Source organism: Bacillus rossius (assembly GCF_032445375.1).
Source record: "Bacillus rossius redtenbacheri isolate Brsri chromosome 9 unlocalized genomic scaffold, Brsri_v3 Brsri_v3_scf9_2, whole genome shotgun sequence".
NCBI lineage: Eukaryota > Metazoa > Arthropoda > Insecta > Phasmatodea > Bacillidae > Bacillus > Bacillus rossius.
The window spans coordinates 39898532-40042710 of NW_026962013.1; the positions used below are offsets into that span (position 1 = coordinate 39898532).

Sequence of the window (144179 nt, forward strand, 5' to 3'; positions counted from 1 at the left end):
AGCTAACATTGAATCTCAATCTCGTGACCACGAATGATGGCAAAAATATATAATATAATAATTAGTAGCTAAAAAAAAAACTAAATTCAAAGCCATAGCGAGAACTGTTCGTTGTGTTGCACGAAATACCTTCATGTTGAGGGGCGACATTCTCTGGTAGCCTAAAGGATATTGTGGGAAATGAAGTTGTAAAATATATTAGTCAGTCATGTGTGTGTTTAGCAGTGACACTTCGCAGTGACCTTGCCTTCAACAAAAAGCCCGCAAGTTAAAAACTGAACTTTAATTCCCTCATAACCCAGGCATAATCTCCTAGTAATTGTATATGTACTAGAATGCCGAAGTTGTTCAATGTAGAGGAGGCGTGTCCATGGACCTGGGACACATGGCCCAATTAGAGGTCTGGTTAGCTTTACCCGCAGAGTTTCCCGAAGTGAGTACATCTTTGGTCAGCCACACTAGGCTGAATGGTCCACTTCCGTCTTAGAGTGCGAGTTTTACCTTCCACAGAGCTGACACCGAACACACAGCATTTACATCAACAAAGTGACAATGCGACGTTGACGCCACTCCCGCTGCCTGTTTAAATTTTAAATTAAATATTAGCTTTGGAAAGGATCTCAGGGGTTTTAACGGGGGTTCGGCCTCGTGGCTGCAGGCAGGAGCGCGTCGTGGTTCGGAACCTACCTGGGCTGTTCAGGCCACCCAGGACGCCTTGTAAATGATTGGTAAACGAGTTACAGGACACTGCATTTTATTCAGTATTGATACACTTATTGGTCCCGGTACTGGCCGCGTCCGTTGTCGGACCGCTGTGACACGTGTATCTCTGAACGTAAATGACACGCCCGACCAGGATAGGTTGCAAAGTAATATCGATAAGCTGAAACGGTGGGTACACGTCCCTATGAAGGATTTTGCGGATAGTCGCGAAAACTTATGTTGCTACGACTTAGGCTGACACGGAAACACGAAGAGAAATCCCTATGTTCAGGATTGTTTGCAATCTAGCCTGCGACGAAATATTACTGTCTCTAAAATTACGTAGATACACCAGCTGGAGATGTACACATTAAAGTCTCTTGAAATTGAAAGTTATTCAGTTAAATCACACGTCACAAATTACATGTTTAAGATGGTGAAAATTAAAAGGCGAAAGTTAGTCAGTAGCATTCAACACTCATTACAAAGAGCCTACGGTAATAACAATTAGCTGGCTGTGAAGCCGAAACTGCATACCACTATACGCTGTCCTTAAACTGGACAGGGAATTACGTAAAATATGAGAAAACTCCCTGTCGGGATAAAAATTAATAAGTTACGAGTCGCACGAAATATCGTGCGACTGGGGTGGGGTCGGCGCCGAGCTAGTTAAAGGATTTTAAAAGACTTACACTATTGCTGATATGGAGATGAAGTGCGAAAGTTGATGGCCCGACGTTCGCGGAGCGCCCGACCCCTTCGAGCTCCCGACGGTAACTGAGCGCGAGACCGCCCTGCGGCCTCGCGCCTAACCACGTGGAACGCGGGAAAACCGTCCTGGCCAGTTTTGGACTTAAAGACAAGTTACACAATATATGCTTATAAGACAATTAGACATAATTTCCCTTACATGAATCCTCTTTTAAATTGTTATTAATTTAGTTGTTTTAATTTGACAAAATAATTGTACAATTAATTAGGCGCATTGCCACACCCGGCCGGGCGCTGACGTCGCTTTGGTGTTCGTCGCGGCGCACTTTCACACACTTCGCGGTCATCACGCTCGGGCGTGTTCGATGCACTTAGGAGCAAGTGTTGTTGTGGCATATCGACCTTTGAGGACCGGAGGGAGCACCGGCAGTTGGAGTCAACGTTCACCATGTCCTCCATCACTCTGTCGGAGACAGGCCAGCGATAATTTAAAGAAGATATTGTTGTTAACAAAGATAATCATAAACCGTCAAATAGTTATATTATAACTACCCAACTAATTCTGTTAATTATTTCTTAAGTATTCATTTGTGAAAGAATTATATAACCTTCTGATTATTTTTTTTTAAAGCCTCCGCGCAACTATTTAAAACGGAACATAGCTGATACTTGTTTATTATTTTAGGATTGTAACTTTGTAGCAACGAGCATACAATCATTCTGAAAGAGTGGAAACTCCCATGTTAAACGCGTGTCACGTTAAGCAGACTGCTATCATGGCTGCTATGGAGCGTTTGCAGCGAAGTTGACGCTGGCACGGACAAAATAAGAACTAACAACTTGCGCATGCGCAATGGGAAGCTGTCACGCACGCACACATTCATGTTTTTTTTTGTTTGTTTATGTTTGGTAGCGGTAACGTAACCAGGACAGCCGAAGATTCACCCCCTCAGATCGACATGCCCTTCGGGCTGGGTCGGTAATGTTCGGGTTTTTTTTTTAATTTTTTTTTATCTGTACGTTCAAAACAAACATTACATTGTTGATCAAAGAATTGTAGACTAATGTTATTTTATATTTTTTAAGAGTAAAACACATGTACACTAATATTGCCTTGTTACTAATTATGAGATTTTCAGGTAAGTTATTGAGCTATTTTTGTTTGATTTGTTAGGAGATTAGTTTTGTCCGTTTACAAGTTAACATTGCTTGTGTTATTCTTGGCAAGTAATCATTTCTTATACAATTTTTTGTACACTATAGGCTTAATTTTTAAAATTTTAGGTAGCGTGTGGAGATATCATCATATGTTAATGAGCGCACAACGTATAAAATCATAAGAAATGTTTTCTGGTGGTGTGTAGCAGTTAACCGCATTTAAGTAAAAATATTTTGAAATAATTGTTACCAGAGCTGAATTACATTCAGGTGAGTGCACTCAATATAATTTGGGGTATTGCAGGAAAAATATACGTACATTGATTCTAAGTACAGTGGAATTTACATTTGGTTAGCTTACGATAGAGCCAATTAAAAATTCTGTAAATCAATTGAACGGTTGGATGTTACTAACCTAATTTAACCAACCAATATACATTTTGCAGTGATTTTTTAGGTTATTATCTCACGTTGCTGCGTTTTGTATGCAAAATAAACTTTGGACTCTTATTTTTTTTTATCTCTAAATAATTATGTACCTGTATTTACTCTGAAAAAAGTTTTTCTAAATTCAGACTGGTTTTTGAGAAATCACTGTTTATAGGTTACATTACATTACCTGTGCAGTAAAGGGCCTGTCACCATGTTTTTCTTTAATTGAGTTGCAGATCTTGTTGTTTTTCATACACAAATTGTCTATTTTTTATTTGGATATTGCAATGCAGTAACGTAAATTATAACATTAAAAAAGTTATGTGACTCCTTATTGTGCATTCCAAACCCAAGGCATCAGTCCTTGAGAGCGATATTTTTTAGCAGTTTATAGGTGCAAAATTCTGATTTTTTACGTGAGACAACACATAACCTGACATATAAAATAAATTTTCATTTTGTAACAAATGATTCCTTTTATACGTCAGGTTACGTGCTATTGCAGGTAACTAATTTGCGCTTTGTGCCTCCATACTGATATAAAAAAATCCCCGTCAAGGTTGGCGTTTTGGTTTGGATACACATTAGGGACTCGTAACTTTTTTAAAACTATTATTTATGTTTCATTGGGTTATAATATTCAAATAAAAAATATATACATTCTTATATATATGGAAAACCACAGAATCTGCAATGCAATTAGAGGAAAAAATGGTGTCAGCTGCTTCACTGCATAGGCTATCTAGTGTGACCTACAAAATGTGATTTCTTGAAAACCAGTAGGAATTAAGAAAAGCTGTTTACAGTTTTAATAGAGGAAGGTTTTTAGTGTCTGAAAAAGTATTTTTAGAATTTTATAATTTAATTTATGGATAAGCAGCAACAAAAAAAAATTACTTTTATTTTTAAATTTAGCTAACCAACCATTCACATGATTTTCCAAATTTTGTATTGTTTATACTTACCTGCTTGAACATTAAACTACTGTTAAACCATTTATTTAATTTTTTTAAAATATCTTTGGGAATTAGTGCAGTGTAATCGAAGACGTTTACTGTATTGATGATTTACTTTATTGATGCGCAACAAAGTTGTATAATTGTTGGATTGGTTAAGCAAATTCAAGCTTCAAGGGTACTGATCAATGGTTTTTAACATTATATTTACTTAATGAGTCCATTGGTAAAACGTTAAAACACTGGAATGGCTAAATTTCCATTGACTGCTTATGTTTTTTCCTCATGCTCACTTGAAAACAATTACAGGGTTTTACTGTAGTTCACAGTTGCAATACTTGGTTAGGTTAGTTACATAAGTGCTGTTAAATCACGAAAATGGTTAGGGAAAGGTAACTTCTTCATAACTACTGTAAAAATGGTGTAAGCAATTCTTTAGGTAAGTAGTACTAAGAATTAATATTTATCAAATTTTGTTTGTGCGGAAAAGTTGTTACTCTAGGAAATTTCTCAATCCATCTTTGTAGGAATATAAACTAATATTATTAGAAACAAAAAATACAATGTGTGGTATGTTTTAATTTTCTAACTCCCTCTGAACTCTGCAGTTATGCGGTTATCGATAATAATTGTAAATCATTGCAATATACATCTGACACATTTTGTAGTGATTTTACAACTGTACTATGAAGTAATGCCATCGACTACTGCAAAATAACATGCTGACATCTATTCTCGTGTATGCATTTTGTTGATACGACTAAAATATGAGCATATAGGATACATCATATAGAATCTTACAAATTTTGGTAACCTACCTACTAATACTCTCCCCGAAGACTTAGATTAGATACTTTATAAAAAAAAAAGAACTGCTTATGTGACATGCATTACATGAAATGAATTCAACTTGTAAACATTTTGCTTGAATCAAAGCCTAGATTTGCTTAAGCTGATAACAAGCAAATACATCACTCGAGGCCCTGAGAAACATACTTCTAAAATTGTGTAGTTACTTGGATTGTTAAATACCTAGTTTTTCTGCAATAATGGGCACAAGAGCTTAATTTTACAACTCAATGTTGCTGAAGCATCAAATAGAATTATGTTTTGCATATAATTTTTTTTCACATAAATGAGTTTTTTGTCAAAAAGTATTTGGAAAAAAATATCTGTTTGAAAGGACAAAGAAAAATGTTAATTGTAGTACAGAAATGAGAATTTACCATAAGTATGTGTGAATGTATCAAAATTCTAACTAAAATGGTTTTGAAAGTAATTTATCATTCTGGTACGCATAACTTTTTTCTTTGATACAGTTTCATTTCTCTTTAGTACAATATAAATCATTTAACTTTGATTTCTTTTTTGTTTCAGGCTTGTGGAGAACAGCTTTTTTTTATCTACTCTTTGGCTGGCCAATGTAAATAAGCAATGATTTCATGAATGCAGCGAGAGAGTTTATTTGATGTATTTTAAAATCACTGATAATATTTATTGGTGTATTTTAAAATCGCTGATAATATTTGTTTTGTGGCTGGAAGATGGTAACCATGGTGACTTGTGAATTTTTTATGAAGGATTAATAAAAAGCAGTTAAAATTATTAATGGTTGTCACAAGGAATTTTTTTTCAATAATCAATCAATCATCTACACTCTACAGTAACAATTTTCCTTAACTTAAATAATATTTCAATACATATCTTATAAAGTATTAATATATGTATAATACAGACCAATTTTGAGCTATTCTGATATCAGTATATTAGTTATTATGAACATATACTATCAGAACTACCATTTGCATATAGTGCACATACATACATACATAACACTAGCCAACAACCATAAATAAAACACCACTATATACACTTACATAAAAAAAACAAATCATAGACATTCTAGAGCCAATTCCAATAAGTGTGAGGGCGTACCGGTGTTACGATTTGAATTATTGGTGGAAATAGTGGGCGCCACCACGTGAGTGGGCACGTGGACCCGGCTAGATGCTCTTACTCAGGGCGTTACGTGGCCCGTGTGCGGTGAGATATTAGCCCTCCTGATACCTAATTCAGCACCTGTCCCTACCCGAGCCCGCTCTCAGCGTCGGGCACGCTTATACTTAACCGTAGTGGGCTCTTAGGGCGTCCCACACGCCGCTGACTGGGTTAAGGACCCACAGGGCCCCCTACGAACACAAAGACACGTGATTCAATTAAGTTGGTTTTATTTACTTACACGTTACCCACCCTCATACAATCCTTCCGTGATACTGTTAAAAAAAACGCCCGAGGCACGAATCGGTTTAGTTGAGGAGGCAGACCACACACGTGGTTGCCTCAAGCCTTTACTTAGAACACAGGTGGTTAAAAACTCCGGAGAGTATATAAATCACTAATTAAACAGCCCCACCGACCGAGAGAGACCCTGAGGATGAAGAGAAAACTATTTGAATTAATCAACTGAACAGAACTACTTATCGGTGAGACAACGGTGATGTCCTCGGGGTGTCTGCAGAGACGTCCACTCTCGGTCGGCTGTACAAGAAGACGGGTGAGACAAGGGCTTGCGGCAGGAAACATGGCACTCTTTATAAAATTACCAGATACACATCCATGACCAGACCGTCTGTAATAATTACTTATGTGATAAAATATAGTTTGAATAAAGTTATGTGTTGGTTCCGTCGTTGCCCGCTAGGGAGCGTTCGTGGCCGTGCTTGCACGTACTTTATTACAATAATATAACATATTAATAAAACAAAAGGCACTTACTTACTGAATCGTCATGACACTATTTTAGGGGCGAAAAGAAAAGGTTACAATAATATTAATTATAAATAGGGGTGCGGCGCACTGCAGCTAAGCGCCCTCTTGCCGGGCTACCAACACACACACGCACTCGCTGGCGGGAGGTTTGAATATGAACAGAGGATGGAGGTGTTTGGGCGGTGGCATTTCGGATTCGAAAGGGGGCCGCAGGCCCGGACGACGTCAAGTGTATTATCAACAAAAGAAAATAATTTTTTTTAAATAAAAATATTTCGATATGAAGGAAAATCTGTATTCTGAAGTTCTTGTATATGTTTGGTATCAATCAATGTAAATTAATCAATCTTTGATAAAAAAAAAATCCCAAAATAGATTAATAAATAAAAAAAGTTATTGCCAACCAGCTCTGGGTTTTGCATGAGGGTTCAACTTCTCTGACTTCTGAGATTACAGACAAGATTTTAATTAATAATACTATTGGCTTCATTACTAGATTATCTTTCAACCTATAATTTATTATTTGAATCCGTTCATTGAACTCAAATATTTGCAGCAATTTGTTTAAATGTTCATGAACTTGGATTATTTAACATACAAATGTAGGTAGGCTTACTAGACCTTTAATGCTAGAAGATTGTAATCACATAGGCCTAATTTCACATTTACAACTAAGTCTTGGAGCTGATTTACATTAATATTTGTGCTAGACTGTAATTCTTAAAATTTTATTTTCTGCAATGTTCCAAAGAGCATTGCTCTATTTTGGAACAAAACAATTTAATCTGACAGTTTGTTACAACACTATTCTTCATAAAACAATGCACATTAGCCTGTTAAATAAAAATTATATCTAACATAACAACTACAAACTGCACATTTGCACTTAAAATATTCATCAAACTGTTAGGGAAAGAGATTAAACATAACATTTAACTCTTAAATCGTCATACTTCATTTTAGTTATCACACTTACCTATGCTTGTATGTGAACGGGATCAGATATTAGCACTGCAAATGCACATTTAACACTAATAATTATATCAAACACAAATGATATCAGTAACATCATACTTCATTTTTGGTGTTACAGTAAGCTTCCGTAAATGTTTCTTTTTCTCAGAACATACATCAGAAAACTTTTCTTGAATTTAAACATTACAATAAATTTTTAAATAATGATTTGTTACATAGCAAACCTTCCAAATATGATTTACTTCTAATTTTTGGATAAACGCCATTGAAGTTTTGCATTGTTTGCCATGGAAAACTATGGAAATAAATAAACAAATAAATAATCAAAAATATAACGACACAAATGAATCAGCTGTAGTTGAACATACAGAACCAGCGAGGGGAATAAAAATATGATAAAATATAATATGTTCACTAAAGATATGCAATGAATGGAGGATGCCCTACATTAATAATAATTAGTAACAGAGAACAAAGCAAATTTGTAGAAAAGAGACTTTTAACAGTAGTAGAATAATAAAATTCCGAAAAGGGCTGTTTCAAAAATTGCAAACATTCCTACACATAAGAAGCCCTTAATTTCAAAGACTTCATTCAGTATACTAATCATTACCTGCTGCTCATGATCTGTAAAGGTAAGGTAATTAAATTAATGGGGGAAAAGGTAAAAAGCATTTGGTTTGTGGTCTTATAAATGTGGTCATTAGAGGCAAACATTAGGTCTCTGTGTTTAAGTGCTCACTTTTCTGTCACCAAAGTGATCTGGGTTTGATTCTCAGCAGGGTCATTAATGGATCTTTTGATAGTGGGGAACATAGCAAACATTGCTGTGGTTAGTTGGTTTCCTCAGAGTTCTTACGTTACTTCACCCATCCATTCTGTCATATCATTAGCATTTTATAGCCCTTCATTTTTTTGTAATGATCTAGAGGTTACCAAGCTGAAAGCTCAATTCATTTCCTTCATTGACGGATATAAGGGTTGAGGATTTGAACCAAGCAAGATCAACATTTTAATGTTGCCTGCTTCGTCTTCTATAGAAAATTAAATCTAATATTTTGAATTGCTCCTGTGCTGCACTACTTCTGAGAACAAGTAACCTGCACTTTTTAAGGCATCAAATAAATTGTTATAACCGGTTTCACTGTCTACATATCCCGGAATAGTGTTATATTTATCAATTTTGGTACAATTTTGCAATTTATCTCTTGCTAGCTCAAAAAACGATGTCATTGTTCACGTTCAAAAGCTGTAGCCCGCGCTTTTCTACTACCGAAGTTACCCGATCGAGGAACGTACTTCGGAACTGTTCGGGCATGTCGATCTAAGCGGGTGAACCTTAGGCTGTCCAACGTAACCATGAAAATGTTTTTTCTTGTCAAAGCATAATGGAGTTTGGATCAGCTTCGGATGTAATATTTGCTGCTAATCTTATGACGTGATATACATGTGGGTTCTAACATGTTACATAATTAATTGCTGCCGCCTCCGTATATTAAAATTATTAAGACGCATCGTGACCAAGTTGCAATAGATTTGACATAGGATATTGATATATTCCTTTTGTAAAAACTTGTGGATATCACGAGAATTTTGCTTAAAATGTAAATTACATGCCATAACATAGTAAACGAAATTATTATTAAATATTCTAGAAACTCTCATACAAAAGTACATACACAACTTTTTATCCCAGATTTACAACTTTAATTTACTTACAAATGCTAATTTTAAGGGGAAAGGTTTGGGGAGAAAATAACACCTCTGTTAAAAAGTTTCCCTAATGAATATAAAAACATGTTTACAAACATCAAAAGGGTATACCATATACTAAAAAAATATGTTCTCATCTGGGAATATGAGTTAGCATTCTAATTGAATTGGTATGTACACTATTTAACCCTTTAGCTGCTACGTCCGTTTATTTACGTTTTTTACCCTTATTACTCTATGTGCTACGACCGTATATTTACGTTTTCGTTAACAATTGATGTGTGCTACGTCAGTACATTTACGTTAGCTGTTTTTTCCCCGGAAAGTGCTGCTCTCTCTTGGGGCGTGTTCAAGTTGTTGAATGCAGCGCTGTTTAGTTGAACTAATTACTACAGTTCACCAGTGAATCAGTAGATGGCGTGCGCTGTCAATTCTTTGTGAATATCGTGGGCACAGATTTTTATGCTGCTATCTATTTTCAAGGTATCGATCGGAGCGCTATTTAGTGTATCTAAATACGCAGTTAGTTTTTCAATAATAGATAGCGTGATTTTCAAAGAAAATGTGCCTAATGAAAGCACGTTTTTACCAATGAATAGCATTCTTTTGTAATATGAGTTCGATAAATATATGGCATATTTTTGAAACATGTGTATATGAATTTATTATTTCATATTATATTACGTACGTGTTTTTTGTTTGCCATGGCAAGTGCAAAGGTGCATTATGTAAATGAAAGGAATCCATTAGTGCGGATTTTCCATGAATACATTTTCTCATTGTGAGTTTTCTTTTAGATTGCAAAGTGAAATAAATATAATTTTGTAATTTTTTTACGCAATGGCTAATTACAGCGGATATGTTGGACTCACAGAAACTGAGGCGCAACAAATGTGTGAACTGATAAGCACAGTCGAGTCGGAATATTCAGAAAGTGATTTTGAAAACAGTGATAGCAGTGACAGTGACAGTCTTGAACCACCACCGAGAAAACGAAGTTCACAAAATCGCGCCGCGGAGAAAAAATTCGCTTGGGTAAGTGGTCACTTTGTACCAAAGTTGCATTCATTTGACAATGAACTATCTGGTTTTCATGCTGAGAAACTAGATATGAATAGTGAATCTTCAATACTGGAATACTTTGAATGTTTTGTTACCCATGATCTTGCAGGAAAAATAGCTGCAGAAACGAACAGATATTTTTCTTATGTTACTCAAAATATAAATCATAGTAAATTTTCACGACTAAACAAATGGGTTGAAACTGATTGGCAAGAAATTTATTTGTTTTTGGCAGTAACAATGCTTATCTCTAGAAACAGAAAACTAAAATTGAACGATTGCTGGTCAACAGACCCACTTTTGCAGACTCCTATTTTTGGCAAAGTGATGTCCAGAGATAGATATCTATTGCTCCTGCGTTTGTTGCATTTTTGCAACAATGAGGAGCAGGAACAAAACAACCGGCTTCAAAAGCTAGAAATGATCATTTCAGAGTTGAAACAGTGCTTCAAGAGTAATTTCACCCCGTTTGAAAATCTATGCATTGATGAGTCGTTGGTTTTATTCAAAGGACGACTTTCATTCAAGCAATATATAAAGACAAAACGGCATAGGTTTGGTGTGAAATTGTTTCTTTTGGCAGATTGTGAGACTGATTATATTTTAGATTTCATAATTTACACCGGTGCCACAACATATCTTGTAGCTTCAGACCCTGACTTAGGTATATCAGGTGCAGTTGTTTTGACTCTAATGCAGCCGTTCTTGAACTTGGGTCACAAACTGTACACAGACAACTGGTATACCAGCCCTCTGCTTGCCGACTATCTACACAAAAAGGGAACAAACTTATGCGGAACTGTGCGCAGTAACAGACGAGGAATGCCTAAGTTTGAAGGGAAGTTGAAAAAGGGGGAATCATCAAGCCAACACACAGACACTGTAATGGTTACAAAGTGGGCGGACAGACGAGATGTGTTGATGTTGACTACTTTGCATGTTGATACTCGTGTTCCCACTGGCAAAGTAGACAGAAGCACTGGTGTAGATGTCCTAAAGCCCTTGTGTGTGAAAGAGTATAATGCACACATGGGCTCTATTGACAAAGTTGATATGCTATTGAGTTCAGTAGAGTGTCTGAGAAAAACCATAAAATGGTATAAGAAAATTTTCTTCCATTTAGTTGACTTAGCTGTTTTGAATTCTCATGTGGTGTACAAAGTAAACACAGGGAGAAACATAACCACTGCAGACTTCCAGCTTCAGCTTACAAGGGAACTCATCGCAAAATATGGTCAAGTACGTGCAACATCTAAAGGTGGGCGTCCATCTTCCGGAGATCTGCCAGCTCGACTGACAGCTCGCCATTTCCCAGAAATTGTGCCAACAAATGATGGCGGGAAAAAAAATCCACAGCGAGTGTGCCATGTCTGCAGGCACACACTCTTGGGTCCAAAGAAACGAAAGGACTCTAGATATTACTGTAAGGAATGTGATGTAGGTCTGTGTATTGTTCCTTGTTTCGAAACATTTCACACCCTCAAAAAATATTGAAAATCTTTCTGAAATAATTGATGGATTGAGGGTTTGTTTGTGTCTTGAAGGGGAATGGTTCATTTCAGTGTTTATGTCATATTTGATAGGCTACTTTTCCTCACCATGCTAGGCACAAGTTTATTTGTATTATTTGCAACTGATACAAATGAAATGAGAATACTAAAAGTAGGCCTTCGTATTGCTTCAAAGTATATATTTTTTTATTTCACATGTTTGTATGAATTTGTTTTCACAGTTGTGATGTATTTCATTTATATTTCATACTTGCTTGCACATATACACTTGGCAAAAGTTACAAACAAATGCATGAACATGTATACTCACATTTTTTTATTCATAAGGATAATTTCATTTTTATTTTAATTGTCCACTATACATGACAGAAAGTTTGAATAATATTTGATCATGAAAAAATTATAGTTGTGTGAGTTCATTCCAGAAATTCTAAAACAAAAATAATGCTATAAATAATAAAAAATTAAATATTTAATATTTTATAGAAAACTCTTCAAATAGTTAAGTAAAAAGTTTTTATCATAAAAATTTTTCTAATAGTTTATTACATTTACAAATTGTTTGCCATGTTTGAATAAATAAAAATAAAAAACATTGCTAGTGATTCCTAACTCAGCACAGGCTTTTCATTGAAATTAAATTTAAATCAGCAGCTAAAGGGTTAATTAATTAGTATTTTTATGAGTTATATTATCTTGTTTTAGCAGAAAAACCTATATGTGCTATTATTTTAAATATTAATTAACAGAAGCTTTTAACAAATTAGTGGAGCAAAATATTCTGCTTGTCAGGTTACACTACAGGATGATAAAAAAAGGAAATTAGATTAATCAAAAAGTTTTAATGCAAGTGTAGAGAAAGTTTATTTGCAATGTGACACATCAACAATGTAAGAATTTCTGACAGCTATATTTGTGAAGCACCATGGTCACCAATGCAACTACAGTTCAGAAACGACTTTTATCACTCTGATAAGACAAAACACAAATATTTTTAGTCAGGCAGCAAGGCACTGAAATAAATAACATCTTCATAAGTCTCTGTAGTATATACACTCATTTAACAAGTTCTATTAAAACATGAAAATGCAAGCAAAAAAAACCATAAGCTCTCACAAATGAATAATATGTTAAATGAAAGAATAGATTTTACAAAAGTGGCTTATAAAAGTTAACATGTGAACATATAAACTTGACAAATTTAAGCAACCAATATTACACATAATCAATACATGTGTAGGGAAACATGTTGAATATACAATCTCAGAAACAGGATGGTAACAATTAAGGATATGATTCCAGAATAGCAACCAAATAACCAGCGTCATCTTTACCCCTCTTCATAACACAAACTACGTAACCACAAAAAAAAAAAAATTTATTTTAAGAAATATATTAACACCAATGTCAAGTTATAATAAATGTTGATCAATGTCATAACCTACAAAAACGTACAAAAAATGACAAGTGACTTCAATTAAACTTTAGTAACCAATTGAGATTTTTGAAAAAATAAGTTTAGTTTCAAGTGACCTACTTGGAGGTATGTTATACGAAAAAATAAGCATAGAAAAAAACCAATCTTCACATAATTGGGCCCCTACTTAGAACCTGTCATAATAAATCCTCCATGTTAGTGAGGGCTGGGTTGTACATGAACTACAATTTAAATTTCAAATATATTACATTTGTTTCTGTGGTTGGCAGTGTCGAACTCGAACAGTTTCTTAAATATTAACAAAACAAAAGTTATACTGGGAATTTTTCTTTACCTACTTAACATTAAATTGAATACGGACTATTCCATTGTTTCCGCAAAACACAATCCATTTTCCATGCTAAATATTACAATAAATGTGTCAAAATATCATGGGGCTGAACTATAGTGGCAGGCTAATATAGACTATGCACATTTATCTGTAAAAAGGTATACCTTTTCCGAAATTTTAAATAACTCTCAATTGTCCCGTTACATACAAATTTTGCACAATTATAATCGAGTGTGAAAATAACGGTATATGTTTTACCCATATGTATCTCGCAAACCTATCCTAAATTTCTGCCCTGCTCATAGGCACATGTGGAAAGTATCATTAAAAACAAAAGTCACCAATAAAAATCCACATGTGACAAAAAGTTATATTCTCAAAGATCTTGATAAATATGTACATTGATTGTTTCGCAGAAGCTGCTAAATTAATGTCTACCAAATTACTCCCGCAACAATTGCCAAGAACTTGTACATAAAAGTTATCATTTTTGTAGTTACTATGAAATTGGAAATCTGTAAACATTTTTATAAATGTTTGTGTTTTCATAGTACTTTCCTCAAGAATTAAATTTTACATATGCAACATAGGATACAATTTTTCCCAGCACTAAATGTAATTTCTTTTCATAAAGGTCAATGGAATTTTTCATTTCTTGTCCGTAGGTATCGTCTATCAACAAGAGCAAAGAAATGAATACGAATGGAACTATTGGATCATTCCCCTTGAGCTAGGGTCGCAGACCGTGGCTCGCAAGCCGCATGCGGCTCTTTTCATAGGATATTACGGCTTTACAATTCACTGCTCTGCCAGAGCACAAAAACATGCCTAACCAAACCAAACGGCACAATCACAACGCATGTCCTCAACCTGCATGCCACTGCACTCGCCTCCCTCTCCATGCAAAGTCTGGCTTTAGTTTCATGTTTTATCAGTAGGTATATCTCCAACTGTGTAAATTAAATATTCCAAATGAAAAATAATTGTATGTTCGTAGATGCACGTTAATTCCAACTTACAAACACAAACAAACACACTACTATGACTACATGTGTCAAATATATAATTACAATATTACTTATAACTTAAGTAAAACATAGTTTTGAATTTAAAAATAAAAATTATTAATATTTCTGTTAAAAGCTACTTATTTACGTTAATATGTAAAAATATAATTGTCAAAAGTCTCCAGTATGATCTAATATGTTACAACTAGCGATACTTTCCGCTGGCACGGGAATAACAGAAACTACCAAAAAAAAGGGAGCTTAACAACCTTGGTCAAGTTCCATATGTATATGACCAACACCAACAAAATACATACTGTAGGATTCCATGATGGTTTTACACTAAAAACCTCTAATTAAAAACATAAACCCAAGATAATAGACACACTTTTTTTAATTAAAAAAAATCAGAAAAGAATAAAAATAACTTAAATATGTAAAAAAAAAAAAGTTCAAAAAATTGTTTAACCGGAAAATAATTTTGTTTTAAATAAACGTACTTTCAATATACTAAATATTAACCTCACAAAAACAATAAGTATTTATTAATTCATAGGGATAAAAAAGAGGATTTTCAGAAATTAAAAATAATTCGAGAGTTAACTAATTGTTTTATTTACAATAGGTAAAAATCCATAATTTTTAGCTAGGCCGTAAGATCTTATGTATATACTTTTACCAACAAAAAAGTGCGCCGAATGACTGAAGTAGCTGACGCAAAATGTGCTTGATATGAATAATTTTTTCTTCATTCTCAATCAAAAAAAATGTTTTACAATAAGCATACAAAAGTGAAGTTCTACTCAGCAATAAACAAGAAAAATTTAAGTTTTAAAAAAAAAGTACCTACTTAAAACAAAAATACTAACTAAACATGGACAACTGCAGCACGATTTTTATTATAAATTTTAATTCATAGGGATCAAACTAAGGATTGTCCACACATAACTTATTGTTCCAGGGTTAGCCCAAGGCTTTCTTTACAATTTGTACCATCCACAATTTTAAGCTGGGCCGTGAGATCTTCTCTATATACTTATACCAACAAAAAAGTGCACCGAATGACTGAAGTAGCCTGCGCAAAATATGCATGAATTTAATAATTTTTTTCCTTCATTGTCAGTCAAGAAAATTTTTTTTTACGATAAGCACACAAATGTGAATGTTCTACTCAGCAATAAACCAGAAAATATATAAGTTTGAAAAATAAGTACTTAAAAAAACACTAACTAAACATTAACACTGCAGCCAGATTTTTATTATAAATTTTAATTCATAGAGATCAAACTACGGATTGTCCACACATTACTTATTATTCCAGCGTTAGCCCAAGGCTTTCTTTACAATATGTACCATACACAATTTTAAGCTGGGCCGTGAGATAATCTCTATATACTTTTACCAACAAAAAAGGGCGCCGAATGACTAAAATAGCCTGCGTGAAATGTGCTTGAATATTATAATTTTTTCCGTCATGCTCAATAGAAAAAAAAATTTATTTACATTAAGCATACAAAAGTTAATGTTATACTCAGCAATAAACCAGAAAATATTTAAGTTTGAAAAATAAGTACTTAAAAAAACACTAACTAAACATTAACCACTGAAGCCAGATTTTTATTATAAATTTTAATTCATAGGGATCAAACTAAGAATAGTCCGAACATAACACATGATTCTAATGTTAGCTAAAGGTATCATTTACAATTTGTACCATCCACAATTTTAAGCTGGGCCGTGAGATCTTCTGTATATAATTTTACCAACAAAAAAGTGTGCCGAATTGCTGTTGTAGCCTGCGTAAAATGGGCTAAATAAAATAATTTTTTTCTTCATTCTCAATCGAGAAAGAAATGTTTTATAATAAGTATACAAAATTGAAAGTTCTACTCAGCAATTAACCAGAAAATATTTAAGTTTGAAAAATAAGTTCTTCAAAAAACACTAGCTAAACATGGACCTCTGCATTCCAAATTTTTATGATAAATTTTAATTCATAGGGATCAAACTAAGGATTGTCCGAACATAACATATGATTCCAATGTTATCCCAAGGCTTTCTTTACAATTTTTACCATCCATAATTTTAAGCTGGGCCGTGAGATCTTCTGTATATACTTTTACCAACCAAAAAGTGTGCCGAATGACTGAAGTATCCTGTGCAAAATATGCTTGAATTTAATTTTTTTTTCTTCATTGTAAGTCAAGAAAAAATTTATTTACATTAAGCATACAAAAGTGAAGGTTCTACTCAGCAATAAAAAAGAAAATATTTAAGTTTGAAAAATAAGTACTTAAAAAAATACTAACTAAACATTAACCACTGCAGTCAGATTTGTATTATAAATTTTATTTTATAGGGATCAAACTAAGGATTGTCCACACATTACTTATTATTCCAGCGTTAGCGCAAGGCTTTCTTTACCATATGTACCATCCACAATTTTAAGCTGGGCCGTGAGATCTTTTGTATATACTTTTACCAACAAAAATGTGCGCCGAATGACTGAAGTAGCTTGCGCAAAATATGCTTGAATTAACATTTTTTTTTCTTCATTGTCAGTCAAGAAAAAAAATTATATACATTAAGCATACGAAAGTGAAGGTTCTACTCAGCAATAAACAAGAAAATATTTTAGTTTTAAAAATAAGTAATTAAAAAAAACACTTATTGAACATGGACCACTGCAGTCAGATTTTTATTATAAATTTTAATTCATAGGGATCAAACTAAGGATTGTCCGAACATAACACATGATTCCAATGTTAGCTAAAGGTATCATTTAGAATTTGTACCATCCACAATTTTAAGCTGGGCCGTGAGATCTTCTGTATATAATTTTACCAACAAAAAAGTGTGCCGAATGACTGAAGTAGCCTGCGCGAAATGGGCTTGAATAAAATAATTTTTTTCTTCATTCTCAATCGAGAAAGAAATGGTTTACAATAAGTATACAAAATTGAAAGTTCTACTCAGCAATTAACCAGAAAATATTTAAGTTTGAAAAATAATTTCTTCAAACAACACTAGCTAAACATGGACCAATGAAATCCAAATTTTTATGATAAATTTTAATTCATAGGGATCAAACTAAGGATTGTCCGAACATAACATATGATTCCAATGTTATCCCAAGGCTTTCTTTACAATTTGTACCATCCATAATTTTAAGCTGGGCCGTGAGATCTTCTGTATATACTTTTACCAACCAAAAAGTGTGCCGAATGACTGAAGTATCCTGTGCAAAATATGCTTGAATTTGATAATTTTTTTTCTTCATTGTCAGTCAAGAAAAAAATTTATTTACATTAAGAATACAAAAGTGAATGTTCTACTCAGCATTAAACCAGAAAATATTTCGGTTTGAAAAATAAGTACATAAATAAAAACTAACAAATCATGGCCCACTGCAGCCAGATTTTTATTATAAATTTTAATTCATAGGGATAAAACTAAGGATAGTCCACACATAACTTATTATTACAGCGTTAACCCAAGGCTTTCTTTACAATATGTACCATCCACAATTTTTAGCTTGGCCGTGAGATTTTCTGTATATACTTTTACCAACAAAAATGTGCGCCGAATGACTGAAGTAGCCTTCGCAAAATATGCTTGAATTTAATTTTTTTTTCTTCATTGTCAGTCAAGAAAAAATTTATTTACATTAAGCATACAAAAGTGAAGGTTCTACTCAGCAATAAAAAAGAAAATATTTAAGTTTGAAAAATAAGTACTTAAAAAAATACTAACTAAACATTAACCACTGCAGTCAGATTTGTATTATAAATTTTATTTTATAGGGATCAAACTAAGGATTGTCCACACATTACTTATTATTCCAGCGTTAGCGCAAGGCTTTCTTTACCATATGTACCATCCACAATTTTAAGCTGGGCCGTGAGATCTTCTGTATATACTTTTACCAACAAAAATGTGCGCCGAATGACTGAAGTAGCCTGCGCAAAATATGCTTGAATTTTATAAATTTTTTTTCTTCATTGTCAGTCAAGAATAAAATTTATTTACCTTAAGCATACAAAAGTGAAGGTTCTACTCAGCAATTAACCAGAAAATATTTAAGTTTTAAAAATAAGTACTTAAAAAAAACTAACTAAACATTAACCACTGCAGTCAGATTTTTATTATAAATTTTATTTCATAGGGATCAAACTAAGGATTGTCCACACATTACTTATTATTCCAGCGTTAGCGCAAGGCTTTCATTACCATATGTACCATCCACAATTTTGAGCTGGGCCGTGAGATCTTCTGTATATACTTTTACCAACAAAAAAGTGCGCCGAATGACTGCATTAGCTGACGCGAAAAGTGCTTCAATTGAATAATTTTTTCTTCATTCTCAATCGAGAAAAAAAATTGTTTTTCAATAAGCATACAAATGTGAAGGTTCTACTCAGTATTAAACCAGAAAATATTTGGTTTTCAAATATAATTACAAAAAATAATCACTATCTTAACATGGACCACTGCAGCGAAATTTTTATTTTAAATTTTAATTTATATGGAACAAACTAAGTATTTTCCACACATACCTCTTTATTCTATCGCTAGCCCAAGGCTATCTTTACAATTTGTACCATCCTTAATTTTAAGCTTGGCCGTGAGATCTCCTGTATATACTTTTACCAACAATAATGTACGCCGAATGACTGACACGGTCTCAATTTATATTGATATTCCATGTGTCGCAGTCATTCTCTCCCAGACGACGATATCTGACTGTAGATTTAAGGCAATATAATATACGTTTAATCACTAGCATCTTTCTTTTCAACAAGCATAAAGTTCTTAATGATTAATTTATCATATATATTATTGAGTGAAAACTATTTTATGCATGGCCTAAAATGTAATTTATGAAATGATTGTAGAAACTTAGAAGTTTCTTATACATTCATGTGTTTGCAATTGAGTGTACAATTTTACTATCTTCACACATATATGTGCTGACATAAAAAATTAAGTTTTGAAAATATAGAAATTTATTTCTTTTGTAGCTGGCTAGTAGTGTAGAGGCTTAAAATTAATCCCTTCCGTATTATTCAAGTACTCCATATGGGCAAATTTTGTACGCGAGGACACAATTACACTACTGCCCACTTGAATTTGGATACGGTCTTAAATGGAATGGATGACAATGAATCTACAAATCTAACTAAAGAAGCAAATTTACATGTATCAAAAAATAAATCATAGTTGTGCATACACCTACTGAAATGTAACAAAGGGTATGAAATCACTCGTTGCCTAAATAAGCTAATAAGAGTTAGTTATCACACGCACATTCATACACAGATTTACGTTGTAAGCAGCCCACAAAATAATAATACATTTTTTGCATATTTCATTTCATGTTCGGACGGCACTTGTGATATGATTTCCGGGGACAAATACATACAATATATATTTAAGGCGAATAGCTAAGTTTTCCGAATGCATTGAAGTCTGGACCAGAGCCTGATTCTCGTCGCTGCAATATGTTGATAAACATTTGGAAGAATGCACGGGGATTGCTAGCATAGAGTTACTCGTGGCTCGTGTGAAATTACTATGATAACTGTGTAGGTAATTTATATTGTCGACACACAATAAGGTGATCCGGGCTGCATTTCCATAAAGGGAGAACTGTAATTATGCTAATTTGCAATATCTGCTCCTTCCAGGTGAGGACTGTTTTTATCAGAACTTAATGTTTTTCTCAACGCTGTAGAGAAATTAATTTTAACTCATTCAAGCGATAGCCTTTGTTTATCATATAAGCGGAACCAATTCATATAGCCTGGGGTTTCTCTGTTTACAGCATAAGTTTTTTTTTTCATGTGTTCGTTTAGAAATGGAAGCAAGACTTTAACATTACTAATTGAGTAATCAATATGAATTGATTAAGTATTAAAATATACATGTACATCAGCTTGATTGTAGTATTGGAATTAATATAAATCATTAATTAATAAAGAAAATAACAGTTTGACAAGATTCGAACCCTAATGGATACGAGCTGTTATTGGTAGCCATCTATGTGGTTAAGTGTTGTTTAATGTGTAAGAAAAGACGCATCGCCGAAAATTCGCCACCAACAAAGTCGACAAACAAAATAAAATACATCGCCATCAAACACTTTACTTTGGTAAGGACCTCTCTGATAGAATTTCCACCAAATACTAACTAATGATGGCCCGTTATCGGTTATCGTAATCATCGGCAATTTTTCAGATATGGCCTATTGGTAAAATAAACCTTATCGTTTAAACATTTCTTTACAAACTGGCCTGCTTTTGACATGGCGTCACGTCAGGCTGCTACAATAGCCCAGGAAACAAAGGTTTCAACCTGTGAAAAATTTGTCCAAAGCTGAATTTTTGCACAGTGGTAAAGTCGACTATGCTTAATAACATACCGAAAGTTTACCGCTGTAGACCTTGTGCGTATCACTGAAAATTTGCAGTTAAGTCCTAGATGACAGCGACTTGCAGCAGTTCATTAAAATGCTTCCCATTTTCACACTTTTTACCGCAGACTCTCGATAACTATATGAAAATAACCTTAAAGCACTACTACTCACATTTATAATGAATAAAGTTCTAAAAGTTAATATTAAAGGTAAGAAAAAATGTTAAATTAATGAAATAAGTTTTTTTTACATCAGTCAAGGCAATAAAAAGACAATTCACTTACAAATAAAGGGTCTTACGCAAATATTTCTTTAACAAAAGTTGTTATATAGTTCTTAAGCTTTACAGGGACATATCTATCAAAAGTCTAGCTTAATTTATAGGATCACTAGAGACTCCCGAGCTTATCAATGTCGTCTACGCACTGCGACAGAGTCACAGCCGCAAGCGCTGTGGCCACTCTCACTCCCACGAAATCGAAGATTTTTAATCTTTGTAAAATTTGCTCCTAACTGAAATTTAAAACAGTGGTAACATTCAAGTTTTCTAGCAACATTTGAAATGTTTACCTCCGCAAACCTTGCGCGGAACACCGAAAACGAGTAGTTAATTCCTAAATAATACTTTATTGACCACTCAACAATATGGCACTATAACGTAATTACTATAGTATACTTTCAGAATAGCAAACCAAAACTTACTCAAAACATTATTCTCAATGATTAAATTTAAAAATCTTTCACTACGTTTTATTAAATATGATATTTATTCAATAATATTAGAAGAGAGGTGATCTGAAAAAAAAGACACAAATGAAAATACGTATTACAAAAACACGTAGAGCCCGATGTGAAAACATTAAATAAAAGTAGTTGCAAAGTTCTTAAACTTTAAATTAGTTTATTTGTTGAGAGCTTGGTACAATGTGTCTGACCGCTAAAGCGATCCGAGCCGCGTAGTGTATAGGCTACTACTGCGATGTTGTCGAATTAGGCTCGGGTCGGGACGAATTTCGCTGTAAAGAAACAAAGGTTTTTAATACATGGAAAATTATCCCAAAGAAGAAACTTTGTACAGTTGTAGAGTGAACGTTTGTTAGTAACATATCAAAAGTTTACCGTTGCAAACCTTGTGCGTCACGCAAAAAACGAGCAGTTAAGCCCAAAATGACAATTTTTTTGCAACGATCCACAATAATGGATATTGCAAATGCAGTTTATGGAGTAGACTGACAGTATGGAACCCAAAATAATCTAGAAACATTTTCCTGTCTGAGGATAGTGATAAAAAGTACAAAGTTTAAACATCTTTCTATAAAATAGACACTTTAAATCATTAAATTTAACGAATTCACTTTCATTCAATTTTTAGGAAATATAAATACATTTTACATAATCTTAACGAGCCCAAAATGGAAATCGCTTAGAGTAAACGTTGTTGCATATTTATTCATCTTTAAATTGGTATATTTTTTAAGTGTCTCATAGAATTAGTCTGACCGCTGAAGCGATCCGAGCCGCGTAGTGTATAGGCTACTACTGCGATGTTGTCGAAGTAGGCTCGGGTCGGGACGAATTTCGCTGTAAAGAAACAAAGGTTTTTAATACATGGAAAATTATCCCAAAGAAGAAACTTTGTACAGTTGTAGAGTGAACGTTTGTTAATAACATATCAAAAGTTTACCGATGCTAAACTTGTGCGTCACGCCAAAAACGAGCAGTTAAGCCCAAAATGTAAATTTTTTTCAACGATCCACAATAATGGATATTGCAAATGCAGTTTATGGAGTAGACTGACAGTATGGAACCCAAAATAATCTAGAAACATTGCCCTATCTGAGGATAGTAATAAAAAGTACACAGTTTTAACATCTTAATATATAATAGACAATTTAAATCATTACAGTTGAGGAATTCATTTTCATTCAATTTTACGGAAAAGTTAATACATCTTACATAAATATAAAGAGCCCTACGTGAAAATCGCTTTCAATAAACGTTGTTGCATATTTATTCTTCTTTAAATGGATACATTTGTTAAGGGTCTCATACAATTTGTTTGACCCCTGAAGCTATCCGAGCCGTGTAGTGTTTACTACTGTGAGGTTGCCGAAGTCGGCTTGGGGTCGGGACGAATTTCGCTGTTAAGAAACATGGAAAATTATCCCAAAGCAGAAACCTTGTACAGTTGTAGAATAAACGTTTCTTAGTAACATGTCAAAAGTTTACCGATGATCCCTTGTGATCACACCAATAACGAGCAGTTAAGTCCTAAATGATAATTTCCCAAACGATCCAAAAAATTGTGTTTCGTAAATAATTTAATAACTCCGTAAATACTTTTTTTAAGTAGGCTCCCAGTATACAGCAAACTTGGTTTGTCCTCAAACGCCATACTACTACGGTAATAGGAATATGAAATCACTACAGACAAGATTTTTTTCCGTTTACTATGGTGTAACCAAGAAATGACCGAACGTCCCGGAAAGTTGTGATATTTGACGATATTGCGCGAGTAGCACACCCGTACGTGACTACAGAGAATGGATAGTTTCCTTAACCGTTAGGATTTCTGGTACGAACAACCTCTCACATAAAATACGGTCAAACTCTTGCAAAAACATCCACCACCGCACTTTGCCACTAGCAATCCAACGACGTCAGCTAGGCGCAGCACTCAAATACATTAACGTATTAAAAAAAAAAAAAAACTGAATATGTAATGCTACCTATACGTTTTACAACACAACTCGTGTTTTATTTATTTTCTGAAAAAAAAAACCTATTATTATAGGAATTATGTTGTAAAAGTGAAAAAAAAAACTCAAGAGTACATTTACGATGTATCGTTTTATTCAATTTTTATGTAGTAAACTGATTTTAAAGAAGTAAATATATAATTTTTCATTTTGTCGAATACAGGCTACATTAAAATTTTGCATTGTTCTGATCGAAAATAAAACGACGTATCAGAAATAAAAAAAAAATTGTTGCTAAAAAAATAATTTTTAATAATAAAATTTTTGAAACAGAATAAATCCATGCAGATATAAAACCAGAGGTTCTCTAGAGTTTTTCATTTACAAGTTCCAAGCAGAAATCGTTTATTGTTAATTTTATTGTATCAAAAAACATTCATATAAGAAAAAAAATGCATATCTCATTACATGTAACATACACCCTCTCATCTGAATTAGCTATGTTTTAAGTAATCCCTAAATAAGACCCAGTTGAATGAGTGTCGCAGTACGCAGTGTGTCGCAATGCCGCGCTGGAACGGCGGTGGCCGTGAGAGATCAGTACGGCCGCAGTACACTGCAACGCTCGGGCCGCTTTAATGAGCCAACTAATTACGTTAGACTTTTTATAAATATACTGTCTTAAAGCTAAAGGTATAACCAAAAACATTTATTTGGACATTTTTCGCATTGGACTCTTCAAATTGTTGTAAATAGTATTTTTATCTGAGTGGCAAAGATAAAAAATAATATGTCATGAATTAGTCGCTTAATATCACATCTTTAATATTAACAATTTATGATTTTTACAACATTAATGGCTGTATTAGAGTCTCAAGATTATTTTGGTAGTTTTATGGACAGTCTAAATTAAAAACTGTACAAATGGGTAGCATTTTAATGGACTGATGTAAGTCGCTGTCATCTAGGACTTAAATGCAAATTTTCGGTGATACGCACAAGGTCTACAGTGGTAAACTTTCGGTATGTTATTAAGCATAGTCGACTCTACCACTGTGCAAAAATTCAGCTTTGGACAAATTTTTCACAGGTTGAAACCTTTGTTTCCTGGGCTACAGAGGGATTCGTGCTGCACAAATAGTCCAGGAAACCAAGACTTAAAAAGGCACAAACCTGTGAAAAATTTGTCCAAAGCTGAATTTTTGCACAGTTGTAGATTTGACTATGCTTAATAACATACCGAAAGTTTACCGCTGTAGACCTTGTGCGTATCACCGAAAATTTGCATTTAAGTCCTAGATGACAGCGACTTACATCAGTCCATTAAAATGCTACCCATTTGAACAGTTTTTAATTTAGACTGTCCATAAAATTACCAAAATAATCATGAGACTCTAATACAGCCACTAATGTTCTAAAAGCATAAATTGTTAATATTAAAGATATGATATTAAGCGATTAATTCATGACATATTTTTTTTATCTTTGCCACCCAGATAAAAATACTATTTATACCAATTTGAAGAGTCCATTGCGAAAAATGTCCAAATAAATGTTTTTGGTTATACCTTTAGCTTTAAGACAGTATATTTATAAAGAGTCTAACGTAATTAGTTGGCTCATTAAAGCGGCCCGAGCGTTGCAGTGTACTGAGGCTGGACTGATCTCTCACGGCCACCGCCGTTCCGGCGCAGCATTGCGACACACTGCGTACTGCGACACTCATTCAACTTGGTATTATTTAGGGATTACTTAGAATATAGCTAAGTCATATGAGAAAGTGTATTTGTGTTACATGTAATGAGATATGCATTTTTTTCTTATATGAATGTTTTTTGATACAATAAAATTAACAATAAACGATTTCTGTTTGGAACTTGTAAATGAAAAACTCTAGAGGACCTCTGGTTTTATATCTGCATGGATTTATTCTGTTTCAAAAATTTTATTATTAAAAATATTTTTTTTTTAAATTTTTTTTTATTTCTGATACATCGTTTTATTTTAGATCAGAACAATGCAAAACTTTTAATGTAGCCTGTATTCGACAAAATGAAAAATTATATATTTACTTCTTTAAAATCAGTTTACTACATAAAAATTGAATAAAACGATACAAAGTAAATGTACTCTTGAGTTTTTTTTTCACTTTTACAACATAATTCCTATAATATGAGGTTTTTTTTTCCAGAAAATAGACAAAACACGAGTTGTGTTGTAAAACGTATAAGTAGCATTACATATTAATTTTTTTTAATAAGTTAATGTATTTGAGTGCTGCGCCTAGCTGACGTCGTTGGATTGCTAGTGGCAAAGAGCAGTGGTGGATGTTTTTGCAAGATTTTGACCGTATTTTATGACCCTACCTGTGAGCGGGTGTTCGTACTAGAAATCCTAACGGTTAGGGAAACTATCCATTCTCTGTAGTCACGTACGGGTGTGCTACTCGCGCAATATCGTCAAATATCACAACTTTCCGGGACGTTCGGTCATTTCTCGGTTACACCATAGTAAACGGAACAAAATCTTGTCTGTAATGATTTCATATTCCTATTACCGTAGCAGTATGGCGTTTGAGGGCAAACCAAGTTTGCTGTATACTGAGAGCCTACTTAAAAAAAGTATTTATGGAGTTATTAAATTATTTACTTAACACAATTTTGTGGATCGTTTGGGAAATTATCATTTAGGACTTAACTGCTCGTTATTGGTGTGATCACAAGGGTTACATCGGTAAAATTTTGACATGTTACTAAGAAACGTTTATTCTACAACAGTACAAAGTTTCTGCTTTGGGATAATTTTCCATGTTTCTTAACAGCGAAATTCGTCCCGACCCCAAGCCGACTTTGGCAACCTCACAGTAGTACACACTACACGGCTCGGATCGCTTCAGCGGTTAGACGAATTGTATGATACACTTAAAAAATATACCAATTTAAAGATGAATAAATATATAACAACGTTTACTCTAAGCGATTTCCATTTTGGGCTCTTTAAGTTTATGTAAAATGTATTTAGATTTCCTTAAAATTGAATGAAAGTGAATTCGTTAACTTTTTTGATTTAAATTGTCTATTTTATAGAAAGATGTTTAAACTTTGTACTTTTTATCACTATCCTCAGATAGGGCAATGTTTCTAGATTATTTTGGGTTCCATACTGTCAGTCTACTCCATAAACTGCATTTGCAATATCCATTATTGTGGATCGTTGCAAAAAATTGTCATTTTGGCCTTAACTGCTTTTTTTGGCGTGACGCATAAGGTTTGCATCGGTAAACTTTTGACATGTTACTAAGAAACGTTCATTCTACAGCTGTACAAAATTTCTTCTTTGGGATAATTTTCCATGTATTAAAAACCTTTGTTTCTTTACAGCGAAATTCGTCCCGACCCGAGCTTACTTCGACAACGCAGTAGTATACACTACGCGGCTCGGATCGCTTTAGCGGTCATACACATTGTACCAAGCTCTCAACAAATAAACTAATTTAAAGTTTAAGAACTTTGCAACTACTTTTATTTAATGTTTTCATATCGTGCTCTTCGTGTTTTTGTAATACGTATTTCCATTTATTCCTTATATATATATATATATATATATATATAACACCTCTCCTCTAATATTATTGAATAAATATCATATTTAGACAAACGTAGTGAAAGATTTTTCAATTTAATCTTTGAGAATAATGTTTTGAGTAAGTTTTGGTTACGTTATAGTACCATATTGTTGAGTGGTTAATAAAGTATTATTTAGGACTTAACTTCTCGTTTTTCGGTGTTCCGCGCAAGGTTTGCGGAGGTAAACATTTCAAATGTTACTAGAAAACTTTAATGTTACCACTGTTTTAAATTTAAGTTAGGAGCAAATTTTACAAAAATTAAAAATCTTCGATTTCGTGGGAGTGAGAGTGGCCACAGCGCTTGCGGCTGTGGCTCTGTCGCAGTGCGTAGACGACATTGATAAGCTCGGGAGTCTCTAGTGATCCTATAAATTAAGTTAGACTTTTGAGAGATATGTCCCTGTAAAGCTTAATAACTATACAATACCTTTTTTTCAAGAAATATTTGCGTAAGACCCTTTATTTTTAAGTGAATTGTCTTTTTATTGCCTTGACTGATGTAAAAAAACATATTTCATTAATTAAACATTTTTTTCTTACCTTTAATATTAACACTTAGAACTTTATTCATTATAAATGTGAGAATTAGTGCTTTAAGATTTTTTTCATATAGCTATCGAGAGTCTACGGTAAAAAGTGCGTAAATGGGAAGCATTTTAATGAACTGCTGCAAGTCGCTGTCATCTAGGACTTAAATGCAAATTTTCAGTGATACGCACAAGGTCTACAGCGGTAAACTTTCGGTATGTTATTAAGCATAGTCGACTCTAACACTGTGCAAAAATTCAGCTTTGGACAAATTTTTCACAGGTTGAAACCTTTGTTTCCTGGGCTAAAACCCCGACCGACTTCCTCCAGGAGGAATTCACAGCCCTACGACTGTCTTTCCATAACTTGCGGTTTATGGAAAACCGCGGGACCAGGCAGAAGAGCGAGGGCGCCTCAGGCCTGCGATCCTGAGCGCATCCGCGCCCTACGCGAGCTCGCAGGCGGCTCATAAGAGTAGACGACTACAGGCGTCCGGCGCCCCACGCAGTGCAGAAGGTGCCAGCGCTTCGGCCACTCACAATAGAATGGACTCGAGCTAGTTATTATTTCAACCATAACAATACAAACAATTTAAACATAATTTCCAACATGGCCTGCATTCCCTTTCTCTCATGTTTGCTGGCGACTCGTTGGTCACTACTCTGGTAACAAAATAAACTCAGTTCAGGCACGAGTAGGAAAAAACCATACACTGCTCCCAGTCCACGACAAATCTCTCTCATACCTTGGCCATAAGATAAACACAACAGGTCTTAAAGAACAATCATCCTCGGTGAGCTATTTATTAAACCTAATGTGTAGCTAGTATTAAAATACATAAACCACATGAAAATTACATTTATAACTAATATATTATTACGACAGGCTGCCCTCTGAACACTAACAGTCCTAATAATACAGGCAGCCTCAGTCCTTTTTAGTTCGCTAGTTCACGAAGAGACCAGTCAGTCGACGCCAATATAGGTACTCGGGCGGGCAATGGGTACTACTGCCTCTCGGTCCGCGGCTCAGCGATATGGCCGCATCTCCAGGCGATTGTTCATCTCGTCCAGGAATGCCTGAGCTTGTGCCTGGTCCTCTCTCCTCCTCTGGGTCCTGGGCGCAACCCCAGGATCAGCCACGACCAGCGGCCTGGACTGCGACTCGCTCGCGGCTTTGCTACTCGCTGGTGACCCGGTACCAATCCCAAACCTCTCCCTGGACTCCGGGTGTAGGGTACCCACTGCTGATCAGCAAACGGCGCTTTAAGTTGTGGTACTCGCCTTGGTCCTCAGGCGAGTAGGGACTCACTAGGCAGGTGGGTAGTTGGCAGACCTGGTTCCAATCTCCAACACTCGCTCAGTCTTCTCGGTCGCTGTAGCACGGCCGTTAGGTGTCACATGAAACCAAGCCTCACGTAGACAGACCCACCGACGCTCGTGCAATGTAACTTAGCCTCACACTAGAAACTGAGTGAATCACTCCGACGGCAAGTAACTGTCCATGGTAATGATGTGACCGTAGTTCACATCTTACAAGTCTGAAAGAATACGTAAGTTATAAAAAAAATATTTAATAGCAAAATAATTGGTTAAATTCACTGTTTATTTTACAGTTTATTTTCAGTGGTTGTGCACAATAGTTTTCTCTCAAAACCGCTCGCTTGAAAAGAGACTTATTATGAAAGCAATTATTTATTTAGAATCGTTAACTTGCATTAATGACTTCGGTTGTTTCCTAAAAATAGTTACATATAAGTCCAACACTATAATGATTTTCAATATTACACTTTGTGTCTTACAACTGTCGTTGCTTATAATGTGACGAAAAATACTAAAGAACAGCTGTCGGTATTTATACAGAAGATCTCACGGCCCAGCTTAAAAATGTGGATGGTACAAATTGTAAAGGATACCTTTAGCTTACATTGGAATAATGTGTTATGTTCGGACAATCCTTAGTTTGACCCCTATGAATTAAAATTTATCATAAACATTTGGAATGCAATGGTCCATGTTTAGCTAGAGATTTTTTAAGTACTTATTTTTCAAACTTAAATATTTTCTGGTTTATTGCAGAGCAGAACTTTCAAATTTGTATACGTATTGTAAAACATTTCTTTCTCGGTTGAGAATGAAGAAAAAAATTATTTTATTTAAACACATTTCGCGCAGGCTACTTCAGTCATTCGGCGCACTTTTTTGTTGGTAAAAGTATATACAGAAGATCTCACGGCCCAGCTTAAAATTGTGAATGGTACATATTGTAAAGGATACCTTTAGCTAACATTGAAATCATGTGTTATGTTCGGACAATCCTTAGTTTGATCCCTATGAATTAAAATTAATCATAAATATTTGGATGTCGTGGTCCATGTTTAACTAGTGTTTTTTTAAGTACTTATTTTTCAAACATAAATATTTTCTGGTTTATTGCTGAGTAGAACTTTCAATTTTGTATACTTATTGTAAAACATTTCTTTCTCGATTGAGAATGAAGAAAAAAATTATTTTATTCAAGCCCATATCGCGCAGGCTACTTCAGTCATTCTGCGCACTTTTTTGTTGGTAAAAGTATATACAGAAGATCTCACGGCCCAGCTTAAAATTGTGGATGGTACAAATTGTAAAGGATACCTTTAACTAACTGACGCCGACCGCCAATGCTCCTCTGTCGCATAGACCGCTATGCCTCATCAACGTCTCGCAAAAGCGTGTGCACCGAACGCGCCCGTGCGCGCAGCAAAGTGCAGTTCGTGCGACGAGGCGAACGCCATACAACGAGTGCTACACCGGCGCAAGGATCCGGCCGGGTGTGGCATATCCTTCCGCCGCACTACAACAAATTGTTATAATTATGTTTTTCCACAGGATTTTATTAAACATTATTTTTTATTAATTAATAATTAAGTCTTTGCAAAATCATGTTTCAATGTGCGATTTGTCCCGAACCTGGCCGGTTCAGTTTCCCGCGAAATTCACACGTTTCCGCGGGAGGGCTGGCGGGGGAGGGGGGTCGCGCGCGGCGACACCGCTAGTGTCCTTCGAGAGCTCAACCAGGCCGGCAGCCTGCGCGCAACGCGGAACCTTCAACCTTTGCATTCACCGACATGTAGTTTTCCATAGTGTAATTTCTTTTCAACCTTTTGTACAGTTCCGCGGTCGGCCTAAATTTACCATGAGGTACTTAACTTAATTCAATCAGTGCTCCGAGATGAGTGTTTACGTCATACGTAAGTACTGTGGGGAGATTATGTGGTTTCACGTCGGCGCTTCACGCCCAACCTAGCCTACCGGCTATTTAATTTTGGCCCGCACGGAGCAGCCAGCAGGCGACACGTGCTATCAGACTTAATAACGATTCAGTCCCTGGGACACACCTAGACACCACGTAGAGTCGCCGGAGACACGGGCCTACGTGCTGCTAGCCCAGTTTATCAAGTGTAATGTATTAGTGGAATAGTTGTTCGCCTAAGTGTAATTCGTCATGTCAGGGCTTATGTATCACCGTCGTACGGCAGTGCGCCACCAAACTTAATCCAGAGCTAGGTATTAGTGTAGTGTATTGTGCTTCAAAATATCGTGTGCCATGTCAGAGTGTCTTTTGTAACTTTCGCATCACGTAAACGAGTCTGCCCCTCACGCGCATAAGAATCGTGAGCCACCACTGAGGAAGTGAGCTGCGCGTGTGACTAGTCGCGTCGGGCAAACCGTTACGGCCAGAACGGGCAGCACCATGTATTGGGCTGTGCTGTATTAAATTCACGAACTATCTGAAGAAGTTTTGTGTTATTATTCAGGCGTCCCGAGTGGCCTCAACAGCTCGGGGGGCCCTACTGCGTTGACTCCTACCTCTAGCCACAAGGCCGAACCTTCCCTGAGATCACGAACTGAACAAAAACACGTCTAAATACTCAGAGGTAGCGGGGACGGCGTCAAATTGGCGCCCGACTAGTGTGGCTTTAATTTTCTAAAAATTAATTTCCAAATTTTGTTTCAAATTTTTCAAATTTTTTCTCAAATTTTTCAAATTTTATACTTCAAATTAGTGTACCAGTAAGGGCTCGCGTAGGAAGTCGGGAATCGCGCGGAAACGGACGCGACGCGCAGACAGCCAAAGGAGCGGGCACCTGGCGATAGGCGCGCGTCAAGTTACACGCCAGACGCGCATCAAGTTACGCGTCAGGCGAGATAACGAATGTGGGAGCGGAAGTCCGCGCGCCTCGCACACGGATCAGGTGGCGCAGCTGCGCAGCTGCTACGCGCCGAACAGGAGCACGAACATGAGCCGTGACGGAGCGGTAAAGATAGACATGGAAGGGGTATGCCACGCATGCCTTCTGCCAGGGTTGCCAATAAATCATGCCGCGGCAGGGGTTTTCGCCACCTGTACCTGCGACACAGATAGGAAGCACAAAACAGACTTTGACGACAGAAAATCAGGGCCGACGTCTACAATTCAGTGCGGCGCGAGGGGATGTCATCGGCGGCCCGATGAGGTGGCGTTCTGCCACCAGTGCGGCACCATGAGGCACCGCTCGTGCACCGAGGCCCGGGAGTTCCTTAACTTCCGGAATGGGCTATTCATGTGCCGCGCGTGCGAGCTCGCGCTGGACAGACCATCAGCGACGCCGGCGGCCCCTGTCGCACCGCGCCCCGGCGGCACCCTCAAGCTGCCGGAGTTCGGAGGGCAGGAGCACGAGGACCCCGCAAATTTCCTGCGGACATGCCGAGACAGGCTGGCACGATACGCGGTGCCTACAGATGAGTGGACGGAGAAGGCGTGCGATCAGCTGAGGGGGTGTGCCCTTGACTGGTGGACCACAGCCGGAGAATACGGCATGGAGTGGGGTGACTTCGCCAACGGACTGGAGGAGCGTTTCAACGACGCCCGGGCCCGGTGTCAACAGTCACTGTTCTGCCGGCCTCAGGAGGCGGGGGAGAGCGCGGAGGCCTTCATCAGGTCTAAGGCGCGGCTCCACCGACGGCTGGCGGAAGGGGAGGACGACAGCAGCATGCTAGGGGTAGTCGTCCAGCTGATGCTGCCCGAACTGCGGCCATTCCTTAGGGCCGCCACCGACAAGGGACTGGAGACGTTCGTGCGGTTGGCGAACGAGGTGGAGCGCGACGTGCAAGCTGTCCGTCGCAGCCGCGAGCCGCCCACCCGACGGCCAGGTGCGTCGCCACCGATGTTGGCGGCCCCCGAGGTCTCCAGGGCTCTGGTACCGTACGTGGAGCCAGTGCCGAGGCAACAGGGGGAGCAGCCGTCCCGACGTACCGCACCCAGGGAGAACACCGGGGCACCAAACCAGGGGGCTCCGCGCTGCAAGTACTGCCGTGAGGAGCGGTACCACTGGCACGACGTCTGTCCCACGCGGGCAGCTGTCTGGCAAGCCCGTGGGGCGGGCGGCCTTACGTCGGGAAACGCCCGCTAGGGGGTAGTGCCATGGCTGGCCACTGTCCCTGGAACCCTAGCCCGGCCTCCACTGTCACCCCGGCGCGCCCCGTCAGGACGGACGGGCGCGGCGCACCCGACTCGTCAGCGGCCTGCACCGGGTCGTCGGCGAGCCGCACCGGACACCAGGTGGCCCCGGCGACACCGGCAGCACCTGCGGTGTCCGCTGACACACCGGCACGCCCCGTCAGGACGGACGGGCGCGGCGCACCCGACTCGTCAGCGGCCTGCACCGGGTCGTCGGCGAGCCGCACCGGACACCAGGTGGCCCCGGCGACACCGGCAGCACCTGCGGTGTCCGCTGACACACCGGCACGCCCCGTCAGGACGGACGGGCGCGGCGCACCCGACTCGTCAGCGGCCTGCACCAGGTCGTCGGCGAGCCGCACCGGACACCAGGTGGCCCCGGCGACACCGGCAGCACCTGCGGTGTCCGCTGACACACCGGCACGCCCCGTCAGGACGGACGGGCGCGGCGCACCCGACTCGTCAGCGGCCTGCACCGGGTCGTCGGCGAGCCGCACCGGACACCAGGTGGCCCCGGCGACACCGGCAGCACCTGCGGTGTCCGCTGACACACCGGCACGCCCCGTCAGGACGGACGGGCGCGGCGCACCCGACTCGTCAGCGGCCTGCACCGGGTCGTCGGCGAGCAGTACCGGACACCAGGTGACCCCGGCGACACCGGCAGCACCTGCGGACCGCCTGACGGCAGCGGCAGCGCCCCGGGAGCAGTGTGGTGAGTCGTTCCAATTAGGGCAGTTGGGACCTGGGGCGGGGCATTTACTCCGGATTCCCGTCAGGATGGATGGACAGCCGGTGCATGCTCTTGTCGACACGGCCGCCAGCCACACGTATGTGTCGGCTCAATGCTCGAGCGTACGGGACATTGTCTCAGATGTGGAGGAGGTACAGTTAGCGACGCAGGGGGCGACAGCGCGTATTGTTGGCCGCTCGAACATCACCCTCTCCATCAGGGACCATGTTAGTCACACAACAGCACTAGTAGTAGAGGGACTACGGGAGATGCTGATCCTAGGTCTGCCTTGGCTGGCGCAGGAGGACGCCACTGTGGAAGTCAGGGAGGGGAGGTTGCACGTTGGCCACCACGAGCGGCGCACAGTTTACAGCCTGGGCTATCGGCCACCCGCCGAGCAGGGGACACCCATCACGCTCGCGGACTTGAGGAACGGTGTGCCCGCTGCCCATGTAGAGCTCATAAACAATGTCTTGTCTCAACAGCCACAGGTGTTTGCGGCCACAGATATGCTCCGCCGTACCACAACCACGGAACACACCATCCCCACCCGACCTCACCAACCCCAGTTCGTAAAACCATACGGGTTCGGACCCACTGAAAGGCACGTCATCCAGACCCAGATCACGGAAATGTTACGCGATGGAGTCATCGAACCCAGTGAGTCGCCATACAACTGCCAGATTGTCATGGCGAACAAGAAAGATGGCTCCATGCGTTTTTGTGTGAATTTCAAACCAGTCAATTCAGTAACCATACCCGCCCCACCACCGCTCATCAACATAACAGACGCTTTGGCGGGGCTGGGCGACGCCCGCATCTTCACGTCCCTGGACCTCAAGTCCGGGTACTGGCAGGTGCCGGTACGTCCAGAGGACCGCCCGAAGACCGCGTTCACTGCCCCTGACGGCCGGCGTTTCCAGTTCTGTGCCATGCCGTTCGGGCTGATGGACGCCCCCGCGACCTTCCAGGCCATGATGGTGCGTGTGTTAGACGGGTACGCGGGCGAGTTCGCCGCCGCGTACCTGGATGACGTCATCATCTGGTCACGGTCGTGGGAGGACCACGCCCGGCACCTCGGCCTGGTCCTTGAGCGGCTGGCCAGACACGGCCTCACGTGTGCCCCCCAGAAATGCCACGTGGGCGCGGCTGAACTGGAGTACCTAGGGCACATGGTGGACGCGGAGGGTTGCCGCCCTCTGCCAAAGCACCTGAACCTTATTGAGTCCAAACCCGCCCCTCGAACCCGCAAGCAGCTGCAGAAGTTGATGGGCCTTCTCAACTGGCTGCGCTCGTTCATTCCGCATTTTGCCAGCGTCACCGCCCCGATGACGGACTTGCTGTCACCCAAGCTCCGGTTTCAGTGGACCAGCGAAGCGGACGCCGCCCTGGATGCGGTGAAACGGCAGTTCCGCGAGTGCCACCAGCTCGCCCGTCTGCAGCCTGACCTTCCCCTGTTCCTTCAGACAGACGCCAGTCAGGAGGGGATGGGGGCCGTCCTATACCAGGTGGGGGACAAAGGCGTGCGCCGGGTGGTGGAGTACGCCAGCGCCAAGTTCGGCCAGCCCGAACGGCGGTACCATGTGAACGAGCAGGAGTGCATGGCCGTCGTTTGGGCTATGCGCCGCTACCCGCCACCACCTGGAGGGCCGCCGGTTCACGCTGCGGACGGACAGCCAGTGTCTCCGCTGGCTGGACTCCGCCCAGGGCCGCAAGTCGAAGTTCACGAGGTGGGCGTTGATGCTCCAGAACTTCGACTTCGCGGTCGAGCACGTCCCTGGACGGGACAACCAGTTCGCCGACGAGTTGTCGCGCCATCCCGACCCACACAACACGTTTCAGGATGACCAGGACTGGGAGGGGCTGTTGCCGCCAGGGGGAGTCGCGCCGCCGGTCACTCCAGGGGAGGCGCCCGCAACTTTATTCCACATCCCAAGGGCCCCCGATTATCCCGCCGTCTTGCCTGTGGAGACCCTGAGCGGATTAGTGGAATTCGTGAAACAGGCCCAGCGGACAGACGACCCCACACAGGCCGAGGTGCGGTCATGTGGGGAGCAGGTTCACCCCTACCACAGGTGCGTGGACGGGGTGTTGGAGACCCGGGTACCAGGGGACATGGACGCCTGGCGCCTTCATGTGCCGCTCGGTGCCCGCGAGCAGGTCATGGGCTTCCACCACACGCACGAGCTGGCGGGACACCCAGGTGCGCACCAAACCCAGTTAGACATCCGTAAGACCTTCCATTGGCCGGGGGTGACGCGGGACGTACGGGACCTGGTGCGGCGCTGCCAGCAGTGCCAGCAGAGGAAGACGAGGCGGTCTGACGGGGTGGAGCAGCAGCGCCCCCGACGGCCCCGCGACCCGTCTCACACCCTGGCCCTGGACATAATGGGGCCCTACCCGCGGACCACCCGGGGAAGGAGGTTCTTGGTCGTCATCACAGACATTTTCACCCGGTGGGTCGAGGCCTTCCCGGTGTCCAACGTGCGCACCGGAACCATAGCCACCCTGCTGGACCACGAGATATTCCCGCGGTATGGTTTCGCGCGCGTGCTGTTGACGGACAACGGCTGTCAGTTCAGCGGGAGGCGCTGGAGAGCTGACTGTCGCCGTTGGGGTCTCGACCACCACACCACCCCCATTTACCATCCCCAGGCCAACCCCACTGAGAGGCGGAACCAGGAGGTCAAGGCGCAGCTGCGGCTGAGGTTGGGGGACGACCACTCCAAATGGGACGTCCACCTGCCGAAGCTGTTGTATTGCCTCCGGCGCCGCACCAACGCTGTCACCGGTCATTCCCCTGCCGAGCTTCTGTACGGGAAGAACTTGGCTTTGCCCGGGGAAAGCAGGGTGGCCGATGTTGCCATGGGCACGGTGGCGCGCCCCAATCATGAGGAGGGGAGGGAGCACGCCAGACAACGGCAGGCCCAATTCCTGGCGGCCCACACGCCCATGACTAGTCACCCCCCACCCCCCATCCAGCCAGGTCAGCTGGTATATGTCAGGCAGCACCACTTGTCGTCCGGGGCGCGTAACTTTTGTGCGGGGTTGGCGCCTCGATGGTCGGAGCCGCGGGAGGTCCTGTGGAGGACGGGCCCCTCATCCTATGCGGTCCGGACGCCAAGGGGACGGCCCGCTAAAGTGCACCGGGACGACCTGCGCGTAGTCGCGCACGGGGTCAGAGTTGGCCCAACGACCCCCTCTTCACCATCCCCCACACTCCAGGAAGCCACAGATACGCCGCGGGAAGGAGCAGCACCTGAACCCACCACCCGGGGGGACATGCACACGGGCGACACAGACGTGGGTAGCCCTGATCAGGCACATGAGTGCAACCAACCCGACCTCCGGGACACCCCGAGCAGGTCCCCGGTGCCGCTGGCCACAGTTCCGCACGTCCCCGAGGAGGTGGGGAATCCGTTGGTCTGGTTTCCTGACGAGGAGGGGGAGGAGGTCTGTGAGGAGGAGGACGTCGAGCCACTGTGGCCGCTGGACCTCAGCCTGGCGGACGCCACGTTCCGGGTATCCGTGGACGAGCCCGAGGAGGGGGAGGAGGAGCCGGACAGTAGGGATAGGCGCCCCACCCGCAGACGTCGGGCCCCGGTCAGGACGTACTGCGCGGACGACAGCGAGCCGGTAGAGTTCGCTCCTGTCCCCGCCGTGGAGGCGAGCTGCCCGACCACCCAACCGGACACGAGGGGACCTACCACAATCTGCACAGTGGAGACCCCTACCAGCACAGTCCCCACCACACGACCACAGAGGGCCCGCCGACCCCCGGCCTACCTGGCGGATTACGAGTGGTCCAGGTCCCCGTCGAGCTACTCCACCCGGGCGCGGCCCGTAAGGGGCGATCCAGGTGTGCCAACACTCGTGGCCGGACCCCTATCATTCCCCCCGCCCACGTCATCCATTCCACCACCCTGCCACACCCCGACCACACTGACCCCCCCACCCACTTGTCACCATATTGAGCTAGAAGAGGCGCACGTCGCTGCCCAGTCCCAGGGGGGGAAAGGACACGGGTCAGGGCGTAACCCCTTATCATTCATTGAGTGGGAGAGGTATTCAGGGCAGAATGTTTACATCACAACACACCACCACTCCGCCGCGTAGTGTAGGGCTCGCAGTGCGGCGAACGTCAGTGAAGTGCTCAGCGTGTGAAGCGAGGCGTTGATGCACATAGCGGTCTCAGAGAAGGGGGGGCATTTGACGCCGACCGCCAATGCTCCTCTGTCGCATAGACCGCTATGCCTCATCAACGTCTCGCAAAAGCGTGTGCACCGAACGCGCCCGTGCGCGCAGCAAAGTGCAGTTCGTGCGACGAGGCGAACGCCATACAACGAGTGCTACACCGGCGCAAGGATCCGGCCGGGTGTGGCATATCCTTCCGCCGCACTACAACAAATTGTTATAATTATGTTTTTCCACAGGATTTTATTAAACATTATTTTTTATTAATTAATAATTAAGTCTTTGCAAAATCATGTTTCAATGTGCGATTTGTCCCGAACCTGGCCGGTTCAGTTTCCCGCGAAATTCACACGTTTCCGCGGGAGGGCTGGCGGGGGAGGGGGGTCGCGCGCGGCGACACCGCTAGTGTCCTTCGAGAGCTCAACCAGGCCGGCAGCCTGCGCGCAACGCGGAACCTTCAACCTTTGCATTCACCGACATGTAGTTTTCCATAGTGTAATTTCTTTTCAACCTTTTGTACAGTTCCGCGGTCGGCCTAAATTTACCATGAGGTACTTAACTTAATTCAATCAGTGCTCCGAGATGAGTGTTTACGTCATACGTAAGTACTGTGGGGAGATTATGTGGTTTCACGTCGGCGCTTCACGCCCAACCTAGCCTACCGGCTATTTAATTTTGGCCCGCACGGGGCAGCCAGCAGGCGACACGTGCTATCAGACTTAATAACGATTCAGTCCCTGGGACACACCTAGACACCACGTAGAGTCGCCGGAGACACGGGCCTACGTGCTGCTAGCCCAGTTTATCAAGTGTAATGTATTAGTGGAATAGTTGTTCGCCTAAGTGTAATTCGTCATGTCAGGGCTTATGTATCACCGTCGTACGGCAGTGCGCCACCAAACTTAATCCAGAGCTAGGTATTAGTGTAGTGTATTGTGCTTCAAAATATCGTGTGCCATGTTAGAGTGTCTTTTGTAACTTTCGCATCACGTAAACGAGTCTGCCCCTCACGCGCATAAGAATCGTGAGCCGCCACTGAGGAAGTGAGCTGCGCGTGTGACTAGTCGCGTCGGGCAAACCGTTACGGCCAGAACGGGCAGCACCATGTATTGGGCTGTGCTGTATTAAATTCACGAACTATCTGAAGAAGTTTTGTGTTATTATTCAGGCGTCCCGAGTGGCCTCAACAGCTCGGGGGGCCCTACTGCGTTGACTCCTACCTCTAGCCACAAGGCCGAACCTTCCCTGAGATCACGAACTGAACAAAATCACGTCTAAATACTCAGAGGTAGTGGGGACGGCGTCATAACATTGGAATCATGTGTTATGTTCGGACAATCCTTAGTTTGATCCCTATGAATTAAAATTTATCATAAATATTTGGCTGTCGTGGTCCATGTTTAGCTAGTGTTTTTTTAAGAACTTATTTTTCAAACATAAATATTTTCTGGTTTATTGCTGAGTAGAACTTTCAATTTTGTTTACTTATTGTAAAACATTTCTTTCTCGATTGAGAATGAAGAAAAAAATTATTTTATTCAAGCCCATTTCGCGCAGGCTACTTCAGTCATTCGGCACACTTTTTTGTTGGTAAAAGTATATACAGAAGATCTCACGGCCTAGCTACAAATTGTGGCTGGTAAAAATTGTAAAGAAAGCCTTTGGCTAACATTGGAATCATGTGTTATGTTCGGACAATCCTTAGTTTGATCCCTATGAATTAAAATGTATAATACAAATCTCGCTGCAGTGGTCCATGTTCAATAAGTGTTTTTTTTTAAGTACTTATATTTAAAACTAAAATATTATCTTGTTTATTGTTGAGCAGAACTTTCAAATTTGTATACGTATTGTAAAACATTTCTTTCTCGGTTGAGAATGAAGAAAAAAATTATTTTATTCAAACACATTTCGCGCAGGCTACTTCAGTCATTCGGCACACTTTTTTTGTTGGTAAAAGTATATACAGAAGATCTCACGGCCCAGCTTAAAATTGTGTATGGTACAAATTGTAAAGGATACCTTTAGCTTACATTGGAATAATGTGTCATGTTCGGACAATCCTTATTTTGATCCCTATGAATTAAAATATATCATAAAAATTTGGAAGGGAATGGTCGATGTTTAGCTAGAGTTTTTTTTAATTACTTATTTTTCAAACTTAATATTTTCTTGTTTATTGCTGAGTAGAACCTTCACTTTCGTATGCTTATTTGAAATATTTTTTTTTTTTTTTTTTTTTTAGATTGAGAATGAAGGAAAAAAGTATTTAATTCGAGCACATTTCGCGCAGGCTACTTCAGTCATTCGGCGCACTTTTTTGTTGGTAAAAGTATATACAGAAGATCTCACGGCCCAGCTTAAAATTGTGAATGGTACATATTGTAAAGGATACCTTTAGCTAACATTGGAATCATGTGTTATGTTCGGACAATCCTTAGTTTGATCCCTATGAATTAAAATTAATCATAAATATTTGGCTGTCGTGGTCCATGTTTAACTAGTGTTTTTTTAAGTACATATTTTTCAAACATAAATATTTTCTGGTTTATTGCTGAGTAGTACTTTCAATTTTGTTTACTTATTGTAAAACATTTCTTTCTCGATTGAGAATGAAGAAAAAAATTATTTTATTCAAACACATTTCGCGCAGGCTACTTCAGTCATTCGGCACACTTTTTTGTTGGTAAAAGTATATACAGAAGATCTCACGGCCCAGCTTAAAATTGTGGATGGTACAAATTGTAAAGGATACCTTTAGCTTACATTGGAATAATGTGTCATGTTCGGACAATCCTTAGTTTGATCCCTATGAATTAAAATTTATCATAAAAATTTGGAAGGGAATGGTCGATGTTTAGCTAGAGTTTTTTTTAAGTACTTATTTTTCAAGCTTAAATATTTTCTGGTTTATTGCTGAGTAGAACCTTCATTTTCGTATGCTTATTTGAAACATTTTTTTTTTTTTTTAGTTAGAGAATGAAGGAAAAAAATATTTAATTCGAGCACATTTCTCGCAGGCTACTTCAGTCATTCGGCGCAATTTTTTGTTGGTAAAAGTATATACAGAAGATCTCACGGCCCAGCTTAAAATTGTGGATGGTACAAATTGTAAATGATACTTTTAGCTAACATTGGAATCATGTGTTATGTTCGGACAATCCTTAGGTAATTTTATTCCCATGAACTAATATATTTATATGATTTCATTTTCACGATTTTTAATTTAGTTTGACCATTATCTCTTAATTATTTTAATAAAAAAATGGTTGCGGATTTTAGTAATTATACTACGTGCTTATTAAATGATTTGCCATTGATTTTTTATTTTTTTTTTATCATTTTGCTATGATGTTTTTGGTTGCAGTAGTATTTTTCTCTGCCCATCACCCTGCGCCATCTTGTTTCCGGTGTTGGTGTTGGTATATACAATATAGAACTTTACCGAGCTTACATACCATTGCAACCGATTCCTATACCAGTTTCCTCCCCAGCTAATACGTCTGAATAAACAAACTTAAGATGAGTAAACGAAAGGCGCCTTCTAGTGATAATAATCTTAATCATGATATTACAGAATTTCTGACAGGTAAATTGTTGATTTTGTTTATTAATTTTGTAGCAAAAACTGATAGTTACCTGTATCATACAATTTTTAATAGTGATAGTTTAGGTATAGTATGTATAATAACATAATATTTTTCATTTAGAGCTTGCGAACTATGAAAGAAATGTCAACAGAAATATATACAAGTACAATGCTTATCGAAAGGCTGCAAGTTCCATTGCAACATATTCAACACGAATCAAATCTGGTGAAGAAGCCAAAAAGTTAAATGGAGTCGGTGACAAAATCGCCAAAAAAATTGATGAGTTTCTGCAGACTGGAAAGCTGCAGAAACTTGAAAAGGTAATTTCTTAATTTTAAAGTGAGAGTTTAGCACATTAGTTTGTATCACATATATTGTGCTGGATTTGAATGAATGTATGTTTTAATCTCTTAATAACTGTTATAACTGGGCCATATTTAAATCATTGTTACACTGCGTATAATAATAATAATTTTTACACCTGCCCGGTGGCAAGGAGTTTCCAACCCCCCAACTACCCTCACTCCTCCCCCCTCTGGAGCCTCCTTCGTAAGTCCTTCCCTCCTCCCAGATCCAGTGTCCTCCCCTCAAGCTCGTTCCAATCTCGCTCCGTCCTCACAAGGAATACCTGTCTTCCTCTCTCTGTCCGTCTCCGTTCCCTCTGAATCTTACACTCATGATCCCTCCTTCCTCGATACAGCCCTCTGTTCAACCTAGCTCCCAGCTTTCCCCAGCCCCCCTCCCCCCCACGAATTACCTTATTCATTCTCACCAGCCTTTCCACCTTCCTCCTTTCTTGCAGCGTGTCCCACCCCAGTTCCTTCATCATCACCGATGGTCTGTGCGTTTCCCCCGTCCTGTCTTCACCTTCCCTTCTCCTCCACATATTCATCACCCATCTCGCTGCCTTGTGCTGAACCCTCTCCAACTCCTCAATTTCCTTCTCCACATAGGAGTCCCACACCGCCGCGGCATAATCCAACACTGGCCGTACCAATGTCGCGTACGCCTTTTCCTTTACATTCCTACCTGTCCCTTTCAGTGTCCTGCTAAGCAGCCCTAACCCCATTATGCCCTTCTGCACCACCTTCTTGACCTGCTTTCCCCACCCCAAGTCGCTCTGCAGGATCACTCCCAGGTACTTATACTCCTCAGCTTCCTGGATCATCTGTCCCTTCCAGCAGTACACTTTTCCCTCCACCCTTCTCTTCCTCATGAACCTCACCACCTTTGTTTTCCCTACGTTTATACCCATTTCATTTTCTCTCGACCAGCACTCCAGTTTCTGCAAGTCCTCTGCCAGGTGCGCCCCTTCCCGCACAGTTTCATAGAGCACACAATCGTCCGCAAACAACCGCAGCTTACTCTTCAACACATCCCCATCATCATTCATCATGATCAGGAAGAGCAGGGGTCCCATGACACTGCCTTGTGGTACCCCTGACGTCACATTTCCCTCTTCTGACCATTCCTTACCCACTCTCACTCGCTGGATCCTATCCCTCAAGAAGTCCCCTGTCCAATTTACCACCCTCCTGTCCTCTATCAACCCCTTCACCTTTTCCATCACCCTTCTGTGCGGCACCCTGTCAAACGCTTTCTCAAAGTCTATAAAAATAGCGTCTACCTGCTTTCCCTCATCCACTGCCTCCACCAAGTCCTCCAGCAGCCCCGCCATCTGCGTTTCACAGGAGTAACCCCTCCGGAAGCCATGCTGCCTCTCATCCATCCAGTCCCTTTCCTCCATCCTTTCTACTATATACCTCACTACCAGCCTCTCCATCACCTTGCCTATGTTCAACGTCAAGCTGACCGGCCTATAGTTTGCCAGGTGTGCCTAATTCCCACTCCCTTTATAGATGGGCACCACCACTGCTTCTTTCCACTGCCTCGGCAGCTGTCCCTCCTCCAGTGACTGCGCATACAGTACTTGCAGGTACTTCCCGATCACCTTTCCTCCCAGCTTGAGGTGCCTGTTTCCTATCCCATCTGGCCCAACCGCCTTCCTCACATTCAGTCTCCTCAACTCCCTTAATACATCATCATTCCGTATTTCCAACCCTCTCTCTCCCCCTGACATCTCCCCTTGTGCTCCGCACCATACTCCCCCGTTTATAAAAACCGATAAGTATTGCTCCTGCAACAAACGAGTCTTTTCCAGGTCACTTACACACTCTTGCTCTTCTCTCCCCTTTAATACTGGTAGCCCCTTCTCCCCCTTTACTCTCCTAACATATCGGTACAGATCCAACCAGTTTCCCCGCCCCCCTTTCTCCATTATGTGCCGTTTATTGGTGTGTTTGGCGCAGATTTTAAATTTTAAGTTTAAATTTTCATTTTTAAAATCTTTGCATTTTTATTCTTATTTATTTTTGTCAGGCATTCTGTACACTCTTATCAAACCTTTTTTCATCCTAGTTCTCTTTCCCTGGTTTTCGGCGCACTCTAGTGGCCATGTCCTTAAGTCTCTCCCTCTCTCTCTTCTTTGGCCGCCAGAGCGCAGTATTTATTGTTCCCCCCCCCCCCCTTTTAGCAGCATGCTGGTTGCAAGTAACCTAGTGCGAGATTTGCGAGTCAAAGTTAAACTTAGTTCGACTGCGCCTCCATAGAGCGCGCGGCGCTCAACGGCTATAGAGGTTTTTACCAAGCAACAGACCTTTGTTTTACCTTGCCCAGGACGTCTTCGGCTTCGTTCGGCGCTGAGTCATGTCACCCCCCCCCCCCCCCCCCCCCTTTGGCCTTTAGGGTCCCAGCATCCTTTTTTTTAGACGATCTAGCCGCCATGATGGAATTAATTCGGGCTGACTACATCGGCGTCTATCGAGCTGCACCTCGACTAATAATTCGCGTGTAGATCTGGTTTTCTTTCCCAGTTCCTTCGCCATCTCCTTCATTTCTGCGTTTAGCCCCTCCCCTCCACACTTCTTGGCTCTTGCGTGGAGCCTCCTGCACTTTCGCTTTAATACCTTTACCTCTCGTCCATGGTAGGGCGGGTCGCCACCCTTTCCTACCCTCCTTTGGGGTACGTAGCACTCCACCATTCGCTCCAATACGCCCCTCAAAGCCTCCCACTTCCCTTCTAGTTCTGCAATCCTTTCCCACCTACAGAACTCCATTTTAAGAAATGCCTCCGCCCCAGCTCTATCCGCCCTGCTCCACTGTCGTACCACTTCCTCCCTACTTTCCTTCACCTCCCTCCATCCCATATCTATCTCCGCCACCGGGATTTTGTGGTCGTTGATGCCCTCCATCACCGTAGTGCCTACTACTACCTCCACAGGCCTCACCAGCACCACATCTAGTAGGTTCCCAGATTCCCCTTGTCCTCCACCATTCCTCATCCTGGTGTTCTCCCCCACCACCTGCTCCAGTCCACTATTTATCAGTTGTGTTGCCCATCTTTGCGCCCTCACCCCCATTTCCTCTGGTCCTTGCTCCCACACCACCCCTGGCATGTTTAGGTCCCCCGCCACTATCCCCCACCTATCCTCCCTCAACAATGACAGCCTATCCTTTACCCCTTGTATAACCGCCTCCCCTTGCCCTGGGGGTCTGTACACTGCCAGCAGCATGAAGTCTTTCCCTTTCCCTTTTATCTTCAATTCCATTATTTCCACACGTTCCCCCACCCATTCAATCTTTCCTACTAGTCCCTCATGCACACATACCATAATCCCTCCTCCTGTCCTGTTCCTGTCTCTTCTAAATATTTCGTAGTTTGCCCCTTGCAGTTCTCCATCCCCTATTTACTCTATGGCCTATGGCAATGTCCACCCCATATGCTTCCACGACACTCCAGAACTCATCCAACTTTCTATAGACACTCCTACAGTTTATCACTGCCACTCTCACCCGTTTTCTTACTTCATTCACTTCCTCTCTTCTGATCCCTCCACCACCCTCCCTCTACTCTTTCCGCCCCCTCCATTGGCAGTCCTAATCTCTCCCCTTCCCCTATCCGCTCCCTTTCCTTCCCCTCTCTTTCCTTCCCCTCATTTATCCGTTTCCCGAATGGTCCTCCCCCCTCCTACCACCGCCCTACGCAATTTTACGACCTCCACCTCCAGGTACCTGGCTAGCTTTCCTTGCCCTCTCTGACTAAGATGGATGCCATCCTCGCTGACATCTCCCTCCCCTAGGTGGGTTCCCACGTTCACATATCTTGCTCCCATCTTGTCACAAACTCCCTTCATCTCCCTGTTGGTTTGCTCTATCCGTCCTGCCGGGACTCCTTTCCTTGGGAGAACCCCATGCACTTCCAGGTCCATCTCCTGGCCCCATTTTCTTCTTATTTCCCTCACAAGGTTTTCCAATCCCTCCTTCACATGCTCTACTCCATCCTCATAAATTACATCATTATTTCCGCCCTGTATTATCACTGACCTCACATTTCCTTCCCTCCTCATGCTCCTTACTACTTCTGTCAAGTCCCTCAATCTCTTTCCGCCCCTGAATGTTTTGTACACCTCCTCCCCATGCCCCCTAACCCTAACCCCCTTCATCATTGAGTCCCCAATCATGAAAATTTTCTTCCGCTCTCCTTTTTCCTCCTCTACTCCTGCAATCTCGCTTCTCCCCAACAATTTCTTCCTCCTCACTACGTCCACCTCTTCCCCCCTTTTCCTCTCCATCTCCACTGTAACAAATCCTTTCCCGCCCTCTTCCAGCCCCTCAGCAGGATTCCCACCTGCTTCCAGGCCCCCATTTCTCACCACATCAGCCCAGTGGTCTCCTCTCACCCATTTGTCTTTCCCACCAGTATATCTACCCACCACTCCCTCCTCCCTGTCCCTCATCAACACTTCTGGTTTCCCATCATTTGTTCCCTGCCACACCCTCTTCCTGTCCCAGGTCCTGTACCCCCCCTGTGTTTTTCTCTGCTCCTCAAGGGACCTCAGTTTTTCCTCTAGCTCCCAACGCCGGTCTCTTTCCCTGTCTCTATCTCTTTCCGCATTTAGTCTTTTCAATTTTCCTTCTTCTACCTCCTCCTTCAAGTTCCTTACTTCCGCCCTCAGCGAATTTACCAGTTGGCCTAGCTGGCCCAATTCCTTCTCACACTTTTCCCAACTTGTCCTCATCGAGTCCACTTCCCTCCTGTTTTCATTTACAAGTCCCTCCATTTTCCTCTCCCTCCCAGCTAGGTCCCTTTCCAATTTCCTTTTCCATCTGTCACACTCTTGACAAAATGTATCTCCTCCTCCTTCCACAATCCTTCCATTTAGCATTTCCATTATCCACTCCTGCATCTCCCTTCACCCAGGCCTATCTGCTCCTCCTAACCTCACTATCTCCTGTCTCTGAATAGGATCCCCTTTTTCCTCCGTCCCCCACAATCCCGTGCACATGTCTTCCCCCTTTTCAACCAACATTCCCCTGTCGGCTTTCTCCTTCTCCCCATTGCATTTGTCACACCACCACAGTATGTCCACCAGGCTCTCCAGACCTGCCATAACCTCGCCGCTCTTTCCGTGAAACCACCCGTGGCACCCATCACACTGCACTCCCTCATCCCCCTTTTTCCACACCTTTTTACAACCATTACATCTAACCTTACCTCCCATCCTTAATAACAACCACCTAGCCACGTGTCCTTGCCACCGAGCTTCGCTCCGAATTTCAAGTTCTCCCTATCCAAACCGCCCTTTCCGCAACTTGTGTTGACTTTAGAAAAATCACCGCACTCAGTTTAAAACTCCATCACACGCCTCTACAGAAAATTTTAACTATAAACGTCCTAATTAACACAGCCGAAAACACCACACATCCAACTGCGCCGCCATGTTCAGAGACATGTTCTCTATCACTAATAGGGTTTACAATTAAATAAATGTGTTTTTTTTCTCAGTAATTTAACATAGCCTATTGTTAATTTAGCATCCATGGGTGAACACAAGGAACTGCTCCTAGCTTATCATTTACAAGTGGATAAAAAAATATCTCTTGAGCAGTGTATAATGATGAATTAAAACTTCTTTTAAATTATGAGTTATACTCTGATATGATTTAGGGAAAATAATTAATACACACTTAATGGAAAACTGTAATTATTTCAGTTACAACAATAACAACAACAAGATAGCTGAGAACTAAGGAACACACAGGTGGGTACAAAGGAGGGCGTGATCGTGGGTGGAAGCTCCAGAAGGTATGGAGGCAAATGGAAAGAGGAAGGCACACTTCCCTTGTGAGGATAGGGAGGGAGTGAAATGGGCTGGAGGAAGGAATGCTTAGGGTAAAAGATGCAAGGGATCTTAGAGAGGGCAGAGAGAAAGGGAAGGACTCCTTGCCACTTGGTGTAAGACCATTTGCTTGTGTAAATCAATCATAATCAAAAACTACATATACAAGAATAATATATTAAAACTTTTAAACGTGTTCACGTAACAGTAATTAACACTAATTCTAATAATAAAAAACATTAATAAACACAAATATTTTTTGAGGTCACTGTACATACCTATAATCTACACAAATTAATTATACCAGAAAGGTGTACACATCGTTTGCCCTACAGGCGTTTGCCCTAAACGTAGGGCAAATGCCTGTAGGGCAAACGACTTTAGGGCAAATGCCGTTTAGTGCAAACGACTGTAGGGCAAACGCCGGCAGGGCAAACGACTGTCGAAAAACTTATTTTAGGGCAAATGCCTTTAGGGAAAATGCCGGAGCTTGGTCCGAATGGGATTATCAAACATTTTGTGCAAACGCCTTTAGGGCAAATGCCTGTAGGGCAAACGCCTGTAGGGCAAATGCCTTTAGGGCAAACGCCTGTAGGGCAAATGACTTTAGGGTAAACGAAGTTTAGGTTATTTTGGGAAATGTAGGTTTTTTCAATTATGTATCGATTCAAACAGTGTTCTTGTAGTTTATATTTCCTCTGCAGGGGGCAGTACCTAAATAAATGTTTTCCCTCTAAATGCAAAGATTACAAAACCGTCGCTAGATGGCACTTATGTAAGCCTATATCGAGGTTTGGTGGGAATTCATGTGGTATGAACTTCCTAGATTTACCAACAGATGGTTCCCTGCGCTAAGTTCAATGTTATCGAATATTTTTTCTGTAAAATATTTCGGAACATTAGGTGATGTAAGGTCTTCGACCAAAAAAAAATCGTATAATAAAAAAACAGTATTGGCGATTTAACAAAAATATCGCTGGAAAAAGGTTCAACTTTTTTTCCGGGGCTTTTCTTATTTCAATTTCAGCTGTCAGACGCGTATTACGCTATGATTACTTAAAATATTACGGTCATATAGGTAAATAATGCGAATACTAGCTGTTAATTAGCATAATAGTACTAATGCGGTTAAACTCCCACATATTGTTCATACTATTTTATTCTGGAATGTATACACAACATACAGCTGACGTACACAATGAAGAAGTACCTATTCCAGTTCGTTTTGTTCTGGGTTTTCCATAATTTGCATTTAGTTTGTAATGTTTGTGTTAGATCATTTTGACGTTCAGTTATAAGAGTTGGCCGAAAATAGTCATTGGTTGGCATGATTCTTAAAATAAGCTATATCCGTAATATAATATATATTTAAAAATATCCATAATATTTCCCATATTTCCATAGTGGATTCCACTTATATTCCCAAAATAAAATAATGAAGATACCTAATGGTATTTCTCAATAATAATAATGTGACTTTAGCCCACCACACACAGAACGACTTTCCTTGCAGGATTGTATGCATATTTTTTGTTCCACAATATTCCTTCCTTCTTCCAAAGTGACTTGCAGTGACGCGATGTAATGTTCACACTTACTTAATAGTTCATTTTCAGGAAGATCACACCCTTGTACATCAGTAACTTGCCCTGCTGAGGATCCATAGTCAACATTTGGTTTAGTCGATTGGAGTTCACGCCGTTTTAGTTTCAACCGACTATCTTCTTGGTAAGCCAGTTTACGCCGAGTTGTGCCGTGTCGAATCTTTTTACGAATGACTTTCTTGTGTATTGAACCAGGGCTCCTACCTGACATTTTTTTGAAAGGACTCTTCTCACAAGCTAAACCTTTCTTGAATCTTGTCCTGCCATGTAACATTTACGCTGAAAAGAGCCTCGCTGTGTCTATGTGTAGATAATTTATTATTTTGCATCCATTAAATTTGGCAACGAGGCTCGTATAGAATTCTGCCGAATTACTGTTTTTGTTTTCTTTGAGATATCTGTCACAAAAAAAAATGTCTTATTAAAAAAATTAAAAACCTTTCGTTTGAACAAGATTGTTTTAGATATGAAGCGTCTGTGTGCATAATAGTGTGAAATCATATATCCCATAATTATAAATGAAAAATCCCCGATGGAAGCCAGTCGGAAAGGTAGATTTCGCCGTGCGGCCTACCAATATAAAAATATACTTTCTGAAAAATTCCATAAGTTTCAATAACTATGTAAAATCTTATGAATATTTCTAGAATATCCAATGTAACAATAAGTTGCAAATTAATTGTTGGCTCAACAATATGTATGGGATATAAATCCAATCCAACAATACATAGACATTCATATTTACCTCAATTAGAAATTCTGAAATTCATAGGACCTAGATCGGAGAAAATATCGTGACATTTTCTGTAAGTCGCTCTGCGAAATCTACCTAAAAACGATCTCAGGAAAAAAAAATTATAGTCACGTACAAACTTAATTTGTGGAGATGAACTGCGCGTGCACAACTAATACTATTTTTGATACATGATTGTTATGCTAACAGTTTTTGTTATGGTTTGCTGTCCTGTAAGCCCGCCCCACACGACGTCCAATTTCTGCTTTATATTCTATTATACCCATGGGTATAAAAGTGGGTATATAAATTTCATTAGCAGAAGTGAAGAAAGAATTCATTACTCTATACACACGATACCCAGAGTTCTAACAGAGAAAACAGCCAACATATTTGCCGACCAAGGCAAGCAAGTCGGGTTGGATAAACCTATTGCGTACATTTAACCAAATAATGAATATATATATATATATATATATATATATCGTGCCCACTGTTAAAGTCGTAAGACTGTTTGTGGGCATGTGACAAATATGTAATTAACTAAATATAACGGTTTATTTTGAAAATTATGTAATTCGGTGAATTATTTTTTAAAATGTTATTTTCTAATCTTCACTTGCAAAAAATATAGAGAAGTTGATTCAGTGTTTAAAAACAAGATCGAAGCAATTTTGAAACTAAATTGTTTTGAAAATATATTAACTAAAATTTCACTATTTTTGCTGATTCATTAGCATCTGAAACAGAGTTATATTTAATGATCTTTCTTTGTGTATTATACTTTTACGTAATTCATTATTGTACATTCCACGACATATCAAAATCGTTCCTAGTTTACACTCATATCTATGACATTCATTAAAATATTGTTGCAATATGAATGATATGATTAAATGCATTTTGAAAAGTTATACATTTCATTGGCTGTCACACATAAAATCAGTCTTTTATTATAGTTCACTTGTTCCCATAAAACTTATTAGGGGTTAAGCTATAGATGGGCTGGGCTAATTAGCAAAATATGCACACTCTCGATGGAAGTATTTTCACCGCATTCTACAAACATATTAATTAATCGACAGATTCAGTTGGACACATGGTATATAAAAATTGAAAATAGGCATGAAGGTCTCGGAGGCTATTTTAAACACTGAATTTTTTTTTATAAATGCATGTGTATAATCTTCTGCCTTAAATTATTTTAGGGTCATCGTTTTTAACACGACTTTAAGTGAAAATTCCAGCAGGCAAGGATAATAAAATTTTGTAAGCTCCTTTTGTCAACGCTTGTTTTTATATATAGCAGCAATATTAAATTAAGTTAATTTGTTCGCTAGTTAACCCCCCCCCCCCCCCCCCCCCCTCTATCTTGGAAAATATCACATCATCAACCTCTCTGTTAAAAAATGATTTAAAAAATACAATCCAGTCACTGAGATTGGCGCACCATCTGTTGTAAGGTTCAATTACCAGCTGCATTCTTAGACTTCAACGTTGGGAAAGCAAACCGTATTTGCTGCCATCTAATTTGTGAATTTTGTACTTTGTACTCATTTGGAGAATGGTTCCAACATTTGTCAACAGGGGCGACACACGTAAGGACATCTATCTTCGAAAAGATTCGTAGGGCAAACACCTGTAGGGCAAACGCCGGCAAGCATTCATTTTCGGATTATTGAAAATTCGCAAACTTTTAGGGCAAATGACTGTCGAAAAACTTCTTTTAGGGCAAACGCCTTTAGGTCAAACGCCTGTAGGGCAAACGCCTGTAGGGCAAACGACTGTAGGGCAAACGACTTTAGGAAAAACGCCTGTAGGGCAAACGCTTTTAGGGCAAATGCCTGTTTGGAATGAGGAATGCGAGAATATGCTTCGAAAATGTGTTTAGGGCAAACGCCTGTAGGGCAAACGATGCACTCCCCCAGAAAGTATAATCCAATTCTGTGTGTGTGTGTGAGTAAGACCATTTCAGCTAACTGCATCATTTGAACTGATGCTGAAAAAACTGTAGGATAAGTAATTTTCAAGATGTTAACATTTTTAGACACAAGAAAATACATGCATAATTTTAAAAATAAAAATAGCCAATTTGTAACATTTATAATGCTCCTCAAAAAATATATATTTATAGATAATTTGTTAAAAATGTAAAAAAAAAAAATGTTAATCATTTGTAAACAAAAATTCAAATGCAATATATAGTCGGACTTGAATAATCAGAAGGTTTTTATTTTGAAATTCTGGATAGTTTGAACCTTTCTGTCGGACCCTTGACATTCTTATATACATATTGTAAAAACGTTGTGTGTAATTCAATTTTTATTCAGATAAATAAAAGTAAAATCAAATTTAGTTTTGTACTAAAACTACAAATATGTTCGGCACAATAGCAAGACACTCAATAAGGAGCAGAGAAGATTTGTAATTTATGTTAGTGGGCTTGATTGTTAAATTAGAGGAGTATGTACTGTACAAACTATGTGAGACTCTGAGACTGATCAGCATTATTCTGTTTATGTATTGCCTTGTCAGCTTGCCACTGCTGGGCACCTTCTGATGTGTCGGCTAGGATGACTGTATCAAAGGCTTCGGCTTCATTCCTGTTCCAATTTCCCCCCTCCCCCACGGCACCTTCAACACTTCCGTTCCGCTCTTCTGTCTATCTTTATCAACAGACAGAGTATACAGCAAAGTATACATATTGCGATTGTTTGTGAAACTGTGCGTTTGAGGTCTGTATTTTAAGTTACAGTGTGCTTCATATGTAGTGTAGTGTAATTATTAGTGACAATGTACTTATTTGTCCAAACTAACTTGGGTTACGTGCAAACCTTAACTTTAGCTGAAAAGGCAGCAGCCATTTGTGAGGTGGAGAAAGGCTTGAAAAATGTCCGAGATTGCGAAAGACCTTGTGATGCTCCCAATCACTTTGTCCACATATATTAAAAATAAAGATAAAATCTTGAGCAGTTTAGCTAACAGTGATAAAGGTAGGAAAAGGGCTAAGGGACCGGAAAACCCTGACGTGGGCGAGTGTGTTTTAAAATGGTTGAAGCAAGCACGAGATAAAAAGATTCCTCTGAGTGGACCTCTTACCATGGATAAAGCTGAAGAATTCGCTGTTAGATTAGGAAAAGACAATTTTTAGGGTAGCACCTGGTGGCTTTATGGGTTTAAAAAGACCACAATATATCTTTTAAAACTGCAAAACATGATTTGGTTGAGTTGATTCAAGACCGAAATGCAAAATATATTATTAATGTGGACGAGAGGGCTTGTTTTACAAATGCACTCCAGACAAAACACTGACATTCAAAAATGAAAGGTGCAACGGAGAGAAACAGTATCGCACTCTTGGTTGGGGGAAATATGGGTGGCTCCGAAAAGCTCTTAATGAGCGGGAAGTCATAAAATCAAAGATGTTTTAAAAAATGTTAAAACAAAGCCTTTAGAGTACGCTGCCAACAAAAAAAGCTCAGATGACAGGTGATCTCTTTAAAAAATGGCTGTTGAAACTGGACAAAAAATATTGGAAAGAAAAATGCACAATTTTATTGTTTATTGACAATTGCACGTCCACGTCCCACAGCAACATTCCGTTGTTTGAAAATGTTAGTTTTTTATTTTTTCCTTTTAATATGACTTCCAATGTGCAACCAATGGATCAAGGAGTCATAAATCATTTCAAACACTTTTAGTCCAGAACCTTCTGTCATGTGTTTTCTTGACAGAAATCACGAAGTGAAATTTAACCTCCTTCAAAGCTGCTGCCTCCCGGTCTTCAAATGAAGAAGAAACACTCAAAAATGACAAGAAACTAGTGCCTTCAATCATTGAAGCCATGATAGACCACATCAAAGAATTGAGGTGTTTTTTTGAAGGACAAGAAAATATGAGTGACTCTATTTTTCAATCTCTGAATAAACTTAAAGAATTTTGTTTGAATGCAAAAATTAGATCTAAAAAAAACAACAAAAATTTTCAACTTTTTCCAAAAGCTTTGAATGTTTTTCTGTTATACAGTACTGTTACATTGTTCGTTTAGACTTCTCTTGGAATTAAAATCCATGTTACTGTACAACACTGTATGAATGTAACTTTATACTATACATATTACACACACACACACACACACACACACACACACACACACACACACACACACACACACACACACACACACACACACACACACACACACACACACACACACACACACACACACACACACACACACACACACACACACACACACACACACACACACACACACACACACACACACACACACACACACACACACACACACACACACACACACACACACACACACACACACACACACACACACACACACACACACACACACACACACACACACACACACACACACACACACACACACACACACACACACACACACACACACACACACAGATATATATATTAAAAACTTATTATTGGCTTAAGAACCAGTTGATTGAATGACAACAATTGCACCCTCTTTTAGGTGTAAATAAACATTTTATCATTTTTAGGTAGGGCTGATTTTTTTTGCTTGTCTAATTTAAAAATGTTTGATAATTTGTATTTTTCAAGTGGTCCCATCAGCTTTGAATTATTCAAGTCCGACTGTAACACTGTATATTCCCTCATTTCAGGAATAAATCTCAGCTGTTTTATTATTCAAGAGTCTAGGAAAGTAAAGTTTTCTGTACATCTGTGAATGGAAGAATATTCAGAACCTAGTTTGGGTTAATAAAGTTTTAAATTTTTTTGTTAAATGTTCTTTACACAAATAATATACGTAAATGATTACTAAAGCCATAATGTCATATTTATGTGTCAACATTGTTGTATTTCCAGATCAGGGAAGATGACACTTCGAAAGCCATCAATTTGCTGACACGTGTGTCTGGAATAGGACCGGCTAAAGCAAAGGAGTTGGTCGATTCAGGCATTAAATCTATTGAAGATCTTGAAAAGCATAAGGATAAACTTAATCATCATCAGTTGATTGGTTTGAAGTGAGTTTGATCTCTTTATAGCTATTTACATTCACGATTAAGACGTTTGTGTAGCTGACGCTAACATATTTTTTCAGTTAGTATAGCTGCACGTAAGCAACTTGTATACTGCAGAGTAACTGCTTCTGGGAAACAAGGGAAATACTAATAATTAAAGTGAAAGGTTGGTTAGGTTAGGTTAGCTACATCAATATTACTTAAAAAATGTTTTACTAATACACAAACCCACACACATGCTTGAACATAAATTGAATATGTGTTTTTGTACCAGCTTAAATTTTTATTTTTTAGTTATTATTAGACTTACTTCCCAGACTCTGTGAATCTAGAAATATTCATTGTTATCGAAGGGGCAACAGTCTTTGAGTGGCCAGATAACCTGTCTCCCACCGAGGCAGCTCTGGGTTCGGTTGCCAGCGGGATCAAACCTTGATATTTTGCAATTGGGGAAATGTGGTTGACATTGCTGTGAGTTGGTTTGTATTCTCACTGTACTCCATTTCCCCCCAAAGTCAGCAACTCTCATCTCAATATCACCCTTCATTGTCTCAAACAACTTTAAAGTTGAGAAACTTTAAGTGTTAATTTATTCGTTATTTCATTCTTTTTCCTAAGCTTGTCTGTGCTGGAGGAAGATTTAAGTTAAAATGCGTAGATACTCACATTTTACTAGTTAGTGCAATCTTGTCGTGGACAAAGGGCAAAGTAAATGCGTTGTAGACTGTCGCAGGGCCATTGCAAGTAGACCTGAGGCCAGGCAAAAAAAAAACCTTTCTAAATAATCAATTACTGTCAATTTTAATGCACTGCCAACTTGATAAAAACAAGTTTGTTTACAATAGATTAAATTAATACGTGCTGTCTAAAAATATGAAACAAAGACCTATTGGTTTTATTATGAGAAGGGGGTGTTTCCTGAGGCGAGAGCATTAAAAGGCAGGAGAACTTGGAATAACTGCTACCCTGGTGATGGCTACTGCAAAGTTGACCGAAATGTCGGCTACAACACAGATGCCAAGCAACTCCAGACAATGGCTTAGAGCAACTTACGGTGTCATGTTGCTGATTCGGCAATACGTATTGGACCGGAGGGATGTGTTGAGTGAGCAGAGGCGTCCCCAGGTTAAGCTGTGCCGCTTGGTCCACGTAATGTGGCTAATTGCTGAATGTGAGTAGGGGTCTGTGAGTATTAAAAAAAATAATCCATAAACATGAATAATTTTATATTCTATATTCTATATTCGTGAATAATATGATATTTAATTCACTATTACAAATCAAATATTTTTTTTAAAATTATTTATTTTCAATACTTTTAAATTTAATGGGAAAAAATGTAATATTTACAAGATTTATTGAAAAATTTATATTTGTTTTCTGCAACATTTTACATATACATTGTTTTTTATGTAACAAATCTGTGATTATGATTTAAAATTTCTAATAATACTCTATATTTATGTAGCCTATGTTATCAGTTAGATCAACAAAACATATTACGGATTCAAGACAAGCATTGCCCTTTTTTTTTGTTCTTTTTACACCTGTCTATTTCTCTCTTTTTCATTTTAATGGATTAACCCAAGAAAATTCACTGACTTAGGGCCACACCAACTCTATTGCCCACGTGCAAAAATCTGTGTTTAACCCCTCTGGTGATTAAATTCAGATTGCCCAGGTGGTATGCGAGTTATCTGATCTCTCGACCACAGTGGGCTCTTTTAGTTGCATATAGTGCCTAGATTAGGCCTAATATCTAGGCAGTTTTGTAACGTTCTTACTTGGTCAGACAGGTGGGGTTCGGAATGGGTTGTGTGCTAGTGCCAACCATGTTCCTGCTGTGTTTAGCTGAGGATGTGTATTTTTATTTCCCACCTTCTTTCATACTGTGAGCTAATTAAACAGAGGTGAAAACTACTCTGGTGAACATTTCAGTAAGCTGCTGTTACAATCCAAAATCAATTCTGTAATAACTTAATAATTTTATAATCTTTTCTGCTTTTTTAAAAAAAACATTTATAGCATACTATTACTTTGAATGATTTCAGATGGTATTCAAATTTGTCTAAACCACCACATGAATATTATAAATTTTAAATTTCATTAAATGTGTAGTACCATGGATGTTTCCAACACTTTTACAGATGTCTGTATATTTTAAGTGGTTCTATCAGTGTTAAAAAAGGAATTAAAACCATTCACATGAAAATGTGTATTGAGAGCTTATTTGTATAGTTTATTAATTTTTTTATTTGGGTAAAAAGTGTTTTTGTGTGTGTTTGAAACATTGTCGCTAAAGGTTCATTATGTTTTTAGTGTCAACAAGTTTATAACTCCATTACTTAATAAGGATATTTAGAAGGTAGAAACTACATGAAAAGTAAAATTCTGATTATTATTTGTATATGGAAGAAAGTTATGTTATACTAGCTTGTGTCCATAGCATGGACACATTCAGTTGTCTTTAGCATTGATTTTTTCAGCCATGCTAAATACAGAATCCATGCTATGAACCAATTATTTTTCATTTCATCTAGTTCTCACCTGTGTTATATTATTTTTCAAGTATGGAATTGATTGAACAAAGAGGGATTTAAACTATGAAGAAAAGTTGAAACGAAAGAGAGGCTTGAAAGTAGTATTGAAAAAAACTAAATTTTTTGATGGTATTTTGTAACATAATTTGATTTATATGCCAAAAATTTTTTTTTTTCTATACCTTTACAGTGTCTGCCATAGTCTTTTATGATTTTCACACACTTGGTTTTTAAGCTGCATAAAATCTAAGGTTTCACAATGTTACCAAAGAATTAATTACTAACAGTTTTTAATACACTGGCCTATTTTATATTTTTTAATTGGTCTGAAAACTTTGTAATGTTATCCCAAACTAATTTTTTCCTTTTTCCCTCAGGTACCTAACAGATTTCGAACTGAGAATCCCAAGAGATGAAATAGAAAAAATTGAAAAGATAATAAAAGAAGAAGTCAAGGCATTAGATCCAGATTATTTAGTTACAATTTGTGGAAGTTACAGGTATGTTATTTGATGAATTTAACTCTGTAGTGTGGTTAATTTTCAAGGCCATATTATTAAATTAACAACTGGCTTGGATGTAAAATACATTTAGGGACATGTTAAATTAAATGGTTAGGTTTTCAGGCTAATGAAACTTCCACGGGTTAAAATAATTTATAAGGGATTTAAACTATAATGTAGCATGATTTCTTGTTCTAGAGTCAAGTAAGTTAGTTTAGACATGTGTGAATACTGATCTTAAAGTAAAATTTGAAGAAAACTAATATGTAACATTAAAACATAAATATTTATTGTATTTAAAATACAGCATTTATTTTTAAGCTTTGCTTTTAAATTCATGTTTATTAGCTGTAAAATCAATTTTTTTTTGTGAGAGATATAGTTATAGTTAGTTATAGTCAGTATAATGTTCAGAACAGCTGGGTGTGGGCTGTACGGCTAGTTTTAGATTACCTAGTACTATCAGTGGCGGATACAGAAATTTTTTCGTGGGAAAATAAAGAGGGGGTGTTTATAAAATAGAAAAAAAATTATAATTTGAAAATGTGTATTCAAAAAAACCTTAACATTACTATTGACACTATCACACTGACATATGGGTGATGTGGCTTCCCACACAGTAACATACTGTCTTCACTGATATTTTGTAAGTTTTCTCATAACTTGGTTGGCATGGGAAAAAAAAAGGGAGGGGGGGTGAATTTCCCCATCCCACATCTCCCAGCTTGCATTTGTCACTCCTTTGTATGGCTTACATTTCTAGAGTTAGCATGCATGCAGTTTAGTGAATCTAAGAGTCCGACCTGTTGACTCTGTGTTTGGAGCTTCTGGCAGGTACGAGTCATTAAAGGTCCCGGGTTTGTTTCCCAGTTGAGTCTGGGAATTTTCGCTTGTGAAAAATTTCTCTCCCAGGTCCACTTCACCCCCGCACTGCAGAAGGCAGTGTCAAACCACTGCAGTTTCAACTCGCCTACAGTCTGCCCAGTCACGCCATGGTCATCTTCTTGTGGCGATGGCTGTTTGTGTTGTATATATTGCCAGTTAGTTGTTTTAAATTCAAACATTGTTTTTTGTATTAATCATACATTCAATTTATTCTTATGTGTTATTTATGCATTAAAATGTTTCCAACAATGCTAAAAAAAAAATTTTAATGGATTACTGGGTCATTTTTTGGTTATTGACTTGTAAATTGTAGCATTAGTTAAATAACATAAAACACACCAGTGTATGAATTTTTTTATGTTGCTTAGCTAACAGTACCGCCTAACTGACATGTCATTAAATGTCAGTTTTGCTAAGTGATGATATGCGAAAAATTTGTTAGGTTACAGAAAAAATATTCAATGTTAGCCATAGGGAAAAATTTCCATAGAAAGCTTATAAAATTTTTTAGTGGCTGTGTCAATTCCAAAAATATGCCGATTATAAATCCAATTTTAAAATTAATATTATAATTTAGGAATAGTGTTTCTAGTGGAGATTTGTAATTGATAAATTTTTGTGTTTGGTCATTCCCCTTCATTAATAACTCAGGTATATTATACTACTGTTCAAAATTATTTTTTGTTGTTAAAATAATATTGCAAGGACTGAGGAAAAGGTAACAATTATATATACCCTTGGTCATGACCATGTTTGTCGAGCAGCTGTGTGATTTCAGGCGTGGAAAGCCAGACAGTGGCGATATTGACGTGCTGCTCACCCACCCAAGTTTCACTTCCAATGATGGTGCATCGACAAAAGCTCAGCTGTTGAAGAAAGTGGTTTCATTGCTGGAATCTAAGAAACTTATTACTGATACTATTTCTCTAGGAGATGTAAAATTCATGGTGAGTAATTGACACGGCAGAGTACAGCGAGATGTTCCAACCGTACTCATTAACTGTGTGTTGAACTTGCACAAGTCAATGTAGCAGAAAGTGAGCATTAGGCCCATTCTGCAATGACACAGGAGCAGATACAGATCAATAACGCAGGTGTTTAAACCACGGAAAAGAGTATCTACAATGGTACACATGCAGGCATGGATGCATGTGGATTGATCGCAGTGAAACTGGGCATCTCCCAACTTGTGAATTCATGAACAGTTCATTATATCAAGAGTATTTGGCTGCAGTATTAACCATGTTTATTTTGGTTATGATATGTTTAAAAAAAATTTTGTTTACAAGAGAACCTTTCATCAACTAGTGTTCTGTCATGTTTAGGTTTATTTATATGTATGTATACATATGTGAATCCTAACATACTAATGTTCGTTAACTTTTTTAAATATATTCTTGTTATGTAACAGTGATAGTGTGTGCATGTGTGTGTTTATGTGTAACACACATACATACATACATACATATATACTTGTACATGCACCCACACTACAGTTAACTAATCTTGACCTTCAACCTTAAAACATTGACACATTTTTTTACTGCATTACTACGGACAAGATTTTATAGTTTTATTTTCAGGTCAATTTCATTTTTAAAACAGGAGATTTCTGTGTTATTGTTTTTATTTTTAGCATATTACTGAACAAATATGATACTTAAATGTTTCATGATACTAATTTCTCCAAAAAAAAAAAGTGTCATTTTGACTTATGCATGATGCACTTTTTCAATATCATGTTTGGTAATAAGCATGTCTTAACTTTTCGGAACAAATGAAATAAATCTGTATTTCTATGTTTGAAAAATGTTCTAAGGTCATTATGTACAAATGGGTAACTAATAAGAGTTGCAAGATAAAAAAAAAATTCAAAGCAGTCATGAGGACTGCCGACATAAGTAAAAACTTAAAACTATAAACAAACAGTTGTTATTTTTGGCTATCCAAATTAATTTTAGATAAAAATCAGAGACTTTTTCGCAATTTTTACGAAAAAAATATTATCACACAACAAATTTGTTTTATCACGTTAGTAAAATAACCCTAAATTACTATAAAATTTGCATTTCATAGTAATTGTAGGTATTAAAAAAATAAATAATGATCTTAATTTTTAGGTTATATTGCTACAAAGACTCCGTTTTCGTCGTTATTCAAACTATTTATCTATATGAGAATATTAATATATTTTATACTCACTTTTTACTGCATACACACATTCGATTCACATATGTACAGCACTGATGTACAGGGACTGTAGACGTGTATTAATAAGATATGTATTGGTATATGACGTGTGTGTGTATACCAACACACACATATATCTATACATTCACAGCTGACATGTGACCATGCCGATGACGACTTACATGAATTTACTCCCTATCCATACCTTCCTATAGAAGTTTTCACTTCAAAAAGTAAACTTTTTTCCAATCTTTTTTTATTAAATTGTGGTACAATCATCATGCTAAATAAATTACTTTCATTGAATTTGATATTTAAAAAAATTAGGTATTTGTCATTAGAGTTAAGTTTTGATTGAAAATGCTTTTTAGTTTCATGATTTTAATTGCATTTTGGTGCTTTGAGGTGTATTAATTTGAATTTTGGTGTTATACAGTCTATTGACATTCTTTTGAGTGTTATTTGGTTTTATCGCAATTTACCGTATAGTCTTGTCCCTATGCATTACTAATTGCGAAAATTAACTTAGGATCTAAAAAGTGATCAACATTTATTTGTTAGTCGAAGCATGGAGTGATGTGAAAGAATCCACACTGAAAAAAAAGCAGAAAAAAATCACCCTGAAAAATTCTCTGGTCTAAGTGAAAACCAAGACAATTTTCTTATTTTATCCATGTTATCTGAGATTTCGCTTATTCGAGGTTGCTGCAGCCGACATTAATTCCGTTAATCGAGATTCTATTGTAGATGTTAATTGATTTCCGTACAAATAATTTAAATTATGGTGAGTAAAAGTTCTTCAAAAATCTAAGTAGGTAGTAATACTCTGAGCATCAAACATTATGTAAGTTTTAATTTAGGTTTTTTTTAATATTAAGTTATAGGTATAAAAATCTACCTTTTTTATTATAGGTACTTTTTGATTTAATTATATAAATAAGAATTAATAATTAACTAAAATAAATAATAAAATAAACAAACAGTGGTACAGCTACAGTCCCTTTTCACACAGTGCCTATAAATGCCAATTTAAAAGTTGTAAGAAAATTACTAAAAATTATAGTATAAAATCATACAGTAAGTTTTTGTAGATCTTGAAAAGTACCTGTGAAGTGACTACAGTATATGGAAATTAATTCATAAAAGTTAAGTCAGATTGAGAATTCAGTGACAACATTGTAGGGAATTTGTTTGAATTTTCTGCAATTTGATTGATACTGTTTTTTCACTAGTGCTATTAATTTCATTATGGAAACAGCATATCCACATTTTCATTTTTCTAGTACATCTTCAGGGGTGAGAATGAACTGTCATAAACACTATGTCTACAAGTTCCTGTCAAATCAATTTTAAAACTTTTTCATGATATTTTAATAAAATTCTTCAACTTTCATATATTACAAGGTCAATTTTTTTTTTTTTTTTAAGTGAAACTATATACAACACAAAATAGATGTACTGTTCACAGGAACGTGTTGATTTGTATGTTAGAGAGCCAAAACCTTTTCACAGATAATTTCCCCATAATTTAATTGGACAGTCTTCAACTATTTTTTTTAAAGTGCATTAAATTGAATTGTGTGGGGTCAAAAAACAAAATGCGAGCTAGCAAAACACTGCTGGAAATTAAATTTTTGTGACTTCCAGATGTAGTATTGTTTGTTTTTGGACTTTGTCACAACCTGTAGGCATCGTGTGTAATGTAGTGCGAATTAAAACAGATACATTTATTTTACAAACTTGATAACAGTTACAAAACTGATTCAAAATTTTCTTTTTTTTAAAATAATCACAATGAAAGTCCCCAGAAATTCATCATTTGTAAGTAATAAGTCAGTAATTAATAAAATTCTTTATTAAAAGGATTTTTGGTAGTTGACAATGAAAGTATTTTACTGCGTTACATTTGTGCATAGTTCAATTTACACATTTGCCTTTAACTAATTAAAAAAACCCAACATTCAGCTATAGCCTTAAATTACAGAAAAATCTGAGTAAAAGATACCTGCAGAATTAAAACAGATGAATAGAAAAAATTGGTGACATCTGTAAGCATGAATTTTTACTTTTTAATGTGTATCAGTTGGAAACAATTACATTGTAAATCCAGATTATTGGGAATATCGGCAGATACAGATACCAAAATGATGACATGGGTACGTCACTGCAGTCCTCTCGGCAACTACACCTAGAAACTCGCAGAGCGTCCGCAAGAGTGCTGATGCGCAGAGGAAGTGGCGACAGCGGGAAGTGACGTGAAGTGTGTCGTGGCCAGGGCGTGTGCAGTCTGGCAGCACTGGCCGGTGACGACGAAGGGGGACGCTGCCCAATGAGGCGGCTGGACATACGCCTCACGCCCCACGACCAGTACCACTGCAGCGTCCTCTACTTCACCGGCTCCGACGTCTTCAACCAGAAGATGCGGGCCCAGGCGCTGGATAACCGCTTCACCCTCAACGAGTACTCGCTGCGACCTCTCGGCATCACCGGTGAGCACCCCGCGGTCGCCGCACTATTTCACCTACTTTCCAGGTTTCCCTGGCCAAAAATTATTATTTCCAGTGTAGGATTTATTTTAGAAGGTAAAAAAATTTATTGATGAACATATTAATCATTAGTCTTACTTTAGTAAAACTTACTACCATAATATGAATGCCAAAGATTTGCTTAGTTTCTGTGCTGGCCAAATCTCGGAGCATAATATGAAGGGTGATACAAATACATTTTATTATTTAAATCCGAAGCCTATTAAAACCGTTCAGTGAAAAAAAGGTTACAATACAAATACCTGTATGCCTCTTCCCATGTCTGTATTGTACAGATTAAATTCCCTTATTCAATTGTAAAAGGGGGTGCCTTTCTAAGTGTTGAGGGAGGCCAGAACCTGGCATGGACTGGGGTATACGTTAATGGAATAGATCAGGTATGCAAGGTAAATGGTTTCAGGTACACAGACATTTTATTCAAATTCAAAATTAATTCAAAAAACATTACGTTAACATTTCTGATAAAGTTAAGTGAAAACAATGCAAAGCTGAATACATAAATTGCGAACAATTTCTGACAAGTCGAGTTATTTGACAATTATAATTTTAATGGGTAAGCCGGCTACACTGTAAGCGATCCATACAATGGATCGTCAAAAAGAGACAATGCGTAGTTAACTCGAAACACAAGCATTGCCACGAATGAAGTTAAATTCATTTTTGGTAGAATTACAAAACTACTGCAAAGTGCAGGTACAAGAAAGAAAGAATTTACATTATTCTTTAATAAACTTTAACAAACAAATACGTGCGACGACGTCTCAAGGGGAGATAGTTACAAACAAAAAAAAAATCTGAAGCGAAGATGAAGGTAAATTTAATGCAAAAATCCAAACATGTTTTTCAAGGTGGCGGCCTTAAAGGAATTTAGACAGAACAAATGCAAGAATAAATGACTCTACATTAAGGTGAGAGCCACCACCTCACTGACGACTCAAACCAACTTACATTTCTCCCCTGAGGTCGCACACGCACGAAGTTCAACTAGAACCTCTCGGACTACATGCTAGTAGAATTACAACAGATCAGCTACTGCTGACAACCGAGCCTGACTAAGTAAACCAGTAGAAGAAGGTCCTCAACATGGTTGCAGCTGAATTTATAAGCTTGCGCCGCAGGGCACGCATGCACCGATCAAGTGGAGGGGGAAACGAGTAAAAATTGAACATCACTAGGAAGGGGGAAGGGAGAAGGGAGGGAGAAGGAGGAGGGGAACGGAATGCCGGAGGCCCGCGACGGCGCGCGCAGTTTTAAATCTAGCGGACCCGACCGCTACACAATATGTACTTTTATTTGAATACTCAGTGTACACCATCCAACTAAAAAACAATATGTCAGAATATTCATAACAAAACAGTTCATTGTTATCATACGTAATAAATCCATATGGTTAGTAAGTATTATGAAGCAAAATCAAAAACAAATAGTTTTATCTAGTGCCCTTCCCAGTAATTTTTGAAATTAAAAAATTGGTGTTTCAATCAAATGTGCTAACCAAAAAAATAAAATACAGTAGTGTTTTGATTAACCGAACTTCGATTAACTGAGGTTCCATATCATCATAGCTGACCTGAAGCGCCATTATCAGCTAAGACTGTTGAAGCATTTGCTTGAGGACCTAGTTAATGATCTAATTGTTGTCGAAAGCCTAAAGAAAATTAATCTCAAAGATGATTCTTTTTTTTGGTTTGGGCAAATCATGGAGTTACATGAAATAATCTACACTGAATTAAAGCTGGAAAAACCCCACCTCGAAATATGATTGCACAGGGCCAACTAAAAACCCACACAGTTTTCTTATTATGTTCATGTTAGCAGAGATTTGCTTATTAGAGGTTTCCGCGGTTCACAATAACTCAGCTAATCGAGACACTACTAAGCTAATACATCTGGAGAGACCACGCTGTCGAGCTAGAACAACACTGGCTGAGGACTGAGGGGGGAGATTGTTCCAGTCTAGTTAGACCAGGAGAAGAAGCAGGGAAGAGCAATAAAAATGTGAAAGAGCTCTGAAAAGTGCTTGTTCAAACAGATTAAAATTCATCTGTAGTAGGGACGTAGGTGGGGGGGGGGGGGGGTGTCCGTAAGCTCGTGACCCCTCCCTTCCAGGGTTTTAGAAAAACACACAAGCAAAATAATAAGAAAATGAGAGAAACTTAGCTATGTAAGGTTGCAGAGAGATTATTTTGGAAGTACTGTTGTAATCAATAGTGGGCCACAGTAATGTATTTCCTCTCCATTATTATAGCTTTTCATGCCTCGTACACAGAAGCAGCAGGAATTTTGTTTCCAATTAGTCTACATTTAATGCAGTTTAGCACATGTGTTACTGTAATGTCTTTCATAAAAACTTGACATTTGTTTCATGTATTCAATTCTGCATTTGTGTGTGTGTGTGTGTGTGTGTGTGTGTATTTATGACTTGTTTTAGTTAACCCATCAACCAATTGACTTACGAACAAATTAAATAAAACCCAAAATATGAAATGTTCAGTGCTCTTTTGTCAAGCAAAATCATTATTTAAATTTCTATCTGTAAACTCTGGATTTCTAAAAATTCTATTATTCCCTGAGATTTTAGAGTGTAACAATCAATTTTTTTTCTTAAAAATTCAACTATAAAGAAAACGTATTCACGAAAAAATTATATAATGGTTATATACTAGACTACAGTTCTGTTTGTAGTTTAAAAAAATAAAACATTAAGTACTAACTTTACCGCAATCGCGATATTTCCGTTCTGAGAACAAATCTTTGTGCTTGGCGTAGTAAAATGATCGGCACCCAACATAGCCAGTATCGGGACTTGTCAAAAATGGAATTCGTTCCTTTATTCTTACTGTGAAAGGTCTTTAATCTGGCACGTACGGGACCACAGCCAGATTATCGAACATCAATATAGTTTCAATGCAGTAAGTACAATGGTATTTAAAACAAGTTTTAATAAGTTTCTCTAAAGAAAGAATAAAATAAAGATGAGCATTTCTTTTCTAAAAAGTCTGATATCACGTTGTGTCCCTGGTTCAGATCTCTTTCACAAATATGGAAATGTATAACCCGACAAGATAGAGCTGAACCTTTTACTGCGCATGCGCGAGTTCCCGAGGACCGTCGAGGGGAAGTAGGTGGAGGGAGTGACTCCGCCCTTGTCCTTGTCCGTCGCGTCGGCCCGACTTACACGAACACGGTATCGTACCCACGCAGTTGGCCAGTAGCAAAGTAAACTCTGTACGAAGAAATAACTCTTCGCCGCAGCTTTTCACGGGTAACACTCAAGTATTTAATACCTTTTGTATGTATGTGAGCTCATCTCGCTCAGTCTAAGTTGTACGCCTATTGTTAAGAATGTAAAGAGTAAGGCTAAGTATATAAACAAAAAACCCGCAACGACAAAAGGATGGCAAGAATAAAACTAAGTTAGGTATTTTAAATGTAATAACTATTGAATAAGATTTCTCTATTGGGAACTAGGATTTCGTCAGCTTTTTCCAATACGCCAATCGTCTACAAAGGAAACGTAAGTTATTTAACAAATTACTTTACAAACACGAATAACAAACTTTACTGTCAATTAAAACAAACAAGGCAGACGCCCGCACACAAATAAAATAAATGCAGCGAAAAAGTAAACCCGGGGCGTGAGATACACATTTTGAGCATTTGACATTATCGGAAAGGATTTGTTATGAATTAAGAAGACGGACATTCCAGACAAAAACGCTAGAAAGTTGAGAGTTTAAAAATCGCTATGTTGCGGTCTTGTGTCGTTCTTTGTTTAGGAACCATCACATCGTTCAACTGTTGTTTAATTTCTGGAAAACATGGTTACCATCAAGAACGTCAGAGTCGGGAATCGAACCCGGTGACAATTAGTTTTGCAAAGGAATTTTTGTAAAAGTGCAAAAACATTTATAACTATGTATAACAGGGAAGTACGGTTAAAATTGATTTGAATGTGACTCACCCATACCGAGCTCGAGTCCGAGTTCAGACATTTGGCCGTTTCTGTAGCGCTAGATCCTGTGTCACCCGAAGAAATTTTGCCACATGATGAGTCAGGATTCACTATTATCTTGTCGATTTCGATGTCCACTATTGCATCGTTCTTGAAATATTCGGCTTCAATGTTTTTAACGTGATCACAGCACTTTTTCCACTGTTCCACCGTATAGGAACAAAATAACTTCTCACACAGTTTTCGTTTATCGTCCAAAGATGTAGATATTTCCTCGTAAACTTTTGCTTTGAAATCTGCCCACACTAGTTCAATCGGATTCAAATCCGGGTGGTATAGAGGCAAACGAATGGTGTCATGGCCACACTCCTCTATTATTTGATCCACTTTGAATCTTTTTGTGCTTTGGTGGGATTTTACCAAAAGTAGCAAATCGGCTTTGGTCATGTGTGTGGAGAATTGAATGTTGTTGGCTTTTAACCAGTCTTGGATGCCAGATTTCAGAGTAGTGGTCGTAGGCTTTTTATTTATTTGGACATTGTGGTAGCTGGCATTGTCTAGAACTATGACACTATTTTCAGGTAAATTTGGAAGTAGCTTCTGTCTTACCCAGGTAGAAAAATTTTGGTAGTTCATGTCATCATGATAATCACCAAACTTTTGCTTTGATTTGAAAATTAATAAAGCATTAGGAACGAAGCCTTCTTCTCCACCAGCATGCACGATTATCAAACGTGGCCCCTTGCCAATTGATTCTGTTACACCTACTTCAGTGCTCGACTGCCAGCAGGAATTAACGCAATGTGGTGCATGTAGGTATGTTTCGTCAACATACACAATATTTCTACCTGCATTTCGATATTTACGAATTGTTTGTAGATATCTCCCTCTCCAAGCAGAAATTTCCAGTTTTTCTACCAAAATCTTTCTTTTTGATTGGTACTTCTTCCACCTAAATCCTATACGTTTTAACAAATGCCGCAAGTACTCTCTACTGCAATTTAAAACTCCGCCCTCTCGTAATGCCCTGGTCAGTTTCTTTAATGTTGGAATTGTTTTTCTAACCGTGTAAAACTCCTCGTGAATTTTCCGCCGTACAGCGCCGCACGTAAAGTCATCTACTTCGATTCTTTTTTTTCGCTCCTTATTCTTTCCCGTGGGAGTAGAAAAACTTAAACAATTTTTGCTTTTTACTTTACCTTCGGCCAAAATTATTTTTACAGTTGACTGAGAAACCCTTGTTGCAGCACTTGTTGCTTCGACAATGTTGTACTTCAAATTATGTAATTGCTTTTGCTCTTTCAAATGTGTCGCCACATTGTACACAATCTCACGTGCCTGTCCCCGCAACGGCGTGCCGCTTATAATCCGTGACTTATGACCCGATGTTGATGCCATGGATAGTGTTGGAACGTGTAACTAGGACCGCGAGCTGAGGGCACCGGACCACTGTTTCCCGGAAGCGAGCGACAGCTCAACTGGCCCCCACCCCTGCCACCTCCCTCCCCAGCTCTTCCAAGGTTCTTTTGTAACTTGTGTGATTATACCTGTGAAATCAACCCGCTAGGAATCACTGTACTGAAATCCAAAAGTAACAAAGCCAAGAGCAGCAGTAGGAATGTGGAAATTGGGTGGATTGATTAGTGCTGGATCACAGAATGTGTTGAACCACAGAATCCTTTTACTGAGCGTCTCTGTGAAAATGGCTTGTTGTTATTTTATTGCTCAGCTGGTGAGTACACACAATTACTGGCAAAGTGACAAGCTGAAAATGTATACAGGTACGCCTGGCGAGCCCGTTCCTGTGACTTGCGAAGAAGACATATTTGAATATATTGACTTTATATACAAGAAACCAGAAGAGCGAGATTAAACAACCCTGGGAAAGTGTTAAGATATGATTATTCAGATATATATTATATATATATATATAGTTTTTTTTATGTGTTCCACTTCAGAGTAGGATTTTAGTGAGGTGTTTTTTGTGTATTTTAAGAAATATTTGCTGTATAAATTTGAAGATGAATAAAAGTCTCCAGCACTTGGAGTGTGCAATACAATTTTTTTTTGTTGGGCTGTACTTTTTTTTTAAAATTAGGTTTTTAGAGATGGCAACACTTGGCATGATCCTTGGGTGTAAGTGAAGCTAATCAGCCTTGACCTAAAATAAGGAACAATACGACCATTTGCCAGGAGTGATTTGCAAAACCAAAAATTGAAATTAGGATGGTCAAACTGGAATTTGAACTGAAGTCTTTTGGATGAAAATCAACCCTCATTATACCATGGTGATACAACTATCCTTCATTGAATGTAATTTATGAATCGCTGTAAGAACACTTATTGAAGTGAAACTTTTTTTACAGCTGGTAGAATATCATCATAATCACAAGGTAGGTAATGGTCTTAATGAATGTAATTTATGTAACATATATTGTTTGATGGCATGCGTTAAAAAAAAAAAAAATTTTTATATTGAGAGCAAACACTCAACAACACCTGACGCACCATAGTTGCAAATGTATGGAAAAATAAAATTTTTCATCAAAATAACTAATTTAAATTGTTTATATGACAAATAAGTAGCCTATTTCAGTATCACCACTAGTCTGAATGGATCCAGTCCAAATACCACCCACAGAAGTACCACAGTTCTCTGTCTGTACAAAACTCTCCATAAAACATATTGTTCTCGTTAGTGCCATTTTTATGGTAAAGACTAAACCAATACATCCAAATCTTACATCGTATTGACAAAGCTTTTTGTATTTCCTTCATCTTCACTAGAAGAAACGAGCATATAGTTGAAATGATAGTTAGTTTCTTTGATTTCTTAATATTTCATTTTTTTTTTTGTGTGCTTCCCTATGTCATTTTGAGCTTCTTTTTCTGATTTATTTTTCTTTCTTTCCAGTTCTAGCATTGTTTTTCTTGGAGTGGCTATTATAATTTCTGAACGCTGTTTTCTTCTTAGAGCTATCCGGGTCCCTGTAGTCCTTGATGTTGTTGGTTTTGGAACTGGGGAAATTTCTGTGAGACAAACATGCAGTGGTTCTATTATAACACTTGCCTCTTGAGCCACATCAGTATGTAAATTTTCCTGGGCAACTGTTTCAAATGATGAATATTCACCACCGCCATTTGATTCTGTTTCCACGACTGTTGGAGCTGCATCTAATGATTCGGGTGGATAGTCTTCTACTTTAAAAACTCAAGTCATTGAAAGGATAAATTCCTGGTTTTGTGAAACCAGAAACAGCTTTGCTGATGCCTGCTACTTTTTCATAGGCAGCCTTTAACAGCTTCGGGACGTCTTATTTGGTTATTTTCTGAAACACTGTGGTTTTTTAAAATAAAGCATATTCTCTATTGTATGCAGTTTTAAGGGGGCTAAAAATGTCAGGTCCAGGGCTTGCATCCGGTGGCTAGTGTGAGGCGGGAAGGAAAGAACTACTATGCCATTCTCTCTACTAAAGTTATAAGCTGAAAGTGAGGTATGGCTTGAGTGATTGTCCATGAGAAGGATGCTCTTTTGAAGACCGAGTACTATTGATTACGAAGTGCGTCAACCATTCTAACACAGATGTGTATTGGTACTCATGATTGTGTATGAATACCTTAAACGATGCATTGTCAGTTTACTCGCAGTCACAGTTGAAACAATCACAAAATACAAACACTTACTGTGTTTAGTTGTTTATATATGCTATAACTTAAGTTTTACAAAAGTGCACAGTTCTTTTCATTACCCTGAATGCAATGAACGCAGTAACTTATTAGAAAAATCATATTTAAAAAAAAAAACGCAAATATCCGACAAATTCAGCCACACACTATCGCCGCTGTACTAGAACGAAGTTACTCCTTTCACCGCATAGTGGCACCAGCACTCCGGCACGCGCTGCCTCTTCTTTAGCCAGATGTTGACGTGCGTACTGTGCCGTTTCAGTGCCACTTTCAGGTACAAACGTACGATTTTAAATTTAATTTTTAATTTTTAAAGAAGGAAACCAAATAATAAATTTGTATTTTTTATTTTATTTAATTTTGTTTCCATTACTGTGCACTCCGAAGTAATCTTGTGCAACCCAGTGCACCTGCGCTTGTTCGCAGGCTTCAATTAGATACTGTTTGCTGACGATTTGTGATCGCAGCATCTCGGCCGCTGTTCGCGTCACGTTTTCTCCATGTAACAAAATGACTTTCGTGCTAGAGAACGCTACCCCAACCCCACTGCTAGCAACTTTCATTTCTCGGAGGCAAGCATACGTAAGGGTTTTGCCGTCACGTACTGGACTAGGTTACAGCCAGCGGCGAAGCCTCGGGACGGTCCACATGACTCCTTTCCCAGGGGATTTAGCAAATTTAAACCCCCCTCCCCTCATCAGCCACCGGTGGCTTCACGGGAACTCCAACCCGGAGCATCGACCCCCAGTGAACCCAGGCGGGGACATTGTCTCTTCAAGGACTTTAGCCCTTGTCAAACAGAGCCCTCAGCGAAGTCTAGCGGCGGGAAAAATCCCTAACCTTGCTCTGAGCGCTGGTCGCGAGCGCGCCCACTGCACTCTAGCGGATGTTTCTGTGACCCTCCAGGCAGGTTCTCGTCTTGCCCGCCAGATCCCTCCCATAAGAGACAGCTTGTCACAATCGACCTTGCCAGCAGTCGCAGTGCGATTGCGATTTTAGTTCGCCTACGACTCGCGTGAGAGCGCGGCGAACATGTTGCAGTCTGGTTTGCCCCTTCGGGCATCTCCGGACACCTTCCGTCAATCCCCCCCCACCCCCTTCTTTGGCTGGGGGCAGTTGCTTCATTTAATTAGGCGCCCCGACGCCATTTTTTGAAGATTCGGCGGGCAGCATCTGGTCTGTGCGGACCACGCGTCGCGATCCGCGAGAGTTAATCTCCGTTGTTCGTCCCAGACTCGACACTACGTCATGTAGTCGCCAACGTCAAGGCATAGAGGCCTCAAAGTTTGCTGCCCGCAATAGTTTTTTTTGGTTAATCTAAATATTTCATTTTCTCTAATCATGATTACCGAGAACTTCCGTGCCGTGAGCTGCATTACCTGCTCCTGGAGGCAGTCTACATGAACTTCACCCCGCTGTTTTGGGTAAGTGGTCGTCATCCCTACCCCCCCTCCCCTTTTTTTTTGCCTTTCACTAGTCTTTGTTGGTATTTTTTTTTACCAACCAACGTCAAAATTTAGTGAATTTTTTTGTCTTTGTAAGATTGGACCAAGGTCCAACGACGAAATGAACACAATGCTCACGCCGGAGTATCTCCTCCGTGATGAGCTTATGTATGAACTACGGTTTCGAGGCTTATCAGACCTCGGCGACGTGGCCACGCTGCGGAAAAGACTCCGAGCTGCGTGTGCCGAAGAGATTCAGCCACAAATAGCTAATCTCACGAACTTGGACCCATTGAATGAATTTAATTGTGTTTGTAACAAATTACAAGATCTCTACAGCTATACTAATTCTGTAGGAAATGAAACAAATAAAAGCAACATCCTCCGTGTGCTAACTCGCTTGAGCCATATCGGCACGAGGTTTACCAACCTCACAAGACTAGCTACAAACAAATTGATCTACCAAGCAGAAATCGACAGATGTAGGCAGCAGATCCCTGGTCTAACCTTCCAATTGCGGAGCAAACTAGCCGCAATAGATCAAGGAGTACTTGAACCCGTAGAGGCAGTGGTAGGAGGAGTAACTGACACTGAAGTATAGCAACCCCCAAAACAAATGCAAACTGGAGGCAGCTCAGTCCCTACCCCACCTCCTTTACCCTCCCCCCCTCCATCACCCCCCGTGACATCACGCCGCCAGGCATTACCTGTCATTACTTCGACATTCACCCAATTTCATTTTCCATCTGCGACTGTCATGGCGACAGGTACTCACCTGAGTACCAACGTCACTTATACTCATCCCATTCAATCGTTCACAGCTCACCCTTTTTACAGGCCCCAACCCATATACCTACCCTCCACCTCACCCACCATTTTCAACCCCTATCGTGAATTCAGGTCCGCCTTTTCATCCCTTCAAACCTCCCCGGAAGCCCACCCCACCTCCTCGGCCATTGGAAAGTCAGCTTCGCCACTTATAGCCTTTCCTTCCGCCCTGGCAGCTACGCTGCCACAAGCAGCATCTGTGCCACCCGGTGGCCGGATAGAGTCGCAACTTCCTTACATCAGCCCCGCCACCACATACCTGCCATTGGCCCCGCAGGTATATCAACCTCAAAATCAACCCCAACCTCAACCAGCCCCACCTCCATCCTCTACCCTAGCACCGAACCCAGTACCTGTATTTTCTACCTCCAATCAAGCAACTGGAGGCAATTTTTATGCTAAGATTCCACATCCCGTGGAGAGGCTCTTAGCTAAATTCAAGGAAACCACAGGATTGGAGCCCAGGAGCCTAATCAGTTCCTTAAGCATTTATTCCGAATCAAACAAAAGGCTAATATTCCAGACAGGGAACTGCTGGAAATCATTTTGCCCTTCGCACAACCACCCTTGAGCAAGCGAGTGATGCTCGCCATTGAGCCAAATTATTCATTTGACCAATTTCACGAAGACGTACTAAATTATTTTATTCCAGCCCGTTTGATGACCAACATCAGACTGGAATGGTACAACAGGCTACAACAAAGAAGTGAAGCCTTACCAAATTTCATAGCAGACATCAAACTAGCTGCACAAATTCTTCGGTTGCGAGTATCTGAGAACGAGATAGTTTCAAACATCCTTGATGGAATTAATCCGCAGGAAAGATCGAGGGCAGTTTTCCAGTCTCGACCGCAAAACTTTGCCGAGCTTGACCGCCTGTGTATCTCCAACACAAACGTAGAATACGCTGACCACCAGCGAAATCGAAAAGCTAATTCCTTCGCCCACAACAACACACGGACAGGAACAGAAAATAAACAGCAATTTTCTAATAAACAATTCCAACAAAGGCACAACTCTGAACACTTTGCTAAGCTCCAGTACAAAGATGAGAGCATACCAGTTTGTAGATACTGTAAAAAGACTGGGCACTGTATTGAACAGTGTCGTGCAAAAAACTATCGGCCAAATTTTCACTATTCTCAAAATTCAAAAAACATGTAAATCGCTGGCCAGAAAGAATCCTTTCTGAGCCAGCACACCAAACAACAATAAATCTGACAGCAACAAATCACAACAAAACACAGCTTCCCCAAATCGGTGGAAAAATAAACAAAGAAAACAAAAACACAAAACAAACAAGAAAGTCAGAATTAACAAAAGAAAACAAACTGATCATAGCAACACTGTTACGCCCAGGTGTAAGAAATGTAACTGTCCTCGCACGACTGACAAACGAACATGTCATAACATTTTCGCCAATCTACCCACAGTTTTGCCCTACGCAAACACAACATTTGGAAAACAAGAAGTCCCAGGTCTAATTGATACTGGATCCGTGCGATCATTCGTGTCAGGCCAGCTGTTCAGGAAATTACAACAGGACCGTTTGACTCAAAAAGTACAGCCTTTGAAAGTAAATCGCATTGTCCTTGTTAAAGTAAAAATTGACTTGTTTTCTTGGACTTTCCCATTCTTAGTAGCAGATGATTTAGCCACAGATTTAATTTTTGGTTCAGATTTCATTGTTAAAACAGGCATGATAATTGATTTGAAAGCACGAAAATTTCACTTCAAATTTAACAACCAAGTTTTTGTTTCTTTTGTGTCACCTGACGCAAAATGTCAGAACAATGTAAATGCCATTCACGCAGATGCTAAAGGTGAAAACAACATTTCACTAACCCACCTTAACTCCGAACAGAGACAAGAAATAGAAAAGTTATGCAGGAACTTTCCCGACGTTTTGAGTGAAAAATTAGGACGCACCCATCTCGCACAATATGAAATTAAGCTTTTGAACAAAACCCCAGTTAGGTGTCATCCTTATCAATTATTAGGACCTAAAATGCAGATAAAGCGGGATCACATACAGAATTTGTTAGACAAAGATGTCGTCGAACCTTCCACCTCCAGTTTCGCCTCCCCGGCATTTTTGGTACCCAAAGATCAAGGTCAAGGTCACCGCATGGTGGTCGATTTTCGTCGTGTCAACCGTCAAATTGAAGTAGAAATGACGCCATTACCAGATCTAAATTCGGCATGTCACTGGTTCAGTAAAGCCAAATTTTTCAGTGTGTTTGACCTAAACTCGGCCTATCATCAAATACCACTAACTCCAGAGTCAAAACACGTCACAGGTTTCTGCGTTCCGTGGAATCTCTACCAATACAAAGTAGTACCTTTTGGTCTAGCCACAGGCGCGCAAGTGTTAACACGCCTTCTAGACCAAATTTTCGGCGACCTGAAATTCAAATCCATTTTTAATTATCTTGATGACGTCGTTGTTTATTCAGAAACTTTTGAAGAGCATATTGCTCATTTGCAAGAAGTTCTTGAGCGACTACGTAAAGCCGGCCTAACTGTCAATACAAAGAAGGTAAAATTTGCAGTGCAGGAAATTTCTTTCCTCGGACACCTCATTTCAAGTCGAGGAGTAACCATAGACCCTAGTTGCACACAAGCGATAAAGGATTTCCAACCCCCTAAAGATGCTAAAGGCATTTCCAGATTTATCGGCATGGCAAATTTCTACGCTAAATTCATACCTAATTTTGCTGAGCATGCAGCACCACTGAATGCTCTATGTAAGAAAAATTCAGTTTTCAATTGGGGTCCAGAACAGGACAAAGCCTTTGATTTCCTAAAACAGGCAATAGCTAGCCCTCCAGTGCTCAGAATGGCTGATTTCAGTAAGCCTTTCATTCTGCAAACCGATGCATCCAGTGTGGCCATTGGTGCCGTGTTATCCCAAGAGTTCGATGGCTGCAGGCAACCTATAGCTTTTGCCTCCCGCACCCTAACACACCAGGAGAGAAAAGCCTCCTCGGTATACGAACTTGAGTGCCTTGCCGTAGTTTTCGGCATAGATAAGTTTCGGCCATATCTAGAACATAAAGAATTTCTACTAGAAACAGACAACCAGGCCCTTGCTTGGCTTTTAGCCCATCCGAAGCAACTAGGTAAATTAGGTCGCTGGATTGTAAAAATTGCTTCTCTCAAATTCAACATCCAACATATTCGTGGTTCACAAAACATCGTGGCAGACACTCTTTCTCGAATGTTCGAGAACCCTTCCAACTCCAATATTCAGGAAAACAATCCCATTGCCTGCCACGCATTGTTAACAGATTTTCCACTAGCATTTTCCGACATACAATCAAATCAAAATTATGATCCATAATTGTCAGACATAATTAACCAAATAAAATCAGGCTCACCTCCAAAATATTACAAACTTTCAAAAGGCATACTTTACCGAAGGACACAACAAGGAAAAATATTCAGAATAGCCCTACCTCAAAATATCAGGGACATGGTTTTTCAGTATTACCACTCGTCACCTTTAGGCGCACATTTAGGAATTTTCAAAACTATTGAAAACATTTGCAGGAATTTTATCTGGGACGGGATGCACAAGGATATTACACAAAGGATAAAACTGTGCAAATTATGTGCATTGAGTAAACCTGCGCAGCAGACCCAGTTCGGCTATTTAAGTTCTGACGTGGCCGAAAGGCCCATGCAAAAGCTTTTCATAGATTTTGTGGGACCCTTCCCAAGATCAAAGGATGGAAATACAATGCTTTTGGTATGTGTAGACGCCTTTTCAAAATTCGTTTGTCTAATTCCAGTCAGGAGAGCCACGGCCAAAATTACCATTCGAGCACAACAAAACAACATTTTCAAAATTTCTGGAGTTCCTTCCATCATCGTTTCCGATAATGCCACAAACTTTAAATAGACTCTTTTCAAAAACATGTGTTTTTCACACGGAATACAGCATGTAACCACTACACCATACTATCCCCAGCCTTCGCATGCGGAGCGTTTCAACAGAAACCTCCGATCTGCTCTCATAGCATTTCATGCGAACTCGCAGGATAAATGGGACTCTAACCTCGTGTGGTTACAGTTGGCTTTCAATTCGGCCAGACATGAAGGTCACAAAACAACACCGTTTGAACTCATGTTAGCCCAACACCCCACTCTCTAATCAATGGTCTCTGAAAGAGTTACTACCAGACGACCCGAGGAACATTAAGGAAGTCTGGAGTAGAGCTCGTAGAAACCTGCACTTAGCCCATGAGGCAAGCAGACAGAAATATAACAGTAAACATTCTCCCAATCCCTACAGACTAGGTGATTTGGTGCTGTGCAAGGCACACACCTTAAGCAAGGCTATCGACAAGCGATCAGCCAAGCTTTCGTATCGTTGGAATGGCCCTTGGCAGATACAACGATTCCTCACGCCAGTAACCGTCGCTCTAGCCGACCATAGTTCTGGCGAATTTCGCGCGCGCGCCCATATCTCCCAAGTGAAGAAGGGGTCACTCTTCACTACTTTCCGTACACTAAGAGCAGCGCTAATATTACGGCATGCCATACTCAACACACAGTGTTGATATTTCAAGAAAAATTCCTAGGTCCTAATTTAAAAAAAAAAAAAAAAAAAAAAAAAAATGGTACTAGTTCATAAGATATTTAAGTTAAGAAGTGTTTTATTAAGATGTCTAGTTTTAAGTGGTGCCACTTATTCAATAAGTTATCTGTAAGTTTTAGCTCTTATTTAAACGTGTAAGAATACTTATCAGTTGTAAGTAATTTACTACAGTAGATCCTGGTACAGGGTAAGTTACTTAGGTTTTTGGTGGCTCAAGTTGGCCACCCTAACTCCGTCTTTCAGGGGGGAAGTATGTGCCGTTTCAGTGCCACTTTCAGGTACAAACGTACGATTTTAAATTTAATTATTAATTTTTAAAGAAGGAAACCAAATAATAAATTTGTATTTTTTATTTTATTTAATTTTGTTTCCATTACTGTACACTCCGACGTAATCTTGTGCAACCCAGTGCACATGCGCTTGTTCGCAGGCTTCAATTAGATACTGTTTGCTGACGATTTGTGATCGCAGCATCTCGGCCGCGGTTCGCGTCACGTTTTCTCCATGTAACAAAATGACTTTCGTGCTAGAGAACGCTACCCCAACCCCACTGCTAGCAACTTTCATTTCTCGGAGGCAAGCATACGTAAGGGTTTTGCCGTCACGTACTGGACTAGGTTACAGCCAGTGGCGAAGCCTCGGGACGGTCCACATGACGCCTTTCCCAGGATATTTAGCAAATTTAAACCCCTTTCCCGTCATCACCCACCGGTGGCTTCACGGGAACTCCAACCCGGAGCATCGACCCCCAGTGAACCCCGGCGGGGACATTGTCTCTTCAAGGACTTTAGCCCTTGTCAAACAGAGCCCTCAGCGAAGTCTAGCGGCTGGAAAAATCCCTAACCTTGCTCTGAGCGCTGGTCGCGAGCGCACCCACTGCACTCTAGCAGATGTTTCTGTGACCCTCCAGGCAGGTTCTCGTCTTGCCCGCCAGAGTGCACTACTCATCCCTCCCATAAGAGACAGCTTGTCACAATTGACCTTGCCAGCAGTCGCAGTGCGATTGCGATTTTAGTTCGCCTACGACTCGCGTGAGGGCGCGGCGAACATGTTGCAGTCTGGTTTGCCCCTTCGGGCATCTCCGGACACCTTCGGGCAATCCCCCCCCCCCCCCCCCTTCTTTGGCTGGGGGCAGTTGCTTCCTTTAATTAGGCGCCCCGACGCCATTTTTTGAAGATTCGGCGGGCAGCATCTGGTCTGTGCGGACCACGCGTCGCGATCCGCGAGCGTTAATCTCCGTTGTTCGTCCCAGACTCGACACTACATCATGTAGTCGCCAACGTCAAGGCATAGAGGTCTCAATTTTCTTATTTTTAAATTTTGCTGCCCGCAATAGTTTTTTTTTGGTTAATCTAAATTTTTCATTTTCTCTAATCATGATTACCGAGAACTTCCATGCCGCGAGCTGCATTCCCTGCTCCTGGAGGCAGTCTACATGAACTTCACCCCGCTGTTTTGGGTAAGTGGTCGTCATCCCTACCCCCCACTCCCCTTTTTTTTTTTGCCTTTCACTGGGCATAGTCTTGCCCAGGCTTAGCCGCCTGTTAACCAGTCTAAGTAATTTGGGACTTTGGTTGCAGGCGGGGTCCAAGTTGAGGCCCAAGTTGAGGTCCAAAATGAGCTCCAAAATGAGCTCTAAGTTCAGCTTCGAAGATTATCTCCAAAATTAGCTGCAAGCTCCAAGTTTAACTCCGAGTTTATCTCCAATTTTCTACTCAAAATGATTTCTTCTGAACTTTAATCTGCCGAAACCTCCAGTGCCAGGACACAGGATATAATTAAATTTCATTGTAATTGTTTCTTTCTTTTGAGCCTGCGAGCTAACTTAAAACCAGTATTAAGTTCAAGATGTATTATGGTGTTACTTTTATATGTATTTTGTTGCCCCGGGGCTCCCTCCATTTTGTAATCAATATGTTTTAATACCAATGTAATTAAAAGATAAAAACAAAAGTAAATTATTTTAGTAAAAAGGGCACTTATATAAATCAAACCACCAGTCTTGTTATTTCATTATTATTCATCCCCGATCCACATAGCCTACTAGAGTTGCTAGGAGGTTATAAATAAAATTCTTTTATACGACGTCTGGGCACCTCTGTGATTATTGTTGTTATTTTTTGTTTTCTGGTCTCATGCTTCCAAGGCCTTAATTTAATTATTCACTTTTGAGTGTTTACCTGCAGCCCAGCGTTCGTTATAGTACCAATACCCGCTGCGTCCACTTACCCCACCTTCCCCTATCTACACTGGATTTATACACTTGCATGAAATCAACCCCTGACCATGATATGTATGTACTGTATGTATCAACACTTCTTGTCATCTAAAGGTGTGCAGGAGAGAGGAGGAGAATGGTGGAGTGACAGGAAGATGGAGGTATTTACTTTGCTGACCCAGCCATACGCTGGAAACAGCCGTTGGTTGACTTTCATCATCTGCTATTATCTTCTTTTGCATACTTTGTCTCTGGCCACTCTAAATTTCCCTTTGAATAGGTTTAATGAATCCAGAATTCTTTGTTTTTTTTTTTTTTTGGGTACAGTTTCTCACATGATCATGCAGTGGTCGCACAATTAGTTTACTGTTCAGTGCTCAGAAATTTGTTGTTGTTGTCCCCCCCCCCCCCCCCCCCCTGGTGAGATGGAATTGATTTAATGACTTGCATCACATGTTAAGTGATCACTGCCACCAATGACCCTGAATGCCTTTTTAACATTTCAGACTTGATACGTTTAGTTTTACTCTGCCTTACACCTCCTCCCCCCCCCCCCCCCCTCAAATTTCAATCTTCGTCCCGAAACACTGTATTAACACAATACTACTATTTATAAATTTACGAGAAAAAAAAAAGCATATGCTAACTGGCAGAGGAACTACTCAAATTATTTGCTATCCTATAGAGGTGGGACGATACCACACTTTCGATACTCGATTCTTAGGGCCAATGAAAAATGGTAAATAAAAAAGGCCCATTTCGGTGAATAAAAAGAGTTATTTCGGTGCAAAATTTCGGTGAAAAAAAAAAATTGTTTAGTTAGAAAAAATAACTATTTCGTCATTATAATTTTATACACATGTATATGTTTGATGGAATAATTGCTTTATTTGGTCAAATTTTATCAAAAACATTGTTTTGAAGTACATGCACATCTAAAATTTAGCATGCTGCATTTGTAATTAAAATTCTCAAGATTACATACAAAAAAAATCGGAAACTGATCAGAAACGTTAGTGTCTCAAGTCCATTTTGACTATCTCTGAAAATCAGCTATTATATATTTCCTGCAAACTAGTCCCCACCAAAACACTGTACTTATTCAACATTACAGAGTATTGTTTTTTTTATTTGTTTACGTTTTTCACCGCCTCAACTGCGTGTGCGGTATTTGTTCATGTATATGTTGGCACTCTTGGCCGGCATTTATTTTCGTGCATTGCCGTGACAACTACGAAAATAAATAGTCGCCTCGGCTAGGACGCCCATATACAACAATTAGCATTTTGACAGTTATGATTTGATTGGCTAATATGGAAGTGACGCTATTTTTCTGGACTGCGTTTGGCCGATTCAGAGAAAGGAACAAAGATTGAGTTAAGGCCTATCGACGATTGCGTCACCAGACGCATTTGCGGTCGGCAAAATAATGTAATTTTTGCCGTTTTATGGCCTATTACGTCTCGTAGGAACGTATGCGACGACGGAGACTGAGTAGGCGTACGTCTGGATGTAATAATTTTCATTCGTGAAATATATGGTTCTAGAGTAACTTGACGCTTAGTTCCAGTGCGATGCTCGAAATTTACAGTGTTTTTCACACGTGTATTTTATTTTCCAATCGACTTGCACATTACAGAACTTGCACATCATGATGCCTTTTTCTTTACTGAACACGTAAAATCCTTTGTCGTCATATTCTTTAGCTCTTTCGAAAACACAACTTTCGGCATTTTATATGTTTATCCAGTGACCATGGTAATATGACCAAAATGACACAAAAACTTTAACGGAAAACGATCATAGATGCGGAAGAGAGACATATTGCATCCACTCGGAAATAAAGAACTTAAACTCGACAGACACACACTCGTGAAAACAAAATCATAGAACATTTCGACACTCGTAACTACCAACGCCATCTGTGATTTGTCCACCAGTAGCTAAGTGATAATGTTTATTGCTACACTCTACTCTATGGGTGCTAGAGAAAAACAAAAGCAAAGATGGCGTCTCACATATAACCTCTTGGAATAATAAACGTTTTGTGCAGGTTCCAGAATGTTTCAACGTGATTTTTCGCGATAAAAAATGTTAATTTCGCGCGAATATCGCGATTTCGTCATATTTCTTGAAAAACTACGGATTTCGCGCATCACAGCAAATTTCGTTAAAACGAAATGCAGTATATTAACGTCTTATCACTACGAAGTAAGGTTATTTGTATTACACTTCATGTGCAAGTGATTTTTTTTAAATTTCGCGATTTCGTCATTAACGAAATTTGACTACCCCTATCGATTCTGTATTGTTTTTTCAGTTCGATACTTTCGATACTCCAGGAAAAAATATTTTCCCATTAAGTAACAATTATTACAAATAACATAAATTAGTTTTAAACTATATAAATTCACTCTATCATACCAGCATTATGTTGGATTAAACTTAAATACATAATGTGAAAATAATTGCATTATATTAATGAAAGATATGAATTCATCATTATATATAGGCCTACATATAATACAACCACCAGAAATGTAAAATACAGTCCATAATCAAGTAAAGCTGACATGAGAAACAGCGGCCTTACAAAATGTTTGAAGTCCTTTGTTGGAGGGGGGGAAAAGTCACCAAGCCTAAATAAAAAATAAAAAAATTAGGCTATTGTAAATAGAAAATCAGAAATTTTTGCTTGTTTGTTTCATTTTACAAACAACTTTATGCAACAGAACAAATTTCAATAAAATTTTAACTTGAGAAACGTAAAATACAAAACAATCCGATAAAAAACGGGTATATTCAGTTCTAAGATTAATGAATGCACAAAATATGAGATCCGTGCCTTGGTAAAGCGCGTGCACCATTTTCATAATCATTGCTAGTTTGTGCCACTAGTCTCGCTTGGTGCTGGTCATAGATGCTACTAGCGAAGTGCACAGTCTTCCTGATACTATCCATATCTATGGTGCGATAAAGTTATTTTCTTACGTTTGCAAAGGTAAACAATGAACGTATTTCAAAATAAAAACATTAATTAAAACGTAATTTATCAGGAGGAATATATCTAACAAAAAAATTTGTGAATTTAACGGGAAATTAAACCATTGTAAATATAGTACTACTTTCGGCGGGACCAAAATTAATCGGCGTGTGACACGGGAAAATGTATGAAACGGGAATGTATCATCGTGGTTCTACTGTAGTTCTATTTTGTACGATGGCGACTCAAAACTTAATTCAATACAAATGAACAAGCATTCCGGTATCGAAAAAATGTATCGAACTTACAGTTTCGATAATCGATACTTTGCGATACCGTCAAGTATCGAAATATCGAAAATCCCATCACCACTATCCTAGCATAGCAACAGAGACTGAACCGAAATGCAATATACATGTCTCAAGTAAATGAATTAAATATGCAGAATGAGCCTTTGTCCAACAATCAGTTTCATTTCCCTGACTATTCCAGGTTTTCCCCTATAGCTGTAAAAGAAAACCTACTTTCTAACAGGTCTTATATTACTCATGCTTGCAGCAGCTTTTGTTAAAAATTTAGTAACTTCAGTTTTATGCATGTTTAAAAAAAATGATCCATTAAAATTTTATATTAAAATACATGCTTATTTTTGTAACCAAACATCATGTATGTAAATTTGGAAATGAACCTATAAGGCTCAAAATTCAGTACTTTATTGGGAAATATGGATAAAAGAATACTTTCAATGATGTACAAACAATAATTTATTTACGGAAAATTAAATTTCATAACGCCACTGGCAATATTTTACATTTAACAAATTCTATTTTGTATATACAAAAACTTTTGGACAAATAACAATATGTTCAAATACACAGTAATGACAATGTACAGGTCTCAGAACACAGCTCACAAAACATTTGTGAGATTTTATGAATAAATAACATTACAACTACCTTGCCCAGAAGTAATCAGGATTATTGGGACTGGTAAAGGCTGGTAACAAATTTACAACTGGTGCACTAACATGCTGAGTATATTACTACCAACACATGCTAATGATGAACTAAAACCTACCAATTTTTGAACATGCAATCAAAAAATATTTTTTGAAGCCTTCATTGCCATTTTAACCTACATTGGTAAATATACCGTACTCTTTCTCCAATTTAAAATTATTTTACTTTAACAATGTATTGCAAAATAAATTGATACATGGTATCAGAAATTTAAAATCACTTGCGCTAATCTCTAGCATCTACTTTTAGACAACAAAACTTTATAAAAAAAAACTTCTACATGATTTACATAGTATTCAATGACTGAATAAAATGTTCATGCTTTTGATATATTCTGATTTATTTCCTTCAATATGAAGATTATAGCTGTTGGCAAAGTTTTATCATTTGTTATAAATGAATTTTTTTTATCACAAAAGAAAAACACCATACAAAATAAGATTTCCAGAGGTCATTCAAATAAAATTTCCAATACAGATATTTTGGATAGTGCAAATCACTATTTTTTTTTTAAATTTAAATTTTTATAATTGGTGCACAACATTCTGTTTTTGCCACAATGATTACATTGAGCAGTTACAGATCTAAAAATACATGCATTCAGAATCAATCTTATGCTAACCGACGGCTTCACACAAGGGCTTCCTCGACACATGCTGGCAGTTGACCGTGACTAGCTACAGCACCCAATCCTAACCTCTTATCTGCAGGATGCTTACACGTAATACTTTACTTGCTACCACATGAATAATTCTACTGGCCATGCCACCATGTAAGTTAGTTAATTAAATGTCTTTTTTCCTTCCCTGCTTTCATATTAAATGCATCAAGATTTTGTGCAGGCAACTGGTTCCATTCACATAGCTGTTACACCAATGTTTACGTTTCCCATAAACATGCGACAACATCAAAACATGACCGTAAAATAAAATTTACACAGAGACAAACAGTTAGAATCAAACTGAAAAAAAAAAATTGTAACTGATAAAATAGTGTTATTACTCACATGGAACAATGTGTCTCAATCCATACATTAGACACAAAAATTACATTATATTGGTCCAGATATTAGATTTTCAAAGTGCCACATGCAAGTGATATAAAAATAAAACAGATATTCATCACACAATTCCATCGGCACAAAATCTCATTCAAAAATGCCACACATGCATACTTTAGTGTAAACTAGGAAACACAATCATAATCAGTTAAAATAGAGTTTTCATCCAAAAATAAGTAAAATAACATTAAACAGTAAACATTAAATTTGTATGACACTAGAAACATAGCTGAAACACAAATATAAGTTTTAAAAAAATTAAATGCACCACGTGGTACGTGGTAAAACTACACGTTCAAATTCATCTCTCTCTCTCTCTCTCCAAAAGAGTCTAAAGCTGCATCTCAAAAGCAGCAACATGGAACATTGCACAATCCAGTGATAAACACACACATGTAATTATTTAACCATCATAACTGCTTCTGGATTGCCCACATCCGTTGAAATTTTTACCACATTTAATGCAACACTACAGATGCATATGTGTACCATTTCAACACATATACAAATTTGTTTTAAAACATCCAAGTGTTAAAATAATTAATTTTGGTATGAATAAACCACTGTTGTCACATGATTAGTAGTATTCCTTATTTAAAATAAAATTCATTAGTGTACACAAATTTTTGAAGAAACCCCTTCTTTACACATCTGACAATAAAAGATCAAACAGCATCGGAACGACACACAAAGTACTACGGCTTGGGGAACATCGCCAGGATGGCCGCACAGATCTTCTGGGGGTTCGTCTCGTCCGGGTAGTACTGCATGGCCTTCTTGACCTGCTCCTCGGGGAAGATGGAGGCCAGGTGGTAGTGCAGTCTCCGGCGCGCGTCCTCCTGCTGCTGCTGCCACACCACGGCAGGGGGCCACGCGTCGAAGGGGTCCGGCCCCGTCGCCACGCACAGGTTCAGCTGCGGGTCGGAGGTGCTGCCCAGGCGGTGCATGTGGCCCGGGGGGAAGGGGGGCGCCGCCGGGGGCCACGGGCGGTACGAGTCCGGGGCCGAGGCTATCCGCGTGACGCTCTGGTGCAGCTGCTGCTGGTGCTCCCAGGCAGACAGGGGGGCGTACGCCGGTCCCTGCTGCTGCCCCGGGAACATGCGGCTCAGGCGGGGGTCGCACGCCGGGTTCAGAGTCAGCTGGCGCTGCAGCTTGCGGTGGAGGTTGGCACCCTGGTCGGCAGGGGGCTCCGGGTCGGGGAGGCGGGGGGCCGGCCCCACGGGGTACTGTGCCGAGGAGCCGGAGACCCACAGGCCGTAGGCGGGCTGGCCGGGAGTGTAGCACGCCACGTTCTCCACGCTGTGGCTCTTGGACACGTTGGACTGGCCCTGAGGGTCGCAGTCCGGCGCCGGCACCGACAACCCGGGGATGTTGGACTTGGTGCGTGAGAGAGGCGTCTTCCTGACGGCTCCCAGCAGCTTCGTGTCCTGGTCTTGGGGCGAAGCTCCCGGGAGGGGCAAACTCAGTGACTTGCCACCTTTCAGATGACCTCCTGGAGGCGAAAAATAAAAATGTTAGTACTAACACAACTACAACTTAGCTCCTGGTCTTGCATTCTTTCCTTTACATTAAATATTTTTAAGAAAAATAGAATATTTAATGAAATATGCTTGATATTGGAAATGTAAGGAGGGTGGAGAGAGAGAAATGAAAGTGCATGTTTCAGCTTTGTAGCTATCAATATTTTTACTGTTCTAAAAGATACATACAGCAGCAATTGCAAATTATCGAACCAAGGAACAAAAATAAGTTTTGAATTTCCAACTTACACTATTTCAATTGATTGTAAGATTAAGTTTGGTATGAATTGGAAGATATTTGGATTAGTGTTGGGTTGATTCAGAGCCCAATAATTTTGGAATTGAAGCTGGTTAATTCTTCCCCTATACCACAATCTTGATAATTAAATTTTTTGATTTAAGGGCATCAAATTCAATTTATTAATACATTTATTAAGAATTTTCATCTGACTAATCGGCCAATACCGCACAGATAAACAATTTATGGCTAATCAGGCTAGTTTGATTAATCAAGATTTTATATTTGTGCTTTAAGATTCATAATTGTTATTCCAGATTTATCAGGGACTTGAGTCAATTTACTAGAAAATTTGTTTGATTTAATAAGAGTTTTATTCAGTTAACAGGGTAACACTGTTTTATTATAATTATTGCTATTTCTTTTATGTTACAAATGTTATTAAAACATTATTTTATTACAAGTATGATTACCACACAATTCCATAATTCTGTTGATTTTTAACAAGTATATACCCTATTATTAAATACATTTTTTTTGTCACAGTATGAAAACAGACAATTTATATATGTGAAATTAATATAGCCCTGTATTTTATCAAATGTTTATTAATAGGAATAGTTGCAAGATATACTAAATATCATTACTGCTTTCTAATTACACTTGCAAATACCTAACAAACAAGAATTATTGCAAATAGTAGGAATTGGAATCAAAGAATTCAATTCCAAATATGAGGATTAAAACTAAAATCAGAATAGGCTTATTTTTGGAATAGACTCAAAACCAGTTCTGACCACCAAACATATTAAAAGTAATGGAAAAACTGTAAAGTACACTTTGTCACAATAAAATCTTACACCAACCCATTGAACTTCTATCAGACTTGCAGAATTATGTGTTGCAAATTAGCCAGAGAGCTCACCCGGGCTGGAGTCGCGACTGTGGAGGCCGCGGGCTTGCAGGTGCTTCTGGGCCTGCTCCGCCAGCCGCTCCGAGACGGACTTGTGAGGCAGCGGGCCCCGCTCAGGGTGGTGGAACTTGCACTTGTTTCCGTACGTGCACTTCTTCCCGTACGGGCACAGGGGAGGGGGGTCGCCTTTGCGCGGCTGCACGCGCAGGAAGTTGTCGAGAGTGGGACCGCCCCTGCCGAGCGGGTCGTCCGGGGGCATGAACCTGGGGAGCAGATTGGCCTCGCTTACTTTCTCAACCTCACCCTCACCTTCTTAAAATTATTGAAAAATTTAAAACACCAAGTACTAAATGAACTGAATATCAATTATACTAAGAAACTTAAAATTTCACAACACAAAGAGTTGATTGCCGATTTTCTCTATGGTTTCTGTAATACACTCAGCCTGCCAACTACAAGAAAAAATTATGAACTAGGACTTAGCATCTCTGGACATTGACATCATTTAGAGAGGTAAAGAGGTGATGAGATTAGACCAAAGCAATGACAGAATGCACTCATAGAGAAAACTGGAGTACCCCGAGGTAACCCATTAATGAAAAATTATGGTTTAACCCAGTATCACAGTGGTGGAAAGCGAGAACTGGAAACTCAACAACCATGGCCGCCAACTAGGGGCGAAGATCTGTTTGATTTCCAGGTTGGCCAAGGGATTACATTGAAATAATTGGGATAATAATACTCGTAAAAATATATGGAAATTAAGGGAAATGTTCCCAGTTATTTCAATGTTTATAGAACATCCTTCAGTTAAAACATAAATCAGAAACTCACTGTTCCATCTTAAATACTTTATTTTTACGTTAAAAATGTTATTTAGCCTCAAATTCAAAGATGTATACCAGCCTTGGGAAGCACTTAAGACCATAAATCATCTAGAGGTTTTCAACTTATTTAGTCGTGATGAAGCTGCAGACAAAGTTTGTCGGTCAAGTTATTCAGACTCATCCTGTATATTATGTAATAATGATCTTGACAAAGTAGTTGAAAGTTAGAAGAGGCCAAATGATAACACAAAACATATTTTATGTAAGTGTCTACAGTAACGTGTGTGACAACTTAGAGCTCCTGTTTGTCTTAAAAGCCTTAGTCTTAGCAAATTATAATAAATCAACATAATAAATGAATAGACCTTATTAATAAATAAGGGCATTATTGGTATTTTTATATGATTTTAAACAAATATCCAAACAAACATATCCTCCTGATGAATGGCCATCACTTAACTTTTCAATTTTCAGTAACATACAATCATCTACTTGAGTCAACAATATTCCTGTGCCATAACTAATTCAATACAAAGAAGCTTCAACCAATGCCTACCTGTCGTTCACAAAAGAATACATGAGTATCTTCTCTTCAACCACTCTGCGGAACTCGGGGCTTTCCTGGGCGAGATCGCGGTAGTTGTCATTGGACACAACGATCCCATCTTCCTCTGCAGCCAGCCGCAGAATGTAGCGATCGTCGTAGCACACCATCCTCTTTCCGCCAATCAGGCGAGACGGAGTGAACACCAAGCACCGCTCTTTCTCCAGTTCCGTGAGAATCTCCTGGTCTGCAAGAAAGATTCACAGACATCAAGCGAGATTCATACCACACAGACGTAAAGCAAGAGCAGGTTCCAAAACTATCCTCACTTGTCATGCACAGGGTTTCCACATTCTGAAATGTCAGGGAAAAGTCAGGTAAGTTGGAATTGGTTAGGTTAAGTCAGTGAATTGACTTGAAATCCTGGAGGAAAAAAAAAAAAGCCATTTAAATTCCTAAGTGATAGAAATATAAGGGAAAAATATTATGCTCCAGTTTGCCATCACCCAAAATGTGAAATCATTTTTCTTTTTACAGGTGGGGGAAACAGTGATAGGTACTCTAGTTTTTTAGTTTACTCGACCAATTCACTCCCTCCCACCCCCCAAATGCTCTCATCCTCTCTAATGACCTCGGCCAAAATTCATTAATTAAACAAGAACAACTCACAGTTTCAACGTGCAACAAACCTGTGATAGGGTTGTCTGGGCGAGCAGCCTCTTTCCGCCACTTTGGAACGAAAACAGTGATTTGCTTGTGACCTCGAGCACGGAACCAGTCCACGCACAGCTTGATGCCTTGGCACGAGAACACCTTCTTGTTGCCGTGACTGTCGGAACAAAGCACACGCCACACCTGTTACCTTTCAAACTGTTTATTCAACAATACAACACCAACTAGAAATATCTTACGTAAAGAACTCTAGATATAGTCTGTCTCATGCCACTTGTCTCAAAGTTAAAAGTTCTCAAAAGTAGTAGTACCTAGAGTACAGATTACCCAACAGTCACTTGCAAGCATCACATCATATTTGTTAACGAACAATGTTGTCAGATCAAGTGGCAGCAGAAACTTAAGACTGGGTGGCTATAAAACCTGTGATGAAAAATTTCTGACTTTTACAGGCTTGAAAAAAAATTTTTTCCTGACCACTGATATTATTTAGTTGCCAATAACTATAAAAAAAAAAAATCAAATTCAAATTTCTAATTTTAGGTCTGCCACATTTCACCATTGCAGCAGGCAACTAATAACTATTTTATCACACTACTGTTGATAACAATGAAGTCAATGTGCATCAGAAAGTACTAGGAGGAAAACCTTTTGTAACACTTAAACACAGGTTAGGAAGCAGAGGCAGATCCAAGGTTGACTTCTGGGTGGGGAACCGGTAATCTGGACCGAGTGTAGTACCTGTTTATTACTTCAGAAGTCTTACTATCCAGTGCATATTTTACCCTTCTGGAGAAGGGGGGATAGCACATGCCTCGTGCCCCCCCTTTTAAATCATCCACTGTTGGGAAGGGGCAGAAAGGATTTGTACATGAAATCAGTTGAAAATATCCAAATAAGTCCCTGCTAAACTATTTTCAATAACCTTGTCAGTAAAAATAGTAATTTAAAATATTCCCAGACTACTTAAGATGTTCCCTGACTTTCCTTTTGATGAAAATTCCCTGACTTTGCAGGTTTTTGCTGTTGCTAGTCACCCTGGCCACTGGCACTTCTTTTGAGAAATGTCAAATGGGACAAGTTACATGACAAGACTATACTCTATACATAAATAACGCAAGAGTAATTTAATACACACACTGATTTCTTGATCAATTTTCAAATCATGTGGTTTTTTCTTAAGCTCTACACACCATATATGTGATTGGGTAGATGGGGCCCTTAAAGCACTATATACATTGAAGTAAACTTGGGGCTTGATGTGTTAACTTTGTGTTACATAAATGTTTGTACTAACTTAATTCACACTAAAGTTCAGAACGCCGATCTTTGTAGTGATGGTAAAACTACCAACTATATATGTATTTTGGTCCTGTTAAAATAATTAAAAACATTAATGCAAATTTAATGTGTGTTTAAAAAGTCTTTTGGCACAAGTTCGGATGAATATTTTGAAAATGCATCTTCTACATACAAACACTTGTTTAATTTTACGTATAGCTTTCACATGTATGATATTTATATATTTTGCCTATCAGATGGAGTTTATAACACAACACTGCAAAACACAACCAACACTATAAAATTTTAGTTGTTTATACAACACGAAAGTTGCATGAAATAACTAACTTTACAACTTGAAATAGTAAAACTGTAGAAAACAAATTTCTCACTGTCTTCTTTTGATAATTATTTATGATTTCATGAAAACATATGAATAGGGCGATTATTTGATTCATAAGTGTCGTTTTCTCTCACTGTGTGGAAGTTTTAACAAGTGAAAATGTTATTTATATAATAAAAAAAACATCACATAATATCTGCCTCTTCAAAAATTTTCAAACACATGAAATTGTGGAAAAACAAGCCGAAATGTAAGAAGTTGAAAGTTGGCCTATGCTTGTGCTGTTTTTTGCATCTTGTGTAGTTTATTAACGGATATTTGAAAAGTCGCTACGGACCTTTTTATATCATGTATTTCTTGCATAGTTTATAAACCCAACCTTTCACCCACTTTTGCACCATCTTGAAAGAGTAGTTTTTCGTTTCATAAAGTATTTTGAAATATTTCTGTTGTCATAAAATTATGCATGCTCTAAATAGACCAATTTTAACCTACCTTGACTCCCTACAGCCACAAGTACCAGTATACATAAGTAACAATAACAATAAATACAGAAAACAAAAGAAACAATTGTATCTATAATGTCTGCTCTGACTGGCTGACTGTCAGATTACCAATATATTATTAAGTTGAGTTGATTTCCATGTTATGTTAACTAACTTTATGCTATAAAATTTCATTTGAAAAAACAAATGCAAAGTTTATCTAACATAACTAGCTCCATTTAATTTTAATGCAAACAGACCTTAAAGCCAGTTTATAAACTATGCAAGAAACACAAGCTGCAAAAAAAATTAAACAAAAAATGTTTGAGTACCTGTTTATAAACTACGAAAAATGCAAAAACTCATCACAAGCATCAGCCAACTTTCAACTTATTCCACTTCACTTTCTATATTTGAAACGAAGTATTCTAAATAGTAAAGAAGACTGATTTTATTTTACCACACCCATCACGTTAACAAATTAAGGTGCCCACCTATTCAGAGGTGTATTTGTGTTACTGAGGCAAGATGAGAGCAGCACTCGCTGGTGCTTATAGAGAGGTATCATCTCTAAGGTCAAGTCTGTGGACTGGCTCGCAGTCTTCTTGACGTGCGTAGGGCAACTGTGAAATTTGAGCAGCAGTCATCACATTAGATGGAAGAGAAATGTAAATAAAGGTGTAATGCAAGTCCCTAGAGTGTTTTCAAGAACCAGTATTTATTATTCTGAAGTGGAAAAAAAACACACACACATTTTATGATCACTCTCTTCTTTGTCACTATTAAAAATACAGTTTGAAAACAAAATACGAAAAAAGAACTACTCATCCGCCCCCAGCGTATTCTTAAATAAATTTAGTAAATTAAGACACCATTAGGCCAACTCGAGCGTCTTCTGAAGCTCTGCAGCCAACTTTGGGCCGGGGCCCTCGACACTTCCACACACATTCCTACGAAGAACTACAGCTTCCCTGCGAAGGCGACGACCCACCTCATGGCGACGTTGCTGCCGTCGATGACGACGGGCCGCAGGGGCGAGGCGCCCTCGTCGGGCGGCTCGAGGGGGGGCGGCGGGGCGCCCTCCGCCGCCGGGTCGTCGGCGCCGTCGAGGCCCGGCTCCGGGTGTCGCGACGCGTGCGCCCCCAGCCTGATCAGCTCCTCCAGCAGCTCGTTCTGCTCGGGGCTGGGCCCCAGCTTCTGCAGGGCCGCCTGCACCAGCCTCTCCGTGTAGCCCAGCTGCGCACACGCACGCACCACTGCAACCACCTCGCACGGGCATCATTTCAACAAAACTCCTACTTCGATAATTAGCTCCAAAGTGTTTTTTTTCCCGCTTTTAACTGAGTCGTTTCATTATATACGCTCCGCTAGCGAATTCTAGCGGCGGGTGCGGTAAATACGTGTGATTCGCGTCAAGAATTGGTAGTTGATAACTAAATTTTCGTGTATATATTTATCACGCTCGGCATTAATTTAAAGGAATATACGTTAATTTGTGGGTCCGAGTTTCGTCTTATAAACGTACTTGTAAATGAGAGCACGTGGATTGGCTCGTTATCGAGGTTAGATGTTGCATATCTCTGGCGAGCACTGAAAGACTTTTAAATGAATCTAGATGGAATTCCGGGGGAGGGGGGGGGGAAAGAGAGAGAGAGAGAGAGAGAGAGAGAGAGAGAGAGAGAGAGAGAGAGAGAGAGAGAGAGAGAGCACCTTTGCGAGATCATGAAGCAAAATTAGTAGCGAGTACTCTTAACACTTCTTTTTTTTTTCATCTTAAAACAAGTAGCAATAGATATTCGCCCACAGAACGAATGCAAAAGAGACGCCGTATAGTCACCTTGAGGCCGAACTCGACGCGCGCCGTGTAGCCCGGGTCGGGCGCCGACACATACTCGGCGAACTCGGCGCCCAGCGTGTCGGACACGGTGCGGCTCACATCGCGGTGCGAGAGAGAGTCCTCCGCCTCGTAGTCAGAGTCGTAGCTGGAGTCCTCGCCGCCGCAGGAGGCGCGCTCGTCGCGCTCGGCGCCGCACAGCGAGTCCACGTAGCCCTGCGAGCACCACACCGTCCACCTCAACACCTGGCCGCCAGGGGGCGCATGAAACGCAGAATCCGCGGCGTGGGATTCACCAACACAAGTTCCACACTCTATTATCTATAAAAGGAAAATAAGTGTGTTGCCAATTTTTATTTATTGTTTATCATACCTATTTCACAGTTACGATTTTTCAAGCGCAAACGAACCCCCACAGTGAGAGACGTTTTAATCCCTACGTTGAGGTCACTCTTGTTAGCCTTCGCTATATAAATAAATACCACGGCTAGAAGTTTGTTTAGTAACTTGAAAGGTGAAAAACCTAAGACACACTCATCCTCAGATACACGCCTGAATTTTGCAATTTATGATTATTATTGAAGTGAAACTTCTTAACAGCCGGTAGGGTATGTGGAAGTAATGATTCATCAGAGGGTAACTAAATAAAATGCTCCAGAGTGGAGCGATCGGTGGGAATATTGAGCGCCATATTCATCACTCTCGCGAAAAGCGTTAAAATTACGCTGTAAAAGATAAGTTCTCCTTTTTGAAGTTTCACACCCATTTCATTGGCTATTTTGTCAGGTCCATGTGATCATACCTAAAGTGAAGGGTTGGTTGGGTTCGGTCAGGCACATTAATGCCGTAATTTTTTTTTATTCTTACCATAAGCAAAATTGAGAATTTGCACGAACGCAGATTTTACTGCGAATATTTGCATCTAGCTTTCCTTAAAAAATAAGCTCAGACGCCATTGGATTAGGTTGTCATGTATTTATGAAGCACTGATCTAAAAATTTTCCTGGCTGTAAATTTCAAACTCATTAGTTGACCGTATGATTTCATAGATATTACAATAGGCACAATAAAATTGAGCGTCTCTTTTTCATCGGAATTTGATCATACTTGTAAAGAAATTTAAAAAAATCTTAACACTCAAAATCAATTTAAAGAAAACACACACACACACACACAGTGGTAAAGTTGGTTTACGCTTATAAACATTCTCATGATCCCTGCACGATCCCGCACAAGATCTACTTCGGTATTCTTCCGCCACAAGCCAGAAGCATTACCATGAACCTAGTGATCAGAAGGCGTGCGTCAAGCAACGGGAAACTGTTCCATCGTTGAAAATATTAAATATGTTGGTATCACGCAATTTTTTTTTTAACATGCATGCTATTCAAAGCTAGACCCCATGTCAGAATTTCAGTAGTATTTTAAGTATGATCCTACCAAGACAACGACCAACATCTAAGAAACCTAAAAACAATTTTATTTAAATTTTATGTACATTTAACGAGTCACTTATCTAGATAATAACTTTTTTTTTTAAACAGGAAATATCTGAACGATGTAATAGCTCCACAATTTCTCCCCGCAATATAAGATATAAATAAACAATTCCCAACTCCCGCCAAAGTGCCACTATGCTCTGCTCCTATTGGCTATTGTGCCATGCGTCTGTATAATACATATAAATATATTAATTTCCTTCCTATGCACACGACCACTCTCCAATGCAAACGACCGTACTATGTGTAGCTATGTATCAGTTAAGTTCGAAATCATGTGGGTCAAAGCTTATGCATTCTGGACATGACGCATGCGTTTTTTTTGTGTGTGAACATCTTATCTCTTGGTATACGGCATTCAATAGGAGTAATTTCCTGAAAATGAAACAGAAGTCGATGAACAGAAATGTGACACAAAGATGGCGGACCCAAGTATAGCAACATAAGCCCGTATTGTCTTTCGCATAAACATTAGGGTACCTACATTATGTGTGTGCCATAAGAAACTTGCGAATTATAGTGAAACTACCCTGGAATATATTTGGTAAACTAAAATAGTCACAATAAAAAGTAATCTCAAGTTTGAAAAACATAATAAAACTGTAATCACACTGTTGTTACTACATCGTCTTCTCTCTAAACCCCAATTGTCCCGATAGCGCAGTGGTAAAACGCGTGGTTCATATGCTCAAGGCGTAATGTTTGACGTGGTTCAAAACTCGTCACTGGAAGTTTTGTTTACTTTTTTTAAATAAAAGATTACTGGATTATACAAATTGTGCTTTAAGAAAATACATATACATTTAATTTGTCTATCTTATAATATTATTATATACATAGCTCATTTCAATAGATTATTTCACACTAAGCAGGCTATATCCTTTATTTTTACTGAAAATATAATTAATTACGTTTATCAGGAAATAAATGTTCATGAATTCACATAGGATTTAAAAATTAAACGTTATAACACTACAACTATTTTCATACTTTGTTATATAATTTATAGTCATCTAAAATGTGCACAAACATTATAGTGTTCACTGTTTAGTGAAATTTAACAAGATTAATATTTTAATAAAATTCCTGGTCGAAAAACAGATCCAAAGCCGGGATTTAGTATTTTTCATGGAGGGAGGGGGGGGGGGGGGGGGGTGGCTCACTTATAGGAGCAGTTTATAATTGTTTATTTTTCCTTCTGTTTCATGCTGTTTCGTGCTGCCATCTGCGCTTGATTCTAGCGAGGGTGGGGAAAGTACTTATACTTGAAAAGCGAATATTTATCACGCCCGGCATTGAACAGCGCGACGCTTTACATGTGTTTTTTTTTTCTAGGGCCGGGTTTATAAACTACGCAATAACGCGAGTAAACGCTTATCGTAAGTTTATTTGCAAAGTGAGAACACGTGATTTGCTTGTTACCGAAGTTACGAGATGTTTACACATCACTGGCCAGTACTGAAAGACTTTTTTTTTTAAATTGTGAATCCAACTTTAGGTACTTCTTCCGGCCCGCTGCCAACTTGACAGAAGGCGAGCACGTGAGCACGTGCCCACGTGCCCACGTGCCGTGTCGTCCGGGCGGGCGGGATCCGGGAGAAAAGCAGGGCGACCGCGGCCTTGAAGGCGTGCGCCACCCCTCTCTGGCGGTGACACACGAACGCAGAGCTTCAGCGGCACCGAACAAAACCACACACAAGTCACGCTATCAAACTAGAACCCGTGCCACGACGGAACTTGTACCAAATGTCACAGTTCTCAAGAACGGTCTCATTTCTCAACTGTCTCTTGCAAAACGTCACACGATGTTGCAACAACACTGAACAACATTGGCAGAATGTCGCAAACATCACATGTACTTTCGAGAACGGTCAAATGGGAGACAAATTACATTTCCTATTACATACTACCTCAACCCCCCCCCCCTCTTTTTCCAAAAAAATCTATGGAACCTCCGAGGAATTCCCAAAACGTAATAAAGAATAATTACATGATATTTTACATGAAACTGTTATTTTACATGAAATTGTTAATTAAAATAATCCTTTAAAGTAATTTAATGGACATACGTTACTGCTGATTTACACTGGACAAAAAAATGAATATATTAAAACACGGAAACAAGTCAATATTGGATGATGTCAAATGTTACATGTATATACAGCACACACGAACACAGCGGGCTGACGAGGAGACAGTTTACAACCAGTGTAAACCCGGAAGTGGCGTATGTCCACGAAAATATTTTTACTCAATCTTCCCCAACGCAAGACATGGGAACGTTGTTGATTAATGTCAATTGATGTCAACTAATCGCGTGATAGTGAAAACAAACAAAAAAATTGCCTATCCGTCGCATGACGCGTGCCGAACGCAACGTCCGACGTCAAAGCTACGATCGCCTAAAGCTTATCGCATCGCAGCGCTGTGAAACACGCTTTCAGCCTTTGACCCTTGATTAGTTTCCGAAAGTACCCGAGGTTCCCCGCTCGCTTGTGCAACTTCGCGACCGAAGTGGAAAAAAAAAAAAAAAAAAAAAAAGCTAAAATCAAAACATTCTCACGATTTTAATATAATTTTTTTTTTCAATGTCACTGACCTAAACCTACACGTGTGAAAACCCTACCCTCATTTTTTTTTTTTTTTTTTTTACCAGAACTCACGTAACAGACCTTAGTTGCATTTTACTTTTAAAACGGCAAACAGAAGGAGAGGTAGTGGCTTCTCCGAAACGACGTAAGATCACGATTCTCCCGGGGTCGTCTCCTGAAGCGAAAGAGAATGGAAAAAGGTGGGCGCAGCTAGCACGCAGCGAGCTATCTCTATATATACCCCCCACCCCCTCCCCACACACACACGATCGCCGACCGAGCAAGTGAACCTGTTCTTACGAAACCACACGCGCGCGTAATTGCAGCTACCGGCGACTGTGATCCCGACACGAGCCGAAAATAGGCAGGCGGTCGCCACCAGAGCAGGGGAAGGGGAAGAATGAGTACAAGCTGTTGACTGCCACTTTTTGTTTTGATTGGATTAAAAAAAAAAAAAAAAAAAAACACACAAAAATGGCAATCGTAGTCATCGCGCTCCTTTACAAGTGAAACTTCACGGACGAAAGGAACAGGAAACATTTGAAACGCACTTACAGGACGAGTATGCAAGTTGAGTATGAAATGCGTACAGCTATGCAAAAAGAGCAAGATTCCATCTGTGCCGTCTGTGATCGCAAGTAATCTGATAGCTAATATATGATAAAACACATTCACGTTACCCTTTACATCGCCTCGACAATACCATACCAGCTGCAAACAAGTTTCGCTTCGAAAAAAAAATTATATTCTCCAAAGTGCGCGGTTCACGCATACCTGTCCGCGCAAAGCCTCCACTTATGAAGAATAGTGAACCAGTCGTGTTTTTAGTTGTATTTTTAACAATTAATGTTAAGTCTCATAAACAGCAAAATCTTTAGAGACGAGTAAAATGCTCCACAAGACAGGATTTTTTTTTACCTCGGCCTAAGACAAAAAACTATTTGCGTGGAGTGTTTTCGGGGGGGGGGGGGGGGGAAAGAACAAACACGTAGAATTTAATTTACGATGGCTGAACCGTGATTAACCTAAAGGCTGGTTTACACTAGACTAGTAATTCAGCGAGCTCGCCGTGTGTGAACAGAACCGTGAATTCGAGTGGTTAAGTGAAACGGCGAGTGAGATCGATCCAATAAAGTAAACAGTGGTCGGTCGGGTAGCATTTCCCAACCCACCTCACTCGCTCTTTACTGGAAAGGTATAAACGACGTTTGAGTAGAGTTCATTAGTTTAGTGCATATTCGCAACTCGGCACTCCAACATCTACTTAACTCGTTTCTTGCCATGCATGAACCATTGCACTGGACTAAACTACTGGGCTCAGTGTAAACCAGTTTTAAATCCTCCGGAACGCGAGTCAAGTGTCTTATCACTGAAACACCCAGATCAATTTTGTGCTTTGACGGAAATTACGTTTAATCATTACATATTAGTCAAGTTAGGACGAATGCTCTAGCCTGCATCGCAGTTGGTCTTGGTTTAGAATCAGTGACAGATGCTACTCCACTCATTCCTCGCACAGGCGGGTAAGGGAAGCCGAAGGAAGCCTAAGATGTACATCAAGTTCTGTCCCTGCCCGATTACACCCGAACAAATAAATCCTCGGGTTTATTTATATATATATTTATATTTCTTTGTTTATTTTAATGTAGCTATACTAACCTAACTAACCGTCCATAGTGTTTTAAAGTGTTTTAATGTAGCTAACCTAACCGACCACTTTTAAAATTTGAATTCATTTTTCCTGCGCAAAAATAAAACAAATACCGAAGTTGGACGAAGGTGAATTGTTCGGGTGTAATCGGGAAGGAACTGAACTTGATGTACAGCTTAAACTTCTGGGCGGGTAAACTAGCATATCGGGAAAATCGCGTACTTTTAAACTGTACACAAGAGTTCTATTATCGAACTGTTGTTCGTTCAGAACGATGGGACAATGAGTACAAGTCTCCACACTGCCGGGTGTTCTAATTCCGAAACGTCACCAGCGACATTACCATTTTTACAGCGATACTCCGACACAACAGGATGTACCGTCTATACATTCTCGGAACTTATTTCTTTTAAAAAGCCAGCATGAAGACACACAGAACAGCTGGTCTTTTTTTTTTTGTGGTTGAAAGAACACTAATTTTTGTGTGATTGCAGTAAGAATTATTAAGTATATGTTACAACATTCTGAGAATGATCACAGGGATTCGCAAAGCAACCTCGTAATTAAGGTCCGCGGGAATTCACCGCAACTGTTGTATCCGGAATAAGAAACTACAACAGGGTTGGCACAAAACCGCTATTTCTGTAAACGCCGTCAATAAACGTCGCATGAATCACAAAAGCCGTATCGTGACTCGGCACTTGGCATGATCATCAGCTCAAGGTCCCCAGCTGATACCCACCCGGAACACGATAAGAATACAGGCGCACACGAGCAGTTAAGTCTAGGCAGGTTACGTTCGACAAATTAAAGAGTTCTACAGAATACAATATTGATATAAACTTTGAATTCAAAATATTAATGTGCTTCCAGACGGACACAAACGGCAGTTAAGGGAGAGATGTAGGAAACAAAGGACGCCATCTTGATGACAAGAGTTTTTGAACTTTTTTTATCTTGTTAAAATTTTCACAATTTTGGCTTCGTTACAGCGTAGCATGAAAGTTTATGGAATGCCTGAAGTTAACAGTAACTGACTGCTGCAAAGAGTTACGCTTGTGAAGTCACTGGAGGTACGTATTGATTTTTTTTTTTGGGAATGACTACAACTATAACAACACAGTCAAAATACAGTATGGTGTGGTCTTTTAAAATTTCTTAATACAGCTGGACTCGAAGACCGTCGTAATATATATTTCTACTTGGTTTCTGCCAACTGTCTCACGCTATGCACTTATAAATGACTAAAACTCTAACATATTTATTTAAATAACTTTTTTTTAGAATCCCCGTGCAATCCTCTGTCTCAGACAATTTTTTTTATATCAGAAGTAAGTTTTTTTTACGGAAGCATCCAAACAAATAAACAAAATAAGAACAATTTCAAAATAAAAGCTATGCTTTTCAGACATTTTTGAGGTTACAATTTCATTCGTCCTTACGTCTAAAGTTAAAGCGGATGGAATGTTTCGGGCCATCTGATTGGCTGTATGTCACGTGATTGACGGACCGAGGCCAATTTTAAATATTGAAAATTAAAAAAATTATTAATTAATGATAACTATTGTTATGGGTTAAAAAAAAGTTGAGACCAAGGTGGCGACTACCTGTTCCTATCGCTCCCCCTCAACTGTTTTCGATTGCAAGAGGAGGGGGAGAAATGCAGGAGCTGGGTCTGGGTCTGCGTGGTCCAACTACTAGTCACGTTTCAGCTACTAATTATAAAGTCGTCTCCGCGGCAGTGTTGCCAGTCTTCCTGGTGAGAAAAAACACACTTGAATTCGGAAACGTCTCACTTCAGCTGGGTAATGCGTAAATTTTTATTCGAATAGTTTTAAAAATTTGCCTACAGCCGATCTTAATACATACACAGTTCTCTGACGTGTCTCTTTCAGGGTTGCTACTAGCTGGAAATTCCAAAATTCCTTGACGTTTACAGCTTTTCCAGATCTGAATAGAAGAGTTTCCTTGATCTTACAGGCACACATTATCCCGTGGCTCACTTGGTGCTGCTTTTAGGAGGAAAAATACGTTGTGTGCTTTCAATGCGTCACATTAGCAAAATTAACGCCATTTTAGATAAATACACGTGTTTGTATACAATTGCTATATATTCACCTAAATCTATCGACTGAATGCTATCGAACTTTTATGTAATCATCCGGAAATATGTTCAGGCCCTTCGTATAGTGTTTAAAGTGAAAAGACCAGGAAAAGGAAAATAACGAAATTTCGTGATTAGTAAACGTTTGAGTAGTTTTTGAGGCGCCTGAACGTTGGCGGGAATTGAATTTTCGGTTAAATTTTCCCTCCACAAGAAATAATTTCAAATATATTGTGATTTCCCTGACCTTTCCAGGTATTTCCTGATGGAAACCAGCACCGGCACCAGAAAATAACCCGAAATTTTCATGTCTATAAAAATGAGTTTTTTTTACAACGACCACAACAAACTTACAAATGTCAAAGATTCCATATTATGACTATTGGAACAAAAAAAATTTCTGTAACTCATTTCCAAATCCCGCCGATGACTCTCCCCGCCCCCCTTTTTTCCCCAACCAAAATAACTTCCACAGCACCTTAAAAAAAACTAGGACACATAAAAGTAATCTAATCTAAGCGCATCTGACACCATTTAACTATTTTGTCAAATGTATTATTTTAAATTATCAGTGATGTTGCGCGGTAATTTTTTTAAAGCTGTAATCAACCCCTCACAAAAAATTAAATGAAACATTTTTATAATGACTTTTCCAAGACTACAGAAATGTATTAAAATATCTATATTTTCGAACTTGCCATTGACTGAAAGTACGTATTCCACACCACCCTAAAAGGTGTTCGACGCTGCTGCGTCCACGATCTGGCAACACTGGCCCCGCGGTGTTATCTAAAACGAGAGCGACCGCGAGGAAATACACAAGGCTAGGAGAACACACACAGAGGGGGGAGAGAGGGTAGAGAGACGAAAGTAGGGAGGGGAGGAGAGTGAGAAATAACGGTTTTATCGGGGTCTGGCGGCCGGACTCGTGGCGCGGCGGGTTTCCGACCCGGATGTGCGCTCGTCGCTCGGCGAGAGACAGAGAGCGCGCGGCACGCACGCGAGCTACGGCGACTACAAAAAAAAAAATCTCTTTCCGCACAGCCTGTAGGCGTAGGTAGATTTCGAAGTACACATTTATTTGAAAATATTTTGGAAACTTCTATAAACTCATGGGACATTTTAATGTAGAAAATCTACAAATTCGTCATGTAAATTAAATATGAATACAAAGAGTGTTATTGACACAAACTTTAAGGCTCGATCTAACACTATGTTTATTTTTTCATTAAGTTTATTTGATTTTTTAACTCGATACCTCTCTTGCATTTGCTGTTCTTAAACAAATATTTTCAACAGATATATTCACTTAGTGTAATGCAAGTGTAAAAAGGCGTGCAAGTGATGATAAAGACTTACGCGAACTTTTACACCCACTATATTACACTAAGTGAATATATGTCAAAGGTTTTTGTGGCACAACAGATGAAAGGGATGTATCGAAATAAATTTAAAAAATTGCCCTTAAATATAACTGATGACGAAAAAATAAAAATGAACGTGGCGTACGAGAATGAACCTTAGTTGCAGCTAAAAGCCATATTTATCTTAAAACACACGCATATTTGCGTTATTCCAATGAAACCTGTTAAATGGTGCAGTTTTTTTTTAGTCAAAGGATATGTATTTAATAAACCACTAATCAGTATTACCGCATTGGAATGCATCATAATTAAAACCTAGCAAACCACAAAGAGACGAACTAATTCCAACATGTTCTGAGCCGAAGGAAAAAAAAAGGAGGGGGTGAAACCAGCTGTAAACTTCTGTTCAACAAGAACTGCAAATTGTTTTTCAAACAGGAGAAAACGACTATGATTATAGGGTCAGAAAAAAACAAATAACTACGAGATGACACCACACTTAAATAAACTGATGGTTAAATAAACTAACCAAAATTGCTTTTATCGTTGATATAATATGTCTTAAATTTCTATCAATAAAACAATATGATTTTTAATAGATTTTTTATTACTAGCACCCCACGCTTTTAGTTATACAGAGTTGTGGTGCATTATTTGGCTGTTAGACAAAACAAAAAAGATTTTTTTTTTTAATTTTATGTTGTTCAACGATAAAAGTTTTTTAACTATAAGATTTATTAGTCTCAAAATAAAATAAAAATATTGAACGTGAATAATTGAAACAAAATTTAAAATTAAAATATTTTTTTACAATAAACTTAAAATTAGCCAATCTTCACTTAATATAGTAATTTCAGCTAATGCATCACCATTACATGGAACTTTTCTTGTTATCTTAGAGCAATCAAGTTGTTCTACTTGGAGACCAGTGACTAAGCGATTAAAAGCCTGTTCGACAACAAAGATACGCACGCGATCCAAAATAAACTACATAATCAGCCTTGCATTTTATGCACTGTAGATGCCCAACTCAGTATTAATAGCAAAATTCGCCTTTCAGTAGTACCATAGCTGTATTTCGCTGGAAACTGAATGACTATTGGTTTAATTATATGTATGTACACTATCTGTGGCGGAATCAACACGGACTGATGGAATGTTTGTATCATACACTTGATAGCGTCAGAAGAGTGGCCAGATAATTTCAGATATAGTACTCATATTGCCATTAACGAACCCCGGGCACAATTTCTTTCCACCATAACCCGACTTTGGAAACACTTTAAATCGAAAAGAATATATTTTCAAAATTTTGGGACATTATCCCCCCCCCTTTTTTTTTTTTCAACCCGGGCACATTTTCCACCATAACCCGACCTTTTGGATCGGAACCACCCCAAATCAAAAAAAAAAATTTACGTTTTTAAAATTTTCGAAATTTTGGGTCTTTAACCCTGTAACAGTCGACCCCCGGGGCAAATTCCCACCATGCCCAGACCGAATACACAAAAAGCCTGGTTATTACCCATAGTTCGAAATTAGTGTTTTTTTTCTACCCGCTGACCCCACGCCCCCTTAACACAAAGGTCTTATGTTATATTGTATGGTCAGAGGTTCTTTATATCTTATATGTATGCAAAATTCCAACACATTCGGACGTCGAAAAGTGAGTAAATAATGAATGGAAAGATTTAATTGCACATTCCATTCACACATACAGGCGAAGCTAATAAAAGCGTGGTAAAAAGGCTTGCTTGAGGGAAATTAGTAATGAGTGGCGGTTGCAAAATTCGTTTATTATTTGGAGCGACGTTGGAATGCACACCATTATAGACTTGGAACTGCGTTCTCATTGGATAATAGGCAGTTTCGTCACGCCCCGAATGACAAGAAAACAAACGACATTACAGAATTCAAACGACCCGGACATATGCAATCCGGCCGGAAGGTACAGTGTGGCAGCGGCCAATGGACAACAGACGCCAAGACTTGTGTGTGTACAAGGTTGTGGAGTTCATCCTGGGCCCAGGATGTAAACGATTATTTTGCAGGTTTCTAGTTTCGAGGGCCGAGATCAGCCGTGGACAGCAGCACCAGGAGATAAGCCTGTCAACAGAAGCGCAGGCTCCTCGAAGTCCTTCAATGGCGAGCCTCCCACGGAAGAAAAGAGGATGTAAAGGAGGGAGGGGGGAGGAGGAGTGGGATGAACCCGGAGACAGTTGCAGCGGCGACCTTCACGCCGCCAGTGCAGGTCTAGGCAGTGTGTAAATATTTGTGCAAAATACCACCAGTCGCTCCGGCAACAACATTTATGCACGGTTCATGGCAGCCAAGTTGAGCACTTGTCGAGTTATTGCTAAGAGAGCCAGCCCTCTTTCAACTGGGAAATGTGTTCAAAAACAAATAAAAAAATGTTATCTTCCTACAAGCGCGATGCTTCATTCAGAGTTTCAAAGTTTTAATTTTATTTTGCAATTTGCAGTTATGCAAAGTTGAAAAGTTTCTTTTATCAAACGTTGTATTAAACTTTAAATTTTCAGTAATTTAAACCATAAATATGTATCCTTACTTTGTACGATAGCCACTCCCGAAAAAAAAATTATATATATATATATATATACATATATACATATATTCGGAACCACCCCTGTGTCCTGATAATTTGTTAGTTACAACAAGCATGAAACATAATGTTCTACTCTTTTTTTTCGTACATACGCCATCGCTGGTTTACACTGTATGTCACAGAAAATGATAACGGAGAAAGAGAGAAAATACACGAACATACAGGAAACAAGCCAAAAACTGCCAAAGTCAAAAGTTAAATGCAAAAATTGCACAATAAAACTCTGTGGAAGGAATCAGTACGAAAAATATCACAACACAAGATGAACACAGTATGCTTCCTAAGCATAGTCTCATCGCTATGTTGTCCAGATTATCTGATTAATATCACCGTTAGGTTTGTTAGTCGCTATGTTTTCCCAAAGTCGTATTTTGTGTCTTTCTGACTAATTTCTTTCACGGAATTCTCTGTGCTGTCTATTAATTTTTGGCATTTGCTGTTTTTAGCTTCTGTTCTGTGAATTTTACCAGTAACTCGTCAACGAGAGAAAAAAAAAAAAACTTGGCTCGTGTGTGTTATTACAAGCAAAGCGAATCGCTTACTGGCTCACAGATGGTCTTCGGGGAAAGTTATATTTTTAATTCTTAAATGGCGCTGTTTATATATATTTTTATTGACTTAAAAATAAAGAAAACAAATTAAAAACAATAACAAACAATTTAAAAACAATTACAAACAAATTAAAAACAATTACAAACAAATTAAAAACAACAGCGAGAGACGTAATCGCGTCCCGTCTGCAGCCATTCGCATCCCGACGCGACGCGGTCCTACGAAGGCTTTTCGACGACATCCCTCCGCTCGCGGGTGGCCAAACCGATTTCTCTTCCTCCTCCAGCAAGGCGAGACTGCCGTTGAAACGAAAGCGCCGGTGAAAACTTACCGCGAGGCGAAACTATCATCACACGATCTCCCTTCCGGCATGGTTGAAACCCCTCCTAAACGCATTTCGAGTTTTCCCTAACCCGGACCAAACCTCAGCCCAATCTTGTTTAAAATTAGGTTGCGTAAAAAAAAATCCACACGAGCCGTCTGCACACGTAGCTACTCGCTGGAAACCGATTGGTGACGCGAGTTCCAAGCCAATGTGTTAGTAATTAAGTTTGTGAATCAACTCCAGAGGGCTTCACCCTGCTGGCCGCGTGGTGGTTCACCCGGAGTTGCTGAATACTGCTGGTCGCCAAAAATTCCCGCCACAGACATTCCACTCGATGGAGGACGACGAACTTCCTTTTTAGAAGTATATTTCAGCTAAGGTCAACCTTTTACTTGATCGCATCCGAAAGTCATTCCTGCAACAAATGTATTGCATCTGTACCAACAGAAAATGTTTAAGGGGAAGAGATGTCACAAAATTTGGCAATAGCCGATGGACAATACACCGACGTATTTGTGTGCAACTGTGCAGAGTTCAGTCTGGTACAGGTTTCTAGTTACTAACTAAAAGGAAAACTCTCGGAAGCTATTGAAAATGGTCTGATCAGCTGGTTGTCAAGGATAGGTCACACCAGAGAGGTTTCCGCCGAGTAGCCCCACGCGCAGCACTTGACGGAGAGACGCGAGAGAGGCACCTTGTCGTCGACGGAGGCGGCCCGGCCCATGAGGCCACGCGTGCAGACGTCCTCCAGCGCGCAGGACGCGTCCAGGACAGTCATGACGCGCGCGTCCACGCGAGGGGAGATGACCGGCTCTCTCGGCGCGCGCGCACCACCGCTCGCCGTCGCGTCAGGCACTGAACTGGCGCTGGCGGGGCGGGAGAGTGCCACGGCGCATGCGCGGGGGAGGGGGAGCCCGGCCAATGGCGGAGCGCCGCCGGCCAAGATCCGGGAGAGCGCCCCGCCACCTGCCGGGCCGGTGACCCGGTTACCGCCGCCGCGGGGACCCAGCTGACTCGTGATGTCACTTCCGGGTGTGAAGGCCTACCGGAGCGCAGGCGCCCGCCATTCATGCAGTCGCCCGCTCGTGTGTCGGAATAAATAAAACCCAAGATTTCCCGAGTATTTTAAATGTCGCTACCTAACCCGACCATCCTTTAATCTTAGTTATGATCACCTAGACGTACCTTTTAGTTGCCACTCGCTGCTAGCTAGCCATCGCTACGTGATTACAGCTAACTACTTGCTCACCACTGCCGTGCTTTGACTGGTCCCTTACAATCTCGAATAACAGCTAAATATCAACTAAAAGCAATTGGTGAACGCCAATTAAGAAAAAAATGTCCCCACTAAATATTTTCTGAGCCAGTAAGCGAAATTGAATAGTTTTGTGTAATAAACGACAGATGAGTTGAAGATACGCTCACGAGTTCATACACAGACTCGTCCAATCTAGTCAAGGCTTGAAAATGGAACAATGGACTAAAGAAAAGATACTTCTGGTAAATTTGGGTTCTACATCAGTCAGCGAGATGATTGCTTCCGGAACTAGCGGCGAGTGGCCTCTTGTAAAACAAGTTGCCTGCATGTCACCCTCATGGAAAAAGCTGGAGGGATTAGGGTGGTTGGTCATTAAAAACCGTCACATTCATTCATTTACTTTTTTTTTGCTAGTTCCACATATTTACGAATAAATAATTGGAAACTAGGACAATATAAGTAAAATAATCTGCAATGTTTATTTAGTGAAACATCCGTAAAATGTGCAAGAAAACCAAAATTAAAATGTGAAAATGAATTTTTTTTGCCACCTAAATAACTACTGTTCGATTACTTTAAAAGATTTTCATCCTGTGATGCTTATATGCTGAATTACTTATATTACTAAAATTCAAATCACAATTATATTTGTTTACAATAAATTTGTAAACTTACACGTTTTCTTTGTGAAAATCGCTACCAAATCGTGTTTCACAAATATATAAAATATTATAATTCTAATGATACGTTACTCGTCAGGAAAAAGCTCCTACAGGTCGAGAAAAAAAATTTTTTGTGTGAAAAATTGACAGCCAAAGTGAATAATAACATTCCTCTTTGCGTCACGCAATCAAGAGAAAGAACACAGCACAGCAGCTGGTCTACAAATAATGCCCGACAACTGCATTGTTTTTGTCCCTCAATCAAAACTTCACTTCTGCGTATTTCGTGACAAGTTGCTGACAAGTACTTGATGCCAACAAATTTACAGGAGGTTATTCAACTGACATTTTGGTGGATAAGGTATAAAGAAATTAATTACATTTTGATTCAGTGACGACAAAAAAAAAGTCTTGAATTTCAGTGAAATAAAATGCATGCATATCCACCATAAAAATTAGCCTTTTTTCCCCAAGATAAAAATTTATGCGAAGACAGTAAGGAACAAAAATGTTTCATAAAATAATAAACCTTTGCTGTAAATAGCCAAGAGCAAATGACGGAACCCTACACCAACAATGTTAATAATTTTTACAGCACATTCTAAATGGCGCCTATAAAAAAAAACTCATGTTCGGTAATTTATTTCCAAGGCAACACGAAACCTCATCTTTTAACAGCCAACTTGTTTAAGAAGCTGTAAAACACAAACTAAAAGACTGTGCACATTGGCGTTGTTGTTATTCAAGTATAATAAAGTGTTTAAATCTTCTTTATTCTTTCAATGTAAGTTGGTTCACTATGGAGTAGTGAGGGCCAATTTCATTCTAGTTTGTATTCTTACTTGATACATTATATATTACTCTATGAACTACATAACTGAATACCATAAAAATTTAATTTGTACCTGAGGAATCAACAGCTTTCGAATTTTTAATACCTTAAAGAAATATGAAAAACAAATTTTTTGGCAAAGAACTGCAATGTACGAACATGAGTAAGATTGTTCTTTAGAAACTTTTGGTAGGATTTTTTGAGACTTTGTATTGATTTAATGATTGTTATCATATTTACAGTACATGCTAGGAATGACACCAAAATTTGCAAAACTCCTCAAGATATCTGAGTGGGGTCTGCTTACACTAATCCAGCTTACGAAAGCACTTACATGCAAGCATTCGAAATAAGTAACAATGCAATGTACCCATTGCAATGTTACAAGCTAAATAGGCCTACCTAACACAACAGGAAACATTCCTGACTTTTAATACGTACCTGAACCGCATAAAATGTCAAAATTAAGAACATGCATTACAAAACGTGGTTTGAACTTGGATAACTTCAAGGACTATTTCTTCTGCAGTCACAAACAAATGTTCATTGATACTATCACACACATTTGAAGAGAAACTGATCAATCTCAATACAGAAGTTATTTAGACTACTGTGATATACTAAATTAAGAGATTAATTCTTAATTGTTTTTCCCCAGACACAAATTGTTATTCTAAAGCCTCAGCTTCAGCCACGTTGTTGGGTTATTATTTTTAGCTATTGAAAATTCCAGATGAATAACAAGCAATGCTTCAAAGATTGGAGCATTGGTGACAGACGTGTAAACTCGTACTGCACAGGCACGAGGCTCTGGACTGGGGCGCAGTCTTCTCGTCGTTAATATGACAACTATGTAACTTTAGCAGTAACTATAACATTAGATGGCGGAGAAATGGGGATAAAGGTGTAACGCAAGGCCCTTGGGCGCTTACAAGAATCTTAACAGGGCGTTCCATTTCTATATTTAAAAAAATCTGAAAACACGTGTTTTAGCCCTTTCCACTGCCTCAAAATACAGTTTATAAACGAAATATACGGAAAACAGAACTATCAGCACATTACAGAGACACCTCGAAAGTGCTCACTTGCAAGCACCTGGCCCAGGGGTGGGGGGGCTCCCGGACCCGGCTCGCGAGAGGCGACGCCCCCTGGAAATGTCAAGAGCACGCCGGGGGACAGCAGTGGGACGCGGCGCGAGGAGGCGGCACGGAGGGAAAAGCTGGGTCAGGGGCGCGATACAGTTCTCCCGGATCTGATCCCGAAACGCGCGCTGCTGCGGCGACGGGAAAATGTGAAAGCCCCCCCCCCCCCCCCCTTCCCAATAGTAAAACACGCGCGCGTGCATCCAGCGCTTCGGGGACGCCGCGGGATGCTTTCTCCGGCCGGGAAACTCGGGAAGGCGGTGCGCCCCGGAGCGCCGCGCCGCCTGAAAGCGGTTGGCCCACTGGCCGACGTCAGCGGCACTGCGGACAATCCTCTTGCAGTAGGGACCCGACCGACTCGGAACTGCTTCGTGGACATACGCCGTTCATGGTTTGCACCGGATGTCATGGAGTAACCTCAAGAATGGACAGCAAAAATTAATACAACAAAACACCAGGAGAAAAATCCGACGAATGTCAAGTGTAGCATGCCTAGACAGCACAGAGAATCCCGTGGAAGGAATGTATCAGAAACAAATTATAACACAGGCGAACACAGTGGGCCGACGACTAGATGGTTGCAACAATAACAGTGACAACCCTGGACAACACGATGATAAACAGTTATTCTGACAATGTATAGCGTCAGCATAGACTAACACAGTATGCATTATAAGACAAAACAGTTGAGACGTTTCGGGAACTGACATCTGCTCCCGTCATAATGCACAGACAAGACAGCAGAACAAACGCTTTACGATTAGAAGTTTTTTTTTTATTTCCATCGCGTCGCGGGCGTGATATAAAATACTTGTTAGAATGGTAAAAATCTCTGAAAATTTGGTTTACAAGCAATGTTTTTTTTTTTTTTTTAATTAAATTTGAAACGAACGTATTCATTTCAAACACGCCGATTAAAAGAACTTTTAAACGTAGATGACTGACGCTCGTGTGGTCCACAAGTAACGGCCAGAAATATTTTATAAATAACAGTTTATTTTCGTTTGTTGCTCGGGTGAAAACCGCATGTTCAGAATAACGCGACATTCATCTATATCTTCGTGTCTGACGCGCTTTTGGTATTCCAGCATTAAGTGTGTATAATTAAAGTATTTTACAGGTTTGTAACTTTTTTTCTATGTGGCTTGTTTATAGATAACTTCTCCAGTAGCGAACTACCTATACATACAATATTAAAAAAGTTTTACAGCGATTATAGGTTAGGTTTACATTAAAATAAATACTCGTTTGCATTTTCGGGACATATCCTTGACGCTGATTGGTACGAAACGTATTATTGCGTTTTTATACGTACCACAGATATTGGAAACTCAAAATTCTCTACGGCGCAACCCAGCCAGCTATACCTCTGTGTTCACTCTACGGGACCAGAGTTAGGACCTTTCTGCAATAGCAGTAAACGGAGACGGATCAAGTAAACGGAGACGGATTAAGTAAACGGAGATGGATCTCCCGGAACATTTAACTATCCCGTCTGCAGCTTCCACAATGCGCGGAAACGTTACAAATGGCAACCAATGATATCGCACTTCCAAGGTCATGAAATAATTATTTAATTAAAAAAATATATTCTTCCGAGATCACAGCACCACGCAAATTTACGCATATAATATAAATAAACGATAAAGTAACAATATAGCACTACATACTATTGTAATTGAAAACAATTTTTTAACGTATTTAGAATACAAACATACATGGCTACCGCCGCAGCTAATCATTTATCTTATATTGGTCACACGGAGCAACAATCCATACGGGTACGTCTCCGCCTGCGTGCTGTCGTAGAAACTCTGTTCCGTGAGATCCGTATATGTTCAAGTGATCCGTCTCCGTTTCCGTGTCATTGTAGAACGGGCCTAATGACAGGTATTCGCTGCGCGTGCAAGCTGCAAATTGGGACACTTTTCATACTCAACACTGAACGGCATGTTTGGTAATGTGAGGTATTCCACCGTCATCGGTGGCTGAAACCTTACATCAATTAGCAACTGCAATATTTGTTTTTTAAACACAAACAACCAAATTACATATTCGAATACTAATTTATCAACATGAGAAACCGCTATGTTTTATTTAATTTGAAAATAAATATATGTACTTTTGTCACGGGTCGGACAAAATAATCAGGTCCATACTCCAATTCTTGTCTAAATCTAAAACGCTCCGCAGACGTCCGTTTCACCCATCGTCCGGAAAATTAACAATACAAGCATGCCTGGTGTGAAGTGTGATTTTGCATTCGAGCGTGTTAACTAGTACAAACGAGTAATATTGTGAAGAAATCATCATAAGTTTAAGTTTTGTTATTAAATTTAACTTCTAGTGCCAGGTATGTTACTGGTGAACGGCATTATGAGCCCAGTTTCGAGTGACAAGTATCCCATTACTTGATAAGTCACAGGTGGGACATTATTTAACAGTTAAAATCTCTGAAGTTGCTTCACTTCAGGGTTGTAGCCGCGTCCAAGGCGAATGGTGATTGATATATTCGCCCTGGACACGGCTACAACCCAGAAGCCAAGCTACTTCAGACAGCGGCCGCGAAATCCTGCGATCTTTTATTAAGATCTCTGCTGATTAACCATTACCAGGAATAAACGGACACACTTAAAAGTACTATACATAAACACCACATAATTGCTGCGGTTCGGATTTACTGTTATAGGGGGGAAAAAACTGACTTTTTACAGCTCATTTTATTTTCAGGAAGTCGCAAGGTAACGGCCGGAGTGACAAACCAGATAATTTTTTTTTAAAAGTTCAAATTCAAACACTCCCATTTCTTTTAATTGATTTGTTGGTGTACAACGCACTTGCCCGGTCATGAAAAAAAAAAAAAAACTTATTTTACAAAACTAAAGTTTTTAATCCACTAATCAAATCGATACAATTTTTTTTTTACGGGAAGTTCAGTGAATTCACGGGAAAGTTGGGAATTTTTACGTAGGTTCCTAATTTTTTTTTTAACCAGCACTTCGTAATTTTTAAGGAATAATTTTTCCGCCAGGGTACACACCCGAAGGTCAGCTCAGACTGCAGGCAGACTGGTCGCTCGAAGGCGCCGACGAAGAAGGTAGGGCAAACGCCGAGGGGAAGAAGCGGTGAGAGAAAAGATGGGAAGGGAAGGGAGAGGGACTCGCACGTCACGCGGTGACGTCACGAGCGCTCCCCACGGCGGCTCCGAGGTCACGCAGGAAAACGCACGCCAGCGGCTAAAACGTCACGCGCCACTCATTTCCCACGTCCCGTACCCGTGGAGCGAGTTCACAGGACGTGTTCCGTTTAAAACTTTTCTGCTTATTTGTCATCGAATGCAGCACTATTGAAACATAATGGCCGAATGGGTACAAGTGACGCACAAGTGGAGATTCCATTCGGGGAATTCCCCGCTGCGTCTGTGAAAACTCGTTCAATGCGTGTCAGTCAGCCAGTCGTCATATCTGTAACGCATAAACAGATTTTATTGTGTTCAATATGAATTTACATCAAAACTTTTGCAGTGCATGCGTTTAGCGGCATGCCGACAAGACGAAACGAACGTGACAGCAGGAAAATCGTTTGTGGGATTGAAGTTCACCGATAAAAATGTTGTAAGTCATCGTATAAATCAAGAAATTGATAAGCTGCGGCATGACACGGTTCAGAGGAAAACACAAACCATGTTGTCTTTTATCAGCAAGGTATGTATAAAGGTTCAATGTCATTGTTATCAGTGGAAATTCTTTAATTTTTGACCAAAAAATTCCGAAAAAAGTTCAAAAAATTAAAAAATTGTTTACTTCAAAATTTTAGTTATGCAATATATAATAGTCCTCAGTTCTATTCCCGGCGCGAATAAACATGTAACTTATGTATAAAAACTTTTCAGGGATCTGTCAAAACGAAAATAATTTTTTTTTTGTGTTTGCACACAATACATACTAAATAAATAACAAATCAAATTAGCGATTTGCCACTGTAATTTTATAATTTTACAAATTTAGATTACAGGGGAAAGGTTTTTCGTCTAGTAATGTAAATGTAGATCGGGCTAGGACCTTGAGGCATCTTCTGCTGAAAACATCTTTTAACTTCTGCACTTACTGATCTTGAGCCCATAGATGATAATGAAGAGGGTCCTTCTGGTAAGTGAATTTGTTTCTTGGTACATTTGTACATCAACGTTTAATGAAGGGTGACTGGCTGAAGTAACTATGTAACATTTTCTCGTCACAAAAAAATAATACCAGTATCTTAATTTTTCATTTAATTAATTACATGTTCTATGTTGAAGAGGGCACCTCGTTCAATTGTTCCCAAACTCCACACTCCGGTCCAAAATGTGCTCAAGGAGAAAATTTCTCATCTTCGTACGAAACTTGATCTTACAGAGCGTCACAAAATTTCTTTAATTGCTGACGGCATCGAACATAAAATTGTAGTAGAGCTACGACGGAAAATTGAGCATTGTGAAATCAAAACTCTTAAAAAAATTGCAGAATACTTATTAAAAAAAACACCAGGAATGTCATAAAACTAAACTACAAGAATTTTACTCTCAGAATCAGGGAGCAGAAACATCACTGAAACTACGATCTGCTCCTGGACGTACGCGCTTGGAGGAGCAGCAATCCGATCTCCTAAAGACCATAACAAACATAGATCTGTTCGGTGCTTCTGCCGTAGAACAGCGACGGCGTGAAGCTGATCGCACCTGCCACACCCTAGCTCCTAGCTGATCTACACGCGAAGCTCTTAGAACTCGGATCAAATGCATCTAGAAGTGGCACATAAAATTCGTTTGCTCCCCAGGAAAAGCAACACAACCGAGTCGAAGATGCATGTTCCGTTCCCGTGAAGCTCAGTCGCCCAGAAGCCGATCACCGTAAGGCACACCCACACCATAATTTTTATCTCTCTTCAATAAGGTCACTGGAGACAGTCGCTTCAGTTCTCGGTCCAGATAAAGGGACTTATTTATCTCAGGATGATAAAGCGCGTGTCCCCATTGGACCATCAGTCTATCAGCAACTAATTAACAGGCACCATTGCTCATGCACGTAGAGTATAAAGTTCCCCTGCCAAATCGCACGACTTCGTGATTGCTTCTCAACATAAATTAATTCCGCGTGTGTAATCTATCTGTGAAATTAACCCAATTGATATATGCTGCCCTGAAGCTGTTACAGTGGGCCGACGTCCATTGCTATCCGCGGTGCCAAACTCTCTTCGTCCACGGCGACAACTCACGCTGATGATTTAAGTAGGCTAGTGTCTTGTTAAACTTTTAAAGCATCTGCGAAGTACAATCAAGGCAAAGTAAAGCCTATTCTTATTACTTATTGTAATGGTGGGCCGCATGAAAATCCGCGCTAACGTAAGTGATCGCACACGCGGTAAATTATTTTAAAGAGTACGACTTAGACGGCATATGTTTTTAAGTGACCAATGCTCCAGGGTGAGGTGCTTTCAACAGAGCAGAAAGGCAAATGCTCATTTTAGCCGAGAACTGACAGGCCCGATTCTTCCTCATGACTTTTATGGATCACACTTTAATTTTGACAGCGGTAGAACTACCAATCCCACCTCGGAACTTCCATAAAGCAGGCGGGGTTCTGGCCGAAGTACGGAGCTCGATATTAATGAAGACGGAGCCTTGCGAACTCGGTGGGACGTCGTTCGCACCGTTCCTGATTCGTCAGTGCCTTGCGGTATATCCCAACAATGCGGGACATTCCCAGATGCCGCACGATTACTACTGCCCCTCTAATTTGGTGAATGATCACAAACTATCCATAACAGATGCTGCAAGACGTGCGGCATCTACTTCGCTTCACGCGCGCGGAGCTGCAGAAACACAGGTCAGCAGGTCAGCGCTGCATGCAGTCAGGGTTCGACCATCGCGTGTAGTCACTCGCTCCTGTGCGCCGTGGGAGATAGGCTGGAGTAGACTCATGAGGATGTAGACACTTTTGATAACTGTCTTCCTACAATACCAAAAAACTTGGACGTCATGTGTCCAATCGTTAAATTAGAAAAAAAAAAAAACATAATGTCCATGGAGTGAGTGAAGAATTAGGGAAGGTGGTGTCGCAATCTATTTTTTTACTTTTGCTTAATTTAAATAAACCAATTATTTTTTCTCCTCTTATTCCAGCAGTATTAATGTTTAGGTATTTAGTGGTACGTAGCAAAATACACGAACACACATAAAAATAAATTTAGATATTTAAAAATAATCGGGTGAATCTTACCAAGAAAAACACCTCACGTAATTAATGGATGCCCTGGAAGATACGAGTGTGCATACCCTTTAAAATTTTCAAAAGTCACCCCTTCCGCTTTTTTTTTTTAATTTTCCATTAACTTATCGGCATGAAAGGGGAGGCTAAATAAGACGTAAGAGAAAAAAATAAATAAAGATGTAAGGTACAACTCACGAAAACATGCGCAAGTGTAGCTTTCGCAGTAGTCAGATCACTCGCTGACCACTAGGCGACCCGGGTTTGAGTCTCTGCGGGACCGAACCTGGATGTTTCGCACGTGGAGAACGTGCGGACTTTACAGTGAGCCTGTGCGTTTTCTCAGGGTAGTCCCCCTTCCCCACCCGTCGCGATTAAATTCATACCTTCAATGTGCTCCATTAGCATCTAACAACCTTTCGTCGTTTCTAAATACCTCGAAGTGGACGAGACGCAAGGCCTACTTGCTAAATGTATTGATTCTTCAGCTTTTAGTAGACAACAGTGAAATAATGCAAAATTTATTATAAAAAACTCCAATATGTTTATATAACTCTACGCGTTGGAATTTCATTAATGACTAGAACTATGCTGTTTCCCCTACCCCGGTGATGTGGCGTGGGAAATATAAATACACACACAAGTTTATATGCGAGACATTTTCAAAACATCAATGAGCAGTTAAAATTTCAGAAGACTTTCTCTGTTCATGGCTTGATGGAACAAACACAATATACAACATGATAGAACACATAATATGTTGATAGCCCATTCAATTATAGACACCCCACCGTACCGCACTACTATTAGAAACTAATTGGAAGTTACTAGAGAGAGCTCCAGCAGTTTGGTTCTTGAGTTAAAAGTTGTTAGAAACTCACAAATTTGGACTGCTGCCTTGACATAAGTCCGAAGGAGACGACAGTCATGTTTAGTGGCATGACCCACATACCGAGTTTGGAGTAAGCGGGTTCCGCAGACATGACATTTACACCTCACAACTTCTGAGGCCAGGCTCAATTTCCAAATAAGGCACAACGAAGTGTTCATGCGGCACGCCGCACAGTGGGGCAAACGACCGATTCCCGGACAAAACACAAAAAAAAAAAAAAAAAAAAAAAAAAAAAAAAAAAAAAAAAACTCGAAATTGTATATTTTGTGCTACGTATATTCAGGGCAACTAAAATCCACAGTAAACGGAGCGTTTGTTCCATCTGCATTCCTCGTGAGAAGCCTCCAAAGTGGCTCGATTAATCGATTCCATATGTTTGACTTAATAACGTCATCACCGAATAACAATCGCATGCTCGTTAGCGATCAATTAATTTTGCCACTATCAAAACGTTTATTCTGATGGTGAGACAGCTAAACACTGTAAATTTATACATTAAACGGGTTCTCATTTTTTCTTCTTCTATGAGGTAGAGTTCGGCATACAAATTAGTACATTCTTAGACTTCCAAAATTTGCCACACCAGGCCTAATTTTATTTTATATTAATATTCAGGAGAAAAAATCCACCTTGATAACAAAAACAAATGAGTAACTCGCGCGTCTTTGAGAACATCACCGGGCGAACAGGAGGGAAATAAAAGTACTTAACATTTAAAAATCACGATAAAAGTTGGTTCTACTGAATGTTTAAATAATTTACAAAATAATAATCGTGATCTATTAATCATTTAGTATCTTTAAAAAATTTTTTGTTACATTTCAACGAATTGCATTCGTGCGGGTTTTTTTAAATTTAAATTTTGATTTTGATTTTGCATAGTAGCTATATGAATCACCCAGACTAATAAGCGAGAACTGCAAAAATCACTAATTTTTTTGAGTTGTTTCTCATTAATGTAAAGCTGATTGGCTAACTACAATAAATCTTGGAAATGCTGCGCCGCTCCCATTACCAACAACGCAAGTTTTGAACGAATTATTCATCTGGCTGCGACAATGTCAAACAAAGTCACAGACATCAGACAGGCACGTTTAGCGAAGTGTCTCTTACATAAATCACACATTTAAACAGTTGAAATTAAAAACAGTAGGGACGTTTGCACATTTGAAATACACTATCAGCATATAAAATGTTCATAACTTGAATAAATATATAAACTCCATTGTGTGTCTGAGCCGAAACACAAAGAAAATCGGAACTTCGAAATGTATTTAATCACTTTAGCATGGACGGCCTATACCTATGGATGAACAGTTTAAAAAAAATTGGTTGTCTGTAAAGTCGGTTTACGGACGATAGTTTAACGTGTCAACGTTATAACAAAACATTGATGAAATTATTGCATACTTTTATGAATAAAATTGAATCATTTTTATTAAAAAATCACTATTTTGTATGGATACAAAGAATGAGTGAAATATCTACAATTTAATTGATAAATTTACTTTTATTTGCACTCATTAATTCAAAAATTTTTGTTACTTTAACGAACAGATTATTTTAACTATAACTTTTATACATGTTTGCTATTTAACTTCTTCCAATCTGTGTTATTCTGTTAAGGATAGGACGATGATAGGAAAAGTAGGAAACGAATGGGAGTGTTTCAAGTTTAATGTGCCTCGAAAGAGTCAAATCGATGGTTGTTCCAATCGAGTGGAAGAGAGATAGATGCGGCGCAAGCATACAATGAGAGTAACGGGACACATCGTAACGGGACAATGTGCATAACGGGACACTTTTTCGTGCGTGCAGCCGGCGTTCATCGATTTATTAGACGTTGTCACGTCAAAAAAAAAAACATACATAAATTTTTCCTACTCAAGAGGTCGCCCAGCGCAGGATTTTTAAAAGTAGCTGTTGTGAGCACAGGAAAAAAAAAAAAAAGGAAAACGTAAAGAAACTATAACTTCTGCTTCAATTACAGTCCTCACCTCGATTATAAATCTTTTAACAAGAAACCACAAAAGAATGAAGCCAAAAAATGTTATTTCCTTACTTGAAACTCCTTCCGTATATAACTTTTTGTTTTGTTTTAGTGGCAGCGACGTGAATGATAATGATTATTGTTATTACGATAAGATTATTTGAAGACTAATGTAATGAAAGCGAATGTATTTGTTCTTGACATAGTTTTTAATGTGTTTTTTTCTTCTAATCAAGCAGAGTTCTCCTTATATTTCAACTCATGTACCATGATCGACAGTATGATGATATTTAAATGAGTAATTTCTGCGTAGTGAACTGTGATAGTGTTTATTGTGCGAGGACAGAGGTTCGGTCACCCCAACAGCCCGGCGCGCTAACACAGGGGAACGTCTCTACTCGGACATCGTGTAACACTGCCTTGCGACTATCTTTCGAGGGCAGCTTAAGATGCACATGAAGTTCTGCCATTCCCGATTACACCCGAACAATTCACACCTTCGGCCAACCTCGGGTTTATTTATATATATTTATATTTCTCTGTTTATTTTAATGTAGCTATACTAACCTAACTAACCGTCCATAGTGTTCTAAAGTGTTTTAATGTAGCTAACCTAACCGACCACTTTTAATATTTGAATTCATTTTTCCTGCGCAAAAATAAAACAAATCCCGAAGTTGGCCGAAGGTGGTGTAATCGGGAATGGCAGAACTTTATGTGCATCTTAGGTCTCCCATCTTGGGACTCCACAGGGCACTGCACTAGGCACGGGCCGGTTCCCGAGATACACAATGAACGGCTCACTCAAGGGGGGGGGGGGGGGGGGGGAAGTATCCTAAATTATTTTACTTCTAATCTTTCGTGTTTTCGCACATGATTTTTTAAAATTAATTTATAATTAGGGATGGGCCTGTCAAATACTCACATACCATAACATCCTCAGTATTCTAAAGATTCGATATTCAGGGAAAAAGATTCAAAGACAACTATTAGAGGAAATGTAGAAAATTTAAAAAAAAAACCTTAAGTAAATTAGGCATATTCCAGTAGTGTTATTGTACATTTGAAATGTAATTATATAAATAAAAATTGAATATTTATTGAGTTCGGAATATTAGTAAGTGAAACAAACAATTAAATAGTTATCTGTTTTAACACCTTATTAACATTTTTCATTTCATGTCAATCATTTTATTTTTGATCCTTGACACCTATATTCGAGAAAATTTGGAATTTGACACATTATTATTTACGATATAACCATGTTAAATTGGTTATAAAAAGTTTTCAACATTGAACGGATTTTATATACTTAAAGGCTTTTTTTTTTTTTTGCCAGTCCTAGCATGTACTAAAAGAATTATATCCATGTGCGGTAAAATATTATTTATTAACTTTTCGTATGTAGCCTTCGTCTTGTAACTCTATTTTATTTTTTAGACACAATTAATTAAATCAATAAAAATCAGCTTCTCCTGAAACCCCGACTAAACTTAGGTTTCTGTGGTTTAGGAAAAACATAATTTTTTTGATTTATGAATGATATACTATAATTAAAGAGTTCTAAGAAAACTCTGTATACCACGATTTAACGTTTTAAGTTCATAAAAAATCATTAAATAAGAACTTGTGTAATAGAAAAACCTTTAATTAACAATTAATTATGATCATATTACGAAATTACTCAAATCATGTGAAAAAAACACGAACTATTAGAAGTTCAATAATTTAAGATACTACCCCCTTAAGTAGCGTGACCTCCCACGCGAAACCAAAACTTAAAACACTTTGATACCGACAGTTACAAATAAAAGTGTATGTAAAATACACATAAAAAATTGAGAATATAAATACGTAGGCCGCAGGACAAGTATAGAAGAGGCATAAATGCCAATGAACAATTATGTCTGTCAGTTATGTCAGTTTATATCACATCTGCCTCCTCTGCGCGTCCCGTGTATCTTTTGACAAGATTTGTCAAGTATTTACATACACACTGTGTACGAACAAAAGTGACGCAGTAGTAGGGAAATGATGGATTCGCATTCCGGGGCACAATGTCGAAACTCCGATCTGAACATGGTCCATTCCTTCCCCGAGTCCATTTGTTTGTCGAACTGCTGTCAAGTAGTCCTTTGCAACAAACCCGCTGTCAAAAAGGCGTATCTACTCATTCCATGATATGACAGCTTGTTGATCGGTCCCATACACGGATAATTATTTTTTTAAATTACTATTATTTAAGGGATTTCTCCTGTAAATTTATCACGACAGATCGCGTGCGTATTCAATCATTATCTTATGAACATATGCGTTACGTTTAACCACTGTTAGAGGAACATAAAAAGCAAGAGTGTTATCGTGATAAATTTATAAAAATAGCGCTAAAATAACACTAGTGACAAGAAAACAAAATAACCAACATTTAAGCGTGAGACCGGACCTTATACTCTGTAATGATACATATTCTTTACCTAGCTACTTCTTTACCTACACTTAGGTCATTATCTTTTTCTGGGTTGCCAGTATTGCTATCTTGGAATCTAGTTATATCCAGTGCTAGATACATGATTGGATACGACTATTGGACATACAAAACAAAACTAACTAATGAACTCGAAACAGCATGGGTTAATATTTATTCAGTTCGCGCGTTGCTCTAATCTATAGAATGAAATAATTACGCTGCTAAAATGAAAACACGTGAAACACGTCCAACTTTTAAACTGTGAAAGTAACACTATTTCCATAGAAGTGTGTGGTTTGGTTTCTCCGTAAATTCAATGAATTTTGTATCAACAATGTATGAAAGATTATCTAAAAATAATCTCAAGTATGTTTAAAGTATATTTTGCTTTACCGCCGAATCATGGGGGGAAAAAGTGAGATAATCTTTCAGTGCTCACCAGATATATGCAACATCTAACATTGGTAACGAGCAAATTCATGTGGTCTGATGTTGCAAATATAACGCGAAATGAGAAACGAAATTTAACGCAGAATTCTTTAAAATAATGCCAAGCGAGATAAATACACGAAAATTGGGTTTTCAACTTCACATCTGGACGCGAATTACACGTGGTCACACCCACCGCTATAGAATTCACTGCCAGAGCAGCTACGTCGAATACATAATCATTAGATTTGCAGAAATGTTAAACTATATAACGACACTGCTCCGATAATAGCAAAATACTTTTAAAATACTAATCCCGGCTTAAGACCTGATTTTCGACAAGGAATTTTATTAAAATACTGTCTATCTTGTTAAAATTAACTTAACAGGTTGTCTCTATGAACTTTTCGCACCATAAACCACAGATGGCAGCACCGTGGTTACATATTTCCGTTACGTTCACGAAATTACTCCTACCAAAAGTCGTATACCGAGAACTAAGATGTTTTGACATTAAAAAAAAAAAAGTTAGCATTGACAGCAAATTCGAAGGGTAACTGAAAGGAAGAATGTGCAAACTATTTTACTGATAAAATTTAAACGTCATTTCACTCAACAGAAACGTAAATTACGAGCCTGTAAAGTAAACAGACTGTGCTTGACAGAAATACAAAACAATGAACTTGAAAGTACCCATTAAACTCAAAGGGGATATATATATATATATATATATATATATATATATATATATATATATATATATATCGGCAGTTAGATCCTGCAGATGGAAGTCAACAATACCACGCTACTCCGAGACAGTCACGATATAATAGTGGTTTAAGTTCTCCCTGACAGGTATAGTTTTTTTTCCCCCTTCCTGTTAAGTGGCTATGGTTAGCTTGTCAGATGAATTTACGACACAGCTACTTCACATGCAATTACCGAAACGATAACATCAATCTCCGGGCCAGCCGGATGTGGATGGCGAGAGAGCGGGGCTTCCGAGTCGGCGCGCACGAGCGCGCGGTACCCGACACCCGAGGACAGCATCGTGTGGCAATAGGGCGCAGACAGGGCTGAGAGATAGGCCACTGGGGGACGATAGGAGTGTATCCCCTCGGATACTCTTGGTGGCGGTAGTGTAGCTGGGTAGAAACTGGAAAGGTACCCACCCTTTCCGATTTCTTAAAATGTTTCGGTTTTAATGACAAGTATGCACTGGAAAGGTATAACATGATTTCATAGTATTTCTAATGTAGCTATCTATACTAACCCAACCAACCGTCCACAATATTTAAAGTTGTTTTTAAATATATTGCTTATGATCTTAACCTATGAATCGTTACTTACGACATGAGTCAAAACTAATTTAAATGAAATGTAAAAAAAAAAAAATACTTTAATTCTTAAGTTATGACTATGATTGGAATATGAAAGAGCAAAATCCTGAAAGGTACCCATTACCGAGGGGATACATTTTCAGTGCATATCTGCATTAAAACTGAAACATTTTAAGAAATCGGAAAGGGTACCTTTCCAGTTTCTACCCAGCTACACTACCGCCACCAAAAGTTTGAAAGGTACCCTTTCCAAGGGGATACAATTCAGCCTCTCCCCCCTCGGCCACGGAACAACGTTCTCCGGCTGAGGCAGTCCTGCTGAATTTGTTGAATTTCGGCCACTCAAGTAGTATGTAAGAAGACAGATGCGGCAATTGGAGCCTTGTAGACATGTAGCTACGAGGATCTCTGGATAACTTTTGACCAGCGTTCTTCGTAAATTTTAGGTGAAAATTTTTAACAGTGTTGTAGGCTTATGGGGTCCTTAAAGGAAGTGGTATCCTTGCGGACTGTTCATACGCACCAGGAAAATTGTGATTTTAAAAATCCACAAGTGATCATAAATTACGGTAAAAAAAATATATATTGCTGCTAACGCTTTTGTGGCAGCTGGTAAAAATTCAGTTTTTTTTTTCCTTTCTGGTTTTTCGAACGGCAGTTTTCCACGCCAGTAAATAATAGCACACGGCGGAATGAGCTGGTCGGACGGTTTGCCAATTGGGCTGAACTAACGAGCCGAGGAAACGTACCAGTGGTAGCCGCCCTCTCCCCCCCACCCCTAACAAATGAGACTGATCGCAGATCCGCTCCGGCAGGGCGGGTGAAGACAAGCGTGACTGACCAGTCACGGCGAGCGCTGGGCGGAAACCCCACAGCTGGGACGAGATAAAAAAAAATTATTAATTTCACGGAGGCTAGATCAAATAATATCACCATTTAGACCGTAGACTAATGAGACACACGCCCTGCACCCAAATTGCCCAATATCCCGTCAGAGGCCACCAACACGGAACCGCTTATTTTCCAATACTGTCAAAAACACGTGGCGTACGTTTAGATTCGGCTAGCCTACTTGGCGATTTAGCAAACAGGTAACTACCACGGCGGTTGATAAATAATAAACCTTGGGTAAATACTGGGCCTTTATCCAATACTGCAAAAATAACATCAGTTATGACACAATCATACCTGCCAACTTTATGAAACTCCCATCAGTAAAACTTTTAGAATTTATAAAATTTGGCGTAAATCATGTGTGGCAATTATTAAGTAGTCTACTACTGGTAACCAATATCAATTTCTCGACTTTCCCATAAACTTATATTCGATCCAACAAAATCTTATGCAAAACTAATCTAAAAATATAATTTCTAGTGCTGCTGTAATAATATTTTTTTTTAATTAGCACAACAATGTTAACAACTACACAAAAACGTTACTCTGAGAACAATAAACCAAACATGAAGGTGGTCTTACATTTAAAAAAATGTCGGACTGATGGATAGATGAATGATTCATGAATATTATGTGAAAAAAAATTAATCTCTAGTGATCTCCTTAATTTGTAATAGTGATGAAGTGGCCTTCTTTGAAGCTTGCAGGAAAACACTGCTGAAGTTTTGTTGATAACATGGTCGAGACCTCTTGCATTTGAGAACAGAGATTGACTGGAGTGTTTCTCTTGACATAGATAACCTGAATTCTGTTTTTTTTTTTTTTACCAAGCTAAATATACATTTGCATTCGAAATTACTTAGAATGGAAAGCATTGCCCTTTATATTGTCACATTTACAAACCCCTTCAACTCCTTGTGTATGTGATAACTCTGCCTATTTCACATCAATCGACACATCTTTGTCCACAACAGCCGAAATGTCATCAATCTACACATTTGTAAATTGTTTATGAAGTTCATCTATTGCCAAATCAATAGTTTCCTCTTTTTTCACATGCAAGATAATGGGGAACAATTTCACAAAGTAACGCACAGAGAAAAATTGTGCAGTTTCAATTCCCTTCAATCGTACCAGTTCTGCATGTTTTAAAACTTAATTCTTAAAAGGAAACTTATTAATCATGTAATCACATGCAGTAATGAAATATTTCCTTACTGAGCTGTAGAGCACATAACTTATATTAAAATTTTTGTGTGACTTCCTAGTTATTGTTGTTCTTATATTTCTTGACGTGTCCTATACCATTCGTGCAAAGTCTGTATAGTCAAATGGACGAAAATAAATAAAATAAATAGATGTAAAACAAAGCGTAACTAGTAAAATATATTTAATTACTCGTCCATTTTCGTATTGGTGTAAGGTATATAGTCAATATAAAAGAACAGAACAATTAAAACTTTTCGGAATACTTCTACGTAATTATTTACCGCTTGCTACGTTCCACCATGTTTGTAAACTAAAGCTGAGTGGCGTTTGTTTTCCAAACGGACAAGTAAATATTTTTGATTCGTCGGAAAGAGCCAATGAGAACGACGATGTCAAGAACAAAGATGCTTCTTTGTTTGGCATTCACGTCCATGTTTGTTGTCTCACTCATACAGACCTCGTCGTTACAAATTCAAAATTACCCGTTCTGCGAATTTAAATATTTATTAAAAACTTTTTAAATCCGTAAAACAATCTAGGCTCCGTAAAACCGTAAAACAACGCCTCTATCCGTAAATTTTACGGACAATCCGTAAAAGTTGGCAGGTATGCACAATGTATTAAGTTCCCTGCCATGCTAAATGGTTGCCTCTGGGTTAGTCTACTAAGCGTAGATACCACTTCAGGTTCTGCAGATTCAGGACGCCCTAGACCACGGTTCCCATTGCGGCAGATTGCGCTGTTCTGACGTCACTCCTCTCTCGTCATTCGTGGACTGAGCGTGGCTACCCATCCAGCTATCTGGCGCTGCACTCGTTCCTTCGCGACCCCGGGCGTAGTTTTCCTTGCTGTTGTGAAACAATGACACGTAGATCAGCACGCAGTCTTGCACTCCTACTGGTTCTCCCGGAGACTTCACTCGCCACCTCACGGAACCTTAAGTTGTCGAGCCTGGACAGTGCAACATCAGTCTTCCGTCAGCTCGAACCATGTCTCAACTGAACCAAAGACCATTCATTCCCTCCGTGCCAACTCCCTCAACTCCCACTGGTCCACCCCGTCACACCAGGCGTCTCTATGACCTCCCTCGCCACTGCACATTGAGCCCGGCCTCCACCAAGGAGCGCATGCGCCATAGCCACCGCCTCACGTCACGAGTCCGGCGCGGCCTTCAAAACGGAAGGAAATCCGTTTCGCGTTGGTACCACGGAGTGGACGTGCCCGTTCCAAAGTTTAAATCACTTTGGTAAGCGCCATGGCTGCATAAATTCTAATAGTGGAAGTTCCTTTAATATCGTGAAGAGAACTCGCTAGGAAGATACGTAAAAACGCCATGACGAAGTAAGTATCGTGGCCTGCCTAGCCGGGCACACATACGGTGTGCAGAGATTCAGAAAAAAAAAAAAAATGCTATTAGAAAACTGCTCAGGATATCCGAGTAGTGTGTGTTAACGAAAAAAAAAAAAAAAAATCAAGAATTCCCTTAGGACGGATGTATTTCGTTTTCAAGCTGTATTCTAGAAGAGTGAAAGTGGCTAAAACGTGATTTTTTCAGAATAATTTTTAGGCACGAAACACCACATTTATCTTTATTTCTCAACCATTTATTGTTACGGTCACAGCTCAAATTTCATAGTTGTCCTGTGCACGACGAGAAGACTGCGCGCCAGTCCACAGCCTAGATGCCGTGTTAGAAGCACCAGTGAGCGTCACACTATCATCCCGTCTCACCAACACAGATCCGCCCCCGACTAGGAATTACCGGTAAACTTCACTACGTTTTGCTATCCAGTTGGGAAGGGGAGTCGTTCTCATTGACTTCAATTATTAGCATGGCAAAGACTGCACACACCCTCACTCCCTGACATCCAACTTCATGGTTGGTACGCTGTCATGTTTTTTTAGTGAATTAGGTTCAAATGCCAAAGTAAGATGCGAGTTCGGGGTTGTCCACGTCCATTGATTCTATTATTGTTGGGTTGGGCCGATGTAGACGACAGCAGCTCGAGGCAACGTATTGCGTCGTGCGCGCTCATCACTCCGGGCCTGGGGCAGAGTCTGTGGTATTTTCTACACCTCTTTCTTTTTAAATGATAGAACCGACATCTCTCAGCATCGGGAAGGCTGGGTGGTCGGAGTAGTATATAATAGGGCATACTGCGGCAGGCTTCAGGCTGTGGATTGTGTGGATTGTGATTGTCGGTCCGCCATCTTGGATTTGTGACGTCACGGCGGCCATTTTTGACTCAAAATTCCTCAAAATTGACTCAAAATGACTCAAAATTTCCCGTTTTAAGAAAAAAATTCCCGTTTTCGAGGGAAAAATTCCCGATCCGAGGGAAAATTTCCCGTTTTAGTCCTCAAAAATTCCAGCAGTTAGAAATGTCCCCATAGTGGCTTAAATTCCCCCAAGGTCATGCCGCTCTAAGCCACTTGTGGGGAGCTTTGACCTTGACCTTGACCCCGGTGGCCATTTTGGATCCGCCATCTTGGATCCGACATCTTGGATGACATCATTTTGTTTTCTCGAACTTTCCGCCATCTTGGATCCGCCATTTTGAATGATGACGTCACAGTTGCAATTTACGTTACGCCCGCCATCTTTAACTTTTTTATTTATTATCCGATTTTAATGTAATTTTTTTTTAAATTTATAAAAAAATTAAATTAATAAAATTTTAATATTTTTTTTTAAAAAACGTACTTTTTGACACGGAGCTCAGAGTCCTCGGTTCGAACCCGACGAGGTCAAAAAAAATAAAAATGGCGACAGGCTCCTTCCTCAATGGTGGCTGCAGGCAGACTGACTTACCCCCACCACTCATGTCAAAGTATACATATCTTCACCTAGTATGACATCATGTCCGCCATCTTGAAAATCCGGAATTTTTATTTAGAAAACCGGGATAAAATTTAAAATCATTAAAAAAATTAACTAATCAAATTAAATAATAAAAAATAAATAACATTTTACTTATAAACCACTGCTGCACATATCGTTATGGTCGCCATCTTGGATTATATAATTGCAGCATGTTTCGTTATGTCCGCCATCATGGTTGAGTACGATGTCGTCGTTAGACTTTATGTTATGTCCGCCATATTGGATCCTATTACTGTTGCATGTTTCGTTACGGCAGCCATCTTGGAATCGTATAATTATTTAGGTAGAAATTCGGGTAAAATTCCAAAATTCATTAAATAAATTTGCAAGCAATATACTGATTGATCCGGTCAGTTGCTGTCCCTAGTTCGATACTTGATCGATTCAATATAGTTTAATTTTATGTAAAAATATTAATTACAATAAACCATGTTCAAAATTCTTAAAGACTTTAAATCCTGTACTACCATCATCCTATAAGCCATTAAGATCACCGTCTTGGAAATTCGTATTTATTGACTTATTAATTCGGGACAAAAATCAAAATTAAATAAATAAATTTACAACCAATAAAATTATTAGTTAGATCGACTTAGGTCCTTGGTACGATTCGGAATGAAGATAAAAAAATTAAATATAACAACAATATAACATAATAGTGACAGGTTCAGAAAAAAAAACACAAGTTCTTTCACAAAATAAATTTTATTACATAATATATATTCTACTACACGATTACTTACGAAAGCCAGCAATCTTATAAACATTTAGGTCCGCATAGGCGTGAAATGACTAATTCTTAGCTCCAATCGGCTTATACTAGAAAGAGTCCAACCAGAACCTTTACTGACATAGTTCTTCTCTTCTTGACATAGTTTCTGGATACCGTTTTTAACAGTTTGCTTCACATCGTCAGAACTGTAAATTACTGCAGCCGATGTCTTGAATGCACACTTCTTCACTTCGTCTTCAAATGGATACGGCTTTCCATATATACAGTCCAACCACAAGTTGTATTTTAATGGACCGTTTGTTGCTACGTCATCAGTAAGCTGATTGATTATGTCCTGTCTGATATCATCAAGAAAAGTACAAATGTCTTTCATCTCACCTAACGTATTTAAATAATAGTAATCTTTCAATGTTCCACGAAATGCAGACTGCGCCAAGTAGAACCCATTATCATTCACTTGTAATGCGCCGAACACAGTCTTAGGTTTATTTTCATGTCCAGACGTTATAGCAATCGGTTGCTGCACATCAGTTTTCTTGCTTGTACGCTTACGAGTCTCCAATCTAAAGCGAGGAGTCGAAATTTCTACAGGTAAGTCTTCAGCAGACACACGAACTTCTCCTTTACATTTTTTCACATGTCGTCGCAATCTATCGTAAACCATTCATGACACCCATCACAACGAAACTTTATACGGGATGGATTCTTCTTACATTTACTCCGTTCATGTCTTAGTGCATCATGAGAAAATGCGAACGACATATCACAGTAGCTGCAAGGATACCGGGATGATGAAGACGAGCTTTTCAGACCCGATCCAGATACTTGCGTTGCCGCAGTTGTGCCATCTCCAAGCATACTCTTACGAACATCAATGCATCGTTGTTGCACCGAAACCTTTACTTTCTGACGCGCAGCAGGTCCTCTACATGTCTTCAAGTGTCTTTTCAACTTATCTTGCCTTGCAAATTGCTTGCGACATTGGTTACAGCTAAACATTTTGCGAGGAGGATTCTTAACACATTCTCTCTTCTCGTGGCGTCGAGCATTGCTGTTGTTTGAGAAAATCTTGTCACAGTAACAGCACCGATGTTCGTTAGTCGTTCTTGAATCACCAGTCATTGAAGTTTCCATCGAGGACGAAACGAAGTTCGTAGAGTTTTCCTGTGTAGCCAGCACCACCGGCATTAAAGTCTCTCCTGCTGACGGTATCGCGACTGTTGAAGTCTCCTCTTGTGATGACGTCGTCGTTGCCGACGGGATCTGCACCTTCTCCGCCATAGCTGACGTTAGGGTTCCCGTAGTCGATGGTACAACATCCATCAAGTTCAACGTTTTAGATGGTAAAGATGCCATCGAGTTCACAAGAACAGGTAATTACACGTCTTATGCACCAGAAGAATCAAACTAGGTGATCCTCACACCGTCGTCGTCGCCAGTAACAAACTGAGCAACCTGCTGTCTAGGACTCGCTTATATACATGCACCGGTTGGAATAATACGCTAGTCAAATCAAGAACCAATTACTATAATACTCGAGTCAAAACACCATTGAAAGAAAAAGCGCACCAAAATAAGGTGACACTTTTGGAAGAAAATTCGACAAATGAAATGAACACGCAATGCACGCACTTGAAGCTTTCATCTCAAGGTATCATTTAAATTTCATTCAAGCGAAGTATCAAGCCAATGACACATCATATTAACATCCTATTGGTCATACTATCCTCAAAATTTCACAGTCTTATAAATCACATCAGTTATAGGACTTATAGTTTATAACACACATCATTTCAGCCATTGTTCTTTAACAAATTCGAATTTAAAAATGTAAAATGTAAGTACTTGTTAAATTGAAGAACCAGGTACGTAAATATTTTATATATACTTTATGGACACTGTAGGCACAAAAACCCTGAAAGTACATATGTAAGAATGATATTTAATAAAACTAATATTAAAATGTATATTTATTTCCAATAATATACATCTGATCAAAAAAAGCAGGTTTTATTCTATAAACCCTGCATTTCGTAGATCATGTTTCTTTGAGGATGTATAAATTTTCAACATTTTGCGAACCAAGTAGAAGTTTTAGCCTATTCTCCAATCATTTGGATTGACTCTCGATGAACAATTTGGTCTCGCGTGCTACGGCTTCCATCTTTTCTATATTAATAATATTATTTGTCGTAAAATCTCCGCATCCGTGTCACCATCACAGATGTAAATCATCATAGCTGTCATCAATATTATCATGAGCTGCATCAATATCACTCATTTTATGATATCGTTTCCACATTTCAGTTGTCAGTGATTAACCACAATCTATGATCTTGTGAGCTCCATTCTCATTTTCTTTAAAAGCCTAAGTGTCCAGTTTTATTATTTAATCTGTCAACCCATCATCACAAACTCAATTAAATCATCTTAGTATATAGAAAAAAAAATCATCAAAGTTCCTTTCATTTAATCTTAGGAACCGCATCATCCTTTCCACCTATAGTGTAGTTTCTTGAGCCCAAGAGTCTTTCATTATATATACCATGCAGTGTTCTTCAAGAGATGTGGTATACTAACAGTTCTACATACAAATCCATCCTATCAATAATTTGTTTACACATAAAAAAAAAAACCTTCACGCTATTTTTTCGTGTTTTACTAAATTATCTCTTCATCTAAAATAATTACCACACATAGTAATTTCTACAAAGGACACTTTGTCCAAGTCATTTTAACCATCATCTGTCTGAAAACAACCATGTCCCATCTATATCACAAAGTAAACGAGGGTTAGTGGAGATAGGTCAAACAAGTGCTAGTCACTCATAGGGTAAGAACCATGTGTTCGATACCTATCTCAGTCAATGTAGCATCTATGTATTTTTCTTACCTCATGTAGAAAAATATCTTACAATGCATACGAATTTAAACTTATTCACGTGCGACTAGTCAAATAAACATAAATTCAAGCACGTCAACCTCAAAAAAAAATTCTCAAGGATAGAGACAGAGACTACACGATCGAGACACGCCTACCGTCACCCGCAAATGAACATTGACCCCTCGCGCGGGAGTTGCAAGCTAGCAGAATACTGCGACAGTCATATGTTTGCTCAAGACATGCATACATCACGTCGCTAGCCTTCCAACCCATTTCACGTAAAACTCCAATGAAATCGTAATCCAGCATACGTAAAGTACTTGCTGGAACCACTTCAAAGTATACATCACTGAACCAGAGCAGAAAATTAGCTTACACATGTATAACTCGCTACCTACAAAAATAAATTTGTAGCACATATACGAGAGGAGTCGAACCCTACATACCATACTGTGAAAGTCGATACTCCGATAATTATAAGCGGCAAAATATTTTAAATCAAGACCCCCGTCAGTATATATTATTTTTTTCATGTTTTAAAAATTCATGTTAGTAATCAGCAACGGAGTGAGTAACTTGGACGAAGAATCGTTTACCAAGTATCCGAAATCTTACTGATACAACCCATCCAGTGCACCAGCTTACTCCGAAGTGTGCGCAATTGATTAACATTATTCAATTTTTTAATATCACGTCCGCAGTGTACACCAATATATGACAGGTTACGATTTAAGACCATACATTTCCCTCAAGTCTGTTAGTTTTATTTCGGGGAGTAATAAATTATTTCTCAGAAAAAATAAATTAAGTTCCTATCAGATTTTCTCTAATGTTACGGTATTACCTGTACCTGCACATTACCAAAACATCTCCCATAAAAAATCTTAAGAATGCAGATGGCATACTCACACAAAAATAATTTTAACAAAAAAAAAAACAGTCTTCAGCATTATTGATAAAAAAATAATACACACAAACAAGACAAAACGGACATTTCAAATCCGACCTAAATTACGTGACACATATAGTTTATTGCATTAAGATAAACGATGTAGGTTAGGGAAAAATATATAAAAAATTCTTTAATTCTATAATTTATTTAAAATTTTACATTTATACACATTAAAATCTGACACTGTATATATTTTTTAAATTTCTCAGTCCATGCGACATTCAATATTATTAAAATAAATTATAGTTCGTATTAGGAGTGAAAAAATACAAATAATTCATACAGATCACGTTACATCAGATCAGGAGTGTAACACCTTAGAGGGCCAGAAATTATGCTAGAAACCCGTCTTTACAAAATTGATAATGTTTTTTTTTTTTTTTTTCAAGTAAAATTTTCGTGTAACCTGTACACCGCACTTCTCACACAGAAATTTTACTCGGTCAAGATTTCTTCTGCAGCCATGCCTTTCATGGATGCGTGTACTTCGTACTCGTTCAAAACGTTTACCACAGTAGCGGCACTGATAGAGATACTTATCGCAATTACCATCGCTTCCCCGATGTACAACTTGCAAATGAACTTTGCTTTTACAATGCCTAATCAAATTACTTTTGTTTGTGAAATGTACACCACATGGCTCACACGGAAATGTCAAACGATTAACGTTTCTTCTACAGACATGATTTTCATGTCTTCTTGCATGTTTTCGGTATTTAAAACTTTTGCTACAGTACGTACACAGATGTCTCGTCGTTAGACCGTTAGTCACCGACGGCTCGGAAAGTATATTACTTTCAATGTGCACTGCTGTTGTAGGCGACGAAGTCCCGTATGTTGCATGAGCTGGAGATTTCCCAGTCGACATTGACAGATCATCTGTACTGGATGCCAAAGAATCTGAAGTATACACGACTGATGCAGAAGCTGGGAATTGCTCACAAAATGTTTTATTTACGAAATGAGGTGTATTTGCAGGTATCGGAGTCTCCTCTGCGTTCGATAATGAACACATTGAAGTCTCTTGGAGTGAAGAGACAGTAGATACAACCATACATCGGGATCTCTGGAGATGGTAGCTTCGTTACCATCGGAATCTCTGGAGCTTCCCTCATCGTTGTCATAGGGATCTGCTTCGTCATCATCGCCTCCGTCGTCAGGGACCCCGGTGAAGACGCGAGACCCTCCGTCAAGATCTCTGCAGTCGTTGACCCCGCTACCATTAGGATTTGTACCGATTTCAACGTTGCTACCATTGAGTTCGGATACACATCAATATTCATATACCAGACTTATATACAGCCAAAGACTCGCTTAAATAACAGTGTCCGCTTGTATAACACGCAAGTCAATTCATCATCCATTGTTATTACTTAAAAAAATTAGGAATTTCAAGGAATAAGAATTTAAATTATATATACAAACAACTAATCACACATCCTACATACAAGGTTCATTTAGACCTACAAGAGGAGCAAGAGTCTGTAATCAATGGAACTTTCACAACCCAAACAAAATTTAAACTACTCAAATGTAAATTTTATTATGTACAGCTACTCATAACATCCAACTGACTCCAAATGACTACAACACATGACTAAAATAATTTATACGATACCAGGCTAGGTCCAAAGTCAATTTTTTTGTACCTCTCATCTACAGTTCAGGGGAGCTTCAGTGCTGATATAGCTACAGCCAAGACATGCTCAGTACCATACATCTTCAAAGCCTTCAAAGTCGATCCTTGTTAAGCCTTACGACAAAAGTCTCCGAAACAAGAGACCTACTCTATAATTTTACTAGACATTTTTAAGCTTTTCATAGCACACATCGATAAAAATCTTCGTAAATAACCCAAAATATTATTAGACCACTAGCATTTGATTTATGCACATACTGTGGGTCACCAGCGTATTCATCAACACATGACCATTCTACATTAAGCTCCCCACTTACTTCCATCAGTCTACTAGGCTCCACGCAGCACACATAAACTAAAATAAGTCAATTAACAACCTATTATTTATTTACATTCGAATATTTAACAGCATACCGTCGACTAGTAAAATAATCCTGTCAGTGAACATATCAGCAAAGTCTACATTTATATAGAACCAGGAATCCATTGAACATTCAGAACCTAGCTACACATACACAGTGCTGGATGCAAGTTAATTCTACACTTATTTATCATCACTGACACTCATATTACATCATAGGCACTTGAGTCAACACTCATTTTCCATCATTAACATACACACAAATGCAAATTAACCACCATCGACACTCAATGCAACCAACCACTTTCCATAATCTAATCTCAATTCGGCACTCATTTTCCAACATCGACACTCAATTCAACACTCACTTTCCATCATCGACACTCAATTCAACACTCACTTTCCATTATCAGCACTCAGTTTCCTTCATCGACACTCAATTCAACACTCATTTCCATAGTCGACACTCAAATCATCACTCATTTTCCATAGTCGACACTCAATTCGACACTCATTTGCCATAATCGACACTCAATTCAACACTCATTTTCCATAATCGACACTCAATTCAACACTCATTTTCCATAGTCGACACTCAATTCGACACTCATTTTCCATAATCGACACTCAATACGACACTCAATTTCCATCATCGTCACCCAATTCGACACTCATTTTCCATCATCGACACTCAATTCAACACTCATTTTCCATCAACTACACTCAATTCAACACTCATTTTCCATCATAGACACCCAATTTGACACTCAATTTCCATCATCGACACTCAATTCGACACTCATTTTCCATCGATGACACTCAATTCAACACTCATTTTCCGTCATCGGTACTTAATTCTACATACTACTTCCTTCTTCGACACTCATTTTCCATCATCTACATACAGTAAAATGGAAACTTTCCACACACACACACACACAGAGAGATATATAAATATATTCATACTCAACTCAATTCTTTAAAGTAGCATACACATGAACTTTATTAGGGCATGAATAACGACACATTTTAATAACAATTTTCAAAATTACTTTTATATCAAAAATACAAAAGTATAAAAATTCATCAGTCAATAAACATTACTAACTTATTATATATATCCTGAAATTCTAAGTTCATCAAGAATAGTCCACGTTTCTTTGATAACTGATACAATTTCGTCATCTTGCGAAACAAGTAAAAGTCGCAACCTGTTCACCAACACGTTCGGGTCTTTCAACGATATATAATCAATTTCACTTGATGACACCATCTTCTTCGAATGTTTGCTGAACATATTCTGAAAATCGTTGTAATAATGATTATGATAATTTGTATCATCATCATCATCGATGCTGTCCACATCTTTATTAAACACACTGACATCTTCATCTTGCATATCCCAGTATTTCGAATTTTTTGACATTGGAGTGCCATCATTGGCAACAAGCTTACTTGCTAATTTTCCAAAAAAATATTCCAAAGTCCGTGGAAGTCTACTATAAGACGCCTTGTCACTTTTTCTGGAGATGTTACTTTCATTATCTTCTACCTTACTTATATCTCCAACACCATTTAAGCTATAACCTTTCTCAAGACCTGGAGAGATTTTAACACAATCGCTTTTAAGACTAAGTCGATCAATTTCATTGTAAGACATACTGTCCCCGAGCATATCGTCTCCATCTTCGTACTTTATCTCCTGAACGAGCTTGGCTTTACAAGTTTTATAGTGTCTTTTTAAATTCTCTCTTCGTGTCATCCGCCTACCACACTTGCCACAACTTAGTATTTGACGGAATGGACTTTTAACTCAATCGGTCTTTTCATGTCTACGAGCATTATAGCTTTTATCAAAGTATTTGCTGCAGTATGTACAATGTCCTTCAGATCGAGATCGATATTTGAGTATCGTACCTTCACTAGACTGTATGTACTCCATAATGTTTGAATAGCCACTAAAAGTATTATTTAGGTACTTCGTATTTTTATGTATGAACATTCATCAATTATTTACGAAAAAAGATTTTTTTTTCTCATTTTGACTAAAAAAACTCATGTTCCACGTAGTTTTACTACCCACCTTCATATTTCCTCATATGTTATGTTGTAAAAGCAACCAGAGTTGGTTGTAGGTTACGGAATGCTCACTCACGAACTCTTGAAAAAGGTGTGCCTCCCTAGATCTCAAGAGGAAGAACATTGACCTTATTTAAAAATTAGTGAATAATATCATGGCCTAGCAAGAATCACAAGATAATCTATTCACATATTAGCAACCATCATGTATCAGTTGTCTGTATATGCAGTCTCTGTTGTCTGTATAAGTATACAATGTTTTGTGTGGGATGCGGGATGCTCCCTAACGATCGCAACAGAAGGAGGGCTTCGCTATAACTCAAGGGGAAGGGAAATCTTCGTGTGTGATAGCTTTTCCCATTTGTTTCAAGGCATAGTAATCGTCTGATTAATGAACTTTGGTTTTTGTGTGATTTCCACCTGTTAAAATTATTTTTTAAGTGTTGATTTGATAATATGACTTCGGAAATTTATACGAAACTCTGAATAAAATTATCCTGTCTTAGACACCAAGGACAATACAGTTTGTCTTTCATGTTAATGCTTCTCAGCTGTCTCAAAGCATATTATTTGTCTGAGTAAAGTTATTATTTTTTTAAATCCACCTGATAACAATATTGTAAGTGCTGATTTATTGACAGAATTTCACTGATTAAATGTAACTCTGAATAGAAATGACATGACTCAGTAAGTAAAAAATTCTTCATGCAGAGATAGATTTCTCACAAATAATCAGGAGCACTCGGCGAAAAACATCAGATGTCTAGCCAGGAATAATCAGAATCACTTGGAGAAAGCCATCAATATAATATCAAGATTAATCAGAAGCACTCGGAGAAATCCATCAGATGTCTTGTTAGGTATAATCAGAAGCACACGGAGAAAACCACCATAATATTGTCAAAAATAATCGGAAGCTCACGGAGAAAACCACCATAGTATTGTCAAGAATAATCGGAAGCACACGGAGAAAACCACCATAATATTGTCAAGAATAATCGGAAGCAAACGGAGAAAACCATCAGGGAGGATGTCGTTTATAATCATCATAAATTACCAATTTTTTTAAAAAGTCCAAATTTAATCCTTCTTAAGCAAAGAGTTCACAAGCGGGCTTGTGCTAGAACTCTCATGTTGCTTAAGCAAAGAGTTCACAAGCGGACTTGTGCTAGAACTCTCATGTTGCTTAAGCAAAGAGTTCACAAGCGGACTTGTGCTAGAACTCTCATGATGCTTAAGCAAAGAGTTCACAAGCAGACTTGTGCTAGAACTCTCATGTTGCTTAAGCAAAGAGTTCACAAGCGGGCTTGTGCTAGAACTCTCATGTTGCTTAAGCAGGATTAAATTTGGACTTTTTAAAAAAATTGGTAATTTATGATGATTATAAATGACATCCTCCCTGATGGTTTTCTCCGTGTGCTTCCGATTATTCTTGACAATATTATGGTGGTTTTCTCCGTGTGCTTCCGATTATTCTTGACAATACTATGGTGGTTTTCTCCGTGAGCTTCCGATTATTTTTGACAATATTATGGTGGTTTTCTCCGTGTGCTTCTGATTATACCTAACAAGACATCTGATGGATTTCTCCGAGTGCTTCTGATTAATCTTGATATTATATTGATGGCTTTCTCCAAGTGATTCTGATTATTCCTGGCTAGACATCTGATGTTTTTCGCCGAGTGCTCCTGATTATTTGTGAGAAATCTATCTCTGCATGAAGAATTTTTTACTTACTGAGTCATGTCATTTCTATTCAGAGTTACATTTAATCAGTGAAATTCTGTCAATAAATCAGCACTTACAATATTGTTATCAGGTGGATTTAAAAAAATAATAACTTTACTCAGACAAATAATATGCTTTGAGACAGCTGAGAAGCATTAACATGAAAGACAAACTGTATTGTCCTTGGTGTCTAAGACAGGATAATTTTATTCAGAGTTTCGTATAAATTTCCGAAGTCATATTATCAAATCAACACTTAAAAAATAATTTTAACAGGTGGAAATCACACAAAAACCAAAGTTCATTAATCAGACGATTACTATGCCTTGAAACAAATGGGAAAAGCTATCACACACGAAGATTTCCCTTCCCCTTGAGTTCTAGCGAAGCCCTCCTTCTGTTGCGATCGTTAGGGAGCATCCCGCATCCCACACAAAACATTGTCTACTTATACAGACAACAGAGACTGCATATACAGACAACTGATACATGATGGTTGCTAATATGTGAATAGATTATCTTGTGATTCTTGCTAGGCCATGATATTATTCACTAATTTTTAAATAAGGTCAATGTTCTTCCTCTTGAGATCTAGGGAGGCACACCTTTTTCAAGAGTTCGTGAGTGAGCATTCCGTAACCTACAACCAACTCTGGTTGCTTTTACAACATAACATATGAGGAAATATGAAGGTGGGTAGTAAAACTACGTGGAACATGAGTTTTTTTAGTCAAAATGAGAAAAAAAAATCTTTTTTCGTAAATAATTGATGAATGTTCATACATAAAAATACGAAGTACCTAAATAATACTTTTAGTGGCTATTCAAACATTATGGAGTACATACAGTCTAGTGAAGGTACGATACTCAAATATCGATCTCGATCTGAAGGACATTGTACATACTGCAGCAAATACTTTGATAAAAGCTATAATGCTCGTAGACATGAAAAGACCGATTGAGTTAAAAGTCCATTCCGTCAAATACTAAGTTGTGGCAAGTGTGGTAGGCGGATGACACGAAGAGAGAATTTAAAAAGACACTATAAAACTTGTAAAGCCAAGCTCGTTCAGGAGATAAAGTACGAAGATGGAGACGATATGCTCGGGGACAGTATGTCTTACAATGAAATTGATCGACTTAGTCTTAAAAGCGATTGTGTTAAAATCTCTCCAGGTCTTGAGAAAGGTTATAGCTTAAATGGTGTTGGAGATATAAGTAAGGTAGAAGATAATGAAAGTAACATCTCCAGAAAAAGTGACAAGGCGTCTTATAGTAGACTTCCACGGACTTTGGAATATTTTTTTGGAAAATTAGCAAGTAAGCTTGTTGCCAATGATGGCACTCCAATGTCAAAAAATTCGAAATACTGGGATATGCAAGATGAAGATGTCAGTGTGTTTAATAAAGATGTGGACAGCATCGATGATGATGATGATACAAATTATCATAATCATTATTACAACGATTTTCAGAATATGTTCAGCAAACATTCGAAGAAGATGGTGTCATCAAGTGAAATTGATTATATATCGTTGAAAGACCCGAACGTGTTGGTGAACAGGTTGCGACTTTTACTTGTTTCGCAAGATGACGAAATTGTATCAGTTATCAAAGAAACGTGGACTATTCTTGATGAACTTAGAATTTCAGGATATATATAATAAGTTAGTAATGTTTATTGACTGATGAATTTTTATACTTTTGTATTTTTGATATAAAAGTAATTTTGAAAATTGTTATTAAAATGTGTCGTTATTCATGCCCTAATAAAGTTCATGTGTATGCTACTTTAAAGAATTGAGTTGAGTATGAATATATTTATATATCTCTCTGTGTGTGTGTGTGTGTGGAAAGTTTCCATTTTACTGTATGTAGATGATGGAAAATGAGTGTCGAAGAAGGAAGTAGTATGTAGAATTAAGTACCGATGACGGAAAATGAGTGTTGAATTGAGTGTCATCGATGGAAAATGAGTGTCGAATTGAGTGTCGATGATGGAAATTGAGTGTCAAATTGGGTGTCTATGATGGAAAATGAGTGTTGAATTGAGTGTAGTTGATGGAAAATGAGTGTTGAATTGAGTGTCGATGATGGAAAATGAGTGTCGAATTGGGTGACGATGATGGAAATTGAGTGTCGTATTGAGTGTCGATTATGGAAAATGAGTGTCGAATTGAGTGTCGACTATGGAAAATGAGTGTTGAATTGAGTGTCGATTATGGAAAATGAGTGTTGAATTGAGTGTCGATTATGGCAAATGAGTGTCGAATTGAGTGTCGACTATGGAAAATGAGTGATGATTTGAGTGTCGACTATGGAAATGAGTGTTGAATTGAGTGTCGATGAAGGAAACTGAGTGCTGATAATGGAAAGTGAGTGTTGAATTGAGTGTCGATGATGGAAAGTGAGTGTTGAATTGAGTGTCGATGTTGGAAAATGAGTGCCGAATTGAGATTAGATTATGGAAAGTGGTTGGTTGCATTGAGTGTCGATGGTGGTTAATTTGCATTTGTGTGTATGTTAATGATGGAAAATGAGTGTTGACTCAAGTGCCTATGATGTAATATGAGTGTCAGTGATGATAAATAAGTGTAGAATTAACTTGCATCCAGCACTGTGTATGTGTAGCTAGGTTCTGAATGTTCAATGGATTCCTGGTTCTATATAAATGTAGACTTTGCTGATATGTTCACTGACAGGATTATTTTACTAGTCGACGGTATGCTGTTAAATATTCGAATGTAAATAAATAATAGGTTGTTAATTGACTTATTTTAGTTTATGTGTGCTGCGTGGAGCCTAGTAGACTGATGGAAGTAAGTGGGGAGCTTAATGTAGAATGGTCATGTGTTGATGAATACGCTGGTGACCCACAGTATGTGCATAAATCAAATGCTAGTGGTCTAATAATATTTTGGGTTATTTACGAAGATTTTTATCGATGTGTGCTATGAAAAGCTTAAAAATGTCTAGTAAAATTATAGAGTAGGTCTCTTGTTTCGGAGACTTTTGTCGTAAGGCTTAACAAGGATCGACTTTGAAGGCTTTGAAGATGTATGGTACTGAGCATGTCTTGGCTGTAGCTATATCAGCACTGAAGCTCCCCTGAACTGTAGATGAGAGGTACAAAAAAATTGACTTTGGACCTAGCCTGGTATCGTATAAATTATTTTAGTCATGTGTTGTAGTCATTTGGAGTCAGTTGGATGTTATGAGTAGCTGTACATAATAAAATTTACATTTGAGTAGTTTAAATTTTGTTTGGGTTGTGAAAGTTCCATTGATTACAGACTCTTGCTCCTCTTGTAGGTCTAAATGAACCTTGTATGTAGGATGTGTGATTAGTTGTTTGTATATATAATTTAAATTCTTATTCCTTGAAATTCCTAATTTTTTTAAGTAATAACAATGGATGATGAATTGACTTGCGTGTTATACAAGCGGACACTGTTATTTAAGCGAGTCTTTGGCTGTATATAAGTCTGGTATATGAATATTGATGTGTATCCGAACTCAATGGTAGCAACGTTGAAATCGGTACAAATCCTAATGGTAGCGGGGTCAACGACTGCAGAGATCTTGACGGAGGGTCTCGCGTCTTCACCGGGGTCCCTGACGACGGAGGCGATGATGACGAAGCAGATCCCTATGACAACGATGAGGGAAGCTCCAGAGATTCCGATGGTAACGAAGCTACCATCTCCAGAGATCCCGATGTATGGTTGTATCTACTGTCTCTTCACTCCAAGAGACTTCAATGTGTTCATTATCGAACGCAGAGGAGACTCCGATACCTGCAAATACACCTCATTTCGTAAATAAAACATTTTGTGAGCAATTCCCAGCTTCTGCATCAGTCGTGTATACTTCAGATTCTTTGGCATCCAGTACAGATGATCTGTCAATGTCGACTGGGAAATCTCCAGCTCATGCAACATACGGGACTTCGTCGCCTACAACAGCAGTGCACATTGAAAGTAATATACTTTCCGAGCCGTCGGTGACTAACGGTCTAACGACGAGACATCTGTGTACGTACTGTAGCAAAAGTTTTAAATACCGAAAACATGCAAGAAGACATGAAAATCATGTCTGTAGAAGAAACGTTAATCGTTTGACATTTCCGTGTGAGCCATGTGGTGTACATTTCAC

At 39.2% G+C, this 144179-nt stretch overlaps 2 protein-coding genes and 1 long non-coding RNA gene across 6 annotated transcripts in view; 2 read left to right on the forward strand and 1 right to left on the reverse strand.

The window, feature by feature from the left end:
- Positions 1–2396: 2396 nt before the first annotated feature.
- On the forward strand, positions 2397–5564 carry LOC134543352 (uncharacterized). Its single transcript, XR_010076923.1, has 2 exons — positions 2397–2552; positions 2698–5564. It is a non-coding gene; the product is annotated as an uncharacterized LOC134543352 (long non-coding RNA).
- Positions 5565–9609: 4045 nt separating this feature from the next.
- LOC134543351 (DNA polymerase beta-like) lies at positions 9610–70252 on the forward strand. 4 transcript variants are annotated; one of them, XM_063388326.1, is made up of 7 exons: positions 41847–42029; positions 42151–42350; positions 55416–55576; positions 58491–58613; positions 60280–60448; positions 63967–64180; positions 69974–70252. In XM_063388326.1, the coding sequence occupies exons 1-7, from the start codon at positions 41963–41965 to the stop codon at positions 70063–70065; spliced, it is 1026 nt and encodes a 341-aa protein (XP_063244396.1). In that variant the 5' UTR covers positions 41847–41962; the 3' UTR covers positions 70066–70252. The 4 variants fall into 4 exon arrangements, 3 of the variants coding, with proteins under 3 accessions (XP_063244397.1, XP_063244395.1, XP_063244396.1); XM_063388325.1 differs by lacking the exon at positions 69974–70252 and having other exon boundaries at positions 41844–42029; positions 63967–65745; XM_063388327.1 differs by lacking the exons at positions 41847–42029; positions 42151–42350; positions 69974–70252 and adding an exon at positions 9660–10451 and having other exon boundaries at positions 63967–65745.
- Positions 70253–84702: 14450 nt separating this feature from the next.
- LOC134542909 (probable ribonuclease ZC3H12D) overlaps positions 84703–144179 on the reverse strand; it is a 78071-nt gene continuing 18594 nt past the window's right edge. Inside the window, exons 3-10 of the mRNA XM_063387495.1 lie at positions 111242–111375; positions 108099–108370; positions 94696–94908; positions 93850–94094; positions 90767–90906; positions 90090–90324; positions 88719–88969; positions 84703–87527 (exon numbers count right to left, since the gene is read on the reverse strand). Coding sequence (XP_063243565.1) covers positions 86731–87527; positions 88719–88969; positions 90090–90324; positions 90767–90906; positions 93850–94094; positions 94696–94908; positions 108099–108370; positions 111242–111375 — 2287 coding nt within the window. The 3' untranslated portion in view covers positions 84703–86730. The remainder of the gene's footprint in view (positions 87528–88718; positions 88970–90089; positions 90325–90766; positions 90907–93849; positions 94095–94695; positions 94909–108098; positions 108371–111241; positions 111376–144179) is intronic.

Bases quoted from the DNA above. Each gene is read 5' to 3' on its own strand.
- LOC134543351 (XM_063388325.1), top strand. From the start codon at position 41,963: ATGAGTAAACGAAAGGCGCCTTCTAGTGATAATAATCTTAATCATGAT. The intron at 42,030-42,150 runs GTAAATTGTTGA...TTTTTCATTTAG, and splicing joins TATTACAGAATTTCTGACAG to AGCTTGCGAACTATGAAAGA. The intron at 60,449-63,966 runs GTGAGTAATTGA...TGTCGTGGCCAG, and splicing joins TAGGAGATGTAAAATTCATG to GGCGTGTGCAGTCTGGCAGC.